Genomic DNA, 144,179 nt, shown 5'->3' on the forward strand with positions numbered 1-144,179 from the left:
ATATAACCATATAACAATTACAGCACGGAAACAGGCCATCTCGACCCTTCTAGTCCGTGCCGAACACATAATCTCCCCTAGTCCCATATACCTGCGCTCAGACCATAACCCTCCATTCCTTTCCCATCCATATAACTATCCAATTTATTTTTAAATGATAAAAACGAACCTGCCTCCACCACCTTCACTGGAAGCTCATTCCACACAGCTACCACTCTCTGAGTAAAGAAGTTCCCCCTCATGTTACCCCTAAACTTCAGTCCCTTAATTCTCAAGTCATGTCCCCTTGTTTGAATCTTCCCTACTCTCAGTGGGAAAAGCTTTTCCACGTCAACTCTGTCTATCCCTCTCATCATTTTAAAAACCTCTATCAAGTCCCCCCTTAACCTTCTGCGCTCCAAAGAATAAAGCCCTAACTTGTTCAACCTTTCTCTGTAACTTAGTTGCTGAAACCCAGGCAACATTCTAGTAAATCTCCTCTGTACTCTCTCTATTTTGTTGACATCCTTCCTATAATTAGGCGACCAAAATTGTACACCATACTCCAGAATTGGCCTCACCAATGCCTTGTACAATTTTAACATTACATCCCAACTTCTATACTCAATGCTCTGATTTATAAAGGCCAGCACACCAAAAGCTTTCTTTACCACCCTATCTACATGAGATTCCACTTTCAGGGAACTGTGCACAGTTATTCCCAGATCCCTCTGTTCACCTACATTCTTCAATTCCCTACCAATTTACAGTGATTATCGGAGATATTTGGAGGAATTGCTATGATTAACAGAATGATGACGATAAATCATTCAAAGAGGACTACTCATGAGTTCAAAAACACTTGTTATGTATTGTCTGGATGATATTTTGACGCTGTATTTGGCTAAAATCCACTGTTTCAGTCTCAAGCTACTTGAGAAATTGGCCTCCTCTATCCCGTTAAAATTAAGTTGTTAACAAATGGATAGTTGGCCTGTGACTCTGCCTTGGGCAACAGATTGGAGTCAATAGAAACCTGGAAGAGCCTTGTTGTTATAAAGCAGCTTTCTATTCATTAGAATAATTGGCAATGTAATAGATGTCATGCACCTGTGCAAGTGGGAGAACTGACAGCATGCTAAATGGCAAACTCTAAAGTGCCATGAAGGTCATTGATAACACACCTTTGCCATTACCAGCTGAAGCTACTAAAGTCACTATGATGGACAAACAGTATTCAGCATTGCTCCAGTAGTTTGATCAGTAAATATTTCATTATATTGCAAAATTTTGCCAATGGCCTAAGGTGGGAAATTGCGAATGTCATCTCTAGTTTGGAGGTGGAGGAGATTTGCATGAGTTATTAATTCTTCAGTTATTGGTATCAACTATTTATAGACCCTACGTGCATTTTATGGTTTAAAGAGTGATTGAGCGAATATGCATATCTGCATGCTCAACTTCATGTTGATACACTATGATGGTGGCATATGATAGTCACGTGGGTGCAATCAAGTAAAGGAATCCTGTAATAGGTACATAATCTCATTTGCCACTGGAGTATCATCAAGTACAGATTAATAACACCACAGAATGGGTGTTGGACCACACCGTATTTATGAAATTCTTATTCAATGCAACACCGAATATAGATATGTTGTTTTCATGCTAATTCACAGGTTGCAAAAATATGTGGCATAACAGTGGCGAAAGATACATTCTCGCTACAAGCAGGAGGAATGGTCTTTTATGTCTTCCTCCATTTTGCTTCATCAGTCGGGTCTTCAAATAAAGTAATCAAGAGCCCGCTTTAGGTTTCCTGCTGCGTGATTGGCCTATGCAGTTTGATTCCCGATTTGTCGGGAATAATAATAATGCAACCTTATATGGTTATTCTAAACGTAACTTTGCTGGTTCAGCCTGTGGCTCGGGAAATCAGCCGTTGCATGATAAAATCAATTTATGTTCTACAGATTCTCAATAGACTGCCTACGCTATGACTTGGGTTGTCACACCTATTCTTGTATGTATTCAGAGTGCTGGGATAGTACCAAAAAAGCAGTACTTTGCTTCTTCAGGAGATGGGAAGCGTTTGTTTTATGCTCATGTTACATTTAAAATGGTACAGATTTCTGAGCTCTTGGAGTTCATTTTAAATGGTCTTTGACAATATTGAGTTATAGAGTCATTAACTGTGCCAAGGTGCTTTCCATCAGATTTGCTGCAGCAAACGAGATCCACTTTGTTGGGTTCACCCCGGATATCGAGTTAGTAAAGGATATCTTTAACACAAGTTTTCCCAGGACAAGTACAATGCAGTATGGGATGTTGACATTGTGTTAACACTATTTCACCAGGGGGTTCCAGCTACATTCTTAGCTTTGGCCGGATCTCATTAGGTAGTTGTCCTCCTGGCACTGGATTAGCGCAACATAATTGCGACAGGACAGGATGATTACATCTGTAAATAATATGTATAGTATTTTATGTTATAATTTATTTAAGCAGAGCAGTAGGGGTGTAAGTTCTCAAAATAGGTCAAGGCATACCCAGGGACCTTTCGTTATGTGAGGGCACACATATACAACAATACGTCACAGTCACCAAGAGCCTTTGAGGCTCTGAGCTAGCTATGATTATTAGTTACAAAAAGTTTATAAGAACGTATCTGTTCAGACCATTTCCAGGTGTTAAAACGGAGATTAGATTAGATTAGATTCCTTTATTGTCATTCAGACCTTTCAGTCTGAACGAAATTTCGTTTCCCTGCAGTCATACATATAATAGAAAATGACAAAAACACACAATCAACACAAATTTAACATCCACCACAGTGAGTTCACCAAACACCTCCTCACTGTGGTGGAAGGCAAAATCTTAAAGTCTCTGTCTCTTCCCTCTTTGTTCTCCCACTGCGCCGAGGCGATCCAGGCTCCAGATGTTGTGACCCCACCGGGTGATGGTAAATCCCGCGGCTCAACCGTGCTCCGTGAACGGGCCGGTTCAAACTCCATGGGTGGTCGCTGCCGCCGCCACGGTTCCGGGGCCGAGTCGGGTCTCCGTTGCCGCTGCCGCCACAGCTCTGAGGCCGAGTCGGGTCTTCGCTGCCGCCGCTACAGCTCCAGGGCCGAGTCGGGTCTCCGCTGCCGCTGCCGCCACAGCTCTGAGGCCGAGTCGGGTGTCCGCTGCCACTGCCGCCGCCGCCGCTACAGCTTCGGGGCCGAGTCGGGTCTCCACTGCCGCTGCCGCCGCCGCTACAACTCCGGGGCCGAGTCGGGTCTCCGCTGCCGCCGCCGCTACAGCTCCGAGGCCGAGTCGGGTCTCCGCTGCCACCGCCACAGCTCCGAACCCGCCAGCTCCTCGGCACAGACTGAGACGGGGACGGGGAATACGACAGAAAAAAAGTCGCATCCCCCGAAGGTGTCTGTGGAGTTGAGGTATGCAGGAGTAGATACTGATTCCAGATCCCACTCCACCAGGGCCACTATAACAGCAGCAGCAAGGGTTCATTACGTTCCGCTGGACCACATCCTACCGGCTGCAGCATGGTCAAACGAAAGAATTTCCAAACATTTTATAATAACCCGTTGCCAGACCAGGGGTATTTGTCAACTTTATTTTACGTTCTGTTATAGGTTCCATCCGGATGAGAGATGTGACTATTATTATTACTTCATTTAACAGCATCAGCATGTTTAAATCTATGTCATGACTGTATGCATTTTGAATGTTTCCCCTCATTTGTCAATGGAGCAGTTCTGGTTGTGTAGACTCGTTTCTCACGGCATGAAATCACAGAGCTTTGAAATCTTCACGTAGTCACTCACATGACTCCGAAGTAAAATAGTAAGATTAAATGAGAATTTACCAGTTTGAAGTTTGATCTTTATTTTATGAGGAGTTACGATGAGGGACTACGTGCCCTCCGCTCCCAACCCTCATAAAGGTCATCTGGTTGTTCTAGTCTTCTCTCATCTTACTATTATACTTCAGTCACTATTACCTGTGATTTCACACCGCTGCTTTGAAGATTGACGCACGTGCGGCTGGACGGGGTTCTTCACGTAGTCCCTCATCATAACACCTCATAAAATAAAGATCAAACTTCAAACTGGTAAACTCGTTTAATCTTACTATTTTTGGTTATTGAGCAGAGCTGCTACTCGTGGAAAAAAGCTGTTTTTATGTCTGGCTGTGGCAGCTTTGAGAGTCCGGAGTTGCCTTCCAGAGGTAAGTGATTCAAAGAGTTTGTGGCAAGGTGAGAGGGGGTCAGAGATGATCTTACCCGCTCGCTTCCTGGCCCTTGGAGTGTACAGTTCATCATTGGATGGAAGGTTGCAGCCAATAACCTCAGCTGATTCGCTGCAGCCTCCGGATGTCGTGCTTGGTGGCTGAGCCAAACCAGACCACGATGGAGAAGGTGAGGACAGACTCTACGATGGCCATATAGAATTGGACCATTATTGCATGTGGCAGATTGTGCTTCCTCAGCTGCCGCAGGAAGTACATCCTCTATTGTGCCTTTTTGACTGTGGAGTCGATGGTAGCCCCCCATTTAAAGTCCTTGCAGATGATGGTTCCCAGGAACTTAAAAGACTCCACAGATGTGACTGTGGTGTTGTTGATGGTGAGGGGAGGGGAGCTCTCCTAAAGTCTACAATCAATTCGACTGTCTTAAGAGCATTGAGCTCCAGGTTGATGCGATGGCACCAGGACGCCAACTGTGTCACTTCCTGTCTGTAGGCAGATTCCTCCCCATCCTGGATCAGTCCAATCAGGGTTGTGTCGTCCGCAAACTTGAAAAGCTTGGCAGAGGTGTCTGTGGAGGCGCAGTCGTTGGTGTAGAGAGAGTAGAGGAGAGTCATTGGTGTAGATTAGATTAGATTAGATATAATTTATTGCCACACAACAAGGGTTGGTGGAAATTTGGGTTGTCAGCAGCAGTACAATAATAAAGAACACACAATAAAACTGTAACACAAACATCCACCACAGCATTCATCACTGTGGTGGAAGGCACAAAAATGTGGCCAGTCCTCCTCCAATTCCCCCCCGTGTACAGGACCAGAGTTCAGTCAGTCCAGGATCGGCTCTTCCTCACCGGAGACCGCGGCTTTAGATTGTTGTAGGCCGCAGGCCGGCGGTCGAGATTTAAAGTCCCCGCCGCAGCCAGAAGCACCGCAGACTGCAGGGCGGCGGTCGAAGCTCCCCTCCAGGGGTGATGTTCACGCTGGGCCCACGGTAGAAGTTGGCCGCGGGCCGGCAGTGATGGCTACTTCTTCCCCCGGGTCCCCCACGAGGGATCCCGGGCTGTAGACGCCGCACCAGCTGGAGCTCTGCAGACCGCGGCTTCAGGCTGCGACTTCAGGTTGCCGGCTGCCTCGGGCCAGCGAAACGGAGCGCTCCCCTCCAGCGAGCCCCAGCGAGGGCTCACCCGCTCCACGCCGAGAGTCCACGCTGCGCCCGCCGCTGAAGCCCCGGGCACGTCTCCGGGAAAGGCCGCGTCGATCCTTGATGTTAGGCCACGGGGGAGGCGACCTGGAAAAAGTCGCCTCTCCATGGAGGAGGCGACCGAAGCGGTTTCCCCCTTACACCCCCACACCACCCCCCACACAAAACACACGAAGAAACACAAAATACACACTTTAAAACATACTAAAAATTTAACAAAGCTGGAAAAACTGACGTGCTGCTGACATGGCTGCACACAGAGGAGCGCCCCCTACAGATCTGCAGTGTAGAGAGTGTAGAGAGGTTTTCTTTGCATTGTCATGAATTTCACTGACTGCTTTAAATGTTGTTTATTACAATATCTCTCTTTATACTTGAGTAGCAAATAAAGATATAAATAATCATAACAGGGGAAAGATAGATGACCTAAGCAGTATTTTCACATTTGGTGGTATCGCAGTCAATGAAAAGGGTTATTGCAGGTAAGTTCAATGCAGGTAAGTGTGAGGTGTTGCATTTTCGTAAGTCAAACCAAGGCAGGATCTTCATAATGAATGGTGTGGCCCTGGGGGAGTGTCATAGAATAGAGAGATCTAGGAGTACAGGTGCACAGTTCCCTAAAACAGGCGAGACAAGTAGATACAGTGGTAAGGAAGGCTTTGGTACATTGGCTTTCATGAGTCATGCTACTGAGCATAGAAGTTGAGACATCATGTTACAGTTGTACATGACGTTGGGTGAGGCCACATTTGGGCAGAACATTACGTTCAGTTTTTGGTCACCCTACTGCAGGAAGGATGCCATGAAGCTGAAAAGAATGCAAAGAACTTTTAAAAAGCTATTGCTAAAATTTGAGGGCCTGAGCTATTGGGAGAGATTGGATAGTTAGGACATTATTCAATGGAGCATAGGAAGCTGAGTGGCTCTTATGGAGATGTTTAAAATCATGAGGGGAATTGCTAGGGCGAATACACTTAGGGGAATTAAAAAAACAGAGGACATAGATTAAAGGTGAGAGGGGAAAAATTTATTAGAAACCTGAGGGACATATATTTCACCCAGAGGATTGTGGTTTATTGGGAATTAGTTGCCAGAGGAGATAGTTGAGGCAGGTAGTTTAGCAACATTTAAAATGCATTTGAGCAGATAAAGGTTTAGAGGGATACAGGCTAAATTTGAGCAAATGGAACTGGCTGAGATGGGGCATCTTAGTTGGCAAGGGTGCGTTGGGCCAAAGGACCCGTTTCTGTGCTCGATGACTATGTTGCTTCACCCAATGTTCCTCAAGCAGTTTAGTATTTTGTACATAGCCTAAGTGCAGGCTTGCCTCCTTAAAGAAAGTAGTTTGGCTTCTTGGCAGTTTGAAGATTATATGTCCTGATACTCATGCACACATTCACCAAATTCAATCTCATTGGTGTGATTTGCACTTTTAATGTCTGGACTGCTAAGTCCAATATATAACCAACTGGCTTTTCTGGAAGTTTCAACATTTTGCATCCTGTGTAGTTTAACAGAATTTCCACCAACTGTGAGTTGGTGTGAATTATCCTGAGGTGCCAGGAATTATTGCCACATCAAGAAATTCATCCTGAAAGAGATCATCGTTTCACCATCCCTGATTGGCATCCAAAGAAGACAAAACATGTCTTCCAAAGAAGACAAAGATGTGTTACATTTAACTTTCCTGACTCAGCTAAAATCTGTCTCGAGCCTTTTATTCTTCCCATTTATGGCAGTCTTCAATTAGCCTCTCTAAAATGCTTTCTTATTCATATACATATCTCCTCCTTTTCTCTTTCACTTTCTCTTTCCTCTTTCCCATGCTCTCTTTAAAAACCTCACAAACCCATTATGTTTTTAATTTGTTTCTCAGGCTTAGCATTTTCCTTTTTTAAATTTCTGAAGTGCAGCAAATTTTAGTTAGATTAGTTCAGTTTTAGTTTATTGTTACTATATCTGTACCAAGATACAGTGAAAGCAAAATAATTTTCATTTCAGAAAAATACACAAAGTCCTGGAGTAACTCAACGGGTCAGGCATGGATAGCTGACGTTTCACACCGGGAAACTTCTTCAATGGGGCCCCAACACGATTTGTCACTGGTCCGTGTTCTCCAGACACACTGCCTGACCAGTTGAGTTACGACAGCATTTTGTGTCTTTTTTTTTGTAACCCAGCATCTGCAGTTCCTTGTATCCACAATTTTCATCTCCTATTTTTCTGCCAATCACCATAGATCGGAATCTTTTGGTTAGCAATCCTTCTGCCAGAGGTGGTGGTGGAGGCAGACACAATAGTGGCACTTCAGAGGCTTTCAGATAAGCACGGATAGACAGGGAATGGAGAGATATGGATCACAATCAGGGCGAGGAGATTAGTTGAATCTGACAACGTGTTCAGCACTGACGTTGTGAGCCTAAGGGCCTGTTCCCGTGCTGCACTGTTCTGCATTCTATTACTCTATCTCTATTATATCAGGTACATGTTCAAATTTCACTTTTTTACAAGCTTCTCAACCATTTTGGCCACGTTGAAAGATTTGTGAACATGCAGCCAAGTTGTTGGTATCTCTTTAAAATATTACCATTTAATTTACATCATCTCCTCTCATTATTCCTACCAAAATATGTAATTTCTCATTTAACTGCATTCAGTTTATTTTACGTTGTTCAAAATGTCATGCCATCTGTCCTCCAGACTCAACTCCAGGTCATTAATACATGGCAAAAAGAGCAGTGATCCTAAAACTGAATGCTGTGAAAACCGTGTTATTTAAATAAATTTAAGTCAATTTAAATGGCAAATCCAATTTATTTCAGTTTAGTTTAGAGATACAGCGTGGAAACAGGCCCTTCGGTTCGCCAAGTCCGCGCCGACAAGCGATCCCCATACACTACCTCTATTCCACACACTAAGGTCATTTTACTATTTTTATTGAAGCCAAATTAACCTTGGAGGAAAGCAAAGCACCCAGGGAATACTCATGTAGTCACGGGGAGAACATACAAACTCCGTACAGACAGCATCCGTAGCAGGATCGAACCCAGGTCTCTGGTGCTATAAGGCAGCAACTCTACCGTTGTGCAACTGTGCTGCCCCCAATTGTTGGAACTGGGGTGGCTGTTCAGTTTCTGTCCCACCTCCCTGAAACAAGTTCAATTCCGAATCAAAATACTTAATATATCTTTAAATGATTGCACCACACCTCCCTTAACCCACTTAATTCATGGATCATAATTATCCCCTCCCCATCTTTAATTTACTTTCCACTTTAAATCTGACAAAATGGCATTTGTGTTTTTACATGACACTACTTATCTGTAAAGGACCAGAGGGTTTATTGTTTGTGCACAAATGAGATTTAGATTGCTTAAAGTTACAGCTTAATTTAAATTTTGTTTTACAGTCAACAGAAGTCAGATTGAATACAGCACCTTGGGATACTTATATTAAAAGGATCAAAATCCAATTTACATGGCTGACATACATATTTTTAAAACTCATTAATATCTCCATAAACATAAGAAACCTTGCATGCCCCCATACTTTTTTGAACAAGTATTAAACTGAGATTCGGAATTTGCATGGTTGTTTCTTTGATTAGATATTAACATTTAAAAATGAACTCTTTCTAAATGTATCAAAAACATTGCTTTTCTTGAAAGCATTGTAATTTAATTAAAATATCACAATTAAAAACCTTAAAGGAAAATAATCCAAACACTTTTTTCCTCATGATTAGCCATCCCGTTTGATAGGTTTTGTTGTAACATTTTTGTTATAGAAATGTCACGTATTATCTGACATAAAATCTCAATAAAAACATCGGGCAAAGGAAAATGAAATTGCATGCTTAATTTTCATAACATTATATTTTAAAACGAGTCCTTGCAAGGACTGCTATCTTATCTGCTTAACAAGCCATTCGTGAAAATAAACTGCAGACACGTTTTTTGGAACTAGAATTAAAACATTTGAGAATTGCTTTAAATCGTACACATACTTTCACTTCTACTTCACCCCTTCAATAAATCACATGCACATAACCACAAAGATAATAATTGAGCTAATTAATTGCCTGCACCATGAGTTTAGAGTTTAGAGATACAGTGCGGGAACAGGCGCTTCGGCCCACCGAGTCTGCGCTGACCAGCGATTCCCCCCGTACACTAGCACTATCCTACACACTAGGGACTATTTACAATCTTTTACCAAAGCCAATTATTCCTACAAACCTGTATGTCTTTGGAGTGTGGCGGGGAACCGGAGCAAACCCACGCAGGTCACAGGGAGAACGTACAAACTCCATGCAGACAGCACCCGTGGTCAGGATCGAACCCGGGTCTCTGGTGCTGTAAGGCGGCAACTCTACCGCTGCGCTACCTTTTCGAAAGGTTTGCAGAATAACAGATATTGTAAAACCTAGTTAATGTTTGTCTTCATAAATATTGGTATTTTGCAGTAATTCACTCGGTGATCAATCTGAGAAGACGCCACTTGTATTTGCCAGTGATTTTGCTGATGCACAGCTCCAGAGCTTGGTAATACGTATGCGGCAAAGGACTTCTCTGTACAAGGAAAAGCTCCTTGATCAGGATGGCTCTTCCTCAGATGAAACTTTACCAGCCAGTAGGTTCTACTATTAACGGCAAGGATCCAGTTCCTAATGGGTTTCATAGCATGCAAACATTAATCCACTACGACAGTTAATCACGTAAAGTTATTAGCAATGTGTCTGGAGATAACATTATATATTAAAATGATCCATGTTCAGAGATCATAATATTGTTGTCTTTTGTTACGGGGCTTCTTTTCGTCACCCAAATTGTAGTTACAAGTGTTCCATTATGATGTAAGGTATCTTTGACAGTGCTTACAAGTAGAGGGAAGAGATCCACTGACCAGACATATTGATAGGCCCATGAATGCTCCATGTGCTCCAGTGACACAGCTGGTAGAGCCGTGGCCTCACAGCGCCGGAGGCCCTGGTTCGATACTGACCTCGGGTGTTGTCTGTGTGGAATTTAAACATTCTCCCCGTGACATCGTGGGTTTCCACCGAGTGCTCCAGTTTCCTCCCATATCACAAAGACACACAGGTTTGTAGGAAAAATTGGCCTCTGTAAAATTTCCCTTGATATTCAATTTCAGTTTGAGTTTACGTTTATTGTCATGTGTACTGAGGTACAGTGAAAAGCATTTGTTGTGTGTTGCAAACCAGTCAGCGGAAAGACAATACATGATTACAATCGAGCCATTTTACAGTGTACAGATACATGATAAGGGAATAACATTTAATGCCAGTAAAGTTCAATCAAAGATAGTCCAAGGGTCACCAATGAGATAGATAGTAGTTCAGGACTGCTCTCGAGTTGATATGTTGGGAGTGACTGAGAAAGTGGGATAACATAGAACTAGTGTGAATGGATAATCGTTGATTAACATGTACTGAAGGGCAAGTTTCCATGCTGTAACTCTAAACTAAACTAAACAAAACTGCTTTAAATGCTTGGAAGCACCACGATTGATTTTATGCAATTGCAGGTTCATTAACAAAAGTTACATGTGTTAGTTGTTAAGGCATATGTAAGGCTTAGGAAGATGAAATCAGACAGGGCCCTTGAAGAATATAAAGTGAACAGAAAATAATTCAAGCAGACAATTAGAAGGGCCAAAAGGAGAACATGAAATGTCATTGGCAAGTTAGATTATAGAAATGTCCATGGTTTTTTATATGTGTGTTAAAAACAAGAGGGGAAGGTGTGAGCACTCCCAACAGTCAGCATGAATTGGAGGAGCATATGTGCTGGGAGAAGCTGTAAAAATAATAGTGCAGTGACAGTGGGAGTTTTTAACTTTTGTTTAGTTTAGTTTATTGTCACTTGTACCAAGGTACAGTGAAAGCCTTTCATTGCTTGCTAACCAGTCAGCAGAAAGACAATACATGATTACAATCGAGCCTTCCACAGTGTATAGATACATGATAAAGGGAGTAACGTTTGGTGCAAGATAAAGTCCAGTAAAGTCAATTGAAGATAGTCCAAGGGTCTCCAATGAGGTAGATGGTAGCTCAAGACCACTCTCTAGTTGTTGGTAGGATGGTTCAGTTGCCTGATAACAGTTGGGGAAAAAACTGTCCCTGAATCCGGTGGTGTAGGTTTTCAACTGTGTCTCTCACAGTTTATGGGGAGAAGGCAGGCACGGGTTATTGATTGGGGACGATCAGCCATGATCACAATGAATGGCGGTGCTGGCTCGAAGGGCTGAATGGCCTCCTGCACCTATATATTTTCTATGTTTATAAATGACGTGAGTGGGTTCATGGAACATTTTGCCAGAAGAAAGCAGATATAATAGTGGCATTTAAGAGGCTTTTAGATAGGCATGTGGTTGGTTATGCAGGGAATGAGGGTTTATGGATTATGTGCAGGCAGAGGTGATAAGTTTAACTTGACATGTTCGGCGCAGATATTGTGGGCCGAAGTGCCTGTTCCTGGGCTGTACTACTCTGCATGCTCAACTACTTCCTCAACCTTTTGCCATTTTTTAACAAAAAGATAATACCTGCAGTACATCTAAGGGCATCTCTGGAGTAAACTCAATGTTTTTAGCAAAATCTACCCGTTCATTGAATAATAGCTGGTTAATCAAAACATACAATAATTGGAGTCAGCAATGTAACTAAAGATAGAGCAACATGAGATGGAAACTTGAATGAAAGTTTTCTCCCAAGAATGAATTGGATAGGTTTAGAGGGATATGGACCAGGACCGGGCAAATGGAACAAGCTTGGACAGGGCATCTTGGTCGCCATGGATGGTTTGGGCTGAAGGGCCTGTTTCCATGCTGTATGATTCTAACAACTAAGATAAATTAATTTATTATGAACACAACAACTCCATAATTTTTAACATGTGGATCAGTCGATAGTAATGTACTCTGTCGTTTTCGTGCACGATGACGTAAAATTAATCATCATTGAAATGTAGGATCCCCTTTCAAAACAAAAGACCATTGCTAACAAGACTCTGTAATTGCATCCTGGAAGGAACACAAATTAACACAAAGTGTCTATTCCTATAAAGTGTTAACATAGACAGAACCTACAAAGTTCATAGTTTGGAATAGATAGAGTCATGGAGTCATAGTCACCAATACTGCGTAGAAACAGGCCCATCGGCCCAACTTGCCCACACCGACCACCATGTCCCATCTGCACTAGTCCCACCTACCTGCGTTTGCCCCACATCCCTCTAAACCTGTCCTATATCCATATACCTTTCTAAACGTTTCTTAAATGTTGCGACAGTACCTAAAGAATGAAGAAGTAGAATGAAGATCATAAACCTGAATTATTTTTTCTGTTTCTTTCTATACAGAAGCTGCTAGAAAATGTTGAGTAATTCAAGATTTTATTTTATTTTTGAGTTCCAACATCCACAGTATTTTACTAATATGCTAAAAGAGGCAGTTTTCCAAGTTGTCTGTCGACAGGCATCCTTCGTCCTCAGTTGCATGATAGTTTTAAGTAGCCTGTAAAGAACACCTGTCGAGGTAATTCACCGAGTGATACTCTGATGTGCCTGTGCCACTTAGGTGATTTTTCACCGGACTGCCGGGGACTGTCAAGTTGCCGGCAGTCGCCTGAAAAACCGGCAACTGGAACGGTGACTGTCAGAGTGGAACACACACACACACATCACTTCCTTCACCAGCCCGTTATGCAGGCAGGGGACAGGGCAAGTGGGGGGAGCGCTGTCAAAATAATTCACACGGTGCAAAGCCAAGGTGATACAGACACGCACCACGATGAACAGGAAGATTGTCGCTGTAATTAAGACGGCTAAAGCACAGTGTACGGTAAGTCCTTTAAAAGATGGAGGAGAGGGGGGAGAAGGAGGGAAGACAACTTTTAAGAAGCCAGAGATACACGGCTGTGAAGCTCGGCGGAGATTTAACATTACCGGTCGGTTATCCTTGGTTCTGAAAACTACTGCTTACCTTTTTTTTTCCCAATGAGCCAATGAAATTCACCGGTCAGCACCGGCTGCAACCTACGAGAACCTCCGAGAACCTTCGACCTCCTGGCAACCCACTAGGACCTCCTGGCACGAGAATTCTCGCTACTCTCCATGGCGGCTTCATTATAGTCGCCGCTAATTTTTCAACATGGTGAAAAATGTGCGGCAACCATGATGAGGCCGCGACTAGTTCCCAGAATGCGGGAACTCCTCACGACCATGAAGGCGACTCCCCGGAAACTACCCGCGAACATGTGGCGACTGCATAGTCTCCTGCAGTCGCCTGAAAGAACGCCTAAGTGGGACAGGACCACGACTCTCCTAATATTTAATGCCCTGCACAGTAAGAATGTTGAACATTTCTTTATAATTAACTGACCTCCTGCACCAGGGATTAATATGTGATTTGAATTTCTTTAAAATTTCTGAAGAGTCACTGACTATTTATTAATTCTACTGATAAAGATTGTGAAATTGCATTTCATGTTATTTTTATATATGCAAGGGGATGGAAATCATACAGCAAATTTTGAAGTTAACTTGAACCCAAAACATTCCATGATTGGCAAGGAAAACTGCTTTTAAGATTGATATGCACAAAATGCTGGAATAACTCAGCGGGTCAGGCAGCATCTCTGGAGAAAAAGAATAGGAGACGTTTGGGAGGCGACACCTTTATTCTCTTTTAAGATTGCTGTATATTTATATTTCTTGTATTGCTTAGCACCCATCAAAAAATCACCATCACCAAAGGAGGACAAAGATAAAAAGGAGGAAAAGAAAACAGAGGAGGAAAATAAACCGGAGGATGAAAAAGATGGGGTCGAACATGAAGAGGAAAGTTGCTGTGACATGATTGCCTGTAAATTCAAGAAGCCTCCAGTCAAATAGTTCATACAACATCTACGAATACCTGAAAGCATTGATACATATTCAGGTAACTTACTGTTAGAGACATAGAAACATAGAAAATAGGTGCAGGAGGAGGCCATTCGGACCTTCGAGCCAGCACCGCCATTCATTGTGATCATGGCTGATTATCTACAATCAGTAACGTGCCTGCCTTCTCCCCGTACCCCTTGATTCCACTAGCCCCAAGAGATCTTTCTAACTTTATTTTAAATTCATCCAGTGAATTGACCTCCACTGCCTTCCATGGCAGAGAATTCCACAAATTCACAACTCTCTGGGTGAAAATGTTTTTTCTCATCTCAGTTTTAAATGGCCTCCCCTTTATTCTTAGACTGTGGCCCCTGGTTCTGGACTCCCCCAAAATTGGGAATATTTTTCCTGCATCTAGCCTGTCCAGTCCTTTTATAATTTTATATGTTTCTATATGATCCCCCTCATCCTTCTAAATTCCAGTGAATACAAGCCCGGTCTTTCCAATCTTTCCTCATATGACAGTCCCGCCATCCCGGGGATTAACCTCGTGAACCTACGCTGCACTCCCTCAATAGCAAGAATGTCCTTCCTCAAATTAGGAGACCAAAACTGCACACAATACTCCAGATGTGGTCTCACTAGGGCCCTGTACAACTGCAGAAGGACTTATTTACTCCTATACTCAAATCCTCTCGTTATGAAGGCCAACATTCCATTAGCTTTCTTCACTGCCTGCTGTACCCGCATGTTTACTTTCAGTGACTGGTGAACAAGGACACCCAGGTCTCGTTGCACTTCCCTTGTTCCTAATCTGACACCATTCAAATAATAATCCGCCTCCTTGTTTTTGCCGTCAAAGTGGATAACCTCACATTTATCTACAGTACATTATACTGCATCTGCCCACTCACTCAGCCTGTCCAAGTCACCCTGCAACCTCCTAGCATCCTCTTCACAGTTCACACAGTTCCAAGACATTTTTAATCTGTAGATTGAATGACATTTTCTCTCCGAGGCACTGGGACCTCTTCGAGCTCAGGAAGTGTTCCCAGCAACAAGTGGAATTGGCACTCAAAGAGCATAGACTATGATAACAAGCTTACACCATGGAGGAATCGCTGGGCTGTGCTGCCAAACGGGATGCAGCACTTCTATTGTATCCAACAGGATGTGAAGAGAGACAGTGGGATGCGGAGTGTCTTTCAACATGTGGAGGCCATGCTACAACATCTCTGGCAGAAGATTGGGATTCACATCAATTTTATGGCAAGTATCCTGCCGAGAGAGGGAATGCTTTGTTTAAAGCACAGCGGGTTACGTACCTATTAGTGTTGAGGTTCCAGGAGAAAGGGCACAGAAACAGATCGGTACTCTGCGGGGAAGCGGGTTATCAGTGTAGCTAAAGAAGTGAATTAAATCTAAAACATATACAATTATCAAACTACAGAGTTCTACCTAAAAACTGCTTTGTTCAGAAATACAGGTGACACAATACTTCATTAACTGGTTGACAATTTTAAAAATAAACATTAACTGTTCCTGGTGGGTGAGAAAATTGAATACACAATGCAGCAATCTCGCATGAGCAAATCGGACACACAAAAGTGGTGAATACTACCCAGTCTATCACAGGTACTGACCTCCCCACCATCGAAGGGATTTATATATATATGTGTGTGTGTGTGTGTGTAATATATATGTGTGTGTGTGTAATATATGTGTGTGTGTGTGTGTTATATATATATGCGTGTGTGTGTGTGTGTGTGTTATATATATATGTGTGTGTGTGTGTGTGTGTTATATGTGTGTGTGTGTGTGTGTTTATATATATATATATGTGTGTGTGTGTGTGCGTGTGTGTGTGTGTGTGTGTGTGTGTTATATATATATGTGTGTGTGTGTGTGTTATATATATGTGTGTGTGTGTTATATATATATGTGTGTGTGTGTGTTATATATACTTTCTTGATTACTTACAAACTAGTATATTTATCTCCAAATTATGTGATTATGGTTGTGTCTGTAACAAAGGTACCACCTGCAGGCTACATTGGGAATTGCATTGGGAATTGCAGTGCAAATGTTTGTATAAAAAGACACAAAGTGCTGGAGTATCTCAACAGGGTCAGGCAGCGTCTCTGGAAAATATGGATAGGTCACGTTTCAGGTCGGCAATCTTCAGGTCCAAATTCAGGTCTTGACCGGAATCGTCACCTATCCATGTTCTCCAGAGATGTTGCCCTGTCCCTGCTGAGTTACTCAAGCACTTTGTATCTTTTTTTGTAAACCGGTATCTGCAGTTCCTTGTTTCTACAAATGTTTATAAATATGCTGTGCTGAACTTAAACGTTACAATGTAAGGAGTGTCCACAGAGCAGTTGGTGGAGAGTGCAACACCCGGTAATAGTTGCAGGCCAGGTTGTTTTCTATTTATTTTTAACCTGGGGGCTCCATTAACATTTTATTTCCTAGATCTCTCAACGAGGTGTATATGATGCTAACATGCACAATTCATTGCAGCTTATAGAAGTATTGCAAGCATGTTGTTTAATAGATTTTGTAATCGGCTGTACAACACCATATAGAGAAAATCACGGTTATCCCCAGACTCAGTAATCCTATATTGAAGGCTATTCACGTATTGGCATTATTATCGTCACGTTGTCTTGGATACAGTGAAAAACGTTGTTTTGCGTTATCCGGGAAAATCATGTCATACATGAATACATCAGGTGTGCAAAAGTGAAAGTAAAGGAGTGCAGAATATAATGTGGCGCAGCGGTAGAGTTGGTGACTTACCGTAGCAGAGACCTGGGTTAGATCCTGACCATGGGTGATGTCTATGGGTATGGAGTTTGTGTGTTCTCCCTGAGGTCTGTGGGTTAATTGGCTTTGGTCACATTGTAAATTCTCCCTGGGGTGTAGGATAGTGCTAGCTGTGTATGAGAGTGTAAAAGATTTACAAAGTTGTTGCCAGGACTCGAGGGACTGAGTTTACAAGGAGAGGTTCTGCAGGATGGGACTTTATTGTGTGAAGTCTGAGGGATAATCTTATAGAGGTATATAAAATCATGGTCATAGAAATGGAGAATGCACAGTCTTTTCCCTAGGGTTAGAGAATCATGAACTAGAGAGCAAATGTCCTGAAGAGCAGTCCTCAACTACTTTTACATCATTGGTGACCCTTGGGCTATCTTTGATGGGACTTTACTAGCTTTACCTTGCACTAAACGTTATTCCCTATAGCTATCGGGGACTGTACCTTTAAAAATGCTTTAAAGATGTTAGCATATAGTAAAACAGGCTTTTGCAGTAGCTGAGAGAACATAGATAAGAGCCGTTCTCGTCCTTGTGACATTCCATTGTAATGCTATCATCCTGTAGTCAGTGCCGGATTTAGATGAAGAGCTGTTCCACTTGTGAGGCCCCCAACGACCGGACAGCCATGGCGGCCAAATCTCCCACAATTCAAAGCGAGGGAGAAAGTGCCCAGCGCCGACCAGTTGCCGTTGCAGTGCGCATGCGCAGGGCGGCCGATGATGTGCTGGCCGTGGCTGTGCGCATGTGCAAGGCGGCCTGCCGTGCCGGCGGATGAGGAGAGAGCGGAGCCCGGCGGCCCGGACACGGATAGCGGGGGGAGATGGAGAGAGAGAGATAGAGAGGGGGGCCGCCCAGAGTTGAACGGTAGGTGTTCTGCCTTGGCCGGAGGCCCCCCTAGACCTCGAGGCCCATCAATTTTTTCGGGGGGCCCCCTAGAAAGTGGGGGCCCTAAGCTATAGCTTGTTTAGCTTATACGTAAATCCGGCACTGCCTGTAGTCTGTGTGTTATCAAACAATAAAGTCTTATTTTTGCTTTGGCAGGTGCCTGCCTCCCTACTCCCTTGCCTCCCTAACCTAACTAAAGAACTTCATTATGTATCTTGTAAACTGTGTTCCTTTATTCATTTTATGGAAAGTTACTAACCATGTGGTTTACGGCTGTTTATGAGTATAAAGATATGTGTAAATTCTCTATATCGTCAGTCTGAATAGCGCCAGCCTTTGGTGTAAACGCTCTGTGCACCCCACTGTTTGGTCTCTCACCTTGGTGACAGTAAAGCTATTGCAGAGATTTCTGACTTTGATTTATTTGAGCATAAACATTCAAGTTATATCTTAATTACTGTTGCTGTTGTTTGTTGGGAAAAATATTTCTAACACCTTATCATGTATCTATACACTGGAAATGGCTCAAATGTAATCATGTATTGTATTTCCGCTGACTAGTTAGCACGCAGTAAAAAGCTTTTCACTGTACTTCGGTACACTTGATATTAAACTAAACTGAACTGAAAAGTTTAAGGTGAGAGGGGTAAGATTTAGCAGGAAGCTGAAAGGGTATTTTTTCATACAGAGCTTGGTACATACATGAAACAAGCTGCCAAAGGAAGTGGTTGAGACAGGTGCAATAACACCATTCAAGGCACATTTGGAGAGTTATATGAAGAAGAAAGGTTCCAAGGGATATTGGTCAAATGTGGGCAAATGGGAATAGCGAAGATGGGCATCTCGGTCGCATCGACACATTGAGCCGAAGGGCTTTATACAGCATCTACGAATACATGAAAGCATTGATACATACATAGTACCTATGAGTACGACTATGAAAATAACTTCTGCTGATGCTTCTCAGAGTCCTATTCCCAAACCTAAGCAATAGAATCTTAAGCAGCTGTCAAAAACTTGAATTAAAAAGTGTAGTTCATGGTTCGTACCTCCTGAGTTTGGAAACTAACTGTACATATAGTTCCAGTATCTACTGAACTTCCTCCATAATGTTTGAAATATCCTCTTACCACAAGTTCTTAACAAAAATCTTTTAACACAATAACTTAATAAAGTAACTGTTGAAGATGTAGTAGTTATTGGCAGAAGATAGACAAAAAGTTGGAGTAACTCCTCGAGTCAGACAGCATCTCTGGAGAAAAGGAATAGGTGACGTTTTAAGGTCAAGACCCTTCTTCAGACTGTAGAAGGGCCTCCACCTGAAACGTCACCTATTCCTTTTCTCCAGAGATGCTTCCTGACTCGAGGAGTTACTCCAACCTTTTGTGTCTATCTTCGGCTTAAACCAGCATCGATCTGCAGTTCCTTCCTTATTATAGGCAGTTTTGTCTTTCAATTCTTCGGCCTCGACAGTACTGCTTTCACTGACATCTTCTTCAAAGCTTTGGAATCCTGTGTTTACTGACTAAGCCCATTTTGGTTAATATTGCTTTTGTGCAAAATTAGCAAACTGTCTCTCTCCCTAGAAGCCTAACATGATAAACCAATGGATTGGAAATGGTTTCCTGACACACAGCCACTTCCAATCCATTTAAACTCCTGAGTAATAATAATAATAATGGATGGGATTTATATAGCGTCTTTCTAATACTCAAGGCGCTTTACATCGCATTATTCATTCACTCCTCAGTCACACTCGGTGGTGGTAAGCTACTTCTGTAGCCACAGCTGTCCTGGGGCAGACTGACGGAAGCGTGGCTGCCATTCTGCGCCTACAGCCCATCCGACCACCACCAATCACTCACACACATTCACACACAGGCAAAGGTGGGTGAAGTGTCTTGCCCAAGGACACAACGACAGTATGCACTCCAAGCGGGATTCGAACCGGCCACCTTCCGGTCGCCAGCCGAACACTTAGCCCATTGTGCCATCTGTCGTCCCGAGTACTCACAAACCTGACCTCTTAAATAACTTAAAGTCTCGACCATTGCGACTGAAATGTGTAATACTTGAACATGAGCAACTGCACCATGCTGGCTTTAAGATAATTGAAAAAAAAGCAAATTCAAAATATTTGTCCTGATTTGAAATACCTTTGTCTAATTATTAAATAATGTAGGACGTCCATTTAGAAAGTGTAGATTGGTTACTTTACTTACTTACCAATATAGTGCTTTATTATTATAAGCTCCGCCTACCACCACACCATTCATATTATGGCAACCCGACATGCGCTGTTAGTTGGTACTGCTGCATGGTAGTATTAACATGCTGCGGTGTGTTGTATACGTTACTCAATAAATACTGTTATACCAGATCCGTGAGTATGTGTGATATACTCAACATGGTGTCAGAAGTGGGATCTGCCAGCACGAGCTTTTGGCATCCAGAACAGAAAACACAGGGGCACTGCCTAGCTGAGCAGCAACTTCCTCCACCGTGTGCATCAGGTAGTGCGGGCGTTTGATCGCTGTGTTCAGATCTCTGGGGTTGATACAAATTTGGATTTCTTCTTTGTTTTTCTTTGTTGCGACCACCATGGTGGAAACCCAGTCGGATGGGTCGGTAACCGTGGCAATGACACCCAGGGATATCACCCGCTGGAGCTCATTGTGTGCTCTGTCATGCATAGCATGTGGAATGATGTGTGGTGCTCGTCCGACACGGAACGACATTTGCATCGGTGACGATGTTGTATTTGATGGGTAGCTTCCCAAGCTTGTCGTCAAAAAGTTCCTTGTACTGGGAAAGATCTGCCGGGTGGAGCCCTCAACAGGAGATATTTGATGGACAGCATGCCCAAAAGTTACCAGTCCTAGGTCCTGGCATGCGTTACAGGGGGTATGGAGAGAAGGGAGGTACAGGATACTGAGTTGGATGATCAGCCATGATCATATTGAATGGCAGTGCAGGCTTGAAGGGCCGAATGGCCTACTCCTGCACCTAATTTCTATGTTCTATGTTTCCACAAGAGGGGGTGGAGGGGGGGGGGGGTGCACCTAGGGCCGACCCTAGGCCGATTGGACCGATTTTTCCAAATTGGGCCCCGCGCCCAAGGGGGGCCCCGCGTTAATTTTCCGTATTTCATATGGAAATACAAATTGGCTTTGTTAAATAAAAAAAAAATTTTAACATTCGCCATACGGATTTTTTACAAAGCTTACATGGTTTTGTACATGGAATACAAGCGCTGTATGGCTATCAGACACAAACGATGTGTTAACGACTGTAGCACTTGTGTTAATAAGTAGTTATCCAATGCGTCATCAATGCATGGATCCACATTCCTCAGTAAATGTGTAATTGGGTTTTAGAAGAAGTATTAATGACGCTGCGTTCCTTTGAATACAATTCACGCGGCGTCATTAACACTTCTTCAAAACATAATTACATTTTATTGGGGAATGTAGATTGATGCATTAATGACACATTGAATTTCTTAAAACTCACCATCATGAGCAAAGATCTTATAGCTCCGCTATAAGATCTTTGATCATGAGTGAGAACTTCTTCTTGGTCTGCAGCAGGTTAGTCATTCAATTTACCTACCGACCCACGTTGTGTCTCTGTCTTTCGCTCTCTCCCTCCCTCTCTCTGTCCCGTGCGCTCTCTCTGTCCCGTGCACGCTCTCTCTCTCTGCCGTTCCCCACCTCTCTCTCTCTTGCTCTCTCGGCATTCCCGGAATCATTGACGTTTTGCGGTATACAAATGCGGTATACAGGCAGCATCTATGAAGCGAAGGAAATATGCAACGTTTCGGGTCGAAACCTTTCTTCAGACCCGGCTATTTCCTTCGCTCCATAGATGCTGCCTTACACCCGCTGAGTTTCTCCAGCATTTTTGTCTACCTTTGATTTTCCAGCATCTACAGTTCTTTCTTAGACGTTTTGCGATGATGGCTGCATCTGCGGTTACTTTCTGTTGGGGGGGGGGGCTCGCCTGCAGTCTGTCTGTTTTTTTCGTTTTGTTGTTGTTCTTTTGTCCTGTTTTTGTTAATTTTTGGTTTATTAGGTTGTGTATGTGTGTGGGTGGGGGGGAGAAACATGTTTTTGGTCTCTTCCTTCGGGGGGGTGCGACTTCTCTTGTTGTATCCCCCGTCTCCGCCTGCGCCGAGGCCTAATAGCGGAGCTGGCGGCCTCGGAGCTGAGGCAGCGTTCCAGCGGCAGCGGTCCGACTCCGGTGCTGTGGTGTTCCGACGGCAGCGGCGATCAGACCTCGGAGCTGGGGCAGCGGCGACCTGGCCTTGGAGTTGGGGCAGTGTTCCGGCGGCAGCGGCCACCCGGCCCAGTGGACGACATCGTCGGGAGCTCCTGGGGCACAGGTGACCTGTTTACCGGTACTCCCGCGACAACAGCTGCGTCCGCTAGACTGGAGGGCCGCAGCTTCGACCACCCCGGGCCGCGGAGTTGAACCGGCCCGTTCGCGGAGCTCGGATTCAGCCGCGGGACTGACATTACTTACCATCGCCCGGCGGGGTCACAACATCTGAAGCCTGGATCGCCTCGGCGCAGAGGGAGAGTAAGAAGGGATGAGACAAAGACTTAAGACTTTTACCTTCCATCACAGTGAGGAGGTGCCTGGTGAACTCACTGTGGTGGATGTTAATTTGTGTTTATTGTGTGTTTTTGTCATTTTTACTATATGTAGGACTGCAAGGCAACAAAATGTCGTTCAGACCGCAAGGTCGGAATGACAATAAAGGCTACTTGACTTGACTGTGTCTACCTTCAACTCCCTGTCTGTGGTGGCTCAGCGGGACGGGCAGGGGCTCTGGGGAGAGGGTTGCGTTTCAGGTCGAGACCCTTCAGACAATCACAAGTACTCTCACCGACGAGAGTTCAGTTCAGTCTGACGAAGGGTCTTCTCTCCAGAGTCGCTGTGCTGCCTGTCCTGCTGAGCTACTCCAGCTTTTGTCTATCTTCAATTTCAGAGTTAGATAAAATTGAAGGCTTGATTTTTAAAATCTCAATATTTTGTAACATTGCTAGAAAATGAGCCTGCATCTTGGAGGCCGAAGGTTAGGTTGTTAGCCAAGAAGGATAGACTTTGTTATCCCGCAGTACAGCAACATCAAGAACGATGTTGCTGTACTGAGGTATAGCCAAGTCTATCCCTCATTGCTAGCAGCTGATGGGAAGCGGCTGTAAAAGGACAGCGCTGCTGGGGGGGGGGGGGTTCCTTTCAGAGTGTGTGGGTAGTCTGTCCAGGGGTAAAGTTGCGGGGAAGGCAGGAGGGTTGAGAAGGAGGGGGTCGGCCGTGGATCAACCAGCTCAAGAGCGGGTCAGCGGGTGATGGATAACAGGACAGTGGGAGGTGTCACCCGAATTGTCATGTTTCTCACGACATGTGACTCATTTATAATTATTTATTTATATTTCTATGAAGATTTTTCCCAATTGGGCCCCGCACCTCCTAAGGCCGGCCCTGGGTGCACCTATTTGGAACAGCTGAGCTTACAAAGAAATCCGAATTTGCCATCAATGAGATGCCAGTTCCCACTGACGTGACAAGTTTGCAACAAAGAAGAAATCCAAATTTGTATCAACCCCAGAGATCAAATGCCCGCACTACCCGATGCACACAGTGGAGGAAGTTGCTGTTCAGCTAGGCGGTGCCTCTGTGTTTTCTGTTCTGGATGCCACAACATTATCCCTGCACATTAACACGATCCTACACCCACTAGGGCCAATTTTTACCAAGCCAACTAAACTACAAACGTGTGGGAGGAAACCGAAGATCTCAGAGAAAAACCACGCAGGTCACGGGGAGAACGTACAAACTCCGTACAGACACCACCCGTAGTCAGGATCGAACCCGGGTCTCCGGCGCTGCATTCGCTGTAAGGCAGCAACTCTTCCGCTGCGCCACCTTGATTCTTGATTAGTACGGGGTTCAGGGGTTATGAGGTGAAGGCAGCAAAATGAGGTTGAGATGGAAAGATAGATCAGCCATGATTGAATGGCGGAGTTGACTTGATGAGCCGAATGGCCTAATTCTGCTCCTAAAACTTATGAACATGATTGAGTTTCAGATCGGCTTTATCTGGTATGGTTGTCTTTCGTGGTACTCAACTGGAACTGCTGGTTTATTCCAATGCGCTGGGCTTTCAAGTATCAGTCAGCAAGGATTCTTCCTTTCTGGTTAATTGTGGATTTATCTGTGACTTCATCTATCTGCCGGATATGTTGGTGTTCCAAGTCCGCCTGCATTTCATGAACCAGGGAGACATAATAGTAAGTTTAATTTTCAGCAGCATCTGTATAACCATTCAATTACATTACCCATGTGGTCATGTGATAGGGGCAGAATTAGGCCATTCGCTCCATCAAGTCCACTCCGCCATTGGAGTACTGAGTTGGATGATCAGCCATGATCATATTGAATGGCGGTGCAGGCTCGAAGGGCCGAATGGCCTACTCCAGCACCTATTTTCTATGTTCCTATGGTTCTATTCAATCGTGGCTGATCTATCTCCCCCACCTACCCCCATTCTCCTGCCTTCTGCACATAACCCCCTGACACCCGTACTAATCAAGAATCTATCTTTCTCTGCCTTAAAAATATTAATGATATGTGAAATAGCCCAATAGAACATAGAACAGTACAGTACAGGAACAGGCCCTTCCATCCACAATGTCTTTGCTGAACATGACGCCAAGCTAAACTGATCTCATTTGCTTGCACATGAATTATACCCCTCCATTCCCTGCATACACATGTGCCTGTCCAAAAGCCTCTTAAACACCACTATGGTATCTGCCTCCACCACCACCCCTGGCATCACGTTCCAAGCACCCACCACTCTCTGTGTAACAAGACTTGCCCGCACATTAAACTTTGACCCTTTCATCTTAAAGCTATGCCCTTTGGCCTTCTAGGCCCAACCATCCCATACTGATTGTTATGCTCCACACAAGTCTCCTTGCAACTGTCATGTAAATCTGTCAAGATAAACCTTAGTTCCATTTTACCTCATAACCAACCTTCTTTTGAATGCATCTGTTCGACACTATTTCCTATGGTAGTAAGTTCCATATTCTCCTTAAAGAGGTTTACTCTGAATTCCCGATAACCGGGGCGGCATGGAGGCGCAGCGGTAAAGTTGCTGCCACCCAGCGCCAGAGACCTGCGTTCAATCCTGGAATACGGGTGCTGTCTATACGGAGTTTGTGCGTCCTCCCCATGAACTGTGTGGGGTTTTTTCCGGTTCTCCGATCTCCTCCCACACTCCAAAGACGTGCAGGTTTGGCTTGGCAAAATTGTAAATTGTCCCTAGTGTGTGGAGGATGGTATTAGTGTATGGGGATCACTGGTCGGCGCAGACTCAGTGGCTAAAGGGCCTGTTTCCACGTTGTATCTCTAAACTAAACTAAAAATCTGGATTTCTTGGTGACCATTTTATCAGCATAACTTGATAACATCGAGTTAATCTCTTCCTCACAAATGGAAAACATCTCCCTCCATCCCCTTTATCCAAAACTATAATCATTTTGAAAATCTCCATTCAGCAATACCTTACACCTTTTCTCATGACAATGTTTGTCTGAACCAGTCAGTTTTCATTGAACTAGATACAGTATAGCTTATAATGATTATATGAATTAATGAAATCCACAGCCTTTTTCACAGCTTTGGGGAACGACTGACCAAATGGTGCCAGCACAATAACCTGACCCTCAACACCAGCAAAACCAAGGAACTGATTGTGGACTTTGGAAGAGGGAGGATGGGGAGCCACAGTCCTGTTTATATCAACGGGTCGATGGTGGAAAGGGTCAAGAGCTTCAAATTCCTGGGCGTGCATACTTCTGAAGATCTTTCCTGGTCCGAGAACACTGATGCAATCATAAAGAAAGCACATCAGCGCCTCTACTTCCTGAGAAGATTACGGAGAGTTGGTATGTCAAGGAGGACTCTCTCTAACTTCTACAGCTGCACAGTAGAGAGCATGCTGACCGGTTGCATCGTGGCTTGGTTCGGAAACTTGAGCGCCCTGTAGTCCTTGTAGTGGAAAAGACTACAAAAAGTGGTAAACATTGCCCGGTCCATCATCGGCTCTGACCTCCCGTCCATCGAGGGGATCTATCACAGTCGCTGCCTTAAAAAGGCTGGCAGCATCATCAAGGACCCACAGCATCCGGGCCACACACTCATCTCCCCACTACCTTCAGGTAGAAGGTACAGGAGCCTGAAGACTGCAACGACCAGGTTCAGGAACAGCTACTTCCCCACTGCCATCAGGCTATTAAATTCGGCTCGGACAAAACTTAATAGTCAATAATCTGTTAATTTGCACTTTATCAGTTTAATTATTCATGTGTGTATATATTTATGCAATGGTATATGGACACACTGATCTGTTCTGTAGTCATGCCTACTATGTTCTGGTGTGCTAAAGCAAAGCAAGAATTTCATTGTCCTATCAGGGACACATGACAATAAAACTCTCTCTCTCTCTTGAATCAATAACTCGAGGAGGGCATTGGTTTAAGGTGTGAGGGAAAACATTTAATAGGAACTCAAGGTAGCAACTTTTTCACACAGAGTGTATGGAACAAGCTGCCAGAGGAAACAGTTGGGGCAGGTACAATAACAATATTTAATTACATTTCAACAGGTACATGGATGAGAAAGGTCTAGAGGGATATTGGTCAAAAGCAAGTACATAGGACTAGATTGAACGCACATCTTGGTTGGCATGGATGAGTTGGACACAAGGGCCTGTTTCCTTGCTGTATGACTCAATGGTTAGGTGACTGTAATAGTAGCTCGACATGTGCCACTAATATGTGGAACCAAGCCATACCAAAACATAAAGTCCCATGTTTTACACCACTCCTTGAGGAATTGGTTGGTCTCAATAAGGATTTTAATAGAGAGTCATACAGCGTGAAAACAGGCCCATCGGCCTAACTTGTCCATGCCGACTAACATGCCCCATGCATACTAGCCCCACCTGCATGCGTTTGGCCCATATCCCCTTAAAACTATCCTATCCATGTATCTGTCTAAATGTTTCTTAAACATTGCAATAGTACCTGCCTCAACTACCTCCTCTGGCAGCTCGTTCCATACACCCACCACCCTTTGTATAAAAAAGTTACCCCTCAGGTTTCTATTAAATCTTTCCCCTGTCACCTTAAATCTATGTCCTCTTCTTCTTGATTCCCCTACTCTGGGTAAGAGAATAGAACCTAATCTATTCCTCTCATGATTTTGTACACCTCTGGAAGATCACCCCTCATCCTCCTGTGCTCTAAGGAATAAAGTCCTAGTCTGCTTAACCTAAGTGTTGGCTTGCTAAAACTTGCTTCAGTGTCCCTGAAGCATCAAAGGAGATATTAAGCCAAAATTGCCCTAGATCTGAATGCCATTCAGTGACAATTGACCAGACTTTTATTTTCTGGGTAGGCCAACATGGGGGGAGGGAGGGGAGGAGGGAGATGGGGTAAGGGAGGGAGGGGAAATAGTGTGGAGGGAGGGGGAGAGGGGAGAGAGTGGGGAGTGAGAGTGGGAGGGAGAGGGGGGGAAAGAAGTGGAAGAGTGGGTAGGGAGGGGTAGGGGGAGAGGTGGAAGAGGAACAGATGGGTAGGGGGATTCAAGATTCAAGATTCAAGATACATTTAATTGTCACATGTGCCAGATGGCACAGTGAAATGAAATTCCCATACAGCCTTACAATAAAAATAAAGAACACAACACACTATAGAATTTGACATAAAACATCCCCACACAGCAGAATCAGAGTTTCCCACTGTGTTGGAAGGCACCAAAGTCAGTCTCTTCCTCCACTGTTCCCCGTGGTCAGGGCCTCCCCAAACCCTCCGCAGTTGCAGCTACGGGCGGTCCGATGTCCAGGACCGCTCGCCGGGGTGTTGTAAGTCCGACGTCGGGGCTGCGGGACGTCCTCAGCGGCGTGGACACAGAGTTGGCCCCCTCCTACCGGAGTCGGCGGCTTCCAAAGTCCGCAGGCCGCGCCGGGTGGAGACCTGCCGCTGCAGACCCTCTGCAAGGCGCCCCAGGACTCCACGATGACGGTCAGCGCCGCCCGCGTTGGAAGCTCTCCACACCAGAGCTCCACGATGTTGGAGCAGCGGCTCAGCGCTCCGGAGCTCCAAACGGCGACCCAGGTAGGCATCGCCCGCTCCGCGGTGACTCCAGCGCTGCGCCGCCGCTGTAGCAGCCCCGGTCCCGTTCCCGGTCCCCGGCAGGAAAGGCCGCTCCGATCCAGCTGGTAGGCCGCGAGGTGGGGGGCGAGGACGCGACTCGGAGAAATAGTCGCTTCCCCGCCAGGAAGAGACTGGGAGACGGTTTCCCCCTTACCCTGCCCCCTCCCCCACATAGAAAAGTTAAAGTTCCCCCCCAAAACAGACATTGGACTAACTGAAAATTAAAAAAAAGATAGAAATGACAGACAGGCTGCAGGCAGAGGCTGCTGCCAGTGCAGCGCCCCTAGCGTTTAGTGAAGGGGGCGGAGAGAGAGACGGAAGGTGGTGGGGTAGAGAGGGAAGGGTGGTGGGGGAGAGAGGGATGGGGGTGGGAGGAGGAGGGGGAGGAGAGGGAGAGGGGTGAGGAGAGGGAGATGGAGAGGGGGAGGAGAGAGGGGTGGGGGAGGGGAGGAGAGAGGGGAAGGGGAGAGAGTTGTGGGGGAGGGGGGAGATGAGGTACCACCATGAGGTACCACCTCCAGTTTAAATTCCATTTGGAATATTTTGGAGGACCAAGAAACCAAGAAACATGGAACCAGAAAGGTTCAAGAAGAAGGCTTGTTGTCAACTTCCCAAGAACAGCTGGGAAAGTAAATCAATGCCATCTTTACCAACAAGAGGTGGCACAGTGGCACAATAGTCGAGTTGCTGCCTTACTGCCGGGTTCGATCCTGACTACGGGTGCTGTCTGTATGGAGTTTGTACGTTCATCCTGTGAATGCGTGAATTTTCTCCGAGTTCTCCGGTTTCCTCCCACACTTCAAAAACGTATAGGTTTGTAGGTTAATTGGCTTCTGTAAATTGGCCCTAGTGTGTAGGATAGTGTTAGTGTATGGGGATCACTGGTTGGCCGCGGGCACGGTGGGCCGAAGGGCCTGTTTCCACACTGTATCTCTAGTCTAATGTCTAACAATACAGTTATATTACAAAATCTGGCTTGATTGTAGTTCGTAATGGGGCCGTGCTTTTAAATGTGTTGAAGATTTCTGCCTGTATTCAGACAACAAGCTCCAAGCTACTGCCACCATCTGTGTGAAAATCCTTTCCTTGTCTCTGCTTTAATCCTTCTTCTTTAATCAAAACCCCATGTTGACCCTCAGGTAAGGAAAGTAGATCCTTCCTAATTATTCAGCCTCGGCCTCTATTCCGATGAAAATAACTCCACATTGAAATTTTCCTCTTAATGAGATTTAGCTCATTTAGCTGAGGTTTTTGGGTGAAGGAAATTTCCCACTTAGGCTATTTTTTAGGCGACTACAGGCAACTAGGCTGTCACTACATGGTCGCCGGGGTGTCGCCTGTATGGTCGTGAGTCGTCTCCTCAGTCGCCCAAAGTCGTAGCGTCTTTCTGGTCGCCGCTGGATTTTCAACATGTTTAAAATTTTTCGGCAACAGTGGGCTTGATGCCAATGAGCGTAGCTTGACTTCTCCTGAAGTAGGTGCTGTCGTAGGTTGTCGCCAGGATGACATACGTTGTCGCAAGGATGACGTAGGTTGTCGCCGGTGCGGACTTCGGTGAATTCCATTGGCGACTCCCTACGACAACCGGCGACAGGTACCGGAATTGTGGTCGTAGGCAGTCGCCTAAAAAAATCGCCTAAAAAATCGTATAAGTGGGACAGGTCCTTTATGCATCTGCCCAGCTCTCTCTCCAGCACATGTGTCAAGCTGCATCCTAACAAGAGTTGTATACTTGTCCGGCATAAACTTCCTTCTCTTGCAGTCTATGCCTTGGATAAGAAATGAAAAACAAACCATCTAATCTACAGAAATGCTGTCTGACCAACTGAGTTACTCCAGCACATTGGGTCTCTTTTTTCACCAAATCTTTCAGATTGGTTACATTCAGTGATTATGGAAATAGTCTACTTCTGTTCCTGCATATGATTCGATATCCTTCCATTTATTATGCATGCACTTGCCTTGGCTCAACCCCTGAATGCTTTACTTCACACTTCTGAGGATTAAATTCAATTTACCATCTGATCAGACTATCTATATCTTTCTAATCAAATTTAGGTTTAGGTTTATTATTGTCACATGTATCGAGGTACAGTGAAAAGCTTTGGTTTGCATGCTCTCCACACGGATCAGATATACCATGCATAAATACCAAAGATAGAAACAAAATTCTGGAGTAACTCAGTGGGTCAGGCAGCATCTCCGGAGAAAAGGAACAGGTGACGTTTCAGGTCAAGAGTCAGTGAGAGTCAGGGGAGAGGGAAACTGGACATGAAATGGTTCCGAACAAATCAGAACCGGCACCGATGACCAAGGAAATGTGGAGTCCACAATGGTCCATTGTTGGCTGTGGAAGAGGTGATAACGAATGGATACGAACAGTGAAACCAGTAGGACGACTAAGGTGGTGGGAGTATCATGGACTCATAGAGTGATACAGTGTAGAAACAGGCCCTTCAGCCCAACTTGCCCACACCGGCTAACATGTCCCAGCTACACTAGTCACACCTGCCTGCACTTGGTCCTTATCCCTCCAAACCTGTCCTATCCATGTACCTGTCTAACTGTTTCTTAAATGCTGGGAGAGTCCCTGCCACAACTACCTCATCTGGCAGCTTGTTACCATGCAGAGTCTTATTAAATCTTTTCCCCTTCACCTTAAATCTATGTCCTCTGGTCCTCGATTCTCCTACTCTGGGCAAGAGATTCTGTGCATCTACGCGATCTATTCCTCTCATGATTTTATACACCTCTACAAGATCACCCCTCATCCTCCTGCGCTCCAAGGAATAGAGACCCAGGCTACTCAACCTCTCCCTGTAGCTCACATCCTCTAGTCCTGGCAACATCCTTTCTGAACCCTTTCAAGCTTGACAATATCTTCCCTATGGAGAGAGAGGGAATGTGAGGGTTACTTCGCCCTGACGAGCTCAATGCGTTTTACGCACGCTTTGATAGGGCGAATACTGATGTGCCTTCCCGAGCCCCCATTCGCTGTGATGGCATTTCAGTCTCAGTCACAGAGGCCGACGTCAGGAAATCCTTCAGAGGGGTGAACCCCTGAAAAGCACCTGAACCTGATGGTATACCCAGTCGTGTTCTAAAAACCTGTGCGGACCAACTGGCTGGAGTTTTTACGGACATTTTCAGCCTCTCACTTCTGAGGTCTGAGGTCCCCACCTGCTTTAAAAGGGCATCAATTATACCAGTGCCCAAGAAGAGTAAGGTGACGTGCCTCAATGACTATCGACCAGTGGCAATAACGCCGGTGATGATGAAGTGCTTTGAGAGGTTGATCATGGAGCAAATCAACTCCTACCTCGACAAAAACCTGGACCCACTGCAGTTCGCTTACCGCCACAACAGATCAACGGTGGATGCGATCTCGCTGGCCCTCCACTCCGCTCTGGACCACTTGGACAACAAAAACTCATATGTCAGGCTGTTATTCATCGATTACAGCTCGGCATTTAACACAATCATCCCCTCCAAGCTGGTTACCAAACTCGCAGAACTGGGTCTCTGCGCATCCCTCTGCGATTAGATCCTCGACTTCCTCATTCACAGACCACAGTCTGTTCGTATTGGTGGAAATGTGTCAGCCTCGATAACAATCAGCACGGGAGCACCTCAAGGCTGCGTGCTCAGCCCCCTGCTGTACTCATTCTATACCCATGACTGCGTAGCCAATCACAGTGCGAACTCCATCATCAAGTTCGCTGACGACACCACTGTTGTGGGGCGTATCACTGATGGGGATGAGTCAGAGTATAGAAGAGAGATCGAGCAACTGTCCATATGGTGCCAGCGCAATAACCTGGCCCTCAACACCAGCAAAACCAAGGAACTGATTGTGGACTTTGGAAGGAGTAGGAGGGGGACCCACAGCCCCATTTATATCATGGTTGAAAGAGTCAAGAGCTTCAAATTCCTGGGCGTGCACATCTCTGAAGATCTTTCCTGGTCCAAGAACACGAACGCAATTATCAAGAAAGCTCATCAGCGCCTCTACTTCCTGAGAAGTTTACGGAGAGTCGGTTTGTCAAGGAAGACTCGCTCTAACTTCCACAGGTGCACAGTAGAGAGCATGCTGACCGGTTGCATCGTGGCTTGGTTCGGCAATTTGAGCGCCCTGGAGAGGAAAAGACTACAAAAAGTAGTAAACACTGCCCAGTCCATCATCGGCTCTGACCTTCCTTCCATCGAGGGGATTTATCACAGTCGCTGCCTCAAAAAGGCTGGCAGTATCATCAAAGACCCACACCATCCTGGCCCCACACTCATCTCCCTGCTACCTTTAGGTAGAAGGTACAGAAGCCTGAAGACTGCAACAACCAGGTTCAGGAATAGCTACTTCCCCACAGCCATCAGGCTATTAAACCTGGCTTGGACAAAACTCTGATCATTAATAACCAATTATCTGTTATTTGCACTTTATCAGTTTATTTATTCATGTGTGTATATATTTATATCATGGTATATGGACACACTTATCTGTTTTGTAGTAAATGCCTACTATGTTCTGTGTGCTGAAGCAAAGCAAGAATTTCATTGTCCTATACAGGGACACATGACAATAAACTCACTTGAACTTGAACTTGAAATGAGAGAAATCAAGAGTCATACCACTGGGTTGAAAGCTGCCCAAGCGAAATATGAGGTGCTGTTCCTCCACTTTGCGCATGGCCTCACTCTGACAGTGGAGGCAGCTTACAACCCAGCAGTATGAATTTTGATCTCTCTAATTTAAAGACCCTTCTTCAGACTCATTGAGTTATTTCGGGCAGGGGATAAGGATGGTGATTCCAACTTACGTTACACCTCACAGAACGTAACCCTAACAGTAAGTCAGGAAGTACCTGTATATGTTTAAACAAAAGCAGAATACTGCAGATATTGGAATGCAGATTGCTGGAAATATGAGCAGTAAATGCTGGGAGCAGTCTTCTTGTCAGGTAATATCAGTGAACAATCAAGTGGCCTTCATCAGTCAGAGCATTGAGTATAGAAGTTGGGAGGTCATGTTGGCGCTGTATAAGACATTGGCGAGACCGCATTTTGAGTATTTTGTTCAGTTCAGGGCATCATGTTATAGGGAAGACTAGACTAAGTGGGACCCAGTCACCACGGGAGGGGGGGGGGAGGGGGGGGTAGGAGAGGAAGTGTGTGGGGGGGTATGTGTGTGCATGGGGGGTTTTGCGGGAGAGGGGTGTGTGGGCTGGGGGGGTGTGGGAGAGGGGTGTTTGTTGGTGGGGGAGGGTTGTGAGGGGTGTGTGGAAGGGAGGGGTATGTGGGAGGGATGGGTATGGGGGGGGTTGGGGTGGGGGGGAGGGGTGTGGTGGCGGGGGGAGGGTTGTGGGGGCAGGGGGTAGGGGGGGAGGGAGGAGGGAGTTCAGAGAAAGGACGGGGGAAGAGCCATGGGGGAGAGTGCAGTATTACAGGGGAGGGGGGCAGAAGCCAGTGAGGGGGACCAGAAGGGAAGGGGTTGGGGGTGCGATGGGGACTCACAGCGGGCATTGGTCGCTTCGTTGGTCGTTCGCCGGGAGTCTCCGCTTTCCCTTTGGCGACATCGGTGCCATCTCCGACTCCGCGCTGGCTGTGCTGGGTCATTCCGGGCCATCCAGACCCTCCCAAAGCAGCAGTAAAGACACGGGGGGGGGGGGGAGAGTGCTCGGGGTGTGTGTGGGCAGGGGGAGGATTGTGAGGGGTATGTGGAAGGGAGGGGTGTGTGAGAGGGAGGGGTGTCTGCTGATCTCACGATTTTTTAAACCTTCATAACTTTTGAAATATTCCACCGATCAGAATAAAACTTGGTGCGCTTGGAGCAAAGGAGAACGGTGAGTAATGTGGCGAAAAAACCCTAGCGATATAGGGTACTGTTTTTGCGCAAAATTTAAAAAAACGCAAACCGGAAGAGGACAAGATGAGTTTTAGTAATAGTATAGATAATAGTGTAGATACAAGCTTGAAAGGGTTCAGAAAAGATTTACGAGGATGTTGCCAGGACTAGAGGTTATGAGCTATAGGATGAGGTTGAGTAGGTTGGGTCTCTATTTCATGGCACGCAGGAGGATGAGGGGAGATCTTATAGAGGTATACAAAATCATGAGAGGAAGTAGGAGAATTAAGGACCAGAGGACATAGGTTCAAGGTAAAGGGGAAAAGATTTAATAGGATTCCGAGGGGTAACCTTTTTCACACAAAGGGTGGTGGGTGTATGGAATAAGCTGCCACAGGAGGTAGTTGAGGCTGGGACTATCCCATCGTTTAAGAAACAGTTAGACAGGTTTGGAGGCATATGAACCAAGCACAGGCAAGAGGGCCTAGTGTAGCTGAGACATTGTTGGCCGGTGTTTGCGAGTTGGGCCGAAGGGCCAGTTTCCACACTGTATCACTCTATGACTGTAGAGTTAGAACTTCAGGTCAATAAAGTTCATCAAAGTTGCAGAGTTTTCTATTTGTATTTGGAATTAAGGGTCAAACTGTCAGTGTTATTTATCCCGTGTCTTGAGCTAATGAAGCCTGCCATACATTTGCTGAGACCAAATACATTAAGGTAAATTTAAACTATTTTTAAATAGCCTGTATTTTTCATAAAAGGCTTACATGAATCGCTCTGATTTTTAGATAATTATTTCCCATTTACATGGCAGCACTTCTGAAACAATCATTCCTGCTTTATTTCCTCTGTTACAGTACATTAATCTTTTTCCTCATTATCTTTTTGTATAAGTTATTTGAAAATATTGAACAAAATTCCCCTCCAAGGACATTACAAATAGGAAATTAAGCCACTAACAATTCAGTATGCTGTTACAAAAGGAATGACGCCACTGTTGTCATGGCAACCAGCTTACTAATGATTTCTGCTTATTCAAAGTGCCCAATTTGTCAACTAATGTAAAGTTCTCCCAGGTTTATTTTGCTATCTTAAAAGATGTAAAGGAAACAAAAATTACATTAAGATAGCACACATCGAGATCTTGCAAGGCACTTTAAACCGAGGTAGTTCTTTCTTTTAATCTGAAGATTTATACACCTTAGTAATACCTGTATATAGCAACTTGCATCCAGCGGAGTTCATTGATAGTCATGTGATAATGAGCGATTATGAAACTTGGAATTCCCTTATCTAAAGAGCTGTGGATCTTGGGTCATTACATATAGAAGGCATGGAAGTGGGATTGAGGCCAGAGGTCAGATAGAGTCATACCGGGTGGAAACAGGCCCTTCAGCCCAACCTGTCCATGCCATCAATATGCCCCATCTACAGTACACTAGTCCCACCAGCCGCGTGTTTGGCCTATGCCCTTCTAAACCAGTCCTATCCATGTGCCTGTCCAAATGCCATTATGATAGTACCTGCCTCAACTACCTCCTGCAGCAGCTTGGTCCATATACCCACCAACCATTGTGTAAAGAAGTTACCCCTCAGGTTCCTTTTAAATCTTAACCTCCTGGAACAGGTTCAAGGAGCATAAATGTTTTACCTATGTTATTAGTCTCTTGTTCTCTGTCTTATCCAAAATATGGTCCTTCTACCAGTGAGGAACTCATTCAGTACAGAAGAGAAATGTCAGCATCAATTTCCTTCTCAAGTCTCTGGAGAGGGACTTGGATACACATTTTTTTGACTTAGTGGTGACAGTGTTACTATTCAATCTATGCTATCCCAGATGCTTAACACAATCACATATACAGTGCATTCACAATCACATATGTAGTAATAATTCTTGTCGAAATCATTTCGTTGTTGGAATTTTCACTTGCGTGTCAGCTGAGTGGGACTATGATGAAGTACGTTTCGTCACAGTAAAAAGCATTATTATATATTGTTCTTAATTAATCCCCTTCCCCCTCCTCGCTCCTCTCCCCTCCCCACTCCTCTCTCCCCTCTCCCTCACACCCCCCCCCCCCTTCCCCCCCTCTCACCCTCTCTCTCCCCTCTCCCCCTCCTCCCCCCTCCTCTCTTCCCCCCTCCTCCCCCCCCACTCTCCCCGCTCCTCTCTTCCCCACTCCTCTCTTCCCCACTCCTCTCTGCAACTGCGCGTTGAGGGGACGGGACCCAACGGGTCCCACTTGGTCTAGTAAATATTAAATATCCTCTGCTATCTTATGCAGTAACAAAAAATACTACCAATGTATGGCCAGTAATTTTGACTGGCACACAACTCAGTGTGGAATACTAATGTTTCATAAGGACCTTACCAGCAGAATTAATGTTGCACCTCAAATTATTCCATCGATGCTTTTGCTCGTAGCACCGTAAGGACAACTGGGAGTGTCTTGTATCCATGTAGATATTTATTTATTTATGGTACGATATTTAAAATCTGGTGTTTAATTCAGAGACGAATGTTGGCCAGGGTACAATGAAAACTTGTGTATAACAACAGATGCTGGTTATACCAATGAAAGACATAAAGTACTGGAGTAATTCAGTAGGTCTGGTAGCATCTCTGGTGAAAAGGGATGGGTGCTGTTTCCTTGAATGGAGTCAAGGGGGGAGGTAAAGCGACAAGTGCAGCATATCTTGCGGTTGCAAGGGAAAGTGCCCGGAGAGGGGGTGTTTCGGGTGGGGAGGGACGAATTGACTAGGAATTGACCTCCCCCCTTGACTCCATTCAAGTGCGGCAGAGGTTCACCTGTACCTCCTCCAATCTCATCTATTGCATCCGCTGCTCTAGATGTCAGCTGCTCTACATCGGTGAGACCACGCGTAGGCTTGGCGATCGCTTCGCCTAACACCTCTGCTCGGTTCGCAATAACCAACCAGATCTCCCGGTGGCTCAGCACTTCAACTCCCCCTCCCATTCCGAATCCGACCTTTCTGTCCTGGGCCTCCTCCATGGCCAGAGTGAGGCCCACCGCAAATTGGAGGAGCAGCACCTCATATTTCGTTTGGGCAGTCTGCACCCCAGTGGTATGAACACTGACTTCTCTAATTTCCGATAGTCCCTACTTTCTCCTCCCCTTCTCAGCTCTCCCTCAGCCCACTGGCTCCCCCTCTTCCTTTCTTCTTCCCGCCCCCTGCCCCCTCCCAGACTCACATCAGTCTGAAGAAGGGTTTTGACCCAAAACGTTGCCTATTTCCTTCGCTCCATAGATGCTGCCTCGCCCGCTGAGTTTCTCCAGCATTTTTGTCTACCTTCGATTTTCCAGCATCTGCAGTTCCTTCTTAAACTAAACAATGGATGATTTTACAGTAATTTTAGTAACCTGGAATAGAGTGACATATAGGGTCAGAAACTCATTTCAGACCTAATAAGGACTGTAGGCTTATGAATAATCTGGTTTATCTTTAGGAGTTATCTTTATCTAGGCTTATATATTGTGCTGAGAACTACTGTATATTCTGCACTCTTTATTTTCCCCTTCACTCTATCTATTGTACTTGAGTTTGACTTCATTGTATAGTATCATCAGATCTAAGTGGATAACATGCAAAACAAAGGTTTTCACTGGTCCACTGGACAATAATAAACTAGATCTAAATAAGCAATCAAAGGCACAGAGTTCCCTGATTTTGACCTCTCCTTTCTCCTATAGTAAGTTGTACTTTGTTTCTTCCAATCTACTGGGTATGATTTAGAAACATAGAAACATAGAAAATAGGTGCAGGAGTAGGCCATTCGGCCCATCGAGCCTGCACCGCCATTCAATATGATCATGGCAGATCATCCAACTCAGTATCCTGTACCTGCCTTCTCTCCATACCCACTGATCCCTTTAGCCACAAGGGCCACATCTAACTCCCTTTAGATCTAGGAATTCTGAAAGTTCAAAACAAGTAAAATTACTATCTCTGCCGACAACTTATTTTAAAACCTTAACAATATTCCCCATCACATTAGGTAATTGTTTTTAGTCTTACAAATATTTTCATGTTCATAAGTTCTAGGAGCAGAATTAGGCCATTCAACCCATCAAGTCTATGCCACCATTGAATCATGGCTGATTTATCATTCCCTCTCAACCCTATTTTCCTGCCTTCTCCCCATAATTCCTGACACCCTTACTAATCAAGAATCTGTCAATCCCCATCTTAAACATATCCATTAACATATCCACAGCCATCCGTGGCAATGAATTCTACAAATTCACCTCCCTCTGATTCCTCCTCATTTCCTTTCTAAAGGTAAGCCCTTTTATTATGAGGCTATGGTCTCTAGTCCTAGACGCTCCCACTAGAGGAAATTTCCTCTCCACATCAAGTCAATTCAAGTCAATTTTATTTGTCACATACACATACAAGATGTGCAGTGAAATGAAAGTGGCAATGCCTGCGGATTGTGCAAAAACAACAGAACAGAATAGAGCAGAATCAGTATTTACATGTTAGAAAAAAAACAATTTTAAAAAGACACAACACAACAGTAAATTAGTACAGTAAATGAGTCCCTGGTGAGATAAGAGCTTACAGTTCTGATGGCCTGTGGGACGAAACTCCTTCTCATCCTCTCTGTTTTCATGGCATTAAAGCGGAGGTGTTTGCCTGACCGTAGCAGCTGGAACAGTCCGTTGCTGGGGTGGTAGGGGTCCCCCATAATGTTGCCGGCTCTGGATCTGCACCTTCTGATGTATAGGTCCTGCAGGGGGGCGAGTGAAGTTCCCATAGTGCGTTCGGCCGAAAGCACTACTCTCTGTAGAGCCTTCCTGTCCTGGGCAGAGCAGTTCCCAAACCAGATTGTGATATTGCCGGACAAGATGCTTTCCACAGCCCCTGAGTTGAAGCACTGAAGGATCCTCAGAGAGACTCTGAATTTCCTCAGCTGCCTGAGGTGGTAAAGGCGCTGCCTTGCCTTACTCACCAGTGCAGCAGCGTGTGTTGTCCATGTCAGATCCTTTGTGTTGTGGACTCCCAGATATTTAAAGCAGCTCACCCTATCCACAATAGCCCCATTTATCTCCAGTGGTGTGTACGTCCTCGGATGTTGTGCCCTTCTAAAGTCCACAATCAGCTCCTTAGTTTTTATGACATTCAAGAGGAGGTTGTTGTCCTGACACCAGAGTGCCAGATCAGCCACCTCCTCCCAGTAGGCCTTCTCATTGTTATCGGAGATCAGGCCTACCACCACAGTGTCATCAACAAACTTGATTATGGAGTTGGAGCTGAACCTGGCCACCCATTCATGTGTGACAGTAGAGGGCTGTGAGGACGCAACCTTGGGGGGATCCTGTGTTCAGGGTGAGGGTGTTCGATGTATGTCTTCCCATCTTGACTACCTGGGGCCTGGTGGAGAGAAAGTCCAGGGCCCAGGCACACAGGGGGGTGTTAAGTCCCAATTCCAGCAGCTACTCAGCATGTCTGGTGGGGACTATCGTATTGAAGGCTGAACTGAAGTCAATGGACCGCATCCTCACACAGCCCCCTTTCTGGCTGTCAAGGTTAGAGAGAGCGGTGTGCAGAACCTTTGAGACCGCATCGTCCATGGATCTGTTCGGACGGTATGCGAACTGTAGCGGGTCCATGTTGTGAGGGAGGAAGGCGCAGATGTGGTTCTTGAACAGCCTCTCGAAGCATTTCATGACCACCGAGGTGAGGGCCACCAGTCAGTAGTCATTCAAACAAGCTGGAGAGGTATTCTTTGGTACTGGTACAATGATGGTACTCTATCCAGGCCTTTCACTATTTGGTAAGTTTCAATGAGGTCCCCCTTGATCCTTATAAACTCCAGCGAGTACAGGACCAGTGCCATTTTCTTTTTTTACTAACATTGAATTGTTTTTTGTTCCTTATTCATTCTAAATTTTTTGTTTTTCACTATTTCTGCTCCAGTTTTCAGATGATATCCAGGAGCAGCACATAAATAGGAATATGAGATATCATTATATATAGAGTAGTGATGTTGAATGTGATAAATATAGGTTTTATTACTTATTCTCATATATATGCATCCACGCAGATTTCCTCCGCCTGACAAGACATAAAATGGCATATTCCGGGGAAATTTTACCGTTCCCTCGGTTTAAATGCTAATTTTAAGAATTGCCTCCTGTAGTAACAAGCAGAAAAATACTGTAATCATCCGATTTCACTGACTCCAGATTTTTATGCAGGGTTATAATAGTTAATTGCATCGCAATCTAAATATATTGTGCGTAGAAAAACATTGCTGCATGCTGTTATGTTGTGACAGACCATTATCTACCACAATATTCAAGGTAGTAGCAGTATTCTGAATGTTCCTGTCTTCAGCTCCTTGCTTCTAGTGATGTTATGGAACTGATGCATTCAACAAAGCATAACTCTTATGGCAGCAGCACCATCTGCAATGCCAGCCTTCATTTGATTGATGAATGCAATTCTGACCTACGGCAAGCAAAATGTGCCACACGCCGTGCTAAAGATAGCCACATTTACGGTACTTTTCTGCCAGTGCAGGCGCATCAGTACAGTCTTTTCATTACATTCATTACGTTTCCGCTAACCCTTATTGTCTACATAATTAGCTTTGGCAACCTTTTCAATGAGTATTATGGAAATAGAGGACCTGTAGCAACATTGCCTTAAAAGCCACATATATAAAGTCAGTCCCTTTATAGAAACATAGAAACATAGAAAATAGGTGCAGGAGGAGGCCATTTGGCCCTGCGAGCCTGCACCGCCATTCATTGTGATCATGACTTACCATCCACAATCAGTAACCCATGCCTGCCTTCTCCCCATATCCCTTGATTCCGCTAGCCCCTAGAGCTCTATCTAACTTTCTTTTAAATTCATCCAGTGATTTTGCCTCTACTGCCTTCTGTGGCAGAGAATTCCACAAATCGGTAATTTGTTAGCCGAAGCCGGTTGCGATGCTAGTTGAAGGTGGTTGCCGGAGGACTAAAAAATTACCGGTTTTTAAAACGGCAACCTGTTTTTAGTCGTGGCCGGTTTTTGAATTTTTTGAAACAATCGCCGGAACATAGAAGAGGCGGAAACCACTTTCGACCATTAGGGAGACTGACAAAAATCTCCGGGAACCGCACGGAAACCTTGGGTGGGGCGCAGAGTCTCCAGAGGTTTCCGTTCAGGTTTCCTAAGTGGGACAGGGGCATTACTGTCTTGGTACTCACCAGCCAAATCATTAAACTTCTTGCTGACCTCTTTGTCTGAGAGAACAGTCAACAGTCATTGCATACTGTCTGCCTATGATGTGGCCACTCTCATTCAAATAGAGCTGTCCCTCTATTCACGGTTAAAGCCATTAGCACCTCTGTGACACCAGCCCGGAATTACAGTATATTAAAAGGCTGTTAAGCCATTTCTCCTCATTATTTCCACCAAGTGTAGCCGCCTGAAAGCATCATGACGCTATTCAGACCATTGTACATTTTTTCACGTTGGTGAAATGCAAAATAACCATTCACTCCACCAATACTAAATCCCTGACACTAACAAATGGTGTGAAAGTTCTGATGTGTATCAAAACATTTGTATGACCCCTATCCTCAAAGTAAATGGATCTGAGGATGTAACTGGGACTAGAAGGCTTAGGTGAGGGTGGATCGCCTATCCCACTTAGGAAACCTGAACGGAAACCTCTGGAGACTTTGCTCCCCACCCAAGGTTTCCGTGCGGTTCCCGGAGGTTGCAGTTGGTTGCCGGAGGTTGCAGGTAGTGGAAGCAGGTAGGGAGACTGACAAAAACCTCCGGGAACCGCACGGAAACCTTGGGTGGGGCGCAAAGTCTCCAGAGGTTTCCGTTCAGGTTTCCTAAGTGGGACAGGGGCATGATGAAGACTTTTCTCCCTGGAGCGTAGGACTTGGTCGGCATAGATTAGTGGCGTTGTTTTTGTTCTAAATTAAAAAGAAAAAAATTGAAGGAAGCAATCAGCGGAAGAGCCAGAGATTACAATTTTTTTATCTACACCTAAAAAATTGATATGATTTCCATAACACTGGCTGACACAGTAATGAAAGTTGATTCGATGGTAACTTTCAAAAAGGAATAGGTTAATTGCACAAAAGTGTAAAACCTACAGAGTTAACAGGGAAGATTAAGGATGTGGAACTAATTGGAAAGCTCTTTCAAAGGGCCAGCACAGGCAGAATGGAACAAACGACTTCATTTCATGCTCCAAGCATCTAAGATTCAAACATAAATTCATTCTGAGTGAAAAAGCAGGAAAAAAAGAGAGAAGATTTGCCTGTGTTGCGGGGATGGTTGCGGGGAAGGGAGTGAGGATTCGTGCACTTCGTCAGAACTGCAGCAGAAACAGATCTAGCCCAAAGAGCAGTTCAAACTGTCTAATATCATTATATTTGAAGCCACTGCAACGCATAAGCTTTGAAGCCTGTGGCTACAAAGTCATAGGCAGAAAGTGCAATCAGCGTTTATGAAGCAAAGTATCGGTGTACATCAAATATTTCTTCCAACAGTACCAAATTTCCGTATTATTGTGCCCAGTGGTAATTTTAATGTTATTTTTCATTCATATTGCTAATGACAGAAAGTAGTGGGCTTTAAAACATATTCATAAAGAATGTAAAGTACACACAGCTCGTAGGATAGACTGGATGATATTTTATTCTGCACCTGTTGAAAACACAATTGACCCGAGGATATTCACTTCTGATTAGAAGGTGACAAAATGAAAAATATATTTGATTCTCCTGTATTAGATTCCCTTACATTCTTAAGTATTAAAGATAAGAGCAAACTCCAAAGATATGATTCTATAATATTGATTTTCTAATCTGTGCATTTTCTTGGCTGTGTTAGACTGATTAAATAGAAATGAGAAAACACTATTCAAAATCAATAAAACTCAAAGTAAGCCTGTATTTCGCTAGAAGCATGTAAGCAATTACCAAATATACTTTTTGGCTGAGTTGCTATTTAATGTTAAAGTATGCTTTCTGACTTAAAATCTGTTTCCACAGCTTGATCTCGTGTCAATAATCCCGTCTGATTTATTATATTTGCTGTTTGATTATAATCCCCTGTTCCGACTAAACCGTTTACTTAAGGTAAATTCACCCTGTTTATTGGTTTATTGCTGGACCTTTTTTTTATTGACAGTGTTAAATTCAACCTGCAAGTTGGTGTAAATCTCATCTTTGTTATAATGGACCTTTGGAATGTGTCTGAATTGCCAAAACGTGACAAGATCTATAAATCATACTTAGATTGCTTAAAATAAAATGGGATACATGGCATTGCTTCATTAGGCAGTTATAGTCAAGTGAAATGATTCAGGAAAATATTACACATGGGAGTGATACGCTGTAACCATTTGCTTCAATTAATTATTCATGTAAAATCTCGATCCTGAGCCCATAAAATTCAATTCAATTCTGTTAATAACAGTTTTTAAGGCCCTGCTTTTTAATGCCTTCTCATGATGTTAATCCAAGTACATGGAAATAAAATGAAAGATTTTCTTTGTTATCCCTTTCTCTAGTTTCGCACCAGAGCTTGGGATTGTGGTAAACAAATCTGGATTGATTCTGTCATGGCAGACTTGGGACTAACTGGGGAAAGATTTGGGAACAATTTTGCTCATTTCTCCCCTTGCATTAATTGAAATCTTTAGAAAAGCTTTGACTTGTGGATGTAACGGGGGAAATGGAGTTGGGTCATCCGAGGCTTGCCTCAACTAATCAAAACAGTAGTTTGATAGTAAATGCAAGAAGTGCAACTCATGTTTGCCGAATTGCGGGAAAATTTACCAACAACATGAGGGGCACCGTCAGCCAGCCAATCTTGGGCAAATAAAGTACAATTGCCAAGTGCACATGCGTGTACCTTGGTACATGTGACAATAATAGACCAAAACCTCGTGTACAAGGCAATGAATATTGAGAAGGATAGATATACAACATAGAAAAGTACAGCACAGGGTGACGCCCTTCAACCCACAATGTTTATGCTAAGATATAGTCTCCAACTTTCTGTATTTAAGGCTCTAGTACCAAACATATAAATTTAATGCAAATTCAAACATAATTTCTTCCTGTCTCCCCATCCATCTCCAGAACTTTTTTTTTTATTGCGCAAAAGATCGCAATCCATTAGGGAATGGTCCATTCTCTCTTGGCAGCTGACATTTAATCATTTAAAACTTCTGCCTGGTAATAAACCACACGGAACTTCCTTCGCTTCTCTAAGTCTGTATCTGTATGAAGTTGGTAACATAATAATCCTTTTTATACTTCAAAAGTATCTAATTGGATATGAAATATTTGGGATCTACTGATGTTACAATGAGGTAGTTTAAGATTGCAAATTCTTTCTCAATAACCAATAACAACAGCATACAGCATACAGGTCCACCACCGATTTTCCGGAAACTAGTAGTCCGCCAGCAGATCCGTTCCTATAGCCAACGACCGCGGCTCACTTTGCATGTCGGCCCACCAAGGCCTTGTCCACTGTTGGTCCGACAAAATGGAGAATCTAGAAAGGTTCTCAAACCCAGGACGCCAGAAATTTGGTGATGATCCTGTATCGTCGTAATTAAGCATTGACGCTATATAGTTATTTCTAATTAAATATTTTATTTGCCTTCTTTTTGGGTTTTCTTTTTCTCCAGTATTCAATCTTCTTTGAATTCAAAGATCATCTACAATGAAACAAGCTTACATTTACAGGTTGCCAACTTTTTTAAAAAGTCAATAACTTCTGTGTAATATCCATAAAAAGTTATGTTTATTGAACTCAGGTACGAAAATGCAGTTGAATTCCTTTTGCAATACTCAGCGTCGATTTTTTTGATCAAAATAGATGATTTAATTAAGTTGCTTGCTGATATCAGAAACAATCTCAATAATCCAATGGATAAATGCTTTCAAAGCTGCTGACACAATTGCCATTTTTATAATTAAGTAGCTGAGAGCTTATACTTAGCCCCAGTCTTGCTTGGCAGTCTTAAGAATGATTAGCCTCAATTAATTGATGTTGGCTCTTCTCAATTTGTTTGTTCAGTATATTCCTCACTGTGAAACATAATAAATTGTCTGAAAGCTCAGCATCGACCCAACACACAGGAATATCTGTATTTTAGTTTAGTTTAGAGATACAGCACGGAAACAGGCCCTTCGGCCGACCGAGTCCGCACCGACCAGCGATCCCCGCACACTTACACTATCCTACACACAGTGGGGACAATTTACTGTTGTACCACGCCAATTAACCTACAAACCTGTGTGTCTTTGGAGTGTGGGAGGAAACCAAAGATCCCTGAGAAAACCCACGCAGGTTACGGGGAGAACGTACAAACTCCGTATAGACAGCACCCAAAGTCAGGATCGAACCCGTGTCTCTGGCACTGTATGGCAGCAACTCTGCCGCTGCGCCACTGTGCTGTCCAAAAGACTGGTGACCCTAACTTTACTGCAGCACACGTAACTGAAATTCATCCTTAAAGAATAGTAAGATTAAACGAGAACTTACCAGTTCGAAGTTTGATCGTTATTTTATGAGGAGTACGTTGAGGGAATACGTGAAGAACTCCGCCAGGACGCATGCGTGTCATTCTTCAAAACAGCGGTGTGAAATCACAGATAACTGTAATGACTGAACATAGTAAGATTAGAGAAGAAAATACCAGTTGAGTATATGATCAAGGGTGGGAGCGGAGGGCACGTATTCCCTCAACGTACTACTCATAAAATAACGATCAAACTTCGAACTGGTAAGTTCTCGTTTAATCTTACTATTTTACTTCGGAGTCACGTGAGTGACTACGTGAAGATTTCAAAGCTCTGTGATTTCATGCCGTGGAAACGAGTCCATGCATCACATCTGCCTTAATTGACTGTGGGAGGAATTGTGTTAACATGTTTAGACATGAATCCAACATTGAAATCCATGATAAATTGTTAACAACAAATTATAGCCCCTATTTATGGGGTGAAATTATATTACAGAACTTAAAATTGGCTCTGCAAAGTTCCAGTTTAACTACTGGTTTGTGGTAGAATAGTTGGAACATTTTCCCCTGATCCATCCTGCTGTCTCGAGGATTTGGTTCATTGGTCCATCCAACTCCATAGCTGCCGATGTAGTTGCAGCCCTGGTGGAAAAAGATTTGAATATGTTAGTATCCACCCCAGCTGTTGTTAAAACCTGTTTCAGCCATCTGAAAATAGTTTGAACCGACACTTTTTTGTGGGTTTGTTTGTGGCTGATTAGTAGTGCCATCTCATAGCCTCAGATGTTTTTGGTGTTCTCCATATAGAACAATAATTGTCTTATTATACAGAGACGATATCTGTAGGGTAATCCCTAAATTATATTTTGAGGCCTGATGATCCCGGTCTGTTCTGTTTGACTAATTCGTAATATGAAACGTTATATTCCTGTTGAAGAAGTCATATAGTCCAGCCTTAACTTATGTACGACTGTACCCTTAGTGCCGTGACCAAAGCCATCAGCATGACTGTTTTGTGCGTCAGTCTTATGCAGGGACAGAGCTGTTGCTGGAGACCAATTCCTTAGCAACGTTAGGGCAATACTCATATCCCATTTAGAGAGTACCTGGTTCTTGGGGGATAGATATTAAAAATTCCCCTCATAAGTTTGGTTACCAGGGGTGAGTCCCAACAGAATGATGCTCTGATCCTCGCCATAGATATGTTGATAGGGCACTTCTGGCGCAGTTAATGGCACTGTAACTGAGCCCCTCATCATAATGGAGGCCTGCCAGGAATTCGAGAACAGACGTTATGTTCATCAACTGTAGGTGATGTTGTTTCTGTGACAATATATCTCCCATTTCCTGATGTATACCAGATATAGTTTTTGGTGGACTGTCTGTGGCCCGCTGAGATAATGTTCAATGTTCGGTCCGCCAGTCCCAGTTGCAGTAGAGGTTTCTTTAGACTCTACAAATTGATAGGTTTGTTGTTTTTGACATGGATGGGTTCCCCTGGTACAGGATGAACCAATAATCTGGTTGTTTCAGGATGGTGATGCATGGTTAAACCCCATGTTGAGTATCACAGGGAACCATGGTTAAGTAGGCCAATCGGCACTACCAATTAACAGACGCTGAGTCTTGTTGTATTTTTCGTAATACCCGACTGATGATGCAGAAAAGGAGAGAATGCATAGATAAACAATTGCCCCCTCAATGCAGTGAAAAGCATCTGTCCCTGCTGTCCCAGGTCTGGTTCCCAAGAAACACAGTTTGGTAACTGGTGATTAAGTCTTATTTTATTGAATTTGCCTGACCTGATGTCTGTCACTGAATTTTGGGTTACCTGGTAGGTAAGTAGCTAATATTCCAATATTTCTCTGGATACACCATTACCAAATTGTATTAGTCAGATTGTCACTCTGTAGTCTAACACGCTGGTGATTTATCCCAGAGCAGTATGACTTTAGGCCATAGAACGCACCCCACATTTCCAGGTAGTTTATGCCCAGTGTCTGTGATAATGATGCCTCCTGTGCCTCTCATCTACCTCCACAGATGGAGATGGAAATTGGCAGTACCCCAACCAAGCGCACTGGCATCAGTTTGTAGCACCACTAAGGGTTTGCTGATAACGATAGGGTTGGAACAATGCCGAATGTTATCCCTCCACCATTTTAATTCCATAAGCTTTGATTGGTGGCTTATTGGTCTGTTGAAATGACCAGTATTAACTTTGAGTGTTTATATTTTGCCCTTTGTAGATTTTTGGTAATACAAATGTCCAAATTGTGTGGCTGGAAAGGCAGACACTATATGCCAATTATACTTGCTTCCAATCTGATAGACGGTTCACTGATGTCAGTGGGGTTGTTGCAGGCCTCAGTTAAGACTGTAGCCTTGTCCTTTGGTAAAGTCACCGACATGTGAGCTGTCAATAGTGAACCCCAAATAATCCATTATGTTGGTAGGTGTTAGTTTAGATTTAACTGGATGGATGATAACCCCAGTTTTCACCCAATTGTATGGTGGCTGTTACAGCTAGTTATGCCAACTCCAAAGTTATGCCCACAATTAGTATGATCATATGATTATGTATTTGGTAGAGCTCTATACTGCCAGAGCTGCCCCATCCAGTTGAATTTTTTAAAATAACGTTTGTGATCAGTCCGTGTAGGCACTGAATAGTAAGCATCTTTTAGGTCGATGCTAGCCATGGAGTAGCCTTTGGAAATCAGTCCTTTAGCAGTTACCAGTTCCCATTTTGTACTGAATATATAGTACAATGTTTTCCAGCCAATCGTGTTGGGTTTACCCATTACCCCTTTTGTACAATTCAATGGTATATCCCTGGATACTGCTTAGGATATAAGTGTCTGTAGTTAATATACACCATATCCAAAAGAGTGTAATCTCCCACCAATGTGTGTATTATCCACTCTTCCTATAATTTGTAAGGGACCAGACCCACCTACCTCCATTGTTACCAGTGGAAGTTTGCTTCTTCTGTGTGGTCTTCGTGGAGGTTGAGGCGCCGGTGTCTGGGTTTGTTTTTGGGTTGGGGGTTTGCGCATCTTCCAGAAAGGCCGGTCTGGGCTATGGTCTAAAAGACCGCTGTCCTGTATGCCCGGCCTTTGAGCTTTCACCAGCTTCTCTTGTTCTGCTGGTGGGTGCATAAGGGTGCTGTCTTTGGCTGTAGGAGATCCTTAATGTTGTCGCCTTTATGAGCCCCAGGGCTCCGACATGTTTCCAGATGCTATTTCCACGACTGGAACATTCAGAGATGCGCAGTTTCCTGGTCCCAAGTATTTTTGCAGTGGTGTCCATCGTGGTCTGGCTGTATGTATTTGGACACCATGACCAGTAGATTTTGCCTTCCTGCACCCCCTCACACTTGTAGTTTTGTTCGTCAAAACCCCTTTTCAGGGTCATCCCAGAATTAACACCCCAGTACTCCCCTCTGACGAGGGAGATGCACTGTGCAGCCCTACAAGAGGTGCTGCTGTGGGTTTTACATAGTGCCCACAGTGACTAGACTCCATCTCCCGGAGCCTGTCATGTTGGAGCTCGGCTCCATAAGCCGCTCCAACTTTCTTTCCATGTTGGAGCTCGGCTCCATAACCCGCTCCAACTTTCTTTTTCATGTTGGAGCTCGGCTTCATAAGCCGTTCCAACGGGCTCCAGCGCTCACGGTCGCTGGCCGCCCAAAGTCGGACTCATCAGTCAACGACTCTTTTGGTTTTCTTCTTGCCTTCCCGCCCAGACGCAGTGTTTAATCTGGCCGGTGCGGGGGCAAAGTCGGGCACAGCTGTTCCCTTACGGGTGATTCCTGTGCCGCCGGCCACTGCTGGCGTCCGCAACTCCGCGGTCTTCCCCCGCCAGCTTTGTCGCAGCTCTGGTCGACTTCTTTGTCTTGTGCATGTTTCCCCACCTGTAGAACAGTATGGGAACAATAAAGACCGCAGTATCACTTACCTGCAGGTCCAGGCTTAAAACTTGCCGTTAAGGAGGAACGTCCTTCCACCCCTCCTCCTGCCGTTTCGACTTGTCAAAGTCGACGGTCCCATTCTGAATAGTCTCCCGCCCGGCCGTGGTGTTCTGGCCGGCGCGGGACCAAAAGTCGGCACAGCTGATCCCACTTACGGGGCTTGTGCCTTCAGCTGCTGCTGGCTGCCGCAACTTCGCGATCCTCCCCAGCCAGCTTCACTCGCAGCACTTGTGGACACTATTTTGTCCAGCTTCCCCCCCCTGTGTAAAAACAGCGCGGGGACAAACACTACCGCAGAGTAAGTCACTTACCTGCAGGTCGCGGTTTCAAACTTACCGCTGCGGGGGAACGCCCCACCCCGCCTGTCGTTTCGCAAGCGTGAAAGCGATATGACACGCATGCGTCCTGGCGGGGTTCTTCACGTAGTCACTCACGTGACTCCGAAGTAAAATTCACAATTACTACCAAAAAGTTTGGATACGGAATAAAAATTTGATGGTATAAAAGTAATGAAGCAAACTTTTTTTTTCAATTTGCATTCTGTGATACTCATTCAGATGATGCAGCTTTGTGTTACAGAAAATAATGTTCCAGATCTTTTTCCAACAACATAACCCCCATAATGAGGAGCTTATCGGTGTAGCGCAATGTTTTGGATGCTGTGTGAATGAAGTTTGTCAAAGCACAAATAAGGTGCTTAGTGGCACATTCTCATAAATCTATTATAAGCACCAAAATGTGGAGTAAAGGGCCTGTCCCACCAGCATGCAATAGCATGCGTCTAGCGGGACCAAACATGGTCGCTTGAGGCGTACGGCCTCGCGGGGCCGGTCCCACTTTGATCGGCTGAGGTGTATGGACTTGTGCAGGGCTGGTCCCCACATCGCTCGGGGCTCCAAAATTCTTGCACTGTCCGAAATTCCCGCGTGCCAACAGCCTGTCGGCCCGCAGCCGCATTGAGGCCGTCGCAGCGCCGCGATGGGCTTACGCAGCGTCTTGATGGCGTTGCATGGCGTTGCGCGATGACGTCACCGCCGGCTTGCCGTTGCGTGATGACGTCACCGCCCGACGCCGTGCGACGTCCAAATTCAGTCGGCCCGCCTCCTGCCCAGCTGATTGGTGAGTTTGACGTCGGGACCAGTCCCGCACAACTCCATACGCCTCCGCGGTTTGAATTGGGACCGGCCCCGTGAGGCCGTACGCCTCAAGCGACCACGTTTGGTCGCGCTAGACGCATGCAATCGCATGCTGGTGGGACAGGCCCTTAACTCAGCGAGTCAGACAGCATCACTGGAGAAATAGAATAGGTGATGTTTCGGGTTGAGACCCAGAAATCTATTTATGCCTCCTCCATTTGTATGGCCAAGAGATTCATTAAGAGTTCTCAGCTTGCATAGCAGCCAAACAGCCTAAAACACGTTTGGCTAAGGTTTATTATTGTCATGTCTACTGAGGTACAGTAAAAAGCTTTGCTTTGCACGCTAGCCAATACAATAAAATATTACCATACATAAATATAAAGAGGTCATACTCAAGGACAATAAGTAGAGCAAAGGAAAGGATACATAATGCAGAATATATATCTCAGCATTATAAGGTCATAAGGGATAGAATTAGGCCATTTGGCCCATCAAGTCTACTCCTCCATTCAATCATGGCTGATCTATCTCTCCTAACCTCATTCTCCTTCCTTCTCCCCATAGCTTCTGAATCCTGTACTAATCAAGAACCTATCTATCTCTGCCTTAAATATATCCACTGGCTTGGCCTCCACAGCCTTCTGTGGCAAAGAATTCCACAGATTCACCACCCTTTGACTAAAGAAATTCCTCCTCATCTCCTTCCTAAAAGAACGTCCTTTAATTCTGAGGCTATGACCTCTAATCCTATACTCTCCCACTAGTGGCTACAACCTCTCCACGTCTACTCTATCCAAGAATTGTAGCACAACAGTTCCAGAGACGTAGTCCAATTCCTACAATGAGGTGGAGGGGAATCAGACTGTACCCGAGCTCATGGATGGACTGCTCAAAGCCTCATCACATTTGGAGTTTAGAGATACAGACCCTTCAGCCCACCGAGTCAACACTGACTATCAATCACCCATACACGTTCTATGTTATCCCAAGTGGTCACAGGTAGAACGTACAAACTCCACACAGACAGCACCCAAGGTCAGGATCAAACCCAGGTCACTGGCGCTCTGAGGCAGTAATGCCCCTGTCCCACTTAGGAAACCTGAACGGAAACCTCTGGAGACTTTGCGCCCCACCCAAGGTTTCCGTGCGGTTCCCGGAGGTTTTTGTCAGTCTCCCTACCTGCTTCCACTACCTGCAACCTCTGGCAACCACCTGCAACCTCCGGGAACCGCACCGAAATCTTGGGTGGGGCGCAAATTCTCCAGATGTTTTCGTTCAGGTTTCCTAAGTGGGACAGGGGCATTACTCAACTGCTGCACCACTGCCACGGTGCCACTGAGTAAAATTCTTCTGCACATAATGAGACTTGGGGCTTACTTTCCCTTCTTTTAGTTTCCCCTCTTATCTAACTTCCCTCCCGCACACACTTGTATTGAAAAGCCCCACTGAATTCCTCCATTAGCAGAGTAAAGGTGTTTGTGTGCACATAGTCAGTAAGGCCTGCATAAGTGACTTGAGCCTAGATACAATAGAGATTCACACTTTGGGGGGGGGGGGGGGGGGGGTGTTTGGCAGAGGAGCATTGCCTGTGACTATAATTTATGTTACTTTATTTTTGCTGAGATTGAGACTGAGAGATGATATCAAAATCTTATGATTCCTTCGATTTTTTTTGTTGTTCTTGCGTTCAACTTTTGAGAGAAGGTGAATAGATTTCTGACGAAAAAATACAAGGTTAATGCCTGCATTTGTTTGTGATAATAGAAATAAAATCGCCAATAGAGAAGAACACATAGTATTGGAGTAACACAGCGGGTCTAAGTAAGCATGCAGGTACAGCAGGCAGTGAATATAGTGAATGGCATGTTGACCTTCATAACAAGAGGAGTTGAGTATAGGAGCAAAGAGGTCCTTCTGCAGTTGTACAGGGCCCTAGTGAGACCACATCTGGAGTATTGTGTGCAGTTTTGGTCTTCAAATTTGAGGAAGGACATTCTTGCTATTGAGAGAGTGCAGCGTAGGTGCATGAGGTTTATTCCCGGGATGGCGGGACTGTCATATGCTGAGCGAATGGAGCAGCTGGGCTTGTATACTCTGGAATTTAGAAGGATGTGAGCGGATCTTATTGAAACATATAAGATTATTAAGGGTTTGGAAACACTAGAGGCAGGAAGCATGTTCCCGACGTGGGGGGAGTCCAGAACCAGGGGCCACAGTTTAAGAATTTAAACCATTTAGAACGGAGATGAGGAAAAACGTTTTCACACAGAGGGTTGTGAATCTGTGGAATTCTCTGCATAACAAGGCAGGGGAAGCCAATTCTCTGGGTGTTTTCAAGAGAGAGTTAGATAGATCTCTTAAAGATAGCAGTGTCAGGGGATATGGGGGAGAAGGCAGGAACCGGGTACTGATTGTGGATGATCAGCCATGATCACATTGAATGGTGGTGCTGGCTCGAAGGGCCGAATGGCCTACTCCTGCACCTATTGTCTATTGTCTATTGGCTGGCAGAATCTCTAGAGAATATGAATAGGCGCCGTTACAGATCAGGACCTTTCTTTAATCCTGACCTTAACCATGTTCTCCAGAGCTGCTGCCTCACCCGCTGAGTTACTCCAGCACTTTGTGTCCTTTCTTGTCAACCAGCACCTGCAGTTCCTTGTATCTACATTAGTTATTTTGAATTTAGATCTAACGTGGGTCGTTTCCCCACTGTTGGCGAGTTTTCTGTGCTTTGGTGAGAGAAAAGGAGTTACTGAGTTATTCCAGCTCTTTGTGCTTTATGCAAGATTCCAGCATCTGCAGTTCCTTGTATCACCAAATAGAGAGGTTTTTTTGGCTACTGGAATCACCTCAGATCTTGTTATAGTGTTATTTTTTAATAGATCTAGGGATGGCGTTAATGTGCGGGGATCGCTGGTTGGCGGGGACTCGGTAGGCCGAAGGGCCTGTTTCCGTGCTGTATCTCTAGACTAAACCTAATCTGCTTTTTTATGGATGTAGAACACATCCTTGCAATAATGAAAACTCCACCCATGAGAGAGATGGGACTCTTTGGTCACGGCTGAATTTCTAGCTGTAGACGATTCAAGTGATGTGATGGGCTCAGGGGCCTGGAAGGCTGTGAGCTGCATCAAGTGACTAGTGACGTCTTCCCTGTCAGCTAATTGCAGAGACTTTGCAGATTTTTAATATAAATTCCCACAGGAATGGGAGTTTGAGATGAGGGTAATCATGAAATTCTGTCATCTGTCTAAATTATAGTACGTCTATATCTAGGCACAAGTGGGTGGTTTCTATTGTTCGTCTCAAACAGGAAATAGCACGATATTGAATTGGATAAGCACCTCCCTTTTCTACTGCAGTTTATTCCAATTATACTAAATGCAAAGTGGCCGATCCGTACTACCTTCCAGGAATCAGGAACAGATCACAAATCCCTCTCCAATATCGAGCAACATATCTGATGACCTTTCATCAGATGCTTCCCCAAGTCATACCATTGGCAGTCAATGGTGATTAACAGGTGTCACCATTGTGGGCGGCATGGTGGCGCAGCAGTAGAGTTGCTGCCTTGCAGCACCAGAGACCCGGGTTCAATCCTGAGTACTGGTGGTGTCTGTGTGGAGTTTGTACGTTCTCCCCGTGAACACATGGGTTTTTCTCCGGATGCTCCGGTTTCCTCCCACACTGGAAAGACGTACAGATTTGTAGGTTAATTGGTAGCAATGTTACAAAATTTTGAGATTTTAAAAATTAAGTCTGCAATTTATCCCATCAGATAAAGCATAAAAATAAGTTTAATTTGACACCTAATTCACTTTCATATCTCAAGTATTAAAAAAGTTATGGCCATTTTCATACTCGGAAATGAGCATCTTGTTCCCTATTGATTTTCTATGGACATAACAAAAAAGCTGTGATCGTGAACAGTCAAAAGCCCATAACTTTCTTAAAAATTAAGAGAACTGAATGAAATGTTCAGTTTTCATAGATTGAAGCATTCTGAAACAAATATAAAATAATCTTACGTGGATGACCTGAAATTAAAGCATATAATTAGTTAGTTACCTAATTGTAGCTAATTTCAGACTTCAATTACTAGATCTAAACATCTATCCATTTCTTAATAAATGATTAACATTTTTAAATAGCCTAAATGTCCAAATAATCACAAATAATTCACAATAAAACATGATTTTTAAATCTCATTTACATTAATTTATAGGCCAAATGGAAGGAATTCAGTGTTCAATTGCTGTAAATAAATGCCCATTTTAAATCAGCTTTCTAGTGGGTCCCTGTGGAACGCGCTGGTTTAGAACGTTCACATTGCGGTAGATTTGTGCCCCCAAATGCCCAGAAAAATACTGCGGGATATAATGGGCCCAAAATGAGCTGCTCGCAATATTAAACTTTGTATAAAGGGATCTTAAGAAGCCTTTTTTTAATGTAAAAATATACAGCTTACCTTCAATTGTCTGCTTTATGAGACCCTGCGGTTGCTGGTGGTCGCGGGTTTATAGATTGATTTTTAAACTACTATAACTATTATTCAAGGCCTTTAAAACTAATAATAGCTTTTGCGACGGGGTCTTTCAGCGATTTTTCGTTAATAATTTACTAGGCTGAACATCTTCGATTTGAACAGCCTAGAGAAAATCGCGTTTTAAACCCGCCCCCTCTAAACGGCGCCAAAATCGCGCACACCCGCAGCGGCAGATTTTCAGCTACGCTTCAGGTAGGCTTTGCAACATACCTATAATTGGCATCGATAAAATTATAAATTGTTCCCAGTAGGAATAGTGCTAGTGCAGACAAATCGTTGGACAGCGCAGACTCGGTGGGCCGAAGGGTGTATTTCCGCACTGTATCTGTAAACTAAACATCAAGGTGTTAATATTCAAATGGGTGCATCTGAATTGTTCAAGATCAAATGATAATTCCAAGTAGCCAAGAATGAACATAAAATCTACTCTTACAATATCAACAGAGGCTATTCAAAAGTCTTGTAATACCCTGAAGAAATCAAAGACTGTAAATGATGGAGAATTCAAATTAAATCACAAAATCAGTAAATAAAATAAATCAGTAACTAGGGCGGCACAACGGCTCAACTAGTAGGGCTGCTGCCTCAAAGCGACAGAGACCCAGGTTCAATCCTGGCCTCGGGTGCTGTGTGTTTGTTCTGTCTTCCTGTGACCATGTGGGTTTCCTCAAGTGTTCCAGTCTCCTCCCTCATCGCAAAGATGTGCGAGTTTGTGTCGTGCTTTAATCGGCCTCTGTAACATTGCTCCTAGCCTGTAGAGAGTGGGAGCAAAAGTGGGATAACATACAGTAATACTGGTGTGAAGGAGTGATCAGTGGTTGGCGTGGTCTCAGTGGCCGTCAACGACACAACGTGCTGGAGTAACTCAGCGGGTCAGGCAACATTCGGGGTCAGGAATCAATTAATGAATGATAGCATGATAGGTGATGTAGTAAGATAGGTTTCCATGCAGTTTCTCTAAACTAAATGAAGGAAATCTGGATATTTGATATCTAGTTGGGAGACTGAAGCTGTTGGATATGAATGAATGAATGAATGAATGAATGAATGAATGAATGAATGAATGAATGAATGAATGAATGAGTATGCAAGCATTTTAATTGCTTTTATGACCAGAATCGTAGCTTTCACTCAGATCCTGCTCAGTTTAACTCAAGGATTTGATTATCATTTTTGGAATCTATTTCCTACATGTAATACTTCAGACAGTGAGTCTGTTATGCAGTGAGACGGACTAGACAAGCAGCAGCAGTTAGTGGCCTTGGAGCATATAGTATGAATGAAGAGACAGAGCAGGAATAGCAAAGGAGGAGGGGGAGAAAGCAAGAGAAATCATGGGCCTCCCTTCGGAGAGGCAACAGGTCACAGGCAAAGGTAAGCTTCTGACCACGGGTCATCCAAATGCTGTTAACATGTTCGCTCGAGTGACGGGGGGGGGGGGGGGGATTGGCAGAGGAGCATTGCCTGTGACTATAATTTATGTTACTTTATTTTTGCTGAGATTGAGACTGAGAGATGATATCAAAATCTTATGATTCCTTCGATTTTTTTGTTGTTCTTGCGTTCAACTTTTGAGAGAAGGTGAATAGATTTCTGACGAAAAAATACAAGGTTAATGCCTGCATTTGTTTGTGATAATAGAAATAAAATCGCCAATAGAGAAGCACACATAGTATTGGAGTAACACAGCGGGTCTGAGTAAGCATGCAGGTACAGCAGGCAGTGAATAAAGTGAATGGCATGTTGACCTTCATAACAAGAGGAGTTGAGTATAGGAGCAAAGAGGTCCTTCTGCAGTTGTACAGGGCCCTAGTGAGACCACATCAGGAGTATTGTGTGCAGTTTTGGTCTCCAAATTTGAGGAAGGATATTCTTACTATTGAGAGAGTGCAGCGTAGGTGCATGAGGTTTATTCCCGGGATGGCGGGACTGTCATATGCCGAGCGAATGGAGCAGCTGGGCTTGTATACTCTGGAATTTAGAAGGATGTGAGCGGATCTTATTGAAACATATAAGATTATTAAGGGTTTGAAAACACTAGAGGCAGGAAGCATGTTCCCGACGTTGGGGGAGTCCAGAACCAGGGGCCACAGTTTAAGAATTTAAACCATTTAGAACGGAGATGAGGAAAAACTTTTCACACAGAGGGTTGTGAATCTGTGGAATTCTCTGCATAACAAGGCAGGGGAAGCCAATTATCTGGGTGCTTTCAAGAGAGAGTTAGATAGATCTCTTAAAGATAGCGGTGTCAGGGGATATGCAGAGAGGGCAGGAACGGGGTACTGATTGTGGATGATCAGCCATGATCACATTGAATGGTGGTGCTGGCTCGAAGGGCCGAATGGCCTACTCCTGCACCTATTGTCTATTGTCTATTGGCTGGCAGAATCTCTGGAGAATATGAATAGGCGCCGTTACAGATCAGGACCTTTCTTTAATCCTGACCTTAACCATGTTCTCCAGAGATGCTGCCTCACCCGCTGAGTTACTCCAGCACTTTGTGTCCTTTCTTGTCAACCAGCACCTGCAGTTCCTTGTATCTACATTAGTTATTTTGGATTTAGATCTAACGTGGGTCGTTTCCCCACTGTTGGCGAGTTTTCTGTGCTTTGGTGAGAGAAAAGGAGTTACTGAGTTACTCCAGCTCTTTGTGCTTTATGCAAGATTCCAGCTTCTGCAGTTCCTTGTATCACCAAATAGAGAGGTTTTTTTGGCTACTGGAACCACCTCAGATTTTGTTATAGTGTTATTTTTTAATAGATCTAGGGATGGCGTTAATGTGCGGGGATCGCTGGTTGGCGTGGACTCGGTGGGCCGAAGGGCCTGTTTCCGTGCTGTATCTCTAGACTAAACCTAATCTGCTTTTTTATGGATGTAGAACACATCCTTGCAATAATGAAAACTCCACCCATGAGAGAGATGGGACTCTTTGGTCACGGCTGAATTTCTAGCTTTAGACGATTCAAGTGATGTGATGGGCTCAGGGGCCTGGAAGGCTGTGAGCTGCATCAAGTGACTAGTGACGTCTTCCCTGTCAGCTAATTGCAGAGACTTTGCAGATTTTTAAATATAAATTCCCACAGGAATGGGAGTTTGAGATGAGGGTAATCATGAAATTCTGTCATCTGTCTAAAATTATAGTACGTCTATATCTAGGCACAAGTGGGTGGTTTCTATTGTTCGTCTCAAACAGGAAATAGCACGATATTGAATTGGATAAGCACCTCCCGTTTCTACTGCAGTTTATTCCAATTATACTAAATGCAAAGTGGCCGATCCGTACTACCTTCCAGGAATCAGGAACAGATCACAAATCCCTCTCCAATATCGAGCAACATATCTGATGACCTTTCATCAGATGCTTCCCCAAGTCATACCATTGGCAGTCAATGGTGATTAACAGGTGTCACCATTGTGGGCGGCACGGTGGCGCAGCAGTAGAGTTGCTGCCTTGCAGCACCAGAGACCCGGGTTCAATCCTGAGTACTGGTGGTGTCTGTGTGGAGTTTGTACGTTCTCCCCGTGAACACGTGGGTTTTTCTCCGGATGCTCCGGTTTCCTCCCACACTAGAAAGACGTACAGATTTGTAGGTTAAATGGCATCGATAAAATTATAAATTGTTCCCAGTAGGAATAGTGCTAGTGCAGACAGATCGTTGGACAGCGCAGACTCGGTGGGCCGAAGGGTGTATTTCCGCACTGTATCTCTAAACTAAACATCAAGGTGTTAATATTCAAATGGGTGCATCTGAATTGTTCAAGATCAAATGATAATTCCAAGTAGCCAAGAATGAACATAAAATCTACTCTTACAATATCAACAGAGGCTATTCAGAAGTCTTGTAATACCCTGAAGAAATCAAAGACTGTAAATGATGGAGAATTCAAATTAAATCACAAAATCAGTAAATAAAATAAATCAGTAACTAGGGGGGCACCACGGCTCAACTAGTAGGGCTGCTGCCTCAAAGCGACAGAGACCCAGGTTCAATCCTGACCTCGGGTGCTGTGTGTTTGTTCTGTCTTCCTGTGACCATGTGGGTTTCCTCCAAGTGTTCCAGTCTCCTCCCTCATCGCAAAGATGTGCGCGTTTGTGTCGTGGGTTAATCGGCCTCTGTAACATTGCTCCTAGCCTGTAGACAGTGGGAGCAAAAGTGGGATAACATATAGTAATACTAGTGTGAAGGAGTGATCAGTGGTTGGCGCCGTCTCAGTGGCCGTCAACGACACAACGTGCTGGAGTAACTCAGCGGGTCAGGCAACATTCGGGGTCAGGAATCAATTAATGAATGATAACATGATAGGTGATGTAGCAAGATAGGTTTCCATGCAGTTTCTCTAAACTAAATGAAGGAAATCTGGATATTTGATATCTAGTTGGGAGACTGAAGCTGTTGGATATGAATGAATGAATGAATGAATGAATGAATGAATGAATGAATGAATGAATGAATGAATGAATGAATGAATGAATGAGTGAATGAGTGAATGAATGAATGAATGAATGATTGAATGAATGCATAAATTAATTAATTAATTAATGAGTATGCAAGCATTTTAATTGCTTTTATGACCAGAATCGTAGCTTTCACTCAGATCCTGCTCAGTTTAACTCAAGGATTTGATTATCATTTTTTGAATCTATTTCCTACATGTAATACTTCAGACAGTGAGTCTGTTATGCAGTGAGACGGACTAGACAAGCAGCAGCAGTTAGTGGCCTTGGAGCATATAGTATGAATGAAGAGACAGAGCAGGAATAGCAAAGGAGGAGGGGGAGAAAGCAAGAGAAATCATGGGCCTCCCTTCGGAGAGGCAACAGGTCACAGGCAAAGGTAAGCTTCTGACCACGGGTCATCCAAATGCTGTTAACATGTTCGCTCGAGTGACTGGGAAGCATCCATTTCACTGGCCCACCAGTGGTCTACAGTCCAGTCGACCATTTCTTATGGAGACCACGTCCATTTGTACTGGAGGAACGTGTCGCACCCATTCACACCAGTTCGATGTTATCCCACTTTCTCTTACGCTTTCTACACACTAAGCACAATTTTGTAGAGGCCAATTATCCAACAAACCCTAATCTCTTAAGGATGTGGAGGGGAGGAATCTGGAGGTCTACATTTACCCTGCTAAATCCTCTACCAATGCTGGACTAGAGAAAACCTTCAGCATGCTGCTTGATTAAAATAGTTAAATAAAGAACCTGTCTTCTGTGAATGGATTATTCACCAACTCTTACGCCCCATTTCACCTCTTTCGAAATCTGCAGCAGGAAGGTTCATGGTTGGCTGGAACAGATTGGACTGGTTTAATTTTTAATGTGTTACCTGACCATAAAATGTATGGAGAGTTAAGGTTACCTGCGGGCAGACTACAAGCCTGCAAGCGGTCATAAGCTGCCATCTACCTCATTGGAGACCCTCAGACTATCTTTAATTGAACTTTACTGGACTTTATCTTGCACTAAACAGTATTATCTTTATCATGTATGGTATCTGAGCACTGTGGACGGCTGGATGATAATCATGTATAGTTTTTCCGCTGACTGGATAGCGCGCAACAAAAATTTGTCACTGTACCTCAGTATGCGTGACAATAAACTAAACTAAATTAAACTTTATTATAGCTTCCTTTTTTTTAAAATAATATTTTTATTAGAAGCATATACATATCATAATCTAAACACATTTTGTTTATCAATTACATATTGTTAATAGATGGGATTCCAGCTATCGAAGTAGTAAGGGTCCTCATTTATCAATTGCATATTAACTCTGCTTCTATTTGTTTTTGTTTTTTTATATAGATAGGAAGAAAGAAGAAAAAAAAATGATAAAAAAGAATAGAATAAATTACCAATAATACGAATTGGAGATTGGTCCGTAAATTATAAAAACATAGTTATTCATCTAATCCTGGGTTCAAGCTTCAGTCAGGCTTCTGTGCCGGACCAACTTACCCTTTCAAAAAATCAATAAATGGAGACCATATTCTAGCAGATAATTCTTGTTTGTCAATTAAGACAAGTCTAGTTCTTTCCAAATGTAAGGTCTCCGACATCTCCATAATCCACATTTTAATTGTGGGAGTTGTTGGTAATATTAATTTTTTCCAGATATTATACTATAATCAAGGAAGTTTCTTTGGCTTGTTGTAAGTTTTAGACTTTGTTCTGATATTCTTAACATTATTAGTTTTGAGTCAGGATCCAATTGGGTATTAACAACTTCAGAAACTATTCTAAAAATATCCGTCCAGAGATTTGTGATTTGTATACAATTTACAAAAGTATCAGTTAAATTAGCCTCTGAGTGTTGATATTTATCACAGATAGGAGAGATATGTGGGAAAATTCTATTTAATTTTGTTTTAGAGTAATGCAGCCTATGTAATACTTTAAATTGTATTAAAGAATGTCTGGCATTTAACGGGCATTGATGTATATGTTGTAGACTTTCGTGTATTATAGCTTCCTGCGGATGGTACTTCCAGTTGCACAGTGGTTCTGAATTTCCAAATACGTCGCAACCTGATGAAACACAGAACAATCCTAACAATTAGATAAATAATTAAATTAAATACTAAAAGTCAATATACCGCTACAGAGCAAGCAGTTCACTTTTAACTAACGAGATCATCTATTTCAATTTGTTTCCAGGATTGCCCGGACAATAGGATATCTGCTTTTCCTCTTGCACTTAAATGCCTGTCTATATTACTGGGCTTCAGATTTAGACGGTATAGGCAGCAACAAATGGGTCTACAATGGTAAAGGAAACAGCTAATTATTGATCTGATACCATTTAAGAATGTTACTGCAAACATCAGAAAGAAGCGAATTAGCACTGTGGCAAAACAATACTTGCTTCTCTCAGCCAATGATTGTATTTTTATCCTAACAGACGTTACGTTCAGCTTCTAACATATCTATGAACTTCAAACTTATGCATTTTCTCCCTACCCTCTCTTACAGTGACTCATTGGCCCATTGCCCACTGTTCTGGGGTAAAAGGACAGGGTGTGGGGTAAATAAAGTCATACAGTGTACAAACAGACCACTCAGCCCCACTTGCCCACGGCGACCAACATGTCCCATCCACACTACTCCTACCTACCTGCATTTAGCCCACATCCTTCTCAACCTCTCCTATCCATGTACCTGTCCAAATATTTCTTAAACCTTGCGATAGTACCAGCCTCGACTACCTCCTCCGGCAGCTCGTTCCATACACCCGCCACCCTTTGTGTAAATATACCAAAAGTGGTTGAATCTTACTGCTTAAATCATGTACATCAAGTACAAGTAGAAAAATCAGTCTGAAGAAGGCCCCTGACCCGAAACGTCACCTATCCATTTTCTCCAGAGATGCTGCCTGACCCGCTGAGTTACTCCAGCACTTTGTGTCTATCTTGGGGTTAGTTTGCAGAGAGCTGCTGAATGTGAAACCACTAATTGTTGCTGGGTCTTCACCAATTTGTTTACAATATCCCTTGATTCGTTCATAGAGTTACAGAGACATACAGTATGGAAACAGGTTCTTCGGCCCAACTTTCCCATGCCGACCAAGATGCCCCATTTACACTGGTATCAGCTGCTTGAGTTTGGCCCATATCCTTCTAAATGTTTCCTATCCATGTCCTATCCAAATGTATTTTAAATGTTGTTATAGAACTTGCCTCAACTATCTTCTCTGACATTTTGTTCAACACACCCAACACTCTCCATGTGAAAAAGTTAATCCTCAGGTTCCTGTTAAATCTTTCCCCTCTCACCTTCAACCTATGTCCTCTGGTACTTGATTTCACTACTCTGGGCGCATTTGTTAAATTCTGGAGTTTATTTCTTCAATATCACATTAGGTTAGTCTTCTGTTTTAAAATAATATGGACTACTTATGTAATTATTCTGTTCTGTAGAATTAATAAGGCAGTTATCTCATCTCAGCATCCAGATAAGAGATGAACTCTACTTCAGCTCTGCAAATATGGCTGAGAAATCCTATTCATTAGGTTGTTTGAAAACCGCAACTAGGTGACTGGACAGAATGTGGACCATTCATCAATCTTAAACGAACCAATTAACGGTATAATTTGAAGATAGACTGCAAAGTGCCGGGGAACTCAGCGGGTCAGGCAGCATCTCTGGAGAAAAAAGAGTAAGGTGAGGTTTTGAGTCCAAAGTAGAGGTGGGGAGTTGGGGGAGGAGGTGGGTTGGGACTAGAAGAGAGAAAAGGCCAGAACAATTCCTGTAACTGTATAATGTGTTGTTTTTATTTCCGAAGGTCAGACCATGTAACATAATGCTGTCAGTTTATTTTCTTCTTGAGTGCTGTACGTGCTGCAAAAGATTATATAGCATTATATCTTCCCTTTGATGGAGTACAGAACCCGAATTGCTCTCAATGAATATTGAACTGTTTGTTAAATCAAAAGATAATTTTAATGAGAAATCATTATTTTTAGCCATGTGCAGCAATTTAATCTTGATGACGAATATTTTCTATATTTCCTTTCTTACTTTGTGATAATTTATAGTTGTATCTGCTGTTTCCTTTATGCAGAGAAATCCCCTCTGATGATCATTGGGCTTCCACCCCTCCCCAATGAATTTGAGAATGTACAGTATTTCAGATATGCAACTATTTTTTAGGAGGTCTTATTTTAATTTAGTTCAAAGACACAGCATGGAAACAGGCCCTTCGGCCCAGCGACCCCACCCTGCCCATTGATCACCCATTCACGCTAGTTTCATGTTATCCCATTTTGTCGTTCACCCCATCCACACTAGGGACAATTTTCCAGAGGTCGATTAACCTACATAATCGTAACCACCTGTTGAATTCCACTTCTAAAATTCCGTTTCATTAGTGTTAGTAATGATGTGCTAGTGATAAGAGTGGGTTGCCGGGAGAGAAATATAGGATTGGTGTGAGAGCTAGCATTGACTCGATGTACTGAACGGCCTCTTATATTCTGAAGAAATATGAAATATGAAAATATGTAATGAAAGATTATCTCAGTTCTCATCTTATTCAGCTGTTTTTGTGTTATTTCCTCGTTGATAAATGTTTTAGAAACTCATCAAAGCATCATCGCTTACACTAATGGAACAGAATTTTAGTAGAATTCAACGTGCAGCTATGATCATATATGCACAAATACCTCAACCAAGCAAGATAGCAATTTTCTACCCTGGTTATTATTAAGTGAACAAAAATAGGAGTGCAAAGCCAATTTTTCAACTTCATCTTCCAGTGAGCTGCCAAAAGAGATAATATTTTATGTTCGAGCTTATGCTGAAAATTGTTTACCTTCTATCCCAGCCTTGTTCTGGAAAGAAATGAGACTGTCCTAATCTATTTGATTTACAAACTAATCTTCCAACTTCCATACCCTCTTTCTCACAGAGGATGGCAATTTCCCTTGTATAATAATTCTGTACACACCTGTCTCTGATCGCACCTGCTATTGAAAACATCAGCCATTCTTTTGTTAACTCATGCCTTGCACCTTCCATCCCCCCAAAAAAACATATACGATGTTGGTGAGGCCGCATTTAGAGTACTGTGTTCAGTTCTCGGCACCATGTTATAGGAGAGATGTTGTCAAGCTGGAGAGGGCACAGAGAAGATTTACAAGGACGTTGCCAGGACTAGAGGGTCTGAGCTATAGGGAGAGGTTGAGTCGGCTGGGACTCTATTCCATGGAGCACAAGAGGTTGAGGGGTGATCTTATAGAGGTGGATAAAATCATGAGAGGAATAGATCGGGTAGATGCACAGTCTCTTGCCCAGAGTAGGTGAATCGAGGACCAGAGGACATACTAGGTTTAAGGTGAAGGGGAAAGGATTTAATAGGAATCTGAGGGTGAGCCTTTCACACAAAGGGTGGTGGGGGTATGGAACATGCTGCCAGAGGAGGCAGGGACCATCCCAACGTAAGAAACAGTTAAGCAGGTACATGGATAGGACAGATTTAGAGGGATATGGGCCAAATGCAGGCAGGTGGGACTAGTGTAGCTTGGCCGGTGTGGGCAAATTCCATGCTGTATCACTCTGTGACTCTATGACTATCAGCTCAGCTGCCTGCTTCCTATGCACATCATTCAAATGTTTAAATCCCTCGCTGGCCTTCAGTATTTAGTCCAATGGTTCCTTTAACATAGAACAGTACAGCACAAGGATAGGCCCTACGATCTGCAAAGTCACATGATCCCAAGACGAACTCTTATCTGCACATAACCACTATCCCTCCAGTCCCTGTGCCTGTCCAAAAGTCTCGTAAATGCCACTATCGTATCTGCCCCCATCACCCCTGGCAGCGCATTCCAGGCACTCAACGCCCTCTGTATAAAGAACTTGCCCTGCGCATCTTTTTTAAACTTTGCTCCTCTCACTTTAAAACTGTGCCTTCCAATATTTGATTGTTCCATCTTGGGGAAAAAAGTTCCAGTTATGTGTAATAAGACACAGTTAATTGCATGTTCTGCATGTTATCACTCAAATCACACCATTCGTGATAACAATTGAGGCTCTTGTGGAACAGCACGCAGAGAGTCGACATGTTTCAACGCCATTTTGTAACCCCCAGGTCTCTGACATGTCCAATCTAGACCTATGGAGATGAGCAATTCTTATATTTCTCACGTTAAGGCCCGATGTCCTGGCAGCACTGGGCCCAGCGAGATGCTGTCAGATCCTTCCATCACCGCTCGTGCACCACCACAGAACCTCAGGATAGACTAGTTCGAGGATCCTTCACAGCCGCCAACTTTCCCCTTCACCTTCCACCGCTGCCAGGATGTAGGATTCGTCTGGTTAAACTACGGAGGATAGGTTACTCAAACTAGAGCGCATTCCCTGCTCCACAGTTGCCCGCACACCGTGGCAACCAACTACATCAATCCTCAATGCCTTCCCGGTCCCACGCAGGTCAGGAAGACATGCCCTATTCCCCAACAGTCACACATTCTCAGAATCCGTTCACCTAGTGACTGCGTGAGTTTTCTCCGGGTACTCCGGTTTCCTCCCACATTCGAAAGACGGGCTGATTCGTAGGTTAATTGGCTTCTGTACGTTGTCCTTAGTGTGTAGGGTAGGACTAGCGTTGGTCGGCACAGACTCGGTGGGCCAAAGAGCCTGTTTCCATGCTGTATCTCTAAACTAAACTAAACTAATCCATTTATTAAAACTTCCAGCGAATGTGATAGGCAGCATGTAAATGCAAAGTCTGTCATTTTTGAAATTCAAAACTTCTAACCTTAGCTGACAAAGAGTATCACACCCGTTACACCCCTTCCACCCCCTTCCACCCCCTTCCTCCCCCTTCCTCCCCCTTCCTCCCCCTTCCTCCCCCTTCCTCCCCCTTCCTCCCCCTCTCAGTTGAAACATGGTTTCATTTGTTGTAAGATATTTGTCTTCTCCAGGTACCTGAGATGTTACTATTGGGCAGTCCGAACTTTGATTACATTTGGCGGCATTCCTGAACCAGTCACAGTCTCTGAACTAATCTTTCAGCGCTGCAATTATTTCACAGGTGTCTTGGGTTCTCCAGTTTATTTGGTCAGGTCAATTAACTTATTATGGAATGGTCAGGCAGAAGGATAAAGCAAAGGCAGAGGGAAAAGTTAAAAGCCATTACTGCTGAGTCAAATGTGTAGGAAGGAACTGCAGATGCTGATTTACACTGATAGACAGCGGGACAGTCAGCATTTCTGAAGAGAAGGAATGGGTGCCTTTTCAGGTCGAGACCCTTCTTCAGGCTGAGAGTCGGGGGAGAGGGAGACTAGAGATATGTGGATGGCTATGATGTGAAAAAGACAGATCAAAGCAGACAATGACCATTTAGAATGGATCATTGTTAGCTGAGGGGAAGGAATCAATGCAATAAAATTAATCAGGCAGACAGTGAAATTCGTCAGAAAACTAGGTTGGATTACCCCAGCATTTTGTGTCAATTTTACTGCCGAATCAAATACTTACAAATAAAGTATTCTCATGTCTTTATTACACTAATCTGGAAAACACTTTTTTCCAAGTTTACTATGTCGAGATTGGATCGCAGGACATTATTATTTTTTCCTTTAAAGGTGCATAAACATTGTAATAGCCAAACCTCTTGTTGATATTGGCATTATTGAATTAATGACACTATTTAGTAGCCAGAGGTTATTCATCCAAAATAATCGGTACAAGAACTGTTCCAGAGCCGCTGTCTGAAAAAAGCTCTGAGAATAGCTAAGGACAAACTGCACCCTCTCCACATACACCTGGACCTCCTGCCATCAGGCAAGAGATACCGGAGCATCAAAGCCCGGACTATCACACTGCTAAACAGCTTCCTACCACAGGCTGTGAGGCTGCTAAACAGTCACTCTGTACTCACAGTCACCTGATTCTGCAGCTTTGCACTGACATTTTAATAACTCTGGCACTGGCCACTCAAATCAGCTGCCCCGGACATTTTAATGACTGTTTTTACTGTATTTTAATGTTGCTGTTTTACCTGCTTTTAACTATTTATACTGTTTCATCAGGGACTGGATTGTTTTTACTGTTATTATGTGTGAAATGTTTTAAGTTTCATGTGCGATGCTCCGGTATTCCCTGGGAAACGTCTTCTCATTTTGCACTGTACAACTGTTGCTTTGCAAGATGACAGTAATGGTTGATTGATTGATTGATTGATTGATTGATTGATTGATTCTAATTCTAAATAATTCTAAAAATTAAAACTGGAAATCTTTTGTTGCAACTGAAAGTCAACATGTAGGTACAGCAGGTAGTGAAGAAAGCTAATAATGAAGGGATTTGAATATAGGAGTAAAGAGGTCCTCCTGCAGTTGTACAGGTCCCTGGTGAGATAACATCTGGAGTATTGTGTGTAGTTTTGGTCTCCTAATTTGAGGAAGGACATCCTTGCTGTTGAGGCAGTGCAGTGTAGGTTCACATGATTAATTCCCGGGATGGCAAGACTGTCATATGAGGAAAGATTGGAAAGGCTGGGCTTGTATTCACTGGAATTTAGAAGGATGCGGAGATCTTATAGAAACTCTTATATAAAATTATAAAAGGGCTGGTCAAGCTGGATGCAGGAAAAATGTTCCCAATGTTGGGGGAGTCCAGAACCGGGGGCCACAGTCTAAGAATAAACGGGAGGCCATTTAAATTTGAGTTGTGGAAAAACATTTTCACCCAGAGAGTTGTGAATTTGTGGAATTCTCTGCCACAGAAGGCAGTAGAGGCCAATTCACTGGATGAATTTAAAAGAGAGTTAGGTAGATATGTGGATGGCTAGTGGCTAGTGGAATCAAGGGATATGGTGAGAAGGCAGGCACAGGTTACTGATTGTGGATGATCAGCCATGATCGCAATGAATGGCGGTGCTGGCTCAAAGGGCCAAATAGCCTCGTCCTGCACCTATTTTACAAACTCAGTGGGACAAGCAGCGTCTCTGGATAGAAGGAACGGGTAACATTTCTGGTCGAGACCCTTCTTCAGACTGAGAGTCGGGAGAAATAAAATGTAATCTGGGGGACAGACTGGTCGGAGAACTAGGATGGGGGAAGCACAGATAGAGAGGGAAAGCAAGAGTTTCTTGAAGTTACAGAAGTCAATATTCATAACTTTGGGTTGTAAGCTGCCCAAGCGAAATATGAGGTGCTGTTCCTCAAATTCGCATTGGGCCTCATTCTGACAGTGGACAGAAAGGTCAGTATGGGAATGGGATGCTTGAGAGTTGGCACAAACTCTATAACTCATTGCAAGAAAGCAGCTTGAAACATACTCATCTTAAAAACATGCTCATCTTATCATTTTATGAAAATAGCTGATGACCCTGCCCATTTCCTCCATTTCAGATGCGTGATATTATTGGAGCAGCTACTGCAGGCCAGAGTTATTACCCAACATCTTTGGACAACTCTGTTGCATTCATGAATATATATTCAGTTTCAAGAAACGGACAAAATCGTATACGTAAATGGTATGAATACACATGGGAATCACAAGGCCAGCTGGGTAAGTAGGCTTTGCTCACACCAGGGTTCCTAGCTCGTGAACGTCTTCTACTTAAAAAAAGAATGTTTATTTTCTTTCAGATGTATCTGAGATGATGGAAAGTAGGCCAGTAAAGATGCAACTGTCCATTGCTATTGATCAAAACTATGAGACAGTCAGCAAGGTTGATCTGTTTAAGGTATGCAAATTATAAACTTCACGTTAATTGGGTTCTCATTCTCATCTCTTATAAAGAGGCTATTCAACCGATTGAGTCTTTGACTGCTTTCCCATTAATCCCATTTCCCATCATATATCCCTGTAGTCTCTTTCAATCATAAGTTCATAAGTTCCAGGAGCAGAATTAGGCCATTCAGCCCTTCAAATCTACTCCGCCATTCAATCATGTCCTATCTGTCTTTCCCTCTCAACCCCATTCTCCTGCATTCTCCCCATAACCCCCATGACATCCTTACTAATCAAAAATCTGTCACTCTCCGCCTTAAAAATATCCATTGACTTGGCTTTCACACCTGTCTGTGGTAATGAGTTCCACAGATTCACCACCCTCTGACTAAAGAAATTCCTCTTCATCTCCTTCCTATAGGCAGAGTCCTTTTATTCTGAGGCTATGGCTTCTGGTCCTAGACTTTCCCACTAGTGGAAACATCCTCTCCACACTCACTGTATCCAGGCCTCGCTGATGTTCCTAACTACCCCATAGTTCATTTACTATGCCCAAAACCTATAACCCATAACCTAACAATGTTTGTAATGTGGAGGTAATCTTCAGCACCCAGGGTAAACCCACGCCCCTCACAGGGAGAACAAGTCACAGTCAAATTCCACTCAGACAGCACCCAGGGTCTGGATCATACCCAGGCCATTGGACCTGGAAAGAATCAGCAATACCTGCCTCTCTGCCCAGATGGGGAAGTTATATTAAAAAGAGTCCGGATGATTCATTGAACACAGCTTTAAAACTGCGATAACGTTGTCGAAGATAGACAGAAAATGCTGGAGTAACTCAGCGGGACAGGCAGCATCTCTGGAGAGAAGGAATGAGTGACGTTTTGGGTCCAAACCCTTATTCCGTCAAAAGAAGGGTCTCGACCAAAAATATCACCCATTTCTTCTCTCCAGAGATGCTGACTGTCCCGCTGAGTTACTCCAGAATTTTCCATCTATTTTGGTGTAAACCAGCATCTGCAGTTCCTTCCTACACATAACATTAATGGAACTTAGCTTTGAAATTCCTGTGCATATACTCTTATGACACTGTTCCAAATGTTGACATTGGCTTCCTTTCTATGCAATTTTTTTAATGCACATTTTGCTTTTAAACAAATGAAATACAAATCTGCTTGTTGCAAGCATGTTAACCTGTTAGCTGAATATCAAGAGGTGTAGAAAGGAACTGCAGATGCTGGTTTATTCAGAAGATAGACACAAAGTGCTGGAGTAACTCAGTAGGTCAAGCTGAGTCTGAAGAAGGGCCTGACACGAAACGCCACCCATTCTTTTTCTGCCTGAACCACTGAGTTACTTCAGCACTTTGTGTCTATCGTCTGTTGAAAGTCAACATGTATGTGTGATAGAGCGTTATAATAGAGCATTACATTATAATCAGCAATGTTTCACATTTAATTTAGTACTAGTTTGTAAACAATGCTTGGTGTCTCAAAATTAACTTAAACATAAAATAGGAGGTTGAAATATTTTTTCACTTTTGATCCTAATTTGAATGTGTTAATAGTTTCATGTATTATTTCAAGGGAATTATTAATGTATATTAAGGTATCTGATTAAATAGCAGAAAGAGAAAGCATCAGCCAGCATTGTAAGCATTTACACAAGTCTTCAACTTTATATGTTCAGAAAGTAGACTGATTTTAACTTTCCCAGTTGTTGTAAATTCCTTATTCTGGTTTATGACAGAAGGGCAGCACAGCGACACAGCTAGTAGAGGACCTGGTTTCAATCCTGACCTCGGATGCTGTCCATGTGGAGTTTGCACGTTCTCCCCGTGACCTGCGTGGGTTTTCTCCGAGATCTTCAGTTTCATCCCACACTCCAAAGACGTGCAGATTTGTAGGTTGTGTGGGAAGGAACTGCAGATGCTGATTTAAACTGAAGATACAAGACTGATTGTGAAGAAGGGTCTCGACCCGAAACGTCACCTATTCCTTTTCTCCAAAGATGCCTTTTGGCCCACTGAGTTACTTCAGCATTTTGTGTCTATCTTCAGATTTGTACATTAATTGGCTTGGTATAAATGTAAATTGTCCCAAGTGTGTGTGTCGGATAGGGTTAAGGATCGCTGGTCGGTGCGGACTCAGTGGGCCGAAAGGCTTGTTTTCGCAATGTATCTCTAAACTAAACTAAAAAAATGAAATCCTGACCTTGGGTGATGTCTGTGTGGAGTTTGCACGTTCTCCCTGTGACAGCGTGGGTTTCCTCTCGATGCTACAGTTTCCTCCCACACCCCAAAGATGTTCAGTTTTATAGGTTAATTTGCCTCTGTAAATTGCCCCTTGTGTGAAGGTAGGTGGATGAGAAAATGGGATAAAGTAGAACTAGTGTGAACGATGGTCGGTATGGACTCGGAGGGCTGAAGGGCCTGTTTCCATGCTGCATTTCTAAACTAAACTAAACTTAAAATGTAAGTGTTACCATTGACTAATGCAATTTTACAGCTTAGGTAATGAACATTCCCAACTGGGGAAAAAAACACTTTTATATGTAGATCAAGCTCTGATAACATCATTAAAATTTAAAGAGTGCATTAATGAGGTTTGTGCAGGGGAATAATGATGGCTTCCCTACCAGCCCAATTCTATCTGAACACACGACTAAGCAGTGATAAGCACCATTATGGAAAAGTATATATTATGATCATTTTTAAACTACAGATGCTAAAAATCTGAAATGAGAATAGAAAATTCTGCATAACTACAGGTGAAGCAGCATCTGTGGAAACAGAAACAAAGTTAATGTTTTAATTCGAAGGCCCTTTATCACAAATGGGAAAGAGAGTAGCCAAGATAAATTTCAGTTCTGGAAAGGTTGAGGGAGGGTTGAGTAGGTCAAAGATAAGAGCCTAAATAAAGAACTCCAGATGCCGGTTTACACAAAAGAACACAAAATGCTGGAGTAACTCAGTGGGTCAGGCAGCATCTCTGGAGACCATGGATCGGTGACATTTCGGGTCGGGACCCATCTTAAAAGGGTAGTACAGTGGCGCAGCAGTAGAGTTGCTTCCTTACAGCGCCAGAGTGCCAGGTTCGATTCTGACCACGAATGCTGCTGTACTGTGTTTGTATGTTCTCCTCGTGACCTGCGTGGGCTTTCTCCGGTTTCCTCCCACGCTCCAAAGACGTACAGGTTAGCAGGTTAATTGGTTTCAGTAAAATTGTAAATTGTCCTGAAGTGTGTATAGGATAGTGTTAGTGTGCGGTGATCGCTAGTCGGCATGGACCAGGTGGGCCGAATGGCCTGTTTCCGCACTGTATCTCTAAACTAAAACTAAACTAAACTGACGCATTTCATAATTTTAAAGCCCTGTTCCATGGTACGAGCATTCCAAGAGCTCTCCCGAGTTTGCCCTGATTCGAACTCGGAGATTTATGGTAATGGCCGCTCGTCGGTACTCGGGGCTCTCGTGGACATTTTTCAACATGTTGAAAAGTCTTCACGAGTCTTCCCGTGCTTACCTGCTGTTAGCGAGTCTTCCCGGGTACCTGCAGTTAGTGTTACGAGCCGCTAAGAGACGTCCCCGACTTTGATTTTTTTTAAACTCGGGAGAGCTCTTGGAATTAACTCATACCGTGGGACAGGGCTATTAAATGTCCTCTTGTCTGTTTTATTTGACTATGACTGCCCATGTTACGCTATAGATATATTGCACAATGCAAAGACGTGCAGGTTTGTAGGTTAATTGGCTTCTGTAAATTGTCCCAAATCCGTGGGATAGAACTAGGGTACAAGTGATCACTGATCAGTGCAGACTTGGTGGGTTGCAGGGCCTGTTTACACGTTTCTTCTCTTTTAAAAAATAGCCACTAAGTGCTGAAATAACTCAGCAGGTCAGGCAGCACCTCTGGACAAAAAGGATGGGTGATGTTTCGGGTCGAGTTCCTTCTACAGACTTCCTGCAGAAAAAAAATCATGTTGAAACTCTTCAAATTGATTCACTTAATCAAACATTCTGTGCACAGTAAATTCTCTATCAATTGCACTAGCATAATTATGATCTGTAACAGTACTCATGTAATGGCCAGAAAATTGCATTGAAAGGTTTGTGGTAATCCTTATTATTTGCATATATATATAAAAATGTGCTTCTAACCCAGCACCAACCCCTTTTCAATTCTATTGTGATCTTTGAACTGGCACACAACGGCATCATGAATTATGTGGCAGAGTTAGTTAACATCATATCTACAGATTGTGATTTGTCCACACTGCTGTGTACAAAGATGCCTATTATAATGATCATATATAAAAGTTCATCTGGGCAAACTTAATTCAATGTTTCTGTGTGACTGGATTCTCAGCTACTGTTATGTGCTTTCAAATGATCTAACAGAATTTGATTGTGGTTATTCTGTGACGAAGACTAGAACCACATATGCTCAGTGAGGGTTGTTCTTTGGAGGTTAGCCCCAGGGCATATTACTGTGATATGTTTCAGCAAACTTGACTCTACCTCTAATACTACGTAATGCTGACAGGGGCATGAAAAATATTCTATTTCCAGCACTGACATTTATTACATGGGAATAACTCAATAAAAATCTAAACATACGTTTTTGTTTGCAACCCAAACATGATTTACTGTTAATATTGAAAAATTGCCGCATTCTTCAGAGAACCTTGGTGAGTCTATGCAATGAAATGATAAAATGTGTCAACCTATGGTGAAATATGCAACAGCTCCCAGCACTAAATTGTAGCTTTTTGTAGCTGGTAAAATTGGAACTGATAGTACCTGCAACGTTCAAATAAATTGGCAATATTTTTTCGTCTTTTCTGTGTCTAAACACTCTACTTTTCACAAAGAGAATCCACCACATCTTGTGTTGCTAATTTTAATGGGTTTTATTCCATGGGTAAAATTATGAAAGGCGATCTAGTTGCTCGTTTTAGATAAAAGACAGCGTCAGCAGTCTCGGGCAGTATTTTCGCAAGCTGGAGAACATACAATGCCTTCAATCCAACGAAACAAAGTCAATAGTTTACGTATCAATGTGGCTTCAGTAAATGGCAAGCAGTACTAATGGTAGTTGCTGGAATGTAGAAACAAGGAAATGCAGATGCTGGTTTACCAAAAAAATACACAAAGTGCTGGAGTAATTCCGCGAGTCAGTCAACATCCCTGGAGAACATGGATATGTGGTGTTTAGGGTGGGGACCTTTCTTCAGGTTCTTGGGTCCCGACCCAAAACCTCACTTCTCCATGTTCTCCATGGATGCTGCCTGACCTGCTGAGTTACATTCAGATTCAGATTCAGATTCAAACTTTATTGTCATTGTGCAGTGTACAGTACAGAGACAACGAAATGCAGTTAGCATCTCCCTAGAAGAGCGACATAGAATATGAGCAATAAATAAATATATTTACGTGCATACAGTCATAGTAGTGCAATTATTTTTTTCCTGGTGGAAGGAGTGGCCGGGAGGGGGGGTGATTGGTAATCACCGAGGTACAGTGTTGAGTAGTGTGACAGCCGCAGGGAAGAAGCTGTTCCTGGACCTGCTGGTCCGGCAACGGAGAGACCTGTAGCGCCTCCCGGATGGTAGGAGGGTAAACAGTCTATGGTTGGGGTGAGAGCAGTCCTTGACGATGCTGAGCGCCCTTCGCAGTCAACGCTTGCTTTGGACAGACTCAATGGAGGGGAGTGAGGAACCGGTGATGTGTTGGGCAATTTTCACCACCCTCTGCAGTGCTTTCCGGTCGGAGACAGAGCAGTTGCCATACCATACTGTGATACAGTTGGTAAGGATGCTCTCGATGGTGCAGCGGTAGAAGTTCACCAGAATCTGAGGAGACAGATGGATCTTCTTCAGTCTCCTCAGGAAGAAGAGATGCTGGTGAGCCTTCTTGACCAGAGTTGAGGTATTGTGGGTCCAGGAGAGGTCATCGGAGATGTTGACCCCCAGGAACCTGAAGCTGGAAACACGTTCAGTACTTTGTGTCTTTTTTTGGTAGCTGCTGGAAATATGGCTGCAGTAAATAATGTGTAAATTGTATAGAGATGGCGGGAGAATACATTGGAGTCCTTAGTATTGACTCTCAGTACATGATGTCATTGAGTCATAGAGTGTTACAGCGTGGACACAGTTTTGCTCTCCAAATTTGAGGAAGGACATTCTTGCTATTGAGGGAGTGCAGCGTAGGTTCAGGAGGTTAATTCCCGGGATGGCGGGACTGTCATATGTTGAAAGAATGGAGCGACTGGGCTTGTATACTCTGGAATTTAGAAGGATGAGAAGATATCTTATTGAAACATGTAAGATTAAGGGATTGGACACGTTAGAGGCAGGAAACATGTTTCCAATGTTTGGGGTGTCCAGAACCAGGGGCCACAGTTTAAGGATAAGGGGTAGACCATTTAGAACAGAGATGAGGAAACATTTTTTCACCCAGAGAGTTGTGAATCTGGATTTCTCTGCCTCAGAAGGCAGTGGAGGCCAATTCTCTGGATGCTTTCAAGAGAGAATTAGATGGAGCTCTTAAAGATAGCGGAGTCAAGGGATATGGGGAGAAGGCAGGAACAGGGTACTGATTGTGGAAGATCAGCCATGATCATAGTGAATGGCGTGCTGGCTCGAATGCCTACTCCTGCACCTATTGTCTATTGTCTATTAACACAAATCCTTCGGCCCGACCTGCCCACACCAACCATCATGCCCCATCTACTCTAGTGCCATCGGCCTGCACTTGTCCCATATTCCTCTAAACCTGTCCTATCCCTGCAGCTGTCTAAATGTTTCTTAAATGTTGGGATAGAACCTGCCCCATCTACCTCTTCCAGCAGTTCATCCCATGCACCCACAACCCTTTGTGTGAAAAAGTTACCCCTCAGGTTCCTATTCAATCTTCCCCCCATCACCTAAATCTTTATTCAGTAAGTTTCAATGAGATCTCTCCTCATCCTTCTACATTCCAGCGAGTACAGGCCCAGAGCCATCAAACGCTCATGATATGTGTAGATGCATGAAAGGTGTAAACTTTTTTTGGTATTTGTAGATGCAGTGCCAACTATAAAACAGTAAAACGCTTCCTTCATTAGACTTTAATCGATGTTTCAATCTTATGTACTTCAGGATTGTGACCAGGAGATGATATATGATATGCTCATCAAGATGAAATCAGCTGTCTATTTGCCTGGTGATTTTATATGCAAGAAGGTAATCTTTATTTTTTTTCTCCTGTTCATGTAATAAATTGTATATATTTAGTCAGTTGTGTTCAGTTAGAAAAAGTTTGCCTATCGTTAAATTCAGAATTCACAAATTAACCTAAAACTAAAATCTAAAAATATTTTGACGAAATGCCTTTCAACTGGGCGGCACGGTGGCGCAACGGTAGAGTTGCCACCTTACACTGCCAGCGACCCAGGTTCAATTCTGACTACAGGTGCTGTCCGTACGTAGTTTGTACGTTCTTGCATGGGTTTTACCCGATATCTCCGGTTTCCTTCCATACTCCAAAGACATACAGATTTGTAGGTTAATTGGCTTCAGTAAAGATTATAAATTATCCCTAGGGTAGTGTTGGTGCATGGGGATCGCTGGTCAGCGCGGACTCGGTGGGCCGAAGGGCCTGTTTTCATTAGCATTCATTATAAATTCGGGACGCCAACACGAAAGATCGGGAAATACTATGTTTGTGACAAGATCAAATGTGTGTCAACCTGCTAGTGTGCATTTCAGGGAGACATTGGAAAAGAAATGCTCATCATCAAGTCAGGACAGGTGCAAGTGCTTGGTGGACCAGATGGTAAAAAGGCTCTGGTGACCTTGAAGGCTGGATCCGTATTTGGGGAAATCAGGTAATGCACTGGCTGCTTAGACAGTCAATTGGTGCACAATAATAAATTACTACGTTAATATGCTCAGAGAGAGAAAAAACAAATTTCTCTTGCCTCAAAGTAATTCATGTTTCCAATGATATTAAAAGGAAGGGGAGGGGGAGGGTGTGAGTTTAGTACAGTGTTGAAGTTAAACATTGTTAAATTAGGAGCAATATTTTAATTGGAACAATAGTTCAAAACACTGATCACATCTAGATTTCACGTAGAGATATGTTATGGACACATGCTTCCTCAATCTTGCCATTGAAAAGCAAAATTGGAAAATAACAGAAAGGGCTGACTAAATCTCATGCAGATATTGCAATGAACTAGGGAAAGGGGTTTATTGGACGTACTGTGGCCGAGACGTTAATTTCTATACTTCCACCATCACCCTCTGCTTCCTTCCATGAAGCCAATTTTCTATCCATTCAGCTATACTTTATCTCCATGCGATCTAACCTTCCAGAGCAGCCAACCGTGCAGAACCTAGTCGAATGCCTAGTCGAAATCCATATACACGACTTCTACAGCTCTACCTTCATCAACCTTTTTGGTCACATCTTCAAGAAACTAATTTGTGAGACACGACCTCCCACATACAAAACCATGCTGACTATTCCTAATCAGCCCTTGTCCATCTAATTGCATGTATATGCGTTGACCACCGGGTGGTGCACGTAATGGCCGCCTCGCCAATAGCCTGTCGCGTCGCTTCTCTGTTTTTATTATTTTAAGTATGTCTTACATGTATGTTTCAATGTTCCTTGGTTAGTTTATATGGAGGGGGGGGGGGGGGGGAATAGGGGGATCACTTACCTCGACGGAGATGTGATTTTCTCCATTTCATACCTCCGCCCCCCCCCCCCCCGGCGGCCTAACAACTTGGATTGGTGCGGCCTTTCCTGGAGACCGGCCCGGAGCTTCAAGTCGCTGGTGTGGCGCGGACTTACCATCTCATAGAGGGCGATCCTTTGCCGAGGGTCCGACCGCGGGGCCTGTGGACTTTAACACCGTGAAGCCCACGGTCTCCGGTAAGAAGTGGTCGACTCGGGAGCTCCATGCCAAGGAATGTTCCAATCCATCCCGACACCACCTGATGGGAGGGCCTGGACATCGGACCGTCGGCAACGGCAATTGCGGAGGGTTCAATTCTCCGGCCACGGTGAACAAAGGGGAAGATGACTGAACTTTATTCCCTTCCATCACAGTGAGGAATGTTGATTCCACTGTGGTGGATGTTTATGTTAAATTTTATTTTATGTGTGTATTGTGCTCTTATCACTTAGGCTGTATGGTAACTCAAATTTCACTGCACCTTAGTTGGTTAAGTAACAATAAACCTGATCTTGAACTTGAACTCATCCCTCAGAATACTCTATAACAACTTTCCAACCATAGATGTTAGGGTCACTGGCCAGAAGTTTCTAGATTTTTTTCCCCTGCAGCCCTTCTTGGACACCAGGAATGGCAGCATCCTGCTATTAATTTCAGCAGGACATAACAGCTGCTGAAAATATGTGCTGGACTGTAAATGAATGCAACAGCAAGGATGCAGCTTACATGAGACAACCTTTGCAACTGGGTTTACAGAGGCTGTGTTCTCTGAGTAACTGCTGGCATGGCCTTCTTTTTGCCACTAGATTCTTCAGTGTTCTGCCAGAGCCACATTAAAGATCTCCCATTTGGCAACACACTGACGCAAAAGCATATGTGCAAGCTGAGTTTCGCCAATGCTGATGGTCATATCATTCAGCAGCTGTTTGGCAGGGACGGGTATGTGTTAAACTGGCCAGCACATGTGGTGATCTGTAAATCCACAATTAACCTGGTGTATTAGTGAAGGCCTCCATTGCACAAGAGCTTAGTTTAGTTTCGAGATACAGCATGTATACGGCCCACCGAGTCCGCACTGTCCACCAATCACCCCATACACTAGTTCTATCCTACACTTTACAATTTACAGAAGGAAATTAATCTACAAACCCGCACGTCTTTGGAGTGTGGAATGGAAATCGGAGCACCCGGAAAAAATCCACACGGTCACAGGGAGAATGTGTAAACTCCACACAGACAGCACCTAGGGTCAGGATCGAACCCGGGTCTCTGGCGCTGTAAGGCAGCAACTCTACCAGCTGCGTAACTGTGGCTATTGAGTTCTCATAGAAAGACATTCAAGCAAGCGTGCAAACGATTTCTGTGGACCTTCTAGGCATTTTCAAGCTGTGTTAGTCCAAGATGGCCGACATCTGTTAAACATGCAGGCAGACAAGGTATGGCTGGCTGATGATGCCCAAATACACTGAAGCTGACCTTCAGTTGCCCAGGCAGAAGTGGGTGCAGGACTCAGTACTCACCAGACATTGTTTCTGGAGTGATCATAGTGTGACGTCCTTTGCACAACATAGTACAGCAACAAGATTTAGATGTGCATAGAACATAGAACAGTCCAGCACAGGTACGGGCCCATCAGTCCACAATATGTGCGCCAAATATGATGCCAAGTTAAACTGATCCGCATACAAGATCCATATCCCTAAATTCCTTGCACTTCCAAGTGCCTCTGCAACACCACTACTGCACCTGCCTCCGTGGTAGTGCGTTCCAGGCCCTCATCACTCACAATGTAAAAGAACTTGCTCTGCGCATCTCCATTAAACTTTACACATCTCACCTTATAGCTATGCCCTCTAGTGTTGCACTTTTCCAACCTGGGGAAAAGGTTCTGACTGTCTACCCCATCTATGCATCTCAACATTTCATCTATATTACTAAATCTCTGTTCTTGACCGCTTTTGGCCGTCTGTTCTGTGATTTCGGAGAGAATGCCGCCACCTACGGCCACCATTTTTGGTCACCTCGCTCAGAGCCCCCCTCCGCCGCATGTATGCCGAGGAGTTTTCCCGTCGATGAAAAATGACAGAGATATTAATGTTTTTACAAAATTCACCATTCTCTCTGCTGCCCCTGCTGGAGGGAGGGGGAGGGACTATAAAACCAGGAAGTGGTGTGCCTCAATTAGTCTCTGCAAGATGGAGCTCTGTCAATTAGTCTCTGTCACTCTGAGCTCTGAATGACACTGAACAAATGTCTACATCACTGTGAGTACCCTTAATGTGGTTTGAAAATGAATATATGGTTAGGTTGAAGTAAAAAAGCACTGCCTGCAAATGGTTGTTTGGGTTTGGGTTGAAGTAAAAAGGCACTCTCTCTCTCTCTCGCTCCGCTCCTCTCTCTCCCCACTCTCTCTCCCTATCCCTCTCTCTTTCTCTCACTCTCCCCCCTGTCTCTCTCCCTTTCGCTCTCACTCTCCCCTCCTCTCCCCCCCCCTCCTCCCCCCCTCTCCTCTCTCCCGCCTCTCCTCTTCCCCCTCCTCTCTCCCACCCCCCTCTCCTCTCTCCCACCCCTCTCCTCTCTCCCCCTCTCCTCTCCCCCCTCTCCTCCCCCCTCTCCTCCCCCCCCCTCTCCTCTCCCCCCCTCCCCTCTCCCCTCTCCCCCCCCTCCTCTCCCCCCCCTCCTCTCCCCCCCTCTACCCCCCTCTCCTCACCCCCCCCTCTCCTCTCCCCCCCTCTCCTCTCCCTCTCCCCCCCCTCCTCTCCCCCCCCTCCTCTCCCCCCCCTCTACCCCCCCTCTCCTCACCCCCCCTCTCCTCACCCCCCCTCTCCCCCCTCTCCTCTCTCCCCCCTCTCCTCTCCCCCTCTCCTCTCCCTCCCTCTCCTCTTCTCCACCCTCTCCTCCCCTCTCCTCTCTCCCGCCTCTCCTCTCCCCCCCTCTCCTCTCCCCCCTCTCCTCTTCTCCCCCCTCTCCTCTCCCCCCCTCTCCTCTCCCCCCCTCTCCTCTCCCCCCTCTCCTCTCCCCCCCTCTCCTCTTCTCCCCCCTCTCCTCTCCCCCCTCTCTCCTCCTCTCCCCCCTCCTCTCCCCCCCTCGTCCTCCCCCCTCTCCTCTCCCCTCTCCTCCCCCCTCCTCTCCCCTCCCTCTCCTCTCCCTCTCCTCTCCCCCTCTCCTCTCCCCCCTCTCCTCTCCCCTCTCCTCTCCTCTTCTCCCCCCCCCTCTCCTCTTCTCGCCCCCTCCTCTCCTCTTCTCCCCCCCTTCTCCTCTCCTCCCCCTCTCCTCTCCCCCCCTCTCCTCTCCCCCCTCTCCTCTCTCCCCCCCTCTCCTCTCTCCCCCCTCTCCTCGCTCCCACTCCTCTCCTCGTCCCCCCCCTACTCTCTCTAGTCCCCCCCTCTCCTCTCTCCCCCTCTCCTCTCTCCCCCCTCTCCTCTCCCATCCTTCTCCCCGCCTCCTCTGCTTTCCCCACTCTCCTCTCCCCCCTCTCCTCTCCCACCCTCTCTCCCCCCTCCCCCCTCTCTCTCTCTCCCCTCCTCCCCTCCATCCCCTCACCCACCCTCCCATCCCTCCCTCCCCAAACCCCCTCCCCTCCACACCCCTACCCTCTTCCCTCCACCCTCCCCCCTCCCTCCCCCTCCCTGCTCCCCACCTCTCCCCCTCACACCCCTCTCAGCACCCCCTCTCTCTCCCCCTCACTCTCACCCTCTCTCTCTCTTCCCCTCCTCCCCCACCTTTCCCCCCTCACCCACCCTCTCTCTTCTCCTCCTCTCCACCCCTATCCCTCTTGCCCCTCTCTCTGTGTGTCTCTCTCTCTCTCTGTCACTGCCCCTTCTCTCTCTGCCCTCACCCAACACTGTGCGGCAGCAGCTCCACCACCATGCCACTGTGGTGGACAAGTGTGCCACAATCTTATATTTAATGGCTCCTACCAATGAAGGCAAGCATAGCGTACACCTTCTCAACCAAGTTGATCCCGGTATTATCCTATATTGATAAACTCCACTCATCTGGAAAAAGGTCCTGACCAGAAATGTCACCAATGCATGACCTCCAGAGATGCTGCCTGTCCTGTAGAGTTACTCCAGAACATTGTGTGTGTTTTTTTATTGTTAACCAGCATCTTCAGTTCCTTGTGTCTAGATATCTTGCTTGACTGAGGTAGTTCAGGTTGTGAAGCAGTACCAATGGATGGCAGCATTTCACCGGATGGTGCCCCTCCGTTATATCGGTTGCAGTAAAAGCTGAGGAAACATCTGCTTCTATAACATACTGATCTGGTTGAGAAGGGTCATCTGAAGAAGGGTCTCCACCCGAAAAGTCACCTATTCCTTCGCTCCATAGATGCTGCCTCACCCGCTGAGATTCTCCAGCATATTTGTCCACCTTCGATTTTTTCAGCATCTGCAGTTCTTTCTTAAACATCTAGTTGAGATGATGACTGTGGTGTTCAATGTAATAAGTGGTCCCGAAAGTGCTGCAACGTGGAACAAGCTTCAATAAGATATGTTCAGTGCAATCAACAATGTAATGTGATGTCCAGATTCCCTGCACAAGGCATAATACAAGGTATGCCATGTCGTTTGTTGTCCACCTATTTAAAATATACCAGTGCCACTAAGTTCTGGTTTCAGCAATCCAATCAGCTGCTCTGATATGAGTTGAGTTGAGTTTAATTTATTGTCACGTGTACTGAGGTACAGTGAGAAGCTTTTATTGCATGCCAATCAGTCAGCGGAAAGACAATACATGATTACAATTAAGCCATCCACAGTGTACAGGTACATGGTAAAGGGAACAGCATGAATAACGTTCAGTGCAAGATAAAATCCGGTAAAAACTGATCAAAGATAGTCCGAGGGTATCCAATGAGGTAGATAGTAGCTTTGGACTGCTCTCTGGTTGTTGGTAGGATCATTCAGTTGCCTGGTTACAGCTGGGAAGAAACTGTCCCCGAATCTGGAGGTGTGAATGCCCAGAAGAAGCACGGTAGGTGTCTTTCCTGTGGAGACTGCTGTGTTCCAGAAGTCGGATGTGAAGTATACAGCTCTTGCCTTAATTTCACCTCTTCAATCTACCCTTCAGTCTGAACTGCCAAGCAACTCGATGCTGAGTGATATGGCACTGTGCCCATATGTTTCATTCCATTTCTGCTGAGCAACTAAGCAAATTCAGCACCAGTGAAATTGCTTCCATTGCAACTCTGGGAGATTATCTTTTGCAAAGCACATTCTCAGCGTTTAAAACATTGCTTGATATATGGAGGCATCGACAGGAACTGCTTCTACCCAGTTTGAATGTGCATCTATTGCAATCATGACATTCTTTCCCCATAAATAGAACTACAAAATTCACATGCATCCCGTGACTTGTTTGCATAGGAGCAGAGTTTGAGCTGTGCGACTAGTTTAGTTTAGTGATACAACGTGGAAACAGGCCCTTGGGCCCACCGTGTCCACGCCGACCAACGATCACCTGTACACTAGCTCTATCCAACACACCAGAGACAATTTACAGAAGCCAATTTACCTACAAAACTGCATGACTTTGGAACGTGGGTGGAAGCCGGAACACCCTGAGAAAACCCACGCGGTCACAGGGAGAATGTACAAACTCTGTACAGGGAGCACCCGAGGTCAGGACCAAACCTGGGTCTCTGGCGCTGTAAGGCAGCAACTCTACCACTTCGCCCACTGTGCCACCACTTACAAAATGTAGAATTTGGTGGATTTTGTAATGATCCTAACAGTGTTGGCTTTCTTCTATCGTATCCAAGCCACCAAAAATGAACATTTTGGCAACTTGCTTGATAAAACATAGAAACATAGAAAATAGGTGCAGGAGTAGGCCATTCGGCCCTTCGAGCCTGCACCGCCATTCGATATGATCGTGGCTGATCATCCAACTCAGTATTCCATCCCTGCCTTCTCTCCATACCCCCTGATCCCTTTAGCCACAAGGGCCACATCTAACTCCCTCAACCGAAAGATCTACCTGGATTTCCTAGATTGTCAAAGAATCACATCATTATTGATGTGTAGTTCCCATCTCTTCCCTGATATGATAGAAGTGTGTCATCTTCATATTCTTCTTCTAGATATATTTGTATATCCACTGATGGGGTCCCATATTGGTAGCAAGTTGTCGAATTGTGACCAGAGTATGATCCCATTATCCTGCAGTGCACAATCTCATCCACTAATAGAGTCTCACGTAGAAACGCACTGTCAGCTCACCATATTCACATTCTGAGTGTTGTACAATGCACTCTTGACATTGGTATTGGTATATTATTACAACATGTACCGAGATACAGTGAGAAGTTTTGTTTGCATACTTTCCAGTCAAATGATGCTAGTCAGGATCGAACCCGGGTCTCTGGCACTGCAAGACAGCAACTTTACCGCTGCACCACCGTGCCGCCCTTTTTAATAATCTTATTCTTCCCCCTATCTCCCTCCTTTCATGATTATCATGAGGCCATCTGTAGAAGTTGGTAAGAATCATTGGACACGTGCCAAACTTCCTGCTGAGGAAGTTGAACTCTCGGCCCGAATCGTCACCTATACCTTTTTTCCTTTTCTCCAGAGATGCTGCATGAACTGCTGAGTTACTCCAGCATTTTGTGTCTGTCTTCGGTTTAAACCAGCGTCTGCAGTTCCTCCCTACACATTTCTAGGCTGGTTTTGGTTTGGTCTGAAGCTTGCATGGATGTTCCGAGAAAGAACACTTGTCTCATATAATTGCCATTCCTCGGAGTTTGCTTCCATACATGTTTCCTTCTCGGCTCCGAGCAAAACAAACCCAACTTCCCCATTGTTCCATCCCAGGCAAATTCCCGGTAAATCTCCTCTACCAATGCAGTCAAGTCCTTCCTACAGTATGGTGATCAGAACTGCACAGAGTACAGTAGCTGTTGCCTAAATAATTATTTATATTCTCTAAATGTTCATTTGACAACTTTATAGAACTGAAACCAGCATTCCATTCTATAAACCAGCATCTGCAGTTCCTCCTTACTCATCTTGATATGTTTATTCCTGGCCACAACTTCAAAGTGATTGGATCAGGTCGGGACAAATAGGCAGAGATATTTACACTTAGGAACTTAAAATTCTCCACCATCTTCACCTGGGCGTCATCACTGTTGCATTCCACGTCTCTCCTTTTCAGCATGGACAGCGGCTCCCTGACACCACGTTAGCACATACCACATCCCTAGTTATTAGCCCTCACTATTCCTTCCCCTACAACAGAGACTGCCCCAACTCCCAACATGAAACAATCCAGCAAAACAACCCACTCCAGGTCCACCAGACACAGAACATAACTGCATATTCATATTTCCAACGTTATCGGAGACTAATGCCTTACTCCCAACCTGCATCCATATTAATATCAGGTTTAATGTGATCTGATTTTAATGTTGCCATCTAAACTAACTAATTCATTTTTTGGAAACTGTGATGTGGGAGAAGCTAATGACTAATGATCCGGCTTTTGATTGCTCGGAAAAATCTTAGCCACAGGAGTGTTCCTGCACTAAACTAAACCTGCCACTTACGTCTGATGTCACCACCTCCCACCATGGCCCCAGTATATTTCCCTGGGAGTTGGACAATATTCTGCTTTCTCCATAAGAGTCAGGTGCAGCCCATGGTTTGTAATTGTCCCTGATTACATTTGAACTTTTCCTTTACAAGCTCCAGTGAAATATCGAGAGGAAATAATTAATCACAGTTTTTAATTAACTGCAGTTTCTACTGTGATAATGCTTTCAGGTGCAAGGTTTGCAAATAATCAGTTTATTTTTTGCCCATGTGTACTTGAGTTTGACGTGATTGTATTTATGGAGAGTATTATCTGATCTGATTCGATTGCATGCAAAACAAAATTGTTCACCACACCTTAGTACACATGACAATAATAAGCCGAAACCTAAACATTTCTTGGTCTTGGAAAGCCAGGTAATGTAGGGGTGTGTTGTGCCTCCAGAACGATGGAGTTATGGAGTCCACACTGTGGTTTAGGGAATATTTCTTCTGTAGATAGATACAAAATGCTGGAGTAACTCGGCGGGTCAGGCAGCATCTCTGGAGAAAAGGAATAGGGGACATCTTGGGTCGAGTCACTTCTTCAGATGCCTCGACCCTGACTAAATCTCAACTATGTCTATAACTATGACTATGTCTTGACTAAATTAATTAGTTATTTTAGGAGGCAACATTAAAATAATTTCACATTAATTCTGATATTAATATGATGAACGTTGGGAGTGAGCTTCAGACCTTTAGTGTCCGATAACAAGTTGGATAGGCTTGGATAGAGTGGATGTGGAGAGGGTGTTTTCCACTAGTGGGAGAGTCTAGGACTAGAGGTAATAGCCTCAGAATTAAAGGACGTTCTTTTAGGAAGGCGATGAGGAGAAACTCATTTCGTCAGATGGTGGTGAATCTGTGGAATTCTTTGCCACAGAAGGCTGTGGAGGCCAAGTCAGTGGATATTTTTAAGGCAGAGATAGATTGATTTTGAATTAGTAGGTTATGGGGAGATGGCAGGAGAATAGTGTTAGGAGGGAGAGATAGATCAGCCATGATTGAATGGCAGAGTAGACTTGATAGGCCAAATGGCCTAATTCTACTGCTATCACTTATGATCTAATGACCTTATGATCCGAAACGTCACCTATTCATTTTCTCTAGAGATGCAGCCCGACCCGCTGTGTTACTCCAGTATGTTGTGTCTCTTTTTGGTGTAAACCAGCATCTACAGTTCCTTCCTACATGCCAGTTCTTTAGACTCTTGGTGAAGGTGGTTGAGGAAGATGCTGCCAATGACTTTCCTGTGGCAGATGACAGGGAGATCTCATTCTTTACTGCAGTCAGATTGTTTCTCCTTATTAAAGCTGAAATGTCATATTATTCCATTTTAATAAAATAAGCTTGTTTAAAAGTAATTATGATACAAGCCTGCATGGCTATCACATTAATATTAAATGTAGCAGTTACAGTAATTAGATACAATAGAGCAATTATTTAATATATTCACTCTCTTTGCCGAATTTCCTTCAAAATGGATTCCATGGATGTTTAAGTGTTATTTTGGGCCATAACTAATTGACAAAATATTGTTTCAAAGCAATAAATATTGATAATCACCTTGAATTAGTCCAATTTTCAGCAGAGAAGCTTTACTTCAACTGACTGTGAGTAATTTAATTGTTATTTGACCATTGTTAGAACTTGAATGACATTTTATGGTGACAATATGATGGCATATAGGGCGCAGAAACAGGCCCTTCAGTCCAAATTATTCATGCTAACCAAGATGCCCCATCTACACTAGTTCATGATTAGTACGGGTGTCAGGGGTTATGGGGAGAAGGCAGGAGAATAGGGTTAGGAGGGAGAGATAGATCAGCCATGATTGAATGGCAGAGTTGACTTGATGGGTCGAATGGCCTAATTCTGCTCCCATTACTTATGACCTTATGACCTTCCTGCCAAAACAGATGGGTACATTCTCTAGCCAACATACCAGGGCACACCCTGCCTGTTAGGTCCTGGTCTTTTCTCGCCTCCAGCTCTTCACCACCTTTTTCTCTAGAGATGCTGAGTTACTCCAGCACTGTGTCTATCTTTGGTATAAACCAGCATCTGCAGATCTTTGTTTCTACATAAAAGTGCACGTTGGCACAGTGGTAGAGTTGCTGCCTTCCAGCGCCCAGATACCGGGTTCAATCCTGACCACGGGTGCTGTCTGTTCTCCCCGTGACCTGCACGAGTGTTCTCCGAGTGCTCCGGTTCCCTCCCACACTCCGAAGAAGGTTTGTCGGTTAATTGCCTTCGGCAAAGTAGTAAATTGTCCCTAGTGTGTGTAGGATAATGTTAGTGTGCGGGGATCGCTGGTCGGCACGGACTCTGGGCCTAAGTTCCTGTTTCCGCGCTGTATCTCTAAACTAAAAAACTAAACCAAGTGGAATAGGCTGTGTTTGTGTTCAGTAAGTTCGCACAGGCCAATTTCAGGTTAACTGAGCGACCATTAGCCCCATCACCTCACACACAATTATGCTGCCCCATTATTATTCTGATCCATTGCGGTCACCTACCCCGATTACACTCGTCATTTCTTGTGCTTGTGCCGACATCACAGATCAATTATCTTCTAGTCTCTGTTGCTATCAAGAATTGATGAGCTTTTACATTAGTATGTAGATTGATTGTGATTGATTGCATGTACATTGGCGATTTGTCAATGCACTGATATGCATTATTAACATCGAGACAGTCGACTACCACCTTGTAATGTGTTTGTCTGCATCTCTGACGATAGGAACAACAAAACACAAGACACGATAATATTGCAGAGAATTTAGGAGAATAAAATATTAGAACAATCTGCAATGAAAATGGTGCTGTGCTGCATTTCCATTTAACATCGCTTCAGGCCTTTATACTCCATTTGATTCACTGGCTGAAATGAATAGTTTATTTCACTTAATGAAAATGTAGAGATGGTGAATGAAGCACAAGCTGTAATTGACCTTTTGTGGCAGTCTTTTAGCCGCAGGCGGAGGCAATCGACGGACAGCCAAGGATTCACAAACTTGTTTACTTTAGACAAAAAGACTCTGAATGAAATTCTGCTGTATTATCCAGATTCTCAGAAGATCCTTAAAAGGAAGGCCAAGTAAGTAAAAATTACAACAAAATTACAAATAAAACACAAAGTGTACGCTTGTGCCATAACACCAGGATAAGTGCTCAACCAAGAAAACCAAGCCCCCAAGCCAAAGAACTGATTATACACTTACGCTAGGGACAATATCTAACTCAATATGCAATAATCAGCTACCTGCATGTTAACAAGCACATAAAAATTCATCCTGTAGATGCAAGTACAACTTTGGGTTGTCAAGTGGGCACCTCACTCCACTGGTATTTCATTGAGTTAGGCCCATGATACCTCGGGAAGGCTCAACGTTGTTCCTGGCATTCGCACATGCACCCCCACCCCCCCCCCCCCCCCTTCATTACCTGCTCTCACCATCTATGCTGCCAGTATCTACTAAAGAAAGGACACTACAGACGATTAATTCACTCAAACAAATGCTAAACACTCGCATCCTGTCTTCCACTTATCCTAACCCACCATTAAACAGTTGTAGTGCCACAAATATCAACCTTGCATAAAACCAGGATATGCTTTCACAGTATACACTTACAAAGATATACACACACACATACACTTCCCTTTCTGCCCCCAGCTGACACTATTTCTTCTCCACAAAATTCACCCACTGTCTTGCTCCGCTGCCTCTAACATCTCTTTTACGGACTGACGCAAACTCTGATCCACAAATTCCTTTGTGGAATCAAATGTGCTGAATTATTACCACCGGGAGGACAAATCATTCCACATCTAAATTTATGCACGAATTCATAGTTCAATTTTGGAGCCTTTTGAGTTGAGTTTGAGTTTAGTTTATTGTCACATGTACCGAGTTATAGTGAAAAACTTTTGTTGCATGCTGACCAGTCAGCGGAAAGGCAATACATGGGGGTTACAATCGAGCTATCCACTGTGTACACATACATGATAAAGGGAATAACGTTTAGTGCAAGGTAAAGCCCAGTAAAGTCAAATCAAAGGTAATTCGAGGGTCTCTGATGAGATAGATAGTAGCTCAGGATTGGTCTCTAGTTGTTGGTAGGATGGTTCAGTTGCCTGATAAGAGCTGAGAAGAAACTGTCCCTGAATCTTTACGTGTGATCCTTTTCACTCTTCTATGGAGATTAGAGGATCTTAAGATGAGAGGGGCAAAATTTAAATGGAGATGTTTGCGGCAGATTTTTTGTTTACGCAGGGAATGATGAGTACCTGGAACGTATTGCCAGGGGTGGTGGTGGTGAAGGCAGATAAAACAGTGGCATTTTAGAAGCTTTTAGATAGGCACATGGTTATGCAGGGATGTGGATCACGTGCAGGTGGAGGAGCTTAATTTATCTTGGCATCATGTTTGGCATGAACATTGTGGGCCGAAGGGCCTGTTCCTATCCTGTACTGTTTTCTCGATAATAAAGATCATCTTCCACAAGATAGACACAAAAAGCTGGACACAAAAAACTCAGCGGGACAGGCAGCATCTCTGGATAAAAGGAATGGGTGACGATTCGGGTCGAGACCCTTCTTCAGACTGAGATTCTGGGGAGAGGGAAACAGAGATATGGAGGGGTAAGGTGTCAAAACGAGAGAAATCTTCCACAATCCAACTTCACTGCCAAGTTTAGACAGAACCCAAAAAAACACAATTTAATTCACATGTACAAGGAATGACCCAATACATTTGGGTTGTGGCATGTTGTAATCAAGTACATAAGCTGCACATTACATTGTGCCTCAGTGTTTTACAATACAATACAATACCATTTATTTGTCATTTGAACCTCACATGAGGTTCAAACGAAATTTGGTTTCTGCAGTCATACAAGAAAAGAACCAAGACACACACCAACACAATTTACACAAACATCCATCACAGTGAATCTCCTCCTCACTGTGATGGAAAGCAAAGTCTTGTCTCTCCCCTGCTCTCCATTCTTCTCCTGATGTCAAAGTCAAAGCCCCCGGCGGGCGCTAGCAAGTCCGCAGCCATTTAAAGCCGCGCGGGGCGATGTAAGGCCCTGCTCCGGGTCTTGATGTTGGAGCCCCCGGCGGATGCTAGCACGTCCGCGGCCATTTAAAGCCACGCAGGGCGATGTAAGGCCCCGCTCCAGGTCACTTTCAACCCCGCAATTCAGGCGGGAGAAGTCGTCGTTGCCGGTGCCCCACAAAGCGGTCTCCCACCGGGGACCCGCGAGCTCCCGGTGTCACCATCCACCGGAGTCGGGTCGCAGCCGCGCGCCACCGCAGCTCTCCACGCACCGAACTCTCCACGCTCCGAAGCCGGCCAGCTCCATGATGGTAGGTCCGCAGCTCCGCCGGCTCCGTGACTTGAGCCCCCAGGTCATTCCGGTTGGAGGCCGCTCCACGGTGCTAGGCCCCAACGACAAAGGAGACCCGACAGGGAAAAGGTCGGGTCCCTGTGCAGGGAAGAGATTTTAAAGTTTCCCCCGCCCCCCCACACATACACATTTAAAAGCCCACTACAAACTATACACTCAACGGGACCAAAAAAAAAAAAAAAGACAGACAGACTGCAGAGGCCGCTGCGACGTCGGTCGCGCCGCCCACCCACATCCTCTCCATGTAGCAGCTCCATCTTTACAATTCTATATTGTTGTTCATGTCATTCATTTTATTACATCAAGGCTTAAACTCATATTTAGCTACTTTTAAAAGCTGCAAAACAAGTTGATGAATGTGATAAAGCAAGCTTCAGGTTTTATAGAAAAAGTCATGGAATTAAAAAAATAGACAATAGACATTAGGTGCAGGAGTAGGCCATTCGGCCCTTTGAGCCAGCACCGCCATTCAATGTGATCATGGCTGATCATCCACAATCAGTACCAAGTTCCTGCCTTCTCCCCATATCCCGACTCCGCTATTTTTAAGAGCCCTATCTAGCTCTCTCTTGAAAGCATCCAGAGAACCTGCCTCCACTGCCGTCTGAGGCAGAGAATTCCACAGACTCACCACTCTGTGGAAAAAAAAATACTAACTACTTGGTTAGACTGCCATTTGAACAAGGGTGAAGACAAGTGTTAGAGACAAGTTCAAAATTACAAATGTTTCAACAAGTTAAATGTGTATGTACGTAAATTGTAAAGGAATAATCTCACTGATCAATATGTAAAAATATACTTCACTGTACCTTGGTTCACATGACAATAAAAGACCCATTGAACCATTCAGTAAAATGTTTCCATTTACCATAAATACATTAGGGGGAAAAGGGTAACTAGAGAGAGAGTGGGACCTCTCAGGAATAAATGCGGTCACCTCTGTGTGGAGCCACAGGTGATGGGCAAGGTCCTAAATGAGTATTTCTCCTCTCTTCACCGAGAAGAAAGACAGTAGGACGGAGGAAATTGGAGCATTCACTGGAAGTGTCACGAGAGCAGTCAGGGTTACCGTCGAGGAAGTACTGAAGGTACTGTTGTGTTTGAAGGTAGACAAATCTCTGGGGCCTGATCAGATATATCCAAGGACATTGCGGGAAACTAGAGAAGAAATTGCGGGAGCCCTGGTTGAAATTTATGAGTCGTCCTTAAATACAGGACAGGTGTCAGAGGATTGGAGGGTGGCAAATGTTGTGCCTCTTTTCAAGAAGGACTGCAGGGAAAATGCTGGGAACTATAGGCCGGTGAGCTTAACATCTATAGTTGGTGAGTTCCTGGAGAGTATTCTGAGGGATAGGATATAGAGGCATTTGGATGGGCAAGGGCTGATTGGGGATAGTCAGCAAGGTTTTGTACGTGGGAGGTCATGTCTCACAAATCTGATTGATTTTTTTTGAAGACCTGAGCAAAAAAGTTGATGATGGCAGAGCTGTAGATGTTGAATACATGGACTTTAGTAAGGCGTTCGACAAGGTGTCGCATGGTAGGCTGCTCTGGAAGATTAGATCTTATGGGATCCAAGGAGAGATAGCTGAATGGATAGCAAATTGGCTCCATGCAAGGAAGCAGAGGGTGATGGTGGAAGGTTGCTTCTCAGGCTGGAGGCCTGTGACTAATGGTGTGCCTCAGAGTTCGATGCAGGGCCCATTACTGTTTGTCATCTACATCAATGATTTAGATGAGAACATACTGGGCAAGATTATCAAGTTTTCTGATTTTGTAGTAAATGCCTACTCTTTTCTGTGTGCTTAAGCAAAGCAAGAATTTCATTGTCCTGTACAGGGACACATGACAATAAACTCACTTGAACTTGAACTTGAACTTGATACAAAAGTTAGTGGTTTTGCAGATAGTGAAGATGGTTGTGAACGATTGCAGCAGGATCTGGATCGATTGGCCAGATGGGCGGAGGAATGATTGATGGTATTTAATGCAGAGAAGTGGGAGGTGTTGCATTTTGGGATGATGAACAAGGGCAGGACCTACACAGTAAATGGTAGGCCTCTAGGTGTTGTTGTAGAGCAGAGGGATCTAGGAGTACAGGTGCATGGTTCCATGAAGGTCGAGTCGCAGGCAGATAAGGAGGTCAAAAAGGCTTTAGGTACTTTGGCCTTCATCTGTCAGAGAATTGAGTACATAAGTTGGGAGTTCATGTTGCAGTTGTATAAGACGTTGGTGAGACTGCATTTAGAATATTGTGTTCAGTTCTGGGCACCATGTTATAGAAAAGATATTGTCAAGTTTGAAAGGGTTCAGAAAAAATTTACGAGGGTGTTGCCAGGACTAGAGGGTGTGAGCTATAGGGAGAGGTTGAGTAGGCTGGGTCTCTATTCCATGGAGCGCAGGAGGATGACAGGGAATCTCGTGGAGCTGTACAAAATCATGAGAGGAATAGATCGGCTAGATGCACAGTCTCTTGCCTCGAGTAGGGGAATCGAGGACCAGAGGACATAGGTTCAAGGTGAAGGGGAAAAGATATAATAGGAATCTGAGGGGTAGCTTTTTCACACAAAGGGTGGTGGGTGTATGGAACAAGCTGCCAGAGGAGGTAGTTGATGCTGGGACTATCCCATCGTTTAAAAAACAGTTGGACAGGTACATGGATAGAACAGGTTTGGAGGGTTATCGACCAAGTGCAGGCAAGTGGGACTAGGGTAGCTGGGACATTGTTGGCCAGTGTGGGCGAGTTGGGCCAAATGGCCTGTTTCCACTCTGTAGTACTCTATGACTCTATTTAGATAGGAACTTATCAACATACAGTAGTTTTTTTTAATTGTACCTATTGATAAGTCTCTAACTAAGGGCAGGGCAAACTTCAAAATAAATTACAGCAGAGTTGTGGGAAACAGACAAAATTGCAGAAAAATAACATTTATTTTCCACTAATTGTGGTAGTTTTGCAAAGTCAGGAGAAAGGAAGGATAATGATCCCCAGGGAAGCCAGGATGGAGGTGAGAAACTCGAGAAAAGAAAAACAAGAGATACCAGGAGGTCAGACAATTGTAATAGAGGTTTGATATCACAGTATTAACAATTTTAACAATAGAATAGCCTATATTGGCTGAAATGTGTTTAGAACTTTATCAGATAGGATCAAGTAATTCCAGACACTCAATAAAGGAACGTATTAAATAATTTATAACAAGCGTTACCATTCATTGCTTCAATCATGAAATAAGCTTTTCATCTACTATATATTCTCCCAGAGTAGTCTCTCTTCAGACTTTAGACTTTAGAGATATAATGCAGAGGCATTGTATCCCACCGAGTCTGCGGTGACCATCTATCACCCCATGCACGAACACTATTCTACACACTAAGGACAATTTACAATTTAACTGAAGCCAATTTACTTACAAACTTTTACGTCCTTGGAGTGTGGGAGGAAACCAGAGGAGCCAGAGAAAACCTTTAGACAATGATTATTTTTAATTATATTATTGTGGACCTTCTCAGATGCTATCATAAGTTGTAAATATTGTTTTACACAGCTAATTATTATTAGATATATTACAAGCAATGTGATTGCTTGTGTGGTTATTTCATCAGTAAATAAGTTATGTGTTATAAAGTGTACTGTATATAATGTGTTTACTTCATGTGTAAGTGCATTGTAACGATGCATCACGCAAAATTGTGAGGAATTAATTAATTTACCGCAGACCTTAAATACACCCTCTTCCATCTATGAATTTCTATAGGATGTATTGATTCTTCCATCAGTCGGGAAGTCTCCGTAGAAACAGACTGACCCTCATCATAAAACCCCGGATGCCTGAACATGACTCCTGACATCACACTGCAATATCGCGAGGGAGAGGTCACTCTCATTCTAGGCTGTGAATTAACTGAACTGTGAGTCTGCAATGTACTTGCAATAAATGATGTGTTAGCCCTTAATGAAAATGAAATGAAAATGAAATGAATTGTTTGGCCTGCCCTGTGCTTGAAACTGCAATGGAAATACAATTTAAATGCAGTAAGCTGTTTGGCCTGCCCTGTGCTTGAAACTGCAATGGCAATAGAAATGAAATGAAAATGCAATGAGCTGTTTGGCTTGGCCTGCCCTGTGCTTGAAACTGCTATGGCAATGGAAATGAAATGAAAATTCAATGCGCTGTTTGGCTTGGCCTGCCCTGTGCTTGAAACTGCAATGGCAATGGAAATGAAATGAAAATGCAATGAGCTGTTTGGCTTGGCCTGTCCTGTGCATGAAACTGCAATGGCAATGGAAATTAAATGAAAATGCAATGAGCCGATTGGCTTGGCCGGCCCTGTACTTGAAACTGCAATGGCAATGCAAATGAAATGAAAATGCAATCAGCTGCTTGGCTTGGCCTACCCTGTGCTTAAAACTGCAAAGGAAATGAATTAAAATGCAATCAGCTATTTGGCTTGGTCGGCCCTGTGCTTGAAACTGCAATGGCAATGGAAATGAAATAGAGAAGTTACGGATAGAATAAAACTAAAAGAAAAGATGTGAAACACTGCAAAGAGTAGCCAGAATCCAGAGGATTGGGAAATTTTCATATGACAACAGAAGGAAATAAAACGAGCAATATGGGTTGAGAAGATGAAGTACGCGGGAAAGCTGGCCAGGAATATAAAGAAGGACAGTGAAAGCTTCTTTAGATATGTTAAGGGAAAAAGAGTAGCAAAGTCAAATATGGGTCCCTTGACGGCAGACACAGGTGAAATTATTATGGTAACAAGGAAATGGCAGAAGAGTTTAACAGGTACTTCGGATTTGTCTTCACTAAGGAAGACACAAACAATCTCCCAGATGTACTGAAGGACAGAGGGTCTAAGGGGTTAGAGGAACTCAAAGAAATTGTCATTAGGTGAGAAATAGTATTAGATAGGTTAATAGGACTGAAGGATGATAAATCCCTAAGGCTAGTGGAATCAAGGGATATGAGGAGAAGGCAGGCACGGGTTATTGATTGGGGACGATCAGCCATGATCACAATGAATGGCGATGCTGGCTCGAAGAGCCAAATGGCCTCCTCCTGCACCTATTTTCTATGTTTCGATGAAATCAAAATGCAATCAGCTGTTTGGCTTGGCCTGCCCTGTGCTTGAAACTGCAATGCCAATGCAAATGAAATGAAAATGCAATCAGCTGTTTTGCTTGGCCTGCCCTGTGCTTGAAACTGCAAAGGCAATGGAAATGAAATGCAAATGCAATCAGCTGTTTGGCTTGGCCTGCCCTGTGCTTGAAACTGCAATGTTCATTTCACTTCCATGAAAATGCAATGAGCTGTTTGGCTTGGCCTCCCCTGGCTTGAAATCGCAATGGCAATGGAAGTGAAATGAAAATGCAATCAGCTGTTTGGCCTGCCCTGTGCTGAAACTGCAATGGCAATGGAACTGAAATGAAAATGCAATGAGCTGTTCGGCATGCCCTGTGCTTGAAACTGCAATTTGCAATGGAATTTAAGTGAAAATGCCATGAGCTGTTTGGCCTGCCCTGTGCTTGAAACTGCAATGGCAATGGAAGTTAAATGAAAATGCAATGAGCTGTTCGGCCTGCCCTGTGCTTGAAACTGCAATGGCCTCAGTGACTGAGCTGCCAGCCCACCAGGCCTCAGTGACTGAGCTGCCAGCCCACCAGGCCTCAGTGACTGAGCTGCCAGCCCACCAGGCCTGAGTGACTGAGCTGTCAGCCCAAGAATCCATTCGGCCCACAATGTCCATACTAGCCTTCTGGAAACCAGTCCCTTCCGCCCACAACACCCATACTAGCACTCCAGAAAGCCCCCCCTCCCCCCCCCCCCACCCCCACTGGCCACCAATATTGGAATTGGTGGAGAGGTGGAATGTTGCATTGGGGGACCAGCCCTCCCGTATGAACATGGGACCCAATGGGTCCCACTTAGTCTAGATATCTATCTATATTACTAAAAGTCTGTTCTTGACCGGTTTTGGCCATCTGTGCTGCGATTTCCGAGAGAACGCCGCCACCTACGGCCGTCATTTTTGGCCACCTTGCTGAGAGCCCCCCTCCGCCGCATGTGTGCCGAGGATTTTTCCCGTCGATTAAAAATGACAGAGATATTAATGTTTTTACGAAATTCCCCATTCTCTCTGCTGCCCCCGCTGGCGGCAGGGGGGAGGGACTATAAAACCAGGAAATGGTGTGCCACACAGTCTCTTCAAGATGGAGGAAGGCAGAGGGTCACGTTTCTCTGAGCTGTGAATAACACTGAACACATGTCTACTCAAATGTAAGTGCCCTTAGTGGTTCTAAAATGCTTGCAGAATGTGTATTGGTTCTAAAGCTTGCAAAAAAATGTCTATTGGTTCTAAAGCTTGCAAAAAAATGTCTATTGGTTCTAAAGCTTGCAAAAAAATGTCTATTGGTTCTAAAGCTTGCAAAAAAATGTCTATTGGTTCTAAAGCTTGCAAAAAAAATGTCTATTGGTTCTAAAGCTTGCTAAAAATGTCTATTGGTTCTAAAGCTTGCTAAAAATGTCTATTGGTTCTAAAGCTTGCAAAAAGTGACTCTGTTGGTTCTAACACTTGCAAAAAGTGTCTCTATTGGTTCTAAAGCTTGCAAAAAATGTCTATTGGTTCTAAAGCTTGCAAAAAAATGTCTATTGGTTCTAAAGCTTGCAAAAAAATGTCTATTGGTTCTAAAGCTGGCAAAAATATGTCTATTGGTTCTAAAGCTTGCAAAAAATGTCTATTCATTCTAAAGCTTGCAAGAAAAATGTCTATAGGCTCTAAAGCTTGCAAAAAAAATGTCTATTCGTTCTAAAGCTTGCAAAAACATGTCTATTGGTTCTAAAGCTTGCAAAAAAATGTCTATTGGTTCTAAAGCTTGCAAAAAAATGTCTATTGGTTCTAAAGCTTGCAAAAAAATGTCTATTGGTTCTAAAGCTGGCAAAAATATGTCTATTGGTTCTAAAGCTTGCAAAAAATGTCTATTCATTCTAAAGCTTGCAAGAAAAATGTCTATAGGCTCTAAAGCTTGCAAAAAAAATGTCTATTCGTTCTAAAGCTTGCAAAAACATGTCTATTGGTTCTAAAGCTTGCAAAAAAATGTCTATTGGTTCTAAAATGGTTCATACTAGCGTTCCAGAAAGCCCCCCCCCCCCCCTCCCCTCCAAATGGTGGCATGAAGTTGAACGGCACTACTTACTGCAAATGGTGGCTTGGGTGTGGCTTGGGTGTGGCTTGAAGTTGAAAGACACCACTTACTGCAAATGGTGGCATGAAGTTGAAAGGCACTACTTACTGCAAATGGTGGCTTGGGTGTGGCTTGAAGTTGAAAGACACCACTTACTGCAAATGGTGGCATGAAGTTGAAAGGCACTACTTACTGCAAATGGTGGATTGGTTGCTTTGGCTTGAAGTTGAAAGGCACTACTTTCTGCAAATGGTGGCTTGGGAGCTTTGACTTGAAGTTGAAAGGCACTACTTCCTGCAAATGATGGCTTGGGTGTGGCTTGAAGTTGAAAGGCACTACTTACTGCAAATGGGGGGGCGTGGGTGCATTGGCTTGAAGTTGAAAGGCACTACTTATTGCAAATTGTGGCTTGAAGTTGAAAGGCACTACTTACTGCAAATGGTGGCATGAAGTTGAAAGGCACTACTTACTGCAAATGGTGGCTTGGTTGCTTTGGCTTGAAGTAGAAAGGCACTACTTACTGCAAATGGTGGCTTGGGAGCTTTGACTTGAAGTTGAAAGGCACTACTTACTGCAAATGATGGCTTGGGTGTGGCTTGAAGTTGAAAGGCACTACTTACTGCAGATGGTGGCTTGGGTGCAATGGCTTGAAGTTAAAATGCATTACTTACTGCAAATAGGGGCGTGGGTGGATTGGCTTGAAGTTGAAAGGCACTACTTAATGCAAATTGTGCTTGAGGTTGAAAGGCACTACTTACTGCAAATGGTGGCTTGGGTGCTTTGGCTTTAAGTTGAAAGGCACCACTTACTGCAAATTGTAGCTTGGGTGCTTTGGCATTAAGTTGAAGGGCACTGTAAATGGTGGCATGAAGTTGAAACGCACTACTTACTGCAAGTGGTGGCTTGGGAGTTTTGGTTTGAAGTTGAAAGGCACTACTTACTGCAAATGGTGGCTTGGGAGCATTGGCTTGAAGTTGAAAGGCACTACTTACTGCAAATGGTGGCTTGGTTGCTTTGGCTTGAAATTGAAAGGCACTACTTACTGCAAATGGTGGCATGAGGTTGACAGGCACTACTTACTGCAAATGGTGGCTTGGGTGAATTGGCTTGAAGTTGAAAGGCACTATTTACTGCTAATGGTAGCATGAAGTTGAAAGGCACTATTACTGCAAATGGTGGCTTGGTTGCTTTGGCTTGAAGTTGAAAGGCACTACTTACTGCAAATGGTGGCTTGGGAGCTTTGACGAAGTTGAAAGGCACTATTACTGCAAATGGTGGCTTGGTTGCTTTGGCTTGAAGTTGAAAGGCACTACTTACTGCAAATGGTGGCTTGGGAGCTTTGACGAAGTTGAAAGGCACCTCTTACTGCTAATGGTGGCTTGGGTGTGGCTTGGGTGTGGTTTGAAGTTGAAAGGCACTACTTACTGCAAATGGTGGCTTGGATGCAATGGCTTGAAGTTAAAAGGCATTACTTACTGCAAATGGTGGCTTGGGTGCATTGGCTTGAAGTTGAAAGGCACCACTTACTGCAAATGGTGGCATAAAGTTGAAATGCACTACTTACGGCAAATGGTGGCTTGGGTGCTTTGGCCTGAAGTTAAAAGGCACTTACTTCCTGATTGCACTGTATATTGATTTTAGATAAAACGCTACCACTTATGGCTGTGATTTTTGGCCATCTTACTCAGTCCCCCTCCGCAGAGCAGGTGCAGAGAATTCTTCCCATCAATGAAAAATAAAAGTGTTATTAGTTTTTTTTTAAATGTTGAGAATCTCTCTCCTGTCAATCACTCCATGAAAGCCACACCTTTTCCGGTGTGGGGGGGGAGGGGTTATAAAACCCGGAAATGTGGGTGTGGCTCAGTCTCTGCAAGATGGAGGAGGGAGAGGTCACGACTCGCTGTCTTTAGTGGCTTTGCACCCTACTTCAAATGGTATGAAACTGCATTTGAATTTGGTGGCCTTGCACCCTGCTAGAAGTGGTAAGAAACTGCACTTGAATTTGGTGGCCTTATACCCTGCTTGAAATAGAATTTCAAGGATTAGCCGTGAGTCAACTACCAGCCCATCAGCCGTGAGTGAGTGAGTTGCCAGCACAACAGGCTTGATTGACTGAGACGCCAGCCCAAGAATCCATTTGGCGCACAATTTGCATACTAGCCCTCTGGAAACCAGTCCCTTCAGCCCACAACACCCATACTAGCGCTGCAGAAAGCCCCCCCCCCCTTCTGGCCACCAATATTAGAATTGGTGGAGAGGTGGAATATTGCGTTGGATGACCAGCCCTCCTGTGTGATGCTGGGACCCAACGGGTCCCACTTAGTCTAGTATACTTTTAAAACTCTGTGTGTGGGTGTATGTCATTTTGCCTGTAACATTTTGCCTTTGATTCGTTGCTCCGCGAAAACCAGATGCAAAAACTCAGAGAATTTTACCATTTCGCTAGTGATTTCATTTTTTCATTCGCAAATCCACTCATTAAATGTAGTCATTTTTCTGTACTCATTTTTAATAAAATCCTTCACCCCCCTCACTCAGTCATTTTTTCGCCTACCGCGTGCCCCGCGCGACGATATCGGCTGCTGCCGCCCGGCTCTCCTCCTCTTCCCCCTCCCCCCACCCCCCCCCCCGTCCCGGCTCTGTCATTCTGGCAGGAAGCCACAGATCGGCTGGTCCCCCCGTTGCTTATCACCGTCCTCATTGGCGGCCAGCAGGCTCACTCGGGAACACACCCGCCCGCCCACTTCACCCTCCAACCCCCCTCCCCTCCCCGTACTCGGGGTCTGAAGCGCCGAGGATGCAAGGCCATGGAGCTGAGGCTCATTCTGAGGCTGACGGCTGCTGGGCGGCCCTACCACTCTCCTCCCTCCCTTCTTAATATAATATCAATGGGGGTGATTAGTGTGTGTGTGTGTGTGAGGGGTAGTTAGTGTGTGTGAGAGGTTGGTTAGTGTGTGTGTGATGCCTCAGTCCGCCCCCTCCCCTCGCATTGCGGGAACTGACCCAACGGGTCTGCACTTGGTCTAGTATATATATATATATGTGTGTGTGTGTGTGTGTGTGTGTGTGTGTGTGCATATGTAAGAATCTGCAAATGATAAGCACTGGCTTCTGCTTTTGATTACTTTCAACATCATTGATGAATGACCTCAGTTGACCTCAGGTCAATTGTTTCACTTTCCCTGACATCTTTTTTACAATATATACACTCCAATTGTTTCCTATCTATTCATTTAATCTTGAATCTAAATCTAACAATTTTGAAAATATGAAAGTTATGTTAAATATGCAATAAAAATTAATCTCTTTTGAAGATCATAGTAGATCTGTAATTCTCTGTCTAGTGCACACTTTGCTACGGTCTGAAATAAATTATGGCTTACAGTGTGTGTGGATCTGATATGAGCTGTCATATTTCACATATGCTTATGAATTAAATTCATTGATATGTCAGTGTCAAATTTCATGTCAAGCACAATTATAGATGCATTCTAAACTGAATAACATAATTTAGTTACTCCATCAACGATTATTCACACTCTCATCATGCATATTTGTGCAGCTCAAAGGTTAGCGTTATGACATGAACAACAGCTAATGTTTTAATTCCACTTTGCACATGACAAAACCTCCTCAAATCCTTCACGCCTTCACAGGAATATTATCAAACAAAGATGATCGTTGTAACACCCCACCCCATCTACCTATTCCCCTTCTTCTGGCTTCACATCTCACCTCTCTTCTCTCCTTACCTTACTCTTTTTTGTCTCCTTTTGATCTCTGACTTTTATCCACCCATCTGCCTATCCCCGCCCCGCCCTCTGCCTGTAACCACCTACCACTTTCCTGGCTTGGTCCCACCCTACTTCTCTTTTCCAGTTTTCTCTGCCCCTACTACAACAGTCTGAAGCAGGGTCCTGACCTGAAACGTCACCCATCCGTGTCCTTTGCGATACTGCCTGGCCCTCTGACTTACGCCAGCACTTTGTGTATGTTTTTTTTTGTAAACCAGCATCTGTAGTTCCTTGTGTCCACAACAAATGGTCACTGATAAATAGTTTCCAGAAACGGAGAGGTTGAAAATGATCCTGTATAATCTTGAATGTTTATTTATTGGACACCTTTGAATTTTAAAGATAACAAGTATTCTTACAATCTACATGCGTAAAAAAACAACTTTGCATATTTATAATGCTATGTATTTTATTTTTGTTTATCTTTTTCATTAGAAAATTATTAGGAAAAGACAAAGACAGGAAGGCTGAAGTCCATCAAACAACCAGTAAGGGTTGTTGTTTCTAATTCCACACAGACCAGATACCCCAAAACCTTTCCGTATAATGTTGGCTGCAATAAGACAAAGGATTAGGTCTTCGAAGGGAATTTAGGGAAACTGAAACTGCGGTAATGTCACTGCATGTTAATTGTTTTTATATTATTAAGGGATCAAATACACAGAAAGGAATGTCAAAGTATAAAAACCATTAAGAATATTAAGCCGTTAAGCAGCAAAGGTAGTATTAGAATCACACAACAAGAATTTCTCATCATCATTAGATATACTGTAAGTGTGATGAAATTTCCGGGACAATAAATAACATTGATCTGAACTAAAGACATATACAGATGGCCAGACAAAGCAGCATTAAGAAAGTGATGTTCATCAAATATAAAAGTAAAATTTGGCCATTCAGCCCATCAAGTCTACTCCGTCATTCAATCATGGCTGATCTATCTTTCCCTCTCAACCCCATTCTCCTGCCATCTCCCCATAACCCCTGTCACCCGTACTAATCAAGAATATGTCATTCTCTGCCTTAAAAATATTCATTGACTTGGCCTCCACAGCCGTCTGTGGCAAAGAATTCCACAGATTCACCATCCTCTGACAAATAAATTATGTGATGTGGATATTCTTATAAAGTAGCAACAAAGGCTAAATGTGAATAGCTAGAGATGTATTTATCTGTACTGAGGGAAAACTAACCAAGTTGGAGCTCTTTTAACATTTTAAAATAGTAAAACTGTATAAACGACCTCAATAGCAAAGATAAGTGTGTTGAAGCAAGTACTAATGATGACCAAAATATTCAGTCTCAATGAGATTGTATTTATGTTTAAAGGCGGGTGACCCAATGATGCTGGATGCAACAGCTAAAGGGACTGGAAACATGAAACAAATTACTCCCATTGATACAGAGGGGATGGAAAGCAATGAGTGTTCAAAAATTGGAGATAAGCCTGGAACATGTGGTGTGTATTATTAATCACTCCTGTTTGGTTAGATAGAGCGTAGAACACGGAACAGTACAGCACAAGAACATGCCCTTCCGTCCACAATGTCTGTGCCGAACATGATGTCAAGCCCATCACTAATCTAGCTGCACATAACCCCATATCCCTCCATCTCCCACATATCCATTTGCCTATCCAAAGTCTTTCAAATGCCATTAACGTATATCAGCTCCAACCATCACCCCCGTCATTGTGTGCCAAGCACTCGCCACCCTCTGTGCATAAAACCTGTCCCGCACATCTCCATTGAACTTTGTCCCCTTCACCTTAAAGCTATCTCCTCTAGTATTTCCATCCTGGGAAAAAGGTTCTGACTGTCTACCCCATCTATGCCTCTCATCATTTTATATACTTCTATCCGGTCTCCCCACAACTTCCGGTGATCTGGAGAAAACAACCCAAGTCAGATGTTATGGTGTTTAACATAAAGCTGGAATTATATTGCCGCTTATACATTGTCAACCAAAGCAAAATCAGACCCTCAGTGTGTCCATGCATGGTCTCCATTTAATAACATCTAGTATCCATGTGGTAAACCCATAGGGTGGCACAATGGTAGAGGTGCTGTTTGCACGTAGTTGCACATTTTCCCTGTGACCGCGTGGTTTTTCTCTGGGTGCTCCGCTTTCCTCCCACATTCCAAAGACGTGCGGGTTTGTAGGTTAATTGGCTTCTGTAAATTGCCCCTGGAGTGTAGGATAGAACTAGTGTACAGGTTGTTTGTTGGTCGGTGCAGATTTGGTGGGCCGAAGGGCCTGTTTCCAGGCTGTATCTCTAAACTAAACTAAATAAGCTCTGTACTCAAATGGTGGCACTCGTCCTCTCCGTAGAGCGAGGGGAATCCAGTATTGGTACAAACAACTTCAAGCAAACTGCGCTACAACCCTCACAGACTAGGGGTATCGTAGATCGTGAAGGTAGTTATCAAAAATTACTGCAGGATCTTGATCAGCGAGGCAAGTGGGCTGATGAATCGTTGAAGGTAAACAAAAATGCTGGAGTAACTCAGCGGGACAGGCAGCATCTCTGGAGAGAAGGAATGGGCGACGTTTTGGGTCAAGTCCCTTCTTCGGACCATCTGCAGTTCTTTCCTACACATGTTGAATAGTTGATGCAGTTTAATACAGATAAGTGCATGATGTTGCATTTTGGGACGTCAAACCAAAGTCAGGACCTTCACAGTGAATAGCAGAGCCTGGGGAGTGTTGTACAGCAGAGGGATCTATGAGTGGAGACACTTTGTTCCCTGAAAGTCGCATCACAGGTAGACAAGGTGGTCAAGAAGGCGTTTGGCACATTGGCCTTCATCAATCCTTACTCAGTATTGAGTATGGAGTTGGACGTTGTGTTGCAGCTGTGCAAGACGTTGTTGAGGCCACTGTTGGAGTACTGTATTCAGTGTGGTCACCCTCCTAATAGGAAGGATGTCAATAATGCACAGAAACCTTTACCCAGGGTAGGGCAGTCAAAAACAAGAGACATGTTTAATGTGAGAGGGACAAGATTTAATACGAACCTGTGGGGCATTTTTTTCACTGAGGGTGGTGTGTATTTGGAATCAGCTGTCAGAGGGGGTAGTTGAGGCAGATATTACACCATCATTTAAAAGACCACGTACAGGTAAATGGATAGATAGGAAGAGTTTAGTAGGATACTAGACTAAGTGGGACCCGTTGGGTCCCAGCATCACACAGGAGGGCTGGTCATCCAACGCAATATTCCACCTCTCCACCAATTCTAATATTGGTGGCCAGTTGGGGGGAGGGGGCGGGGGGCTTTCTGGAGCGCTAGTATGGGTGTTGTGGGCTGAAGGGACTGGTTTCCAGAGGGCTAGTATGCAAATTGTGCGCCAAATGGATTCTTGGGCTGGCGTCTCAGTCAATCAAGCCTGTTGTGCTGGCAACTCACTCACTCACGGCTGATGGGCTGGTAGTTGACTCACGGCTAATCCTTGAAATTCTATTTCAAGCAGGGTATAAGGCCACCAAATTCAAGTGCAGTTTCTTACCACTTCTAGCAGGGTGCAAGGCCACCAAATTCAAGTGCAGTTTCATAACATTTGAAGTAGGGTGCAAATTCGTGACCTCTCCCTCCTCCATCTTGCAGAGACTGAGCCACAACCACATTTCCGGGTTTTATAACCCCTCCCCTCCCACCGGAAAAGGTGTGGCTTTCATGGAGTGATTGACAGGAGAGAGATTCTCAACATTTTAAAAAAAACTAAAAACACTTTTATTTTTCATTGATGGGAAGAATTCTCTGCACCGGCTCAGCGGAGGGGGACTGAGTAAGATGGCCAAAAATCACAGCAGTAAGTGGTAGCGTTTTATCTAAAATCAATATACAGTGCAAACAGGAAGTAAGTGCATTTACAGTAGTGCCTTTTAACTTCAAGCCAAAGCACCCAAGCCACCATTTGCAGTAAGTAGTGCATTTCAACTTCAAGCCAATGCACCCAAGCCACCATTTGCAGTAAGTAATGCCTTTTAACTTCAAGCCATTGCATCCAAGCCACCATTTGCAGTAAGTAGTGCCTTTCAACTTCAAGTCAAAGCTCCCAAGCCACCATTTGCCGTAAGTAGTGCCTTTCAACTTCAAGCCAAAGCAACCAAGCCACCATTTGCAGTAATAGTGCCTTTCAACTTCATGCTACCATTAGCAGTAAATAGTGCCTTTCAACTTCAAGCCAATTCACCCAAGCCACCATTTGCAGTAAGTAGTGCCTGTCAACATCATGCCACCATTTGCAGTAAGTAGTGCCTTTCAACTTCAAGCCAAAGCACCCAAGCCACCATTTGCAATAAGTAGTGCATTTTCTACTTCAAGCCAAGACTCCCAAGCCACCATTTGCAGTTAGTGCCTTTCAACTTCAAGCCAAAGCAACCAAGCCACCATTTGCAGTAAGTAGTGCCTTTCAACTTCAAACAAAAGCTCCCAAGCCACCATTTGCAGTAATTAGTGCGTTTCAACTTCATGCCACCATTTGCAGTGCATTTCTACTTAATGCCAAAACACCCAAGCTACAATTTGCAGTAAGTAGTGCCTTTCAACTGAAAGCCAAAGCACCCAAGCCACCATTTGCAGTAAGTAGTGCCTTTCAACTTCAAGCCAATGCACCCACGCCCCTACTTGCAGTACGTAATGCATTTTAACTTCAAGCCGTTGCACCCAAGCCACCATCTGCAGTAAGTAGTGCCTTTCAACTTCAAGCCACACCTAAGCTACACCCAAGCCATCATTTGCAGTAAGTAGTGCCTTTCAACTTCAAGCCAATGCTCCCAAGCCACCATTTGCAGTAAGTAGTGCCTTTCAACTTCAAGCCACACCCAAGCCACCATTTGCAGTAAGTAATGCCTTTCAACTTCAAGCCATTGCACCCAAGCCACCATTTGCAGTAAGCACTCCCTTTCAACTGCAATACAAAGCACCCAAGCCACCATTTGCAGTAAGTAGTGCCTTTCAACCTCATGCCACTATTTGCAGTAAGTAGTGCCTTTCAACTTCATGCCACCATTTGCAGTAAGTGGTGTCTTTCAACTTCAAGCCACACCCAAGCCACCATTTGCAGTAAGTAGTGCCTTTCAACTTCAAGCCAAAACAACAAGCCACCATTTGCAGTAAGTAGTGCCTTTCAACTTCAAGCCAAAGCAACCAAGCCATCATTTGCAGTAAGTAGTGTCTTTCAACTTCAAGCCAAAGCACCCATGCTCCCTGTTTGCAGTAAGTAGTGCCTTTCAACTTCAAGCCACACCCAAACCATCATCTGCAGGAAGTAGTGCCTTTCAACTTCAAGCCAAAGCAACCAATCCACCATTTGCAGTAAGTAGTGCATTTCAACTTCATGCCACCATTTGCAGTAAGTGGTGTCTTTCAACTTCAAGCCACACCCAAGCCACCATTTGCAGTAAGTAGTGCCTTTCAACTTCAAGCCACACCCAAGCCATCGTTTGCAGGAAGTAGTGCCTTTCAACTTCAAGTCAAAGCTCTCAAGCCACCATTTGCAGTAAGTAGTGCCTTTCAATTTCAAGCCAAAGCAACCAATCCACCATTTGCAGTAAGTAGTGCCTTTCAACTTCATGCCACCATTTGCAGTAAGTGGTGTCTTTCAACTTCAAGCCACACTCAAGCCACCATTTGCAGTAAGTAGTGCCTTTCAACTTCAAGCCACACCCAAGCCATCATTTGCAGGAAGTAGTACCTTTCAACTTCAAGTCGAAGCTCCCAAGCCACCATTTGCAGTAAGTAGTGCCTTTCAACTTCAAGCCAAAGCAACCAATCCACCATTTGCAGTAAGTAGTGCCTTTCAACTTCATGCCACCATTTGCAGTAAGTGGTGTCTTTCAACTTCAAGCCACACCCAAGCCACGATTTGCAGTAAGTAGTGCCTTTCAACTTCATGCCACCATTTGCAGTAAGTAGTGCCTTTCAATTTCAAGACACACCCAAGCCAAGCCAACCTGGAGCGCTAGTATGAACCATTTTAGAACCAATAGACATTTCTTTGCAAGCTTTAGAACCAATAGACATGTTTTTTTGCAAGCTTTAGAACCAATAGATATTTTTTTGCAACTTTAGAACGAATAGACTTTTTTTTGCAAGCTTTAGAACCAATAGACATTTTTTTGCAAGCTTTAGAACCAATAGACATTTTTTTGCCAGCTTTAGAACCAATAGACATTTTTTGCAAGCTTTAGAACCAATAGACATGTTTTTTGCAAGCTTTAGAACCAATAGATATTTTTTTGCAACTTTAGAACCAATAGAGACATTTTTTTGTAAGCTTTAGAACCAATAGAGACACTTTTTGCAAGCTTTAGAATCAATAGACATTTTTAGCAAGCTTTAGAACCAATAGACATTTTATTGCAAGCTTTAGAACCAATAGACTTTTTTTTGCAAGCTTTAGAACCAATAGACATTTTTTGCAAGCTTTAGAACCAATAGACATTTTTTTGCAAGCTTTAGAACCAATAGACACATTCTGCAAGCATTTTAGAACCACTAAGGGCACTTACATTTGAGTATACATGTGTTCAGTGTTATTCACAGCTCAGAGAAACGTGACCCTCTGCCTTCCTCCATCTTGAAGAGACTGTGTGGCACACCACTTCCTGGTTTTATAGTCCCTCCCCCCTGCCGCCAGCGGGGGCAGCAGAGAGAATGGGGAATTTCGTAAAAACATTAATATCTCTGTCATTTTTAATCGATGGGAAAAATCCTCGGCACACATGCGGCGGAGGGGGACTCTCAGCAAGGTGGCCAAAAATGACGGCCGTAGGTGGCGGCGTTCTCTCGGAAATCGCAGCACAGATGGCAAAAACCGGTCAAGAACAGACTTTTAGTAATATATAGATGGGCCAAACACGGGTAAATGGGACTAGCTTAGATGGGGCATATCGGTTAGCACGCTCAAGTTGGGCCAAAGGGCCTGTCTCCGTGTTGTATGACTATATGACTAGGAAGGAACAAACTGACCATACTACAGAGATAATTGAAGGAACAAAGACCTTCCCTCAGGACTGAGTTAACCCGATTGAACAAATGGAAAGGAAGGCCATGTACAAATTCCATAATGCATCAGATAATCAACAAATGGATGTAGAATATTCACATAAACTTTTATAATTTTATGATTACAAATGAATTATTACCGACACTGTTAATCAGTTAATGGGCAATTTTATAATTGTTTCAAGGTTGTAAAAGCATATTACTTTAATGATTTTGCTTTCAGCAGAGCCGTAAAGCACTTCACCCTGTTTCATCTCCCAAAGTAGAAGGAAAACTAAAAGCATGTCCAAAGCAAGTACTTTATTAAGTGGACCAGCATGTGATTATCAGTCAAGCCATGAACAAGGGCAAACTACTTCAGCAGATTGCATGGGCAACCGACTTCTCAGACAAATGTTGACAAGATGTTGAGAAAAATAGCTCGTAAGTCCCTCGACATTTGAGTGATGCCTTCCCTCGATATAAAGGGAGAATAATTTCTGGCAAGTCAAACCTAAAATCCTTTGAACTTTGTGAAGTCCACAAAAATTGGGTACTCTATTATCTACATTTACTCGCATTTCATCTGCCGGGTTTGACAAATTGACTTTCAGACGTGTCACTGATATGGCTAAGAAATTATAACATAGTTAGACACAAAATGCTGGAGTAACTCAGCGGGATGGGCAGCATCTCTGGAGAGAAGGAATGGGTGACATTTCGAGTCTCGGCCCGAAACGTCACCCGTTCCTTCTCACCAGAGATGCTGCCCGTCCCGCTGAGTTACGCCTGCATTTTGTGTCTATCTTCGGTGTAAACCAACATCTGCAGATCCTTCCAATACAATGATAACTTAGTTCTGTGCTCCCAGAATGAAGTTGGATTTGAGGACAAAGATTGAGCCATAACATTGTAACATTGTCTAAGAGCCAGTGAATATGATACCATTTTCAAAGGTTCAAAAGGTTCAAAGGTTCAAAGATTATTTATTAGTCACATACACCTAGGTGTAGTGAAATGCTTCTTGCCAATGCAGCACATGAAGAAGGAATACAGACATAACATCAATAAGAGTTTTAAACACAAAGAACATCCCCCCACAATGGCTCCCACCATGAGGGAAGGCACAATGTCCAGTCCCCAACCCCAGTTCACCCATAGTCGGGCCCATTGAGGCCTCCACAGTTGCCTCTACGGAGGCCCGATGTTCCTGGCCGTTCTCGCCGGGTGATGTTGCTCCGGCGTCGGGAGAATCCTCGCAGCGGCCTGGGAACCCTGGAACGGCCGCTTCCGTACTGGAGGCCGCGGCTTCCGAAGCCGACAAGGCCGCGCCGGTTGGAGCTCCACAACTGGCGATCTCGTCGCGAGATCCCAGGCTCCCGGTGTACAGTTCGGCGCCGCCGCCCGCAGCTGGCCGCTCCTCAAACCCGCAGCTCCGCGATGTTTTACTCGGCGGTCTCAGCTCCAGCGCGGCACCCGGACAAGGCATCACCCGCTCCACGATAGCGCTCCAGCGCTGTGCCGCTGCCGAAGCCGTGGTTCTGGGCAGTGCCCGACAGGAAACGCCGCTCCAGGCCCGCTGGTAGGCCGCGAGGACGGGTCGAAGCTGCAGCCCGGAGAAAAGCTGCCTCTCCGACCAGGTAGGGACCCTGAAAGGTAGTTTCCCCCTTCCCCCCCCCCCCCCCCACCCCCCACATAAAAAAGTGGGGGGTGGGGAGGGGAACCTTGATCAAATCTTGTAACTGTGTGGTCACTTCCAGTGTATGAAACCTTCAATATTTTTATTTTCATATTATACTTGGTGTCGATTAACTTGTCTGTAAATGTCCATAAGGTCCCTATAAGCAAACGCCAACATTACCACTTTAAGAAGATGTTCCATGTATAAAAGATAAATCCAAAGTCTAACTTTGCTCTTAAGGGGAAGGAAAGATTTATATATTTAAGAGACTTTTATTGTCACAGTGCAATTGTGTTTTATGTCTTAATTTCAGTACAAGCTTTGATTTCTCACTCGCCATTGAAGATGTTCCACTGAGTTCATATCATGATTCTAAAACAGTCAACAATATAAAAGGACATCTGTTTCTGGAATGGGAATAAGGTCCTTTTTGCATCTTTTATGACTGTCTACACAAATGATGATGATTCTGATTTTGAGGGGTATGTCGTAGGGTCCTTGAACTTAATCAAGAATGTTTTATTTTCATGTGCCCCAAATGGAACAATGAAATTCTTACTTGCAGATGTTTTGGATTAGTTTAGTTTAGAGATACAGTGCAGAAACAGGCCCCTCGGCCCATCGAGTCCGCTCCGACCAATGATCACTAGAACTATCCAACACACTAGGGACAATTTACGGAAGCCAATTAACCTACAAACCTGTAGGTCTTTCGAATGTGGGAGGAAACCGGAGCATCAAGCCATCACAGGGAGAGCTTACAAACACTATACAGACAGCGTCTGCAGTCAGGATCGAACCAGGGCCTCTGGTGCTGTAAGGCAGCAACTCTATCGCTGCACCACCATGCCACACAATCAATTATGTTTCAATCATTCAAAAAAGGGCTCTCTGCAAAACTTGGCCTTTGGTCTGTTTTCTGAAAAAAATGCTGAAGGAATGTTAACTTAAACCATAATACATAAGAGCATAATTTGGCCCATCGAGTCTGCTAGCTTGCGAACTTACTAGCATTGTTTGTGTGGACTCACTTCGCCTGATTTACAACGTAAAGTGGATGCCTGGATCAATTGCATAAATGTACTTATTTTTGAGACAACCCTAATGCAGATAATTGTTATTCCTTTATTGTTGATGAATAAGAATCTTGGAACTACCCATCAGCCTGTATGAATTGTAAAAGTACAAGAATTGCTTACAGCTGCCTTCACATAGGCAGCAAAGCATGTTTCAACCGTGCCAGTGAAACCCCAACACGTATTAAAACAAAAGATTAAGCTGGAGATAGTGTAGAGAAGATTTACAAGGGTGTTGCCAGGACTTGGGGGCCTGAACTATAGGGAGAGATTAAGTAGGCTAGGAGGCTGAGGGATGATCTTATAAAATCACGAGGGGAATAAATAGGGTAGATGCACAGAGTCTTTTACCTATAGTAGGGGAATGAAGAATCAGATCATGGACGTTTACGGCAAAGATTATAGAGGAGCTCTATAATCTTTGGTTCACGGTGAGTGGAAAAGATTTAATAGGAACCTGAGGGGCAGCGTTTTCACACAAAGAGTGGTGTGTATATGGAACGAGTTGCCGGAATAGGTAGTTGAAGCAGGTACTATAACAGAATTTAATAGACATTTAGACAGGTGCATGGATAGAACAGGTTTAGTGGGATATGGGCCAAATGCAGGCAGGTGGGACTACTGTAAATGGGGCATGTTGGTCGGTATGGGCAAGTTGGGCCAAAGGGCCTGTTTCCACGCTGTATAGCTATGGCTCAACTATAAAAACTGGTAGGTTGGGCTGGCGGTCGAAATAATTTCTACTGATAATACAAAAGGAAAAAAAATCTATCGGCATGTGGAAGTAATACAGTAACCGATCAGCACCAAGTTGTTAGGAGAATGTACTGGTGATGTGGTCAGGGAACATCATGCTATTAATGTCTGATAAAAAAAAAGATGATAATGGAGCCTGTGTAACAAATTGAAACAGTTTGCAAATGAAAGACAGGATTTATGTATTTATAACCCATGTCATAAAATGGTGGCATTGAATGTGGAGGGTGGTGAACTGTAAGTGTGTTCAGTATAATTGCTAATATTAACTTTGAGAATTCTCTTTCAATTATTTGTTTTCTTCGTACTTTGGGTTGAAGGTTAGTTCGACGGCATTGTCTTGATTATATCAATCATTTAGAATCACCAAGTCATACAGAACGGAAACAAGCTCTTTGGATCGTCTTGCCCATGGCAACTAACATGCCCTCAATTACCTCCTCCGGCAGCTCGTCCCATACACCCAGCAGCCTTTGTGTAAAAAAGGAATAAAGCCTCTCAACCTCTCCCTATAGCCCAGACCCTCGAGTCCTGGCAACATCCTTGTAAATCCACCAACATCTTGTCACATTTGCCTGCGTTTGGCCCAAATCCCTCTAAATATTTCCTGTTCATGTTTCGGGCTAAATTTATTTTAAACATCGCCACTTCCACAGCTTCCTGTGACAGTTTGTTCCATATAGGCTACCCTCTGCATGAAGAAATTGCCCATAAGATCAGAGGGCACAGCCTCAGAATAAAAGGATGTGCCTTTAGAATGGAGATGAGGAGGAATTCCTTCCAGAGGGTGGTGAATCTGTGGAATTCTTTACCACAGACGGCTGCGGAGGTCAAGTCAATAGATATTTTTTTAAACTGAGATTGATAGGTTCGTGATTAGTACGGGGAGAAGGCAGGAGAATGGGGTTGAAAGAGAAAAATAGATCAGCCATGATCGAATGGCAGAGCAGACTCGATGGGCCGAAAGGCCTCATTCTGCTCTTATGTCTTCCAATCTTCTAAAAAAACTAATTAAAATTAGATCAGAATGAAGCATGCAATAAAATATTGCGTGTTATTAAATACTTCCAATATTGTTATTTAATAATGGACCCATTAAGAAATTGCCATTTAGATAATTTTCTTCTGCAGTTGTATATGGCTCTGGTGAGACCACGTCTGGAGTATTGTGTACAGTTTTGGTCTCCTAATTTGAGGAAGGACATCCTTGTGATTGAGGCAGTGCAGCGTAGGTTCACGAGATTGATCCCTGGGATGGCGGGACTGTCATATGAGGAAAGATTGAAAAGACTAGGCTTGTATTCACTGGAGTTTAGAAGGATGAGGGGATATCTTATAGAAACATATAAAATTATAAAAGGACTGGACAAGCTAGATGCAGGAAAAATGTTCCCAATGTTGGGTGAGTCCAGAACCAGGGGCCACAGTCTTAGAATAAAGGGGAGGTCATTTAAGACTGAGGTGAGAAAAAACTTTTTCACCCAGAGAGTTGGGAATTTATGGAATTCCCTGCCACAGAGGGCAGTGGAGGCCAAGTCACTGGATGGATTTTAGAGAGACAGAGCTCTCGGGGCTAGTGGAGTCAAGGGATATGGGGAGAAGGCAGGCACAGGTTATTGATAGGGGATGGCCTCCTCCTGCACCTATTTTCTATGTTTCTATAAAGTGGCAATAATGGATAAAATTTGAGATATTTTTGTCCATGGATCAAGAAGTTAATCTTGGAACTGCACAACACCAGTTTGTGCGTGTGATATTTGAACCATTAATTATTGTAGCTTTTCTACAATATAAATTAGTAATGCAATGTTTGAATAGATTCTGTGGAACAGTTTTGATATTCCCATTTTTGGACACCTCTTGGACATGGAACAAAAAAATTGCTTTATTTCACGGCAGATTTGTTGGCTGAGCAGAATTATTCCTAGCCTTCCAATGTCCTGGTATCAGTCTGATTTCAACAAGTGTGCAGGAAGGAACTGCAGATGCTGGTTTAGACCGCAGATACACCAAATGTACACCAGAGTTAGAGTCTGAAGTAGGGTCTCGACCCGAAACATCACCTATTCCTTTTCTCCAGAGATGCTGCCTGTCCCACTGAGTTACTCCAGCATTTTGGGTCGGATTTCAGCAAAGCTCCTGTTTGAAGTCACATGGGTAATACAATGGCAGCTGATGCAAGGGCCGCCGGCACGGCACTGATCGGGACCGGGCCCGGCCCCCAGGAGGGGGAGACGTTGGTGAGCTAGAGGGCCGTCGGCAAGCGAGCAGTGCCATCGGCAATCAAACAGTGCCGTTGGAGAGAGTGGAGGGCCATCGGCAAGCGAGTAGTGTTGTCAGTGAGAGTGGAGAGCCATCGCCCACGTGAATGCCAGCGTTCGGCCGAGGTCAGGCCCATGTGAGTCCTGGTGGTCGGTGAATGAGGCACCGCCGAGAACAAAGAGGAACCTGGCGGGGGGGGGGGGGGGGGGGGGGGGGGGGGGGAAAGGCACCAAGAACAAAGAGTAGCAATGTTACAAAATTTTGAGATTTTAAAAATCAAGCCTGTAATTTACCCATCAGATAAAGCATAAAAAGAAGTTTAATTTGTCACCTAATTCACTTTCATATCTTCAGTATTAATAAAGTTATGGCCATTTTCATACTCGGAAATTAACATCTTGTTCCCTATTGCTTTTCCATTGACTTAACACAAAAGCTGTGATCGAGGACAGTCAAATGGCCATAACTTTCTTAAAAATTAAGAGAACTAAAATAAATTTTCAGTTATTATAGATTGAAGCATTCTGAAACAAATATGAAACAATCTTACTTAGATGACTTGAAATTAAAGCATATAATTAGTTAGTTACCAAATTGTAGCTAATTACAAAATTCAATTACTAGATCTAAACATCTATCAATTTCTTAAGAATAGATTAACATTTTTAAATAGCCTAAGTGTCCAAATAACATTCACACAAGGATTCACAATATAACATAATTTTTAAATCTCATTGTCATGGATTTATAGGCCAATTGGAAGGAATTTAATGTTTAATACCTGTAAATTAATGGCCATTTAAATCATCTTGCGAGTGGGTTTTTCTGGAAAGCGATCATTTGGAACGTTGCGGTTTGCGGTGATTTAGACCCCATATCGGCATGCAGGTTCGTATGGGGACTAAATCACCGTTTCGCAACTTAAAATGTGAACTAAAGGCATCTTAAGGACCACTTTTATACATTAAAATAAACGGCTTTCTTTTACCTGTCACCTACGGCTTTAGAAGCTGATTTTAAAATGACTCCAGCGCTGAACTAGTCGGGCGACTAAAAAAAAAAGATACAGAACGGCCGTCGGAACGATTCTTCAGCAAAAGCTTGTACTCCAACCAAATATAATCCAGGACAAGGTAGGAAAAAAACAAATAAATTTTAACACCGTCCCCCCCTCAAAGGTGCCAAAATCGCGCACACGGCCAGTGGCAGAATTGCAGCGCCGCTGAAGGTAAGTATTGTAACATACCTACAAAGAGGGTCTGAGGGGGGGTGGGCTGGAAAGAAGGAAGAGGTACTTTTGTAACTTTGTAACTTTGAATACTTTTGTAACTTTGACAGAGCTCTTTACTCTTGCATACTTGTACTGTGTAGCGGCGCCTGCTGGCGCACGCAGGTATCGAACCCGCCGTTCGGAAGCCGCGGTCACGTGACTCGGGAGGGGCTGCTTGTTTTCGCACGGTTTTGCTTTCATGCGGCAGTTCAGTGCTGACCACCGTTGTGGCCAGACGTGTCGTGAGTGCCTGTGAACTGAGAAGTTATTTTGTGAATAAAAATACGTTTGAAAACTCAGTTGTCGTTCTTGCGACCGCCAAATTGGTGACCCCGACCTGTCTAGCCATCGTTAGACAAGCAGATCATGCTGGAGGACTACGTTCCTGCAGAATCGTCCGGCACGCGGCAGGGCTCACCGTGCTTCAAATTGCCATTGTTTTGGCCCGATCGACCTCAGGTGTGGTTCGCCCACGTTGAGGCACAGTTTCGCCTGCATCGTATATCATCGCAGACGATACCATGTATTTCCATGTGGTGGGAGCTTTGCCACAAGACTGTGCCTCGAGGCTGTTGCCTTACATCAGGGACCCGCCGACCATCGCCAAATACTAAGGGCTGAAGGCCCTGCTGATCCACACTTTCTGTCTCAGTCGCAGAGACAGAGCGGCGAAGATACTACACATGGACAGCGTCGGCGATCGGCGGACATCCACAATCATGGTGAAGATGTCAGCCCTGATGGACAGGCACCGCCCCTGTCTGTTCTTTGAACAGGCGATCCTGGAGCAGATGCCTGACGAAGTCCAACTGATGCTCGCCGGAGCTGATTTCAGCGACCCCCAACAGGGAGCTGATGAATTGTGGGCACACTGACGGCGGGACGTTTGTGCCTTCATCCACTTCCCTGTTACGGTGCGGGTGCAACCGAGACGACATCGGGAGGAAGAAGAAGCCCAGCCCGGCGCCGAAGAAGCATCGCCGCTTCCAGTGGTTTACAGTCGATATCACTGGTGTTACTACCATCAGCGCTACGGCCCAGAAGCCCGAAAATGCCGGAGCCCCTGCTCGTACCAGGGAATTGCCTCGGCCGATCGTCCATAGAAGTGAACGCGATCAGAAACGAACGCCTCAACGTCCGTGATCGCCATTCCGGCCACCGTTTCCTGGTGGACTCCGGTGCCATAACCAGCATCCTGCCTCCGAGCGCCCGAGATACTCGCGTTGGTAAGGTAGGACCCGTCCTCTCAACCGTTAACGGGAGCAACATTCGCACTTATGGTACGCGGACCATGGAGTTAAATTTTGATTCCCGCCCGTATAGGTGGAAGTTCACTGTTGCTGACGTCGCCCAGCCGATCCTGGGGGCCGATTTCTTGCACGCGTTCTCCCTGTTAGTCGATGTGCGAGGCAGACGCATGGTCCCTGTGTCGGACCTGTGCCCTGCCAAGCAGCGCAACCCGTCAACGCCCCACAGCAACTCGACGAGGTAGCTGAGATCCAGCAACTTTTCGCAACCCTGCTCACGGATTTCCCAGGGTTGTTCACGCTCCGGTTCGACGGGGCCACGCCACGTCATGGCGTGGTCCACCACATTCCCACCGAGGGTCCGCCGGTATACGCCCGCGCGCGCCTCCTCCCGCCCGATAAACTGCGCATCGCACGAGACGAGTTCCAGCTTATGGAGGACATGGCGATTGTCCGGCGGTCGGATAGCCCTTGGGCTTCCCCTCTGCACATGGTACCCAAAGCGTCCAGGGGTTGGAGACCTAGCGGTGATTACAGGCGTCTTAACGCCATTACCATGGCTGATCGGTACCCAGTCCCGAACATCCAGGATTTCTCGGCTCACCGGCCGCGATTGGCCAGTTGCCTTGGGTCATCCTAGGCATTAGAACCACGCCTAAGGAGGACCTCAACGCCTCCTCAGCCGAGCTGGTTTACGGCTCGGTTCTGCGGGTACCTGGCGATTTTCTCTCCGTTCCCCAGGATCAGGAGGTCCCGGCTTCGGCGGTGTTAGCTTTCGTCCCGGTTCTCACTTCCCGGCATGGGTTGTCCGCGGTGCATGTGGCTACTATGTTACGGGATTGTGCCTATGTTTTCCTTCGTAGGGATGCTCACCACTCGCCATTACAGCGGGTGTACGAAAGTCCGTACTGGGTGCTGACGACTGGTACCTCGACGTTCACGTTGGACATGGGTGGCAAGGAGGAGTTTGTCTCCGTCAGCCGCCTTAAGCCAGCACACGTCGACGAGGAGAGCCCGGTGGCGGCGTAGAGGACGTCCGCGGGCCGTTTTGCCGCCCACTGCACCTGTTACCCCCGGTTATTATCCACCGGCCCTCTCTGTTACGCCCGTCCCTCGTTCGCATTCGTCGCGTCCCTCCGGTTTGGTTTTGCCGGCCCCTACTGTTACGCCCACCCCGCGTCCTCGGACTACGCGTTCCAGTCGAACCGTCCGGTTACCCGTGCGTTTCCGTACCACGGATTCTGGGGGGCTCCATGTAGTGGCACCTGCTGGCACACGCAGGTATCGAACACGGCGTTCGGAAGCCACGGTCACGTGAATCGGGAGGGGCTGCTTGTTTTCGCGCAGTTTTGCATTCGCGCGGCAGCTCAGTGCTGACCATCATTGTGGCCAGACGTGTTGTGAGAGCCCGTGAACTGAGAAGTGATTTTGTGAATAAAAATACGTTCTTGCGACCGCCAAATCTGTACGCATACAAAGAATCTCACTGTACCAAGTACACGTGACAATAAAGAATCAATCAAGAAGTGCTTACTATGGCGGGTGCAGAGAGTAGATGCCTATTTCATCTGAAGAGGTCAGACAGCCTTGGATTTTAAAGTAATGCTGCCTCGGTGAATTACATTGATGTGGAATTGTCTAACCATTGTCACACATTGCATCTATTAATCATTGCTGGTATTGTAATGCTGGACAACCGATGCATGTTGATTTTTTTTGTGTCCACTGTTGCTAAGGTGTTAAAGATGAAAAATGTGCTGTATTGTGTTAATCCATCATTATTGCCTGATTTGAATGCAACATCTGCCAGTACATCTGGTGGGAGATGTATCAGCATTGCAGAACCCCACCCCAGGGCACCCTCTGGGAAATCTTCCAAAATTCATTCTAAATTGAGAGGAAATGTGATATAACTATGTCAGGCAAGTGAGCTATTGAGCTTGTGCCAGAGGACACAGCACACCTCTCATTATCTTCCACGTTACAGAAAATTACAGCACATTTATCCTGATTAGTTTCAATAACTGGGATAGAAACTGGTTGTCGTCGCAATCCTGGGATAAACCCAATTAATGGGGGTGGTACGGTGTCGCAGCGGTAGAGTTGCTGCCTTATGGCGCCAGAGACCCGGGTTCGATCCTGTCGATGGGTGCCGTCTGTCCGGAATTTCTACGTTCTCCCTGTGACCTGGTGGGTTTTCTCAAGGTGCACCAGTTTCCTCCCACACTCCAAAGATGTACAGATTTGTAGGTTAATTAGCTTTGGTAAAAGAGTAAACTCCCTAGCGTGTGTAGGATAGTGATAGTGTACGGAGATCGCCGGTCGGTGTGGACTCAGTGGGCCGAAGGGCCTGTTTCCACACTGAATCTCTAAAGTCTAAAATAAACAAGGACATGACTGTGTTTCTGGGTATATCAAAAGTGCTTTGACAGTCAGCCCATTCTTATGAAGATGGAGATAGGCAACTGGAGATAGGCAACTTGAGAGTGGGATGTTCAGCTTAGTGTGGTTGGGGAGAAGAGGAGAAAGAATAGAGGCAACCACGTACACCAGTTGGTCAAAATCCCAATCGATCCCTTTAAGAACAAAATAACACAAGAAAATAGGTCTGAAGAATGGTCTCGACCTGAAACGTCACCAATTCCTTCGCTCCAGAGATACTGCCTGTCCCGTTTAGTTACTCTAGCTTTTTGAGTCTATCTCAAGAAAATAGGAGCTGGAATGGGTGCAGGGAAATTTACGAGGATGTTGCCAGGATTCGAGGGCCTGAGCTACAGGGAGAGGTTCAGCAGGCTAGGACTCTATTTTAGTTTACTTTAGAGATACAGCGCGGAAACAGGCCCTTTGGCCCACCGGGTCCGCGCCGACCAGCGACCCTCACATATTAACACTATCCTACACCTACTAGGAACAATTTTTACATTTACCAAACCAATTAACCTACCAAACCTGTACGTCTTTGCAGTGTGGGAGGAAACCGAAGATCTCGGCGAAAACCCACGCAGGTCAAGGGGAGAACGTACAAACTCCATACAGACAGCACCCGCAGTCGGGATCGAACCTGGGTCTCTGGCGCTGCATTCACTGCAAGGCTTCAACTCTACCACTGTGCCATCGTGCTGCCCAATAGGACTCTATTCCTTGGAGCGCAGGAGGATGAGGGGTGATCTTATAGATGTGGACAAAATCGTGAGAAGCTTAGATAGGGTAAATGCACAGTCATTGACCCAGAGTTGGGGAATCAAGAAATGAAGGGAAAAGCTTTAAGGTGAGGGGGTGAGATATTTAATAGGAATCTGAGGGGTAACTTTTTCACACAAAGGGTGGTAGGTGTATGGAACGAGCTACTGGAGGAGGTAGTTGGGACAGGTACTACCGCAAAGTTTAAAGAACACTAGACCAAGTGCAGACCCGTTGGGTCTGTTTCCCCAATGGCGTTTGCGGGGGGCTGCAGCATCACACTCAAATTAACCACCCCCCAAACACACAGGTGGGAGGAGGGGGGGTGAGAAGAGGGGAGGGACGGGAGAGGAGGAGGTGGAAACGGGACAGATTCGGGAGGGAAAGGAGAGCGGGGTAGGGGGTGAGAGAGGCGGATGGGGAGAGAGATGTGGGGGAGGGGGGGTTGGGGAGAGTGGGGAGGAGGGAGGGAGGGGGAGAGGGCTGGGGGGAGAGAGGGGAAGAGTGGGGAGGGAGAGTGGAGGGGGAAGGGGGGAGAGAAGTGGAGGAGTGGGGAGGGAGGGGTAGGGGGAGTGGTGGAAGAGGGACAGAGGGGTAGGCGGAAGGGGGCGAGGGGAGAGGGAAGGGGGTGGGGTAGAGAGTGAAGGGGGTGGGTGAGAGAGGGATGGGTGGGAGAGGGAGAGGAGTTGAGGAGAGGGAAACATAAAAAACACGTGTAGGAGTAGGCCATTCGGCCCTTCGAGCCTGCACCACCATTCAATATGATCATGGTTGATCATCCAACTCAGTATCCTGTACCTGCCTTCTCTCCATACCCCCTGATCCCTTTAGCCACAAGGGCCACATCTAACTCCCTCTTAAATATAGCCAATGAACAGGGCAGGGAGGGGAGGAGGGAGGGAGGGGGAGAGGGGTGGGGCGAGAGAGGGGAAGAGTGGGGAGGGAGAGTAGAGGGGGAAGGGAGGCGAGAAGTGGAAGAGTGGGGAGGGAGGGGTAGGGGGAGTGGTGGAAGAGGGACAGAGGGGTAGGGGGAAGGGGGCGGGTGGAGAGTGAGGAGAGGGGTGAGGGGAGGGAGAGCAGAGAGGGGTGGGGGAGGGGGAGGAGAGAGGGATGGGGAGGGGGCGAGGTGTGGGGGGGAGGGATGGGGATGGAGAGGAGGAGGGAGTGGTTGGGGGAGGGAGGGGGTAGAGTGTGGAGGGAGGGTGAAGAGTGTGGAGGGAGGGGGAGAGGGGTGGGGGAGAGGGGGGAAAGAGTGGGGAGGGATAGTGGGAGAGGGGAGAGGTGGAAGAGTGGGGAGGGTCAGAGGGGTAGGGGAAGGGGTGGGGGAAAACAGGGGAGGGAGGGGGAAGGGAGGGGGAGAGAGAGGAGAGGGGGATGGAAAGGGGTGCGGTGAGAAGTGGAAGAGTGGGGAGGGAGGGGTAGGGGGGGTGGTGGAAGAGGGACCGAGGGGTAGGGGGAAGGGGGCGGGGGAGAGAGGGAAGGGGGTGGGGTAGAGAGTGAAGGGGGGTGGGGGAGAGAGGGATGGGTGGGAGAGGGAGAGGGGTGAAGAGAGGGAAACTTAGAAACATAGAAATTAGCTGCAGGAGTAGCCCATTCGGCCCTTCGAGCTGGCACCTCCAGTCAATATGATCATGGCTGATCATCCAACTCAGTATCCTGTACCTGCCTTCTCTCCATACCCCCTGATCCCTTTAGCCACAAGGGCCACATCTAACTCCCTCTTAAATATAGCCAATGAACAGGCCTCAATCTTCTAAATTCTAGCGAGTCCAAGCCGAGTCTATCCAGTCTTTCTTCATATGAAAGTCCTGACATCCCAGGAATCAGTCTGGTGAACCTTCTCTGTACTCCCTCTATGGCAAGAATGTCTTTGAGCATTGGGCATTGTGACATCACACGATGGAACGTTCACCATGGGCTGGGGCTCCTGCAAAGGCATATGTAAATGAATCCATTCCGATTGGACATCTGTGAACATTGGGCATTGTGACATCACACAATCGAACGTTCACCAGGGGCTGGGGCTGGGGCTGCTTCTATGGGTGAGAAGCAGTTTTCTTTTGAAATATTGGGGGGGGAGAAGGATTTGATTAAAAATGTGTACATAAACACAATGAAATGTAATCAGGAGAGGATACTTAGAAAGAAAAGTGAAATCTCTACCGAAATGGAAAAAATCTCGGCGATTCTGCGTCTGGTTTCAGCGTAGCAAGGAATCAAATGAAGAAAGGCAGCCGGCAGCCGGACGGATGGACGCCGGACGCGGCAGGCACACAGTTTTATATAATAACTAGACCAAGTGCAGACCCATTGGGTCTGTTTCCCCAACGGCGTTTGCGGGGGGGGCGGGGGCTGCGGCATCACACTCACATTAACCACCCCCCAAACACAAAGGTGGGGGGAGGGAGGGTGAGAAGAGGGGAGGGAGGGGAGAGGAGGAGGAGGAAACGGGACAGATTTGGGAGGGAAAGGAGAGCGGGGTAGGGGGTGAGAGAGGGGGATGGGGAGAGAGATGTGGGGGAGGGGGGGATGGGGAGGGAGGGGAGGAGGGAGGAAGGGGGAGAGGTGTGGGGGGAGAGAGGGGAAAGAGTGGGGAGGGAGAGTGGTGGGGGAGGGGGGAGATGTGGAAGAGTGGGGAGGGAGGAGGAGAGGGGTAGGGGGAGTGATGGAAGAGGGACAGAGGGGTAGGAGGAAGGGGGCGGGTGGAGAGAGGTAAGGGGGTGGGGTAGAGAGGGAAGGGGGGTGGGGGAGAGAGAGATGGGTGGGAGAGGGAGAGGGGTAAAAAAGAGGGAAACATAGAAATTAAGTACAGGAGTGGGCCATTCGGCCCTTCGAGCCTGCACCACCATTCAATTTGATCATGGCTGATCATCCAACTCAGTATCCTGTACCTGCCTTCTCTCCATACCCCCTGATCCCTTTAGCCACAAGGTCCACATCTAACTCCCTCTTAAATATAGCCAATGAACTGGCCTCAGCTACCTTCTGTGCCAGTGAATTCCAGAGATTCACCACTCTCTGTGTGAAAAAAAAAATTATCATCTCGGTCCTAAAAGATTTACTCCTTATCCTTAAACTGTGACCCCTTGTTCTGGACTTCCCCAACATCTGGAACAATCTCCCTGCATCTAGCCTGTCCAACCCCTTAAGAATTTTGTAAGTTTCTATAAGATACCCCCTCAATCTTCTAAAATCTGGCGAGTACAAGCCGAGTCTCTCCAGTCTTTATTCATATGAAAGTCCTGACATCCCAGGAATCAGTCTGGTGAACCTTCTCTGTACTCCCTCTATTACAAGAATGTCTTTGAGCATTGGGCATTGTGACATCACACGATGGAACGTTCACCAGGGGCTGGGGCTCCTGCAAAGGCATATGTAAATGAATCCATTCCGATTGGACATATGTGAACATTGGGCATTGTGACATCACACGATGGAACGTTCACCAGGGGCTGGGGCTGGGGGTGCTTCTATGGGTGAGAAGCCAGATTTTTTTTGAAATATTGGGGTGGGGGGGAGAAGGATTTGATTAAAAATGTGTACATAAACACGACAAAATGTAATCAGGTGTGGATACTTAGAAAGAAAAGTGAAATCTCTACCGAAATGGAAAAGATCTCGGCGATTCTGCGTCTGGTTTCGGCGTAGCAAGGAATCAAAGGAAGAAAGGCAGCCGGCAGCCGGACGGATGGACGCCGGCAGGCACACAGTTTTATATAATAACTAGACCAAGTGCAGACCCATTGGGTCTGTATCCCCAACGGCGTTTGCGGGGGGGGGGGTGGGGGGCTGCGGCATCGCACTCACATTAACCACCCCCCAAACACACAGGTGGGCGGAGGGGGATGAGAAGAGGGGAGGGAGGGGAGGGAGGGGAGATGAGGAGGAGGAAACGGGACAGAATTGGGAGGGAAAGGAGAGCGGAGTAGGGGGTGAGAGAGGGGGATGGGGAGAGAGATGTGGGGGAGGGGGGGATGGGGAGGGAGGGGAGGACGAAGGGAGGGGGAGAGGGGTGGTTGGAGCAAGGGGAAAGAGTGGGGAGGGAGAGTGGATGGGGAAGGGGGAGAGGTAGAAGAGAGGGGAGGGAGGAGGAGAGGGTCAGGGGGAGTGATGGAAGAGGGACAGAGGGGTAGGAGGAAGGGGGCGGGTGGAGAGAGGGAAGGGGTGGGGTAGAAGGGAAGGGGGGTGCGGGAGAGAGGGATGGGTGGGAGAGGGAGAGGGGTGACAAGAGGGAAACATAGAAACATAGAAATTAAGTGCAGGAGTAGGCCATTCGGCCCTTCGAGGCTGCACAACCATTCAATATGATCATGGCTGATCATCCAACTCAGTATCCTGTACCTGCCTTCTCTCCCTTTCGTCACAAGGACCACATCTAACTCCGTCTTAAATATAGCCAATGAACTGGCCTCAACTACCTTCTGTGCCAGTGAATTCCAGAGATTCACCACCCTCTGTGTGAAAAATGTTTTTCTCATCTCGGTCATAAAAGATTTACCCCTTATCCTTAAACTGTGACCCCTTGTTCTGGACTTCCCCAACAACTGGAACAATCTTCCTGCATCTAGCCTGTCCAACCCCTTAAGAATTTTGTAAGTTTCTATAAGATACCCCCTCAAACTTCTAAAATCTAGCGAGTACAAGCCGAGTCTATCCAGTCTTTATTCATATGAAAGTCCTGACATCCCAGGAATCAGTCTGGTGAACCTTCTCTGTACTCCCTCTATGGCAAGAATGTCTTTGAGCATTGGGCATTGTGACATCACACGATGGAACGTTCACCAGGGGCTGGGGCTGGGCTGCTTCTATGGGTGAGAAGCCAGTTTATTTTTAAATATTGGGGGGGGGGGAGAAGGATTTGATTAAAAATGTGTAAATAAACACGACGAAATGTAATCAGGAGTGGATACTTAGAAAGAAAAGTGAAATCTCTACCGAAATGGAAAAGATCTCGGCGATTCTGCGTCTGGTTTCGGCGTAGCAAGGAATCAAAGGAAGAAAGGCAGCCGTCAGCCGGACGGACGGACGCCGGCAGGCACACAGTTTTATATGATAACTAGACCAAGTGCAGACCTGTTGGGTCTGTTTCCCCAACGGCGTTTGCGGGGGGGGGGCTGCGGCATCACACTCAAATTAACCACCCCCCAAACACACAGGTGGGGGGAGGGGGGGTGAGAAGAGGGGAGGGAGGGGAGAGGCGGAGGAGGAGGAGGAGGAAACGGGACAGATTTGGGAGGGAAAGGAGAGCGAGGTAGGGGGTGAGAGAGGGGGATGGGGAGAGAGATGTGGGGGAGGGGGGGATGGGGAGGGAGGGGAGGAGGGAGGGAGGGGGAGAGGGGTGGGGGAAGAGAGGGGAAAGAGGGGAAAGAGTGGGGAGGGAGTGGAGGGGGAAGGGGGAGAGGTGGAAGAGTGGGGAGGGAGGAGGAGAGGTGTAGGGGGAGTGATGGAAGAGGGACAGAGGGGTAGGAGGAAGGGGCAGGGTGGAGAGAGGGAAGGGGGTGGGGTAGAGTGGGAAGGGGGGGTGGGGGAGAGAGGGATGGGTGGGAGAGAGAGAGGGGTGAAAAAGAGGGAAACATAGAAACATAGAAATTAAGTGCAGGGGTAGGCCATTCGGCACTTCGAACCTGCACCACCATTCAATATAGAATAGAATAGTTTCTTTATTGTCATTGTAACATGAACCATGTACAACGAAATTGTAAAATGTCAGCCAGTCAGTGCACCATTCAAACATTTCTAAAAGCTAACGATACATACAAGGTAAAATATTTAAAAAGATAAACAACTAAAATAAATATCATAAAAATAGCACGCATAAACACCCAGCCCTACATCCTTCTGTCGATTTCATGTATGTATGTATCGCCCCTGCGTTCCTTGGCGGCTACATTTAGTGCCTTTATAGCAGTGGGGTAAAAACTGTTTTTAAGTCTGTTTGTCCTTGTCCTTGTAGATCTGTACCGTCTGCCTGACGGTAACAGTTCAAACAGGGAGTGTCCGGGGTGGGAAATGTCCTTTATAATACTCTGGGATTTTTTGATGCAGCGGGAACTGTGTAAGTCCTCCAAGGTAAGGAGAGGGCATCCGACAATCCTCTGGGCGTTGTCAATGGCCCTCTGGAGCGCTTTCCTCTGAGCCGCTGTGCAGCTGGTGTACCATACGCATACACAGTATGTTAGGAGGCTCTCAATGGAGCACCGATAAAAGGACAGCAGCAGTCTCTGAGTGATGTTATTCTTCCTGAGCACCCTCAGGAAGTGCAGTCTCTGCTGGACCTTTTTCAGCAGCGCAGAGGTGTTCACGCTCCACGTCAGGTCCTCCTCAATATGGATTCCCAGGAAGCGGAAATCCGCCACCCTCTCCACACAGTCCCCTCTGATAATTAATGGTACCATGTCCGTTTTATTCTTCCTGAAGTCTATTATTATCTCCTTGGTCTTTAAGGTGTTAAGGAGCAGGTTATTTTCTCCACACCACACTGTCAGCTGCTCCACCTCATCCCGGTAGGCGTACTCGTCCCCCCCGGAGATGAGTCCCACCACCGTAGTGTCATCCGCAAATTTGACAATGGTGTTGATGTGGTGGGCGGGGATGCAGTCATGTGTGTAGATGGTGTAGAGCAGGGGGCTCAGCACGCAGCCCTGTGGAGAGCCGGGTACTGAGGCTGAGGGCCGTGGATGTGTGATGGCCCACTCTGACTCTCTGGCTGCGACCCGACAGGAAGCTATTTATCCACATGCAGGTGGAGTGTGGAAGTCCCAAGTCCCCCAGTTTGTCCACCAGTTTGTGGGGAAGGATGGTATTAAAGGCAGAGCTGTAGTCCACAAAGAGCATCCGCACGTAGCTCCCCCGCTGCTCCAGGTGGGACAGTGCAGCATGGAGAGCTGTGGCTACAGCGTCCTCTGTAGATCTATTCGCTCTGTACGCAAACTGGTGGGGGTCAAAGCTTCGGGGCAGGAGTGATGTGATGTGACCCCGGACCAGTTTTTCAAAACACTTCATCACCACTGGTGTGAGTGCGACTGGCCGGTAGTCGTTGAGGCTGGAAATGTGGGGTTTTTTGGGCAAGGGGACTATGGTTGCGGACTTCAGACAGGGTGGAACAGTGGACTGGGCCAGAGACTGGTTGAAAATCCTCGTACAGACTCCAGCCAGCTGGTCAGCGCAGTCCTTCAGCACGCGTCCAGAGACGCCGTCGGGTCCAGTAGCCTTCCTTGGATTGATGGCCCGCAGCGTGCGCCTCACCTCATGCTCCTCTATCTTGAGGGTTAGGCTGCTGTGGACCATGTGGTGTGATGTGGCTGTCTCGGGTGGCTCCACTTCAAAGCGAGCAAAGAAGAGGTTCAGCTCCTCTGCCAACGAGGCGTCACCTTCAGCAGCTCCAAGGTTGGTCTTGTAGTTGGTGAGGTACTGGATCCCCTGCCACACCTGCCTGCTGTTGTTGCTGTCCAGGTGGTCCTCTATCTTCCTCCTGTAGTCTGATTTGGCCTCTCTGATGCCTCTCTTCAGGTTAGCTCGGGCCGTGCTGTATAAAGCCCTATCGCCAGACCTAAAAGCGGTGTTCCTCTCTTTTAACAGCTGCTGGACCTCCCGGGTCATCCAGGGCTTCTGGTTGGGGTAGACCCGGATGCGTTTGTCCACTGTGACCGTGTCCATGCAGTTTTTAATTGTAACACAGTACACTGTCTGTGAACACCTCCAGGTCCCGGTGTTCAAACACATCCCAGTTGGTCCTGTCGAAGCAGTCCTGCAGCTGCTGAGATGCACCATCAGGCCAGGTTGTGATGGTCTTTGTAATGGTAGGAGCGGTTTTCCTGAGGGATCATGGCTGTTCATCCAACTCAGTATCCTGTACCTGCCTTCTCTCCATACCCCCTGATCCCTTTAGCCACAAGGGCCACATCTAACTCCCTCTTAAATATAGCCAATGAACTGGCCTCAACTACCTTCTGTGGCAGAGAATTCCAGAGATTCACCACTCTCTGTGTGAAAAATGTTTTTCTCATCTCTGTCCTAAAGGATTTCCCCCTTATCTTTAAACTGTGACCCCTTGTTCTGGACTTCCCCAACATCTGGAACAATCTTCCTGCATCTAGCCTGTCCAACCCCTTAAGAATTTTGTACGTTTCTATAAGATCCGCCCTCAATCTTCTAAATTCTAGCGTGTACAAGCCGAGTCTATCCAGTCTTTCTTCATAAGTCCTGACATCCCAGGAATCAGTCTGGTGAACCTTCTCTGTACTCCCTCTATGGCAACAATGTCTTTGAGCATTGGGCATTGTGACATCACACGATGGAACGTTCACCAGGTGCTGGTGCTCCTGCAAAGGCATATGTAAATGAATCCATTCCGATTGGACATCTGTGAGCATTGGGCATTGTGACATCACACGATGGAACGTTCACCAGGGGCTGGGGCTGCTCCTATGGGTGAGAAGCCAGTTTTTTTTTTGAAATATTGGGGGGTGGGGGGGGGGGGGTGGGGGGGGGAGAAGGATTTGATTGTGTACATAAACATGACAAAATGTAATCAGGAGTTTCTATAAGATCCCCCTCAATCTTGTAAAATCTCGCGAGTACAAGCCGAGTCTATCCAGTCTTTCTTCATATGAAAGTCCTGACATCCAAGGAATCAGTCTGGTGAACCTTCTCTGTACTCCCTCTATGGCAACAATGCCTTTGAGCATTGGGCATTGTGACATCACACGATGGAACGTTCACCAAGTGCTTGTGCTCCTGCAAAGGCATATGTAAATGAATCCATTCCGATTGGACATCTGTGAACATTGGACATTGTGACATCACACAATGGAACGTTCACCATGGGCTGGGGCTCCTGCAAAGGCATATGTAAATGGATCCATTCCGATTGGACATCTGTGAGCATCGGGCATTGTGACATCACACGATGGAACGTTTACCAGGAGCTGGGGCTGGGGCTGGGGCTGCTTCTATGGGTGAGAAGCCAGTTTATTTTTGAAATATTGGGGGGGGGGGAGAAGGATTTGATTAAAAATGTGTACATAAACACGACGAAATGTAATCAGGAGTGGATACTTTGAAAGAAAAGTGAAATCTCTACCGAAATGGAGGCAGGCACACAGTTTTATAGATAGATAGATAGATAGATAGATAGATAGATAGATAGATAGACAGACAGACAGACAGACAGACAGACAGACAGACAGACAGACAGACAGACAGACAGACAGACAGACAGACAGACAGACAGACAGACAGACAGATAGATAGATTGATTGATTTAGACAGGTACCTGGATAGGGCAGATTTAGAGGGATACGGGCCAAACGTAGGCAGGTGGAACTAGTGTAGATGGGGCATGTTGGTCAGCATGGGCCAAAGGGCCTGTTTCTATGCTGTATGACCAAGGTACAGTGAAAAGCCTTTGTTACGTGCTGACCAGTCAGCAGAAAGACAATACATGATCCATTTACAGTGTACAGATACATGATAAGGGAATAACGTTTTGTGCAAGGTAAAGCCAGCAAAGTCCAATAGTAGTTCAGTACTACTCTCTAGTTGTGGTATGACTCTACGAGTTGGCCAGCTGCTCCATCAAGCCTGCTCCGCCATTTAATATAATCATGGCTGATCTATGCTCGTTGCACCTCCTGTGTATCATTCCTCAAAATCCCTCAGTTCCTCAATCTATTAAATATTTTCCCACCTCCACTTTAATTACTTCTAATAGAAACATAGAAACATAGAAAATAGGTGCAGGAGCAGGCCATTCGGCCCTTCGAGCCTGCACCGCCATTCAATATGATCATGGCTGATCATCCAACTCAGTATCCTGTACCTGCCTTCTCTCCATACCCCCTGATCCCTTTTGCCACAAGGGCCACATCTAACTCCCTCTTAAATATAGCCAATGAACTGGCCTCAACTACCTTCTGTGGCAGATGATCTATCTTCCACCACCCAGAGCAGAGAAGATCTCCCCCACACAATGCTTTGATCCACAAATTTACCTCTCTAATTCTATTTACTATTTGTACCTGGCTCAGGTAATAATAGCTCAAGGAATAATACGGTGCAACTTTTCAATTTTATCCCAGGCTCCTCATAATCCTTCAGCAGAACCTCCTTGCTCAGTTTAGTTAATTGCCGTGTGCACTGAGGTACAGTGAAAATCCTTTGTTGTGTTTTAACCAGTCAGCAGAAAGATAATACATGATAACAATCGAATTTCTTCAACAACATAATGGTTGAACACAAACTCAAAACTGACGCTAGGGTCGGGTGAGCGGGCGTATGGAAGGGTAGTGGGATATATCTCCGCTTCTTTCACTTCTTCGTTAGTTCTGGGGTTTTCCTTTTTTCTTTTTTGTGCCTTTCTCGAAATTCTTTCTTTTCTTTTTTCTTTCTTTCCCTTTTTTCCTTTTTTCCGATTTAGTTATTAGTTTATAAAATGTTAAAGTTGAAGCAGTACGAAAATTGTATAACTGTCGATTACTTTCTCTTTGTACAATTGCTTCTAATAAAATTAATATTAAAAAAAACAAAAAACGGGGCGGTTTAGCACTCCCTAACTATGTACTATTATTGGGCAGTAAATATCAAAAATATTATTGGGCAGTAAATAACAAAAATATGATTCACCTGCTGGACAATTCTGCCCAACAGGTTGATTGTATTGTATTGGAGAGAGAGGACTGCTCCCCTTGCAATATTGGAGCGATCCTCCTCTAACCAATGAACCTGAACAACACAAAATACAATAAAAATCCAATTATACATAGTACAATTAGAACTTGGAAACAAATAAAATATAATCTAAAATTAAGAAATTTATCTCCAATAGTTAATAACCCGTCGTTTAAACCCTCTATTATAGACAAATCATTCACACAATGGGAAAGAATAGGAATTAAAACGCTCGGAGACTTGTATGAAACTGGAAAATTATTATCATTCCAACATTTACAATTAAAATATAATTTGAGAAATAATCATTATTTTAAATATTTTCAAATATGTGATTATCTGAAAAAATATACACAAGATTATTATAATATGCCGCCAGATTTACTGAACAAAGCAATGAAGACAAAGGCATAATCAGCAAATCTAATATCATACTTATACAACATCATTCTAAATATAGAAATTCCATCAACCGATGGTATTAGAAGAGACTGGGAACAAGAACTAGCTATAAAAATGTCAAAAGAGAGGTGGGATAAACATTTACTATATGTGCATAAATGCTCGATTAACATAAGACACTCTAATTCAATTTAAAATCTTACATAGTTTATACTATTCAAAAACCAAAACAAATAAACGTTTTCCTAACGTCTCACCTATTTGTGATAAATGCCGATCTCAAGAAGCTACTATAGCGCACTCATTTGTTTTTTGTATAAAAATTCAAAAATTCTGGACTGAAATTTTTGAAATCTTCACAAAATTATTTAAAATAAAACTGATACCAAAAGCAGAATGGATTATATTTGGAACAATGGAAGGTAGCCCTGAACTAAATGTATTTCAAAGGAATTTATTTAATTATGGGTTAATAACGGGAAAAAAAGCTTATGCTTAAATTCTGGAAAAACGCTCCTATTCCAACAATAAATATGTGGATCTCAAATATGTTTGAAACATTACACCTGGAAGATATGAGACTCCTCCTTGCAGGCAAATCAGACCACTTCCAAAAGACGTGGTCTGCATTTATGGACTTACTACAAGTATAAGATGCAACAATACTTTAAAAAATAAATGGTGTCAGGTTCTGGCAAGGGGGGAAGAAAAATATGAAGTTGGTATATTCCTTTTTGCGCGATATTTATAATAGAGCTTGTGTTTCTTTTTCTTTTTTTCTTTTCTATGGCCTATCTCTTAACTTTCTTCTCTAATTCTTTGTTTAATGGGTTTTTCTTTTTGATCACTCTTTCACACTAACACAACTCTATCTCTCTTTCTTTACTTTTATTTCTTTCTAAAGCTTAAAAATTGAAGGGGTACAATAAATGTAATAAGATTTTTGTGGTTTGTACTACAGGTGCACAACCTTTTATCCGAAAGCCTTGGGACCAGACACTTTTCGTAATTCAGAATTTGTCGGACTTCGGAATGGAAATTTTTTAGCGTAGATTTTAATGGCTGGCTCAGTGGTAGAGTGCTCGGCTCATATCCGCAAGGTCGCGAGTTTGCGCCTTGATCCTGGCAGTTACTCGATCGCGAGTTTGAGTCTTCAATGTCGTTTTTTCTTGCAGAATAAATGTTTGTATGAAATACAGTGTAGGAGAAGTGTACTGACTGTGTGGGCAGAACTTTGGAAGTGATTGCCCACCAGTCTAAAAAGCCGCTGTGTCTCCGTCCCTGGGATAGCAGGGGGCGATCAAACAGCACAATACCCCCCTCCCCCTCCAACTCCAGAGGAATCCGCTCCCCGATGGGCCGCTACCAAAGATCATAGAGGAGCTCCTCTATGATCTTTGGCCGCTACAGCGACAAGTGGCAGTTCGCCCACAGCCCGAGCTGCGCCCCCTCATCCACCACCCCAAGAACAAGACGTACCTTGCACACCATCAGCTTCTGCCCCTACGTGTTCCTCTGGAGTTGGAGCGGGGCTGGGCTGGAGTTGCTGCTGGCTGTGGGTCTCTGGGATCTCCGTGCTTGCAGTGGGCCTGGGGGTCGGTGGGCGGCGGTGGGAGCTGTGGACCTACGGACCTACCTCCGTGGAGCTCGCCAGCTTCGGAGCGTGGAGAGTTGCGGGGGCGAGCTGCTGCGACCCGACTCCGGTGGATGGTGACACCGGGAGCTCGCGGGTCTCCGGTGGGAGACTGCTTTGCGGGGCACCGGCAGCGGCGACTTCTCCCGCCCGAATTACGGGGTTGAGAGCAAACATCATAGAGGTTGAGAGTGACCTGGAGGGGGGCCTTACAACGCCCGGCGCGGCTGTAAATTGCCGCGGACTTGCTAGCGCCCGCCGGGGGCTCCAACATCAAGACCGGGGCAGGGCCCTACATCTCCCGGCGTGGCTTTGAGTGGCCGCTCCCCGATGGGCCCCTACGACGCCCCGAGCTGCGCCCCGTCATCCGCAACCCAGGTTCCTCTGTAGTTGGAGTGGGGCTGGGCTGGGCTGCTGTTGGCTGTTGGTCTCTGGGATCTCCGTGCTTGCGGTGGGCCTGGTGGTCGGTGTCCAATTGGTCCTGACACGGTCCTGCGAAATCGCCGACGTGAAGACAGTGCAAAGCCCCCGCGCCGGTGCAATGGGCGGGGAGCTGGAGAGGGGAGGGAAGGGGTCACACACATAGCCGGGAGGCAGAGGGGTGTAGGTGGGGTGATACTGAAGCGAGCGACAATCTGCTGCTGCCTGCCCCGCTGAGTTAAAAAGTTCCCACGCAAGACTCACGAAACACTGTATATCGTGAGTCTACCGTGGGAACTTTTTAATTCAGTGGGCAGGCAGCAGCATATTGTCAATTATTAACCCTCCCGCGCAATATACCCTCATCTTCTCTTTTATGAATGGGGATTTAGTTCCCCTTTCTTCGAGGACCGACCGGAGGTTCCGCTGTCACCTCTGCGGGCCGCCCTCGGTGAACGTTTTCAAGGACCTTTCTTCAAGGACCGAAAAAATGGCCGCTATTCGGAGGTTTTCGTTATTTGGATCTTCGGATAAAAGGTTGTGCACCTGTACTGTAACTTACTGTACTTCTAATAAATAAATAAAAATATATAACAAATAAAACACTCGATCCATTTACAGTGTATAGATACATGATAAGGGAATAACGTTTCGCGCAAGATAAAGCCAGCAAAGTCCCAACAGGGATAGTCCTCAGGTCACCAAAGAGGCAGATAGTAGTTCAGCACTGCCTTCTGGTTGTGGTTGGATGATTCAGTTCCCCCTAGTGTGTTATTATTGTCTACATAGATTCCCTATATGCATCCGCTCCCTCCTATTTCAATTCTGCCCGAGTCCAGAAGAGACCATCAGGCAGGCACATAGTTTTAGTTCCGTTTTAGCTTTAGAGTTACAGCATGGAAACAGGCCCTTCAGCCCACCGAGTCCACCCTGACCAGCGATCACCCGTCCATCAGTTCTATTCTGGACACTAGGGACAATTTACAGAAGCCAAACTTGCATGTCTTTGGATTGTGGGAGTAATTAGTACGGGTGTCAGGGCTTTTGGGGAGAAGGCAGGAGTTCAAGTTCACATTTGTTGTCACATGCACCAATTGGTACAGTGAATTTTGAGTTACCACACAGCCATACGAATAAAAAGAACACAATACACAATAGATTTTAACATAAACATCCACCACAGCGGAATCAATGTTTCACACTGTGATGGAAGGTAATAAAGTTCATACATCTTCCTCTTTGTTCACCCGTGGTTGGGGCCTTTGAACCCTCCGCAGTCGCCGCTATGGACGGCCCGATGTACAGGCCCTCTCGCCGGGATGATCGAAATTGGAATGGCACTGCGGCTTGGAGTTTCCGAATCAGCCGCTTCTTACCGCGGCTTCCGAAGTCCACAGGCTGAGCTGGACGGAGCTCCAACACTGGCGATCCCCGGCAAGGGATCGCCTCGCTCCACGATGTTAGAATCAGCGCTGCACCCGCAGCTAGAAGCTCCGCAAACCGCAGTGCCACACATTTAAAGTCAACAGGCCCCGCGATCGGAGCTCCAACACTAGCGATCCCGGGCAAGGGATTGCCCGGCTCCGCGATGGTTATTCAGCCCTGCGCCTGCAGCTGAAGCTCTGGGCTGGTCTCCGGTAGGAAAGGCCACACCAATCTAGTTGGTAGGCTGCGAGGGGGGGGGGACGACAAAGATGTGACACAGAGAAAAGACTGCATCTCCGTCCAGGTAAGTGACTGTGAAACGGTTTCCCCCCACGCACCACCCACCACCCCCCACATAAGGCACACTAAGAAACATTAAAACATGAATTTAGACACACTAAAAATAACAAAAAAGGGTGAAAGGACTATCGAGACGCCACCCAAGGGCAGAGAATTGAGTTGAGCGGGGGAAATGGATCAGCCATGATTGAATGTTGGAGTAGACTTGATGGGCTGAATGGCCTAATTCTGCTCCTGTAACTTATGAACAGGCCAAAGGGCCTGCTTCCCTGTTGAATCTCTAAAACTAAAAGAAAACAAAATTCTGTGAGTCTTTTTGTAATCCCATGATGTATATTTGGAATCTTAGAACTTTATGTATTTGAATCCCCCATTCTTTCTTTCTTTCTTCAATGGCTTTCATTCCTCTTTTATTTATTCTCAGAAGTGGTTACCTCACAATTCCAGTGGGTGCACTGTTTGCTCAGAGGCCAAAGGTACACTCCCTCTCAGATAATGAAAAGCCCATCAGGAGTCTGCCATATGCATTCAATAAGCTCTGACTAATGGAGCTGGATCAGTGCTGGATCAAAGCCAGCTGAGTGAATGGAAGTTTCTGAACTGCCAGAGACTCAACCTGGAGAGGATAACATGTTAAGTGGAAACAGCTGCTTTGTGTGCTGTGTATTTAAAGTGTGCTGTAAATGCATCTTTAATATTCTCCTGAGGAACTGTGCCTTCAGAAGTCTCCTCGGATGCAGTGAAACCGAGAAAACGGCTGACAGTGTTGAATGACCCTATTTATTTTACAGGGCCTCTCAGGTGAATTTTTGTTCAAATTAAATATCGGAGGTACCACCAATTCAATCTCTTGTCAGGATTTACGTCCGTCCTCCACCCGCATGCACGGCGGGCCATTTATCTTTCCTGTACCCTTAAACATCTTCCATTATCTGTGTGACAAGGTTAGCTTTCTCAGTTGGTGCTGAGATAGCCATTAAGGCTATTTCTTTCCGCATCGCCATCTCTTTGTTTTAGTTTAAAACCGATCTTAAGATAAACATTTTGTGAAAATGTAATAGATCTGATCGTTCGCATATCACAGGCTGTCCACTGGCCTTTGTCTTTTTCTTTTGCCGATAATGAATTTTGTGTCTGACCATGAGTATAGGTAGCTTACAACATCACTGTATGGATATTTACTTCTCTAATTTCAAGTAGTCCTAACTTTCCCTCTCCCTCCATCCCTCCCCCATCCTAGTTCTCCGACTAGTTTGACTGTCCTCCTGATTAAATTTTACTCCCTCTGCCTCCTTGTTACCTTCCCCTAGCTAACAATGACCTAATCTACATTTTCCTTGATCTTTGTCCCCTTTGATCACTTGTTTTCACACCTTACCCTTCCATATCACTCGTTTCCCCCTCCCCTTGCTCTGTCTGAAGGGTCTCGACCCGAAACGTCACCCATTCTTTCTATCCAGAGATGATGCCTGTCCCACTGAGTTACTCCAGCATTTTGTGTCTATCTTCCATCAAAACTATTTGATTTACTGATCTAGGCATTTATTGCTGCTGTAATACTCCTTCCTAAAATAACTGAGGCTCTATTATGTCAAGTTAAAGCAACAAAAAAAAAGATAATTCATATAAGGTCATAAGAGATAGGAGTGGAATTAGGCCATTCGGCCCATCAAATCTACTCAATCACGGCTGATCTATCTTTCCCTCCTAACCCCATTCTCCTGCCTTCTCCCCATAACCTCTGACACCTGTACTAATCAAGAATCTATCTCTCTCTCTATCTCTCTCTCTCTCTCTCTCTATCTCTCTCTCTACCTAAAAATATCCACTGACTTGGCCTCCACAGCCTTCTGTGGGAAAGAATTCCACAGATTCACCACCATTTGACTTAAATACATTTCTCATTTGTAGTGTTTGGCAAATAGGCATTGGGACTTTACTTTCCGAATGGAAGTGAAGCATAAATGGGGCGATCAGAATGGGGCACATTGCCACAGATAGTGCCTCACACAGCTGAGTTGGGTTTATCTGGGTTTCACCATCTGGAATAGCCACTCTTTCCCCCCCCCCCCCCCACCCATAGTTACTTAATATTGACATACTGTGTGGGCTAACCCTTGCTCAGCTTGTGAATACATGAAGGCAGGGACAAGGAGTAGCGAAACCTTGAAACTTCTAGGTGTAGGTTTATTATTGTCACAAGTACAGTGAAACACTTTTCGTTCTACCTGTACATGTTATGCCCCTGTCCCACTTAGGAAACCTGAACGGAAACCTCAGGAGACTTTGTGCCCCACCCAAGGTTTTTGTGCGGTTCCCGGAGGTTGCAGGTGGTTGCCGGAGGTTGCAGGTAGTGGAAGCAGGTAGGGAGACTGACAAAAACCTCCTGGAACCGCACGGGAAACCTTGGGCGGGGCACAAAGTCTCCAGAGGTTTCTGTTCAGGTTTCCTAAGTGGGACAGGGGGCATTAGTCATACAATCATACAGCACGGAAACAGGCCCATCAGCCCAACTTGCCCATGCCAACCAAGGTGCCCCATCTACACTAGCCCCACCCGCCTGCATTTGGCTCATATCCCTCAACCTTTTCTACCCATGGGCCTGTCCAAATGTCTTAAATGTTGTTTAGTCCCTACCTCAGCCCTGTTCCCCGGCAGCTTGTTCCATACACCCACCTGCCCTTTTATGGACATGTTGCCCCACGGGTTCCTATTAAATCTTGCCCCCCCACCTTAAACCTATGTCCTCTGGTTCTTGATTCCCCTACTCTGGGTAAAAGACTCTTGTGCATTTATCCTATCTATTCCTCTCATGCGATCTAAATCCAAATTTCCCCAGTCTCCGAGGGAAGTGGAAGCCTTGGTGCACTTTCTTGGCTTTCACTTCAATGCGGAGAATTCATGACTGGTTGTTGATAATGTTAACGCCAAGAAGATCTCGACCATTAGCCGTTCGGCCCCATTGCTGCTGATTGGGTTATCTGGTCTCACCGCCTTCTCCAGCACTGCTCCCCTCACCCTGTAATTGCTTAATATGGATACATGGGTCGACCCTTGCTAGGCCTTTAAGAACATAGAATAGTACTTCACAAGAACGGGCCCTTTGAGGCTAGGTTCAACTGATCTCATCTGCCAGCATCCCTCTACCCCCTGCACTACCACGTGCCTAACTAAAAGCCTCCTAAATGCCTATCGTATCTGCCTCCATCACCACCCCTGGCAATGCGTTCCAGGCCCCCACCACTATCTTGCTCCGAACCTTCCCCCTCCCGCCCTCTAGTGTTGGACATTTGTATTGCTTTGAATACTGAAGGCAGTGAGATGCGGTCTTCAAACCCTGACTTGCGATACCATTAACCCACCCTCCTAGAACATCATTGACTAGACCTTGCCACTATTTCTTATTTTTATTATTCTTAAACAGATCCATCTGCCATTGGAAGTCCTGCAGTACACCAGTACCTCTGGAGCCCTCTGCTCCACTGCCCTCCATCCAACGTGAATGGCAACTGAAACTCAGATTTAGTTTTGGTTTAGTTTAGGGATACAGTGCGGAAACAGGCCATTCGGCCCATCGAGTCTGCGCCGACCAGCGATCTTACACACACTAGGGACAATTTACAATCATCACCGAAGCCCTTTTAATCTACAGACCTGTGCGTCCTTTGGAGTGTGGGAGGAAACTGGAGCGCCCGGAGAAAACCCACGAAGGTCACTGGGAGAACGTACAAACTCCGGACAGACAAGCACCCGTGATCAGGATCGAACCCTGGTCTCTGTCGCTGCAAGGCAGCAACTCTACATCCCATGAGGGAGCCAGACAACCCTATCCAAACACCACACTATCTTTGAATATCACAGACATTTAAAAACAGTTTGAGTAGATCCAAACCATTTCAAATATAAATACAACTGAATATTTCCTCTTGTGTGAGTGTGGTTGCTGCACTCAGTGGAGAGTCTGACTGTACAACAGGTGGCCAAATGCCCTGGCATCTAACCTGTAGCACATGTTCCATATTGCATATGCAGGCACAACTTCCATATTGCATATGCAGGCACAACCTGACTTACACAATAGGTGCTTGAAATAACCTCACTCTTATGTAAACAATTCTATGCTCAGTCCTTGGTGCAGTTTGTATTTTCCTCAACACTGCACAATACAGCACAATCAAATGTGCATCGGAAACAGGCCAGCAATGGTGGTGGTGCTTACCCTAAAGGCCACGCACTCCAGAAAGTGCCCTGGATCTAGCTGGACGCCGCTGAGACAGTTAATGCTCTCACAGAGTCAGAGTCATCACACAGTGTGGAAACAGGCCCTTCGGCCCAATTTGCCCACGCCAGCCAACATGTCCCAGCTACCCTAGTCCCACCTGTCCGCTCCAGGTCCATATCCCTCAAATCCTGTCCTATCCATGTACCTGTCTAAACGTTGGGATAGTCCCTGCCTCAACTACCTCCTCTGGCACCTCCTCTGGCACCCACCACCTTTTGTGTGAAAAACATACCCCACAGATTCCTATTATATATTTTCCCCTTCACCTTAAACCTATGTCCTCTGGTCCTCTATTCCCCTACTCGAGGCAAGAGACTCTGTGAATCTACCTGATCTATTCCTCTCATGATTTTGAATACCTCTATAAGATCATCCCTCATCCTCCTACGCTCCATGGAATAGAGACCCAGCCGACTTAACCTCTCCCCATAGCTCAGACCCTCTAGTCCTGGCAACATCCTCGTGAATCTTCACTAAACCCTTACAAGCTTGACAATATATTTCCTATAATGTCCCAGCTACACGTCCCACCTGCCTGGGTTTGGCTCGTATCCCTCTGATCCTGTCCTATCTATCTATTTGTCCAATTGTTTCTTAAACGTTGGGATAGTACCAGCCTCAACTACCTCCTCTGGCTGCTCATTCCTTGCACCCTCCACCCTTGGTGTGAAAAAGCTACCCCTCAGATTTCCTATTAAATCTTTTCCTCTCACTTGAGTTATTTCGAGCAGGGGATGGGGATGGTGGATCCGACATATAAAATCTAACTTATGTAAGGGTTCACGGAACGTAACCCTTGCGCAGGGGCGGTAATCCCCGGGTGGGGGGGGGACAGGGGGAACACGTCCCCCCCCCATGTTTTGAGAGGCGTGGGATGATCCCGGTCAGCAGGCACTGGGAGGGGACCATGATGATTCGGTGCGATCATTGGAGGAGGGAGGTGTCGGTCAGAGGCGGAAGTAGGGGGGTGGGACTGAGGATAGAGCGCGGTGATTGGAGGAGAGAGACGAGGAAAGATCATAGAGCTTGACTCGGCCCGTTCGCGGGGCCTTTTATCGCCCGGCGTGACCGGCCGCGGGATCGTCCACCGCCCCGCGGTCAAATTGCTGCGTCGAAGTGATCGAGGCTCCCGATGTTGAAGCCCCCGCGAACGGGCCGATTGAAGCCCCCTGATTCGGGGCGGACGAAGCTGCTGTTGCTGGTTCGGAGTCGGTCACCAACCAGGTCAGCTTCCGATGTTACCGTCCACAGGGCCTACAGCCGAAGCCTCGCATTTGTGTGCGCATGCGCGCGTGGCTGCCAAGAAATTGTGTCCCCCCCCATGTTTTTAGAACGATTTCCATGCCTGCCCTTGCATAAGGCAGAGAGTGCCTCTATACAGAAATCAGAAAGTCACTGAACATTGATCTAACCCAGGGAGGTCAGACTGAACAGTCAACGGCGATTCTAATCAAGCAACTCAAAATTAACCCAAATGGCTCCAAACTTTATCACTTCTATGAGACATATCAGTCTTCACTTTCTTATGAACAAACGAGTAATGCAGCAGTTAATGGCAGTGCATTTCATATTCATCTTTCATGGTGCACAGATGAAAAAGATTGTGCCTGTTCTATTAAGTATTTCTTATTGATTTGTGTAATATTACCTTATCAATCAGATTTGCAAGAAAGGACTTTTCATTTTTATTTAGAAATCGCATCCAGGGATGATGGGTTATTTGCAAATTCCACTCATGGAATTCAATAGTGCTTTAAAGCCCTGTCCCACGGTACGAGTTAATTCCAAGAGCTCCCCCGAGTTTAAAAAAAAATCAAACTCGTGGTAAGCACGGAGAATGAACGTAGCGGGTACGTCGGAGCTCGGGGACGTCTCTTACCGCTAACGGCAGGTACTCGGTAAGACTCGCTAACGGCAGGTAAGCACGGGAAGACTCGTGCAGATTTTTCAACATGTTGAAAAATGTCCACGAGAGCCCCGAGTACCGACGAGTGGCCGTTACCGTAATTCTCCGAGTTCGAATCAGGGCAAACCCGGGAGAACTCGGTGAATGAACTCGTACCGTGGGACAGGGGGTCTATTTGTCCCACATGCAACTGGACAGGGAAATTCATTTTGCATTTCTCTCACCCGCGGGCTCCAATATATTTGGTGCCATTATTCAAAGTCCGGTCGGCTCCGCGCGCTCGATGTAGTGGAGCTATTCCCGCGAACCGACGTCCCTCTCCTCTCCTGGCCATCTCTATGTCCCGGGGGTACCTCCTCCAGCCGACCTTAAAGCCTGCAGCCGGAGGCATTACCCCGGTTCACCCTCTTACTGGCCCTTGCTCCCTCGCATCCGACTTTTCCGGCTCCCTCCCGGTTACGCCGACTGACGAGCCTTCAGGCAATATAGGAAGGAACTGCAGATGCTGGTTTAAATCGAAGATAGACACAAATGCTGGAGTAACTCAGCAGGAAAGGCAGCATCTCTGGAGAGAAGGAGTGGGTGACGTTTCGGGTCGAGACCCTTCTTCAGAGCTTTCGTGCAGGTTCCCGGTCCTGTCAGAGACTATGGCAAGTGAGCCGGCCCTACCGGGCGGCCAAGTCAGGACTGCTAGCCAGGATCATCCCGGCACACTGTTTGCCAGGAGCATCTGGGTTGTTGCTGTGCTTCTTGATGGTCAATATTCTATGTACTTAAAATCTTCTCAAAGCTATGAATTGCTCATTACAACCACAAGTGGCAGATCGCATGCAGATGTTTAGCATTTGTTGGAGTGAGTTAATCATCTTCCTGCACCTTCCTGCCCACAGTGACCTCCATAATGTTTGGGACAAAGACCCATCATTTGTTTATTTGCCTCTGTACTCCACAATTTGAGATTTGTAATAGAAAAAAATCACATGTGGTTAAAGTGCACAGTGTCAGATTTTAATAAAGGGTATTTTTACCATCTATTGCAAATTTCAAATTGTGGAGTATAAATAAATAAATGATGGGTCTTTGTCCCAAACATTATGGAGGGCACTGTACATAGATACATCGACAATAGGTGCAGGAGTAGGCCATTCAATGTGATCATGGCTGATCATCCACAATCAGTACCCCGTTCCTGCCTTCTCCCCATATCCCTTGATCCCCCTAACCCTAAGAGCTCTATCTAACTCTCTTTTAAATGCATGCAGTGACTTGCCTCCATTAGCGTGTGTGGCAGAGAATTCCACAAATTCACAACTCTCTGTGTGAAAAAGTTTTTTCCTCAAGTTATTGCACAAGTACTCTATGTTTTAGTTGTAATTACTTCAATGCAGGGTGGGTGTCATATCTCTCAACTAATTCCATTTAAGGAAGGACTGCACCATACAAATATGAGTCTTGATGAAAAGCCAGCATGAAAAGTAACGAGCAATCTTTAAGTCAATTAACCTATAGTGGGGGTGATTTAATATGCTTGTCAGAAAACTCACAATTAGCTGATCTAAATATGTAGCTTAGAAATCTTGCTTTGTAATAAGCAACCACTGCTATAATGAAATGTTCTAAATTAATTAGTTTCCTTTTCAGTCTATAGTATATAACGTTCTACTCTTCTGTTTAAATTGGTGCTGGAAGGCAAATGGCTGATTGATTAAAAAAAATCTTTTGTTAATAGCATGCGCTTATAAGATTCCATCATGCAAGGAGCAGGAGACTTCTACTATGCAAGCCTAAAAATATTCTTTTCAGTCAAAGCTATAATTTAAAATGTAGTCCATTGTAGAAGCTTAACTGAGCTATAGTTTAAAATGATTCATTATTCTTCACATGAAGGATTGAAACAATTATTCGTATCTTCATAAAGGTGAGAAGTTCTGAAGCTTTTTCCAATTCTTCGGAAGTGCAGAGGTGTAAAATTTATCAGCAATTGATAAAGCACAGTAGGCCAAGGTGCTCCCGGAGATCGAGGAATGAAAAACCACGCAGGTCACGGAGAGAACGTACAAACTCCGTCCAGACAGCACCCGCAGTCGGGATCAAACCCGCGTCTCTGGCGCTTCTGTAATGCCCCTGTCCCACTTAGGAAACCTGAACGGAAGCCTCTGGTGACTTTGCGCCCCACCCAAGGTTTTCGTGCGGTTCCCGGAGGTTTTGGTCAGTCTCCCTACCTGCAACCTCCGGCAACCACCTGCAACCTCCGGGAACCGCACGGAAACCTTGGGTGGGGCGCAAAGTCTCCAGAGGTTTCCGTTCAGGTTTCCTAAGTGGGACAGGGGCATAAGGCAGCAACTCTACCGCTGCACAGTCGCAGTCACCAGAAGAAAACCCTGGTTCTCGGTTCCCTCACGAGAGGAATCATCTTCTCCACATCCCCTCTGTCAGGAACCTGCAGGCTGGTTTATTGTTCAATCAAATCCACTCTCACTCTTTTGAGAAG

The 144,179-nt window shown here is 45.1% G+C and overlaps 1 protein-coding gene across 1 annotated transcript; it reads left to right on the top strand.

Moving 5' to 3' along the window:
• The first annotated feature begins 9,983 nt into the window (after nucleotides 1–9,983).
• On the top strand, nucleotides 9,984–117,100 carry cngb3 (cyclic nucleotide gated channel subunit beta 3). Its single transcript, XM_033020407.1, is given in 18 exon segments — nucleotides 9,984–10,062; nucleotides 14,179–14,391; nucleotides 24,139–24,258; nucleotides 24,261–24,340; nucleotides 42,987–43,037; nucleotides 43,148–43,234; nucleotides 44,800–44,830; nucleotides 44,833–44,857; nucleotides 61,962–62,085; nucleotides 66,729–66,843; nucleotides 66,846–66,868; nucleotides 69,161–69,320; nucleotides 69,401–69,498; nucleotides 76,629–76,712; nucleotides 77,238–77,356; nucleotides 88,758–88,792; nucleotides 88,795–88,891; nucleotides 116,878–117,100. Coding segments are annotated over 18 exon segments (1,764 nt in total).
• The last annotated feature ends 27,079 nt before the right edge of the window (nucleotides 117,101–144,179 follow it).

This window comes from Amblyraja radiata, chromosome 4 (genome assembly GCF_010909765.2).
Source record: "Amblyraja radiata isolate CabotCenter1 chromosome 4, sAmbRad1.1.pri, whole genome shotgun sequence".
Lineage (NCBI taxonomy): Eukaryota > Metazoa > Chordata > Chondrichthyes > Rajiformes > Rajidae > Amblyraja > Amblyraja radiata.